Source organism: Rhinolophus ferrumequinum, chromosome 18, assembly GCF_004115265.2.
Source record: "Rhinolophus ferrumequinum isolate MPI-CBG mRhiFer1 chromosome 18, mRhiFer1_v1.p, whole genome shotgun sequence".
Lineage (NCBI taxonomy): Eukaryota > Metazoa > Chordata > Mammalia > Chiroptera > Rhinolophidae > Rhinolophus > Rhinolophus ferrumequinum.
In genome coordinates, this window is record NC_046301.1 from 42,424,411 (window position 1) to 42,538,850 (window position 114,440).

Here is a 114,440-nt window from a genome sequence, read left to right on the forward strand (position 1 = left end):
GGTGTTTGGCATCAGGGTTATTTTTATCTCATAAAATAAACCAGAAAAGTTTCCATTTTGCTATTCACTGTAAGAAGTTTTCTATTCACCAGAAAAATTTGTATAGAATTGAAACAATCAATTACTTACATATTTGGTAGGTATCATTACTGTAGCATGTCGACCCCGGGTTTGCTTTGTGGAAAGTTTTATGTTTTTTTTAAACTATAGGTTTAATATTTTAAGATACATAAGCTTATTCAGATTTTCTATTCTTGTGTTGGACCATGTCTCCTTAATCATTGAGTCTTCTCCTATTCTCCAGTTCCTGTCATATTGTTTAAATGATATTTATTGAATGAGTAAATGACTTGGAAGTAGATTGGGCACATGAATACATGTGAAAATATCTCCTAGTAACCCAAACTGTGTATGTGTGTCCATAAATATATACATATGTGTGTGTGAGATTCTAAATTTTAATGAAGCGTGGCTACAAGAGACTCTGCTGTGGGACATGATAAAACACCTATATCTGCTCAGTGAGGAGCAGATTAAGTAGACATAGGCCGGGCCAGAACTAACAGACCCAAATGTAGTTCTAATCTCTTAGTGCATAAATAAACCTGGGTGAGTTTATCCACAAGCAATATTAGTGATTTCTTGATCTGGCTATCATTCATACACAAGGGAGTCTTATCGTATGGATCTTTCAAAACAAAAAGAACTTCTAGATAGTGGAGATACACCTAGTCAAGTGAAATCAACATCTTGATTGAAGGTAGTCCATTTGGTTTAGAACAAAATAGAATCAACAAATGAAGTCAAGAAGACATGTCCAGTAAATGCCGATGAGGCCAAAGTTATATACCAGAGTCTCATCTAGTTCAATTGGGCTTTAGCTCCAATTTCCAATGCCATCAGAAACTTGAGTGCCCATGAGGAAACAGAGACAGAAGCCTAGGTCTGTGGTCTAGAAAGTGATGGTTGAGGTTAGCAGTTCAATTGACACTTGAACAGATAGAACAGACTCTGGGCTTGGTGAAGTAATACCGATTCTTGACCCTATCTAAGTGGGGCAGCCAGTTTCCTTACAGACTTCTTTGGTTCATCTAAGTTGGCTCAGAGCTGAGTCTTCGCATGGTAGACAGGCCAAGAGCTATAGTGAAGCCTGGATGGCTGGCGCAGGAATGGGCTCAGAATCATGATATCGTAAAGTGTTCCAACACTATGTATTCAAGGAGACCTAATTCTAAAAAGATTATCTGTGCGTTTTTAAAGACAAAATTAGGAATTGCATTGCCTTATCCCTTTGGAAACAATTTCTTTTCTCACTGGAATGTGAAATTAAAACAAATAAACTTCAAAGTTATGTGTAAGACATAGAATCAGAAGTAGTACTTCCCCAGTGGGGCTGAAATGAGTATCCACGAGGAGGAAGTGCCAGCAAATTAACTGCAATGGGTATACATGGGGCCAAATGAATGGCCTCAAAGACAAAGCTTATAATAAACATCATATGCTCAGTGTATTCTAGCCAGAAAAAGAATGTAAACTGTAATATGAATTCAAACAAGGGAATTAGAAAGCAAACCTGCCCTCTAGTTCTCTTTTGCAGTTGTGACAAGATGCCTTTGATTTTTAAAGTCCTGAGTTAATGAGTAATGCATTGTTTTACAAAAGAGCATAGTTAAAATTCTTTGATTTATTTGTACTCCAGGACGTGAGAGCAACCTGGGGGATCTGGAATGTGTAAGGTGTTGTTCTTTCTCTCTGGTTATTAATTGCTGCCTTCTCTTTCCCTTGCTCTTCACTGGGCATTTCAGCATTCATGAATATCTTTAGTAGAATATCATAGGAGAGAATAAACTAGGGAATCACAGAGTTAATGAAGCTATTTTTAACCTGGCCGACATGTACTAATGTTTTCTATATGCAGGCTCTGTTTTAATTACTTTCCATATATTAACTCATTTAATCATCATAACAACCTTACGAGGTAGGTATATTATTATATTTTACATGTGAGGAAAGTGAGGCACAGAGAGGTTACAGAGTTGGATCAGGTTTACATGTGTTAAGTAGTGTAGTTAAGATTCAAACACAGGCTTTCTGAGCCCAATCTATCCACTTAACCACCAAACTATGCTGTCTCTTAATGATATGTGAACCCTCTAGGCAATAAGGAGACCAAAGTGTAATTTATTCGATAAACCTAACTTTAGTATCACCTATGATTTAGATGATTCTGTGCTGTAGATGTGACAAATGTGAATAAGGCATGTTGTTGGTAGGATAGAGAGTTCCGTGCCCCAAACCACAGAAGTGGAAATAGGTACCCAAGTTCAGATTTTGTGTCCACGAGTACTCAAAAAAATCAGGAATTTTACCAGCAGGTTCAGATTTTTCTAGCACCTGGTGTATATTTTGCTTGCAGCCCAGTAGATTTTAGACACAGCGATGTTTTACAGAAGAATTTGTTCCTGCAACCTTTTCATACCTGCTGGTAAAATTCCTTTACCACTATTCCATTTCTTATTTTTCTTTCTGCTCATGATCTAAATAGACTTCCACAGCCTATCTATTTCTGTAGCTGGAGGTAGGTGAGAAGACGAACTCCCACGTCTGAGTTCAACCTTGCAGCACCTCGATTTAGCTTAAATCTACCATTTTCAAGTCTTCACTTCTGGAAACTATGAGGCAGGAGTTTCTGAAGAACTGGTGTTGCTCACGAGAGTCACTGCAGTATAAACCAGAGTAGCATCTACGCTGTGGTTGTGTAAATTCACGCTGCATCATCAATGCAGCCAAAGGAAATGGATGTGGAAGCAGTCATTGCATGGGCTGCTGCACAGAAATGTTGTAACACGGGACACCATCTCCTGCTCCCCCACCCCAGTGGACTTTTATTACATTATGTCATGTTAGGTGGCTTAAGGGTGTTGGCTCATTAGGTAGCATGGCGTCGTTGACATTTCGATGATGGAAATGAGACACCCACAAGTCAACAAACATGAGTTTCCGTGAATTCAGGTATAAGTTTATAATAGCGTTCACTTTGCTTTTTAACAGGGAGAACTGGTATTGTAAAAAATCGTTCTGAATGGCAATACTATACCAATTCTGGAGTTGAGAATGATAGACTTATCACTCTAGGATACTGTTAATCTTGTGTAGTGTTAAATGAATGGAACCTTTCCTGAAACTGCTCTATAATGGGCTTATCAATCTAGGATACTGACAAAACCCAGGGAACTTGAAAAGTTGTAATCCTTCCCTGCTTCTGAGGCTGTAGAATGCCAGAGCTATCCCTGCTCAGGGCCCCCATTCCTTACTGTTTTTGTTTTGTTTTTTTAAACCACTATGACTTGCACAATTTGCTTATAAAGATTTTTCTCATTGAGCTAGCAATAAAAAAGGATGCAAAACATTTGGGAAATAAAAAAAAATGCTATATATATTTAATCATGATTCTGCTTGTTGTAAACCTAGAAATATACACATAGGATTACCTTCCATGAAAGCAAATATTGCTTTTCCTTAATTTAGGCGCAGAGTTGATGCATTTGATGAGTAAAGTGGTGCAGTGTTGAGGGCATGAATTTGGGTTCAGGGAGACCAGAGTTTATTCTCAGCTTTGTCACATACTAGGTATGTGACTGGATAGACTACCTCTCAGAGCCTCAGTTTTCTAATTTACATAATAAAGATAATCACACACACACACACACACACACACACCCACACACACACACTCAGGCCCCTCAGAGATTTGCAAGGGCTGAATGAGATAACATAGGCAAAATGTCCAGCAGAATGTCGATCTGATAGTTTTCCTAAAGTTTTAAATGCTAAATCACTAGAGCAGGCAGTGTTCAACATATGTCACAGACTAGTAAATGGTGTATCACAGTAAAGTTTCCACAAAGGAAGAGAAAACCTTGCTGATGTCATTCTTTCTCATCCTAGTTGCTCTGCTTAAAATAAAAATCCACATGAACTCAGAATAGTGTTAAATGAATGGAACTCTACTTCAAACAGCTCTATAATGGGTCATTGTAATTTCATTAATAATAAAATAAAAAATAAATCACATCGGAGAAAGTATCAAAGAAACATGGTGTAGTGGAAATAACATTAGATAAGTGCCAGGAGTTTAGAGAATCTAGTTCCATCTGGTTGCTAGCTACCAAGTCATCTAACCTCAGTGGGTGTCAGTTTCCTCACCTGAAAAAGGAGGAAAACGGCTCAACGACCTTTATCGCCTTGCACTGCTTTTTGAATGTGTGAAATGAAATTTCTTCATGAAAGAGAAATTTTTCTGCTGATCAGCAAATAGGCCAGCTGCTAAAGAAGAACTGATGGCTTTTAGAGCAGGGGAGAAACCTATCTCTGTCATTTTCTGAATGGAAATTTAGCTTAATCCGTTTCTGGAGCAGTGGCTGCTGGCAAAGCCACGGGCTGCATCATTGAGGAGCAAAGCACACATGACCTTATTCCAAACAGGAAAATTGCCTGTCGATGCAGCAGCATTTTTCTAACAGCATCATTAAAAGAGTTATTCCAGACCTTGAGGATTATACAACAAAGTCATATGTATTTAGTGGGCATTTCCTTTGGAATGTTTTTAGGTAATACCCATGCATTTTAATAAGCCCATTGGGTATCATTAAGATGCCACAGTACATTTTGTTCTCTCCTAACACTATGAATCCAAACGTATTAACAAATGTCTTGATTGGCATTTCAACTCCCCCACGTCAGTGAAGTGCTTCTAAGGCGTGAGCTGTGGATTACTTTTCTCATTATGCCCAGGACATAGCGTGGGTGCTCAGTTGTTTATTCAGTCAATGTGGTAATACATCAGTGGTCACAAAGAACGTATGAAATACTGATTCATGACAATACTCATTTAAATAAGTGGACAGTCAGTTCCATGACTATGTACAAAGAAATTTAAATTTAGAAGGAACCCCTATTCAGACCCATCAGACTCAGTTCAGTAGTTTTCATTTCTCTGGGCTTGAATATCCTCCTTGACAAATGGGAGCATGGAGGAAAAAGGTGATTTAAAAAATATCTTGGAGTTCTAAATTCTGTTTTCAGTCCACATATATACTGAAATTATTGATAATCTCACAATTGTATGTGGACTCTACACAGATTTAAGAGATACTAAAATGACTTTTCTGCTCAAAAATATAAAATGACTCTCCAGTGCCTAGACAAAGTTCATGTTCCTTAAACATGGCAAATTTTTCACTGTATACAGTTTATTACTTCAACATGATATGTTTTCCAGGGTTACTTTCAACATACAATATTCAATACATATACAATTTTAGAGAATGTATTTCTTGTCGCAGTTTACTATTCCCTAAACTTTTAAAACAGTATTTGAGTAAGGGACTATAGTTTTATTTTTCTTTTAGTTCTTATTAATGCCTTGTATATTGGAGGTGCTAAAATATATGACATAAAATCTTACTTTCTTTCAAACACACTCAATGAAGGCACAATAAAAGAAAAAGAAACCCCAATGAAAGTGTCAGGAAAGGAATAGAGAGTGTATCTATTTTTTCTCCGTTTCTTCCGCCACCCCCAAACCGGTTGAAGCCATTATTTCTCAGTTCAGTTGTGTAGGACACAGCTCCCTGGCCCATGCTGGTATTATGAGCCTTGGGGAGGGAGGGAGAGGGGGCCAGGGGAGGGGTAAGAAGAGAGAGGGGGGACCCATAAGGCAGTCAGCAGCTCATGATGGCTGCTGGCCACGGGCCACTCATGGCAGCACACAGTAGCCCATGGCAGCTCGAGGCAGCTCACGCCAACGTGGGACTCGAACTTTCGACCTTGGTGTTAAGAGCATGGCACTCCGCAGGGAGCTCCAACAACCTGAGCCACTGGGCTGGCCCCGAGAGTGTATCTATTTTAACTAGAGGTTTGATTTAGAGCAGAGAGCTATAGGACTGATTGCAAGCAAACAGGAACAGCTCTGAAGCACACCTGTAAAAAATTCTTTTAGAAAACTCAGGTCTATCGAATTGAGCCTATATAACATTCAAGCAAACTACTTCTGCTCAGTTATACCAGGTGAGTAGCACACGAAAGGCATTGCTTGTTGGAGACAGGATGTCCTAATTTAAAATCTTGTGCTGTGTGATCTTGAACTAACTACTTAGCAACCCTGGTCTTAATAAAACTGATATTAAATGAGGAAATTCCAAGAACATAGCACAGCGCTGGGTCCTTCTTCAATGTTCAAAAACATGTTTTTTTTCCTCTCCACTAATTTTGTATGTCTTACCCTTCTCTACGAGATAAATACTATGCAGAGTATTTAGATGATTAAAAAGCATAGACCATTTTATGGCCTGTTCTCATTGGAGTCCATGAGAAATGGACTTTGTTTGCACCCAATTCTGGTCATTTTAATCTTTTTGTCCTTTTCTACATAGTTAGTTTTTTTATATTGCAAATGAATGTGTCATAAGAGATCTGCAGAGGCTTAAAGGATTATTATTAACTTAGTTTTCAAGAAATGGAAATTAGAGAAACTTGCCTATGGGACAACTACTTCTGGATGAGTTTCTGGACACTTTGAAAGCTTTGCAGTTTCCATATGCAGAATTGTGTCTAAGGCCTATTTATCTGTCATCTCTCCTCTACTGAGCAGAGATTTAACTAAGTGCCATAACTATCTGTAGGACTCCTTTAACTAAAGATTTCAAGATTTCCACATGGGCCATTATGGAAGAACTAGCATGGCCTCTATTGGTTTCCATATCTTCCTGAAAGTTTGATATAGTCATTCTGAGAATAGGTCCAAAATCCTGTTAAATTAATCAAAATCGCTCGAATAGAATTGCTTCCAAAGTGGTCTGGTCATTTCTAGCTTATAACTTCAATATTTTCCTATTGTTGACTATGTCTAAGTTAAACATTTCTTCCTAGCTTTCAAGCTCATCCACTTTCCTGTATTTGTCTCGCTCTTGAATTCTTTCTTGCACGGAGACAAGACCCTGGTCACTGCTGCTCTGGGTTGAATTCTCTCTTGGACGTCACCTTGAACCTCCAGCGACAAAAGGGTCTGATTAGGGTCTCAGAAGATTTAAAAAGGATGGTAAAGCACCCCAAGACTGTCAACAACAGCTAGCCCTATCACCCCTAGTCTGAACGGGCCAAGGGAGAGAGAGAAAGGGAAAGAGAGAGAGAGAGAGAGAGAGAGAAAGAGAGAGAGAGAGAGAGAGAATGCTGCTGTTGGAGAGGGCTGCACTTTGGTAGAGAAGCACCACAACTTCCAGCCCACAGCCCAATGTGGAAGGATTGGGAAATAAGAACTCCAGCCACACTTCTCAATCTCTAAATTCCTACCTGTTGTCTCCGACAAACCCAAAAGGAAGCCAGAAGAAGAAACCTTTCACTGCTGTCGTCTGTAATTGTCAGCATCCTCGGGCAGGAACCACAGTGCAAAAGGGTAGAAAGTTAATCTGAGAGGCACATGGAGGGTACCCGGCAGAGGCAGCATGGTTATGGAAAGTTTTGAATGATCTGGAGAAAGGGTGTGGGTGGTGCAAAGCAAAATGCAACAATCCTAAGAAACCACTTTGCACCTCGGAGAAAACTTATATACTCAATATATGCATCGTTGAAAAATTGGGGTGTGAAAAAGGGAGATTTTAGCCACACGAATGCAAGTAGTAACATCATCAGCTTAGTGGATTTTTCATTTTTTCTTGTGACCTAGCTATTCTTCTAAAAACCATCTCAACTTTTCACATATGTGCACATCCTCTGAATCCACTAATGAAAATTATCTGTAGTGATGAAAGGAAAATTGCACTGTCATTATCCAAGTATTGTAATGCAATGCAAGATATTCTAATCACTGCATCTAATTAAAATAGTAAACCACTTAAAAAATCCTCATGTTATTATTAAAGCCTTGATTATAATAGTCCTACATTAGCAGTTCTCCCTGAAGCAGAGGTAAGTAAGCCCATTACCCAGAAGATAGAAGCCCTCAGTGCTAGACTTCTTAGTCAAAATAGGATACAGATATTTTGTCAAGCCAGTCAGATTTCAAGTGATGCCGTCATCCAGTGATGCCATTTCAGTATCGCAGCAAAGGAGGCTTTTTTCTTGATTACTTGCAGACCGGTCATTTCTTCTATTGCATTATTTGGGTGGTTCACAGAGGCCATGCATTGAGTTTCAAAGTAAGAGAACAACTTACCCTTTGTTTGCCTGTATATGTGCAAGTGTATTTGTTCAGTTTTTGAGTCCTCCCTTTATGTAATAGTCTGACGTTCTTTTCTGTCCCATTGTCTTTAATGGAAGAACTCTCACATGCCAACATATATGAAGAATTCATACAAGCCTAGTGGCAGACATGGGTTCTCACCTCTGGAATTACTCCAGTCCACCTCCTATTTCAGCCAATTCTCCACAAATTGCCTCAGTATGAATGAACTCGGTAAACTCTGGTAGGCATAGACTTGCTGATTCTCGCTGGAATGTTAATTCTCTGCTTGGCAAATCTTTACACATTTGTTAAGACCTTGACAAAAAATTTTCTCTCTGAAACCTGTATTCCCTCAAATTGTATATGCCTCCTCTTCCTTCCCCTGGACAATCACATCTACTGCTTCCTCCTTTGTGCCATTCGTCACGTTATTTTCTGATCATTTGTTTAGAAGCCTGTTGTGCTTTCCCATGAGGCTTGGGTTTCTTAGGGTGGAGCTATATACATTTGTACCTAGAATAATACCTCGAATATAGAACGTGTGCAATTAATACATCCTGAATAAAGAAGCAAATGCATAATTAAACAAGCAGGACCTAAATGGTATCAATCCATATTTATTTATTTTGTTACTTTTAACATTTATTTTTAACATTTTTAACATTATTTTTAACATGTTCCCTCTGAAATCTATAAGTGTTACTGGTCTCTGTCTCCAGTTTTTGTTTGTTTGCTTTTAGAAGAATCACCTGGGGTTGGTGAGGGGCGGTCCTAGCGAACATTACGGCTTTGGCTTTGCTGTGATCCCAGAAATGACATTGTGTGGGTCTTCCCTTTTATCTTTCTTCTGTCTGAGTCTGAGTGTTCTCTCACTGGAAGACCACAGTGAACCCAGGAAGGAGTATAACATTAGATTGGGCTTGTGCCTAACAATTCATTTCTGAAGGTGGGATACTGAGTGATACAAGGTCCAGCTGGTGATACTTTCAGCCTAGAAACCTGGTAAACTACTCAACGTAGCATTAACAAGGTGGGATGAATTGGTTTATTTCTCTTCTGAATTGCTTGGCAGTGCCTCAATATTCAGGCATCAAATTTGCGCAATGTGCTACTTAGATTATTTCTTCCTTCCCGCAGCCAGCCTAAAGACTGCAGCAGCTAGTGCTATTTTAAACTATGTCCTTCTTCAGGGAGAACATAAGACACATTTCAGAGAAGATCAAAATAATCTCCAGCTACTTTCCCTGGTAGTCCTGAAGAGGCATACCCCAAGTCAGGACTTTAGGTTATTATAATTTTTTTAATGTCACCATCCCTGGGTCATTGACATAAACTTTTATATCAAGAGGCTGATGCTGATAATATGAGAACAAGGGATAGTTTAAATATAGGATGAGAATGATTTTAAATGCTGCAGGATTTGTTTAAAACCATTTGCATTTTTTTTTTTTTATCCAGTGATTTCTCTTTTGGATCCCGTTGGAATGAAAATAGACCTTTGAATATTTTCTTCCCTCTAATCATTACTTTGAAGAACTTGGAGAAGATGTGAAAATAAAATGGATACCTTGTGGTTTTATGGTGAAAAACCTAGGCCCACACACTGCACCTTTTTGACCAGCCCTTTCTATATCAAAGTCACCTTTCCCAGGAATAAAGTCTTAAGTCATTCAGTGGCCACCTGTGATGTCATTGTCACGTTGGTGCCTGATAATTCAGCCTCAAAACTGGAGTGGGTAATAGTTCAGATGGTGGCTTTGGTCCGAAGCCTGTGTTCAGATTTCTGCTTTGCTATTTACAAAGCTGTATGTCTAGGGAACCTCTTCTTAGTTTCCTGGTCCGTAAGCTAATACTTGTCACTGAGCTTTGCAATGGGCAGCACAGGAGAAATGTGGACAAGTTTAGCAGGTGCCTAGAGTCTGAAAGGTGCCATGCAGACACTCTTGCTCTGTGTGTTAAAGGTGACCACTCGTCGGGTACATTCCTCATTTTATTAAAGGCTTCATCGAAGACCCTGCCCCTTTATTGACCTCTGCCATTCCTGGGCCTACTGGCTGCTGCCAAGTGTCAATTATTCTGTTGGTTTCCCTTCTCTGCATACAGATGGTGGAGGCAGCAACAGACAGCTTTCCCAGGCACGTTAAACTGAACTAAAACATCACCCAGGCCGAGCCCTGTTCTGTTGAGAAAGCATCTTTCAGAACCTGAAGAAGCTGTGAAACCCAAGAGAGAGTCCAGGGTCACTAGCGCCCCCTAAGGATGGCCAAGAGGACGGTAAACAGTGTTAAACAGTCTCAGGTGAATCTCCAAATACAGCTCTGCGGTGGACAACAGTATCTCAAACTAGTGTCTGGCTAAAGTAGGAGGTGACTTCTGCCTGGCTTCCCTTTCCCTTTTTTGCTGTGTGAATGTATGTGTCGTTGTTATTGTGACTGCGAAGGCTGGGAAGTTTGGTGGTGGAAATTGAGAATGGGAGTGACATATATGAATTTTCCTTACACAAGTCTGAACTTGGGGAAGGCCTATGCTTCTCCTTGATCAAAATTATATTTGCGCCAGCAGCATAGTAGTGATTTAAAACATACTCTTTGGAATTAGACTTCCCGGGTTGATATTCTACCTGTGCTACTTAATCAGCTATCTCTTTTGGCCAATTATTTGGCTTTAACCTCACTCAATTTTCTTACACCATAAAATGAGGATAATAAAAATAGCTTATTCACAGACTTGTTTTCAGTTAACTGAAATAATACATATGAAGTGCTTTAACTAATGCCTGACAAAGTGCTCAATAAATAGTGAGAGCTGTATTTGCTCTCTTTGTAGCAAATCACTGGTATCTTTGAACAAGAAGCACCAACTTCTAAATTCACTTATTTTTAAATTCACTTATCTAAGATTCTCTAAGGCAGCCGTGGTACAATTTCTTCTGAGCTAGCACTCATGTGATCCTGAAGGCCCCCTTTTCTATGTCTCTTTTCCCTGGAGACCCCCGAGGCTTAAAGTTATATGTATCTTCTTTTAACAATCAATATCCATTACATATAGCTCAGGATTACAGCTTTTCCTGGAGAAAGATGTTAATGGATTCTGTCAATGCCACAAGACAGCCACTTCCCTACATAACAGGCTCTTGAGTCTCCTAAAAGCCTGCCCTTCCGTCAGAAAGTGATCAGGAAGCTTCCAATAAACTCAGGAGTCTAATCAATGTTTCTCACTCCTCCGTGATGATTAGTAGGGAGACATCAATTGTCATCAACAGTCTACCACAAAGTCATATAAGTCACGCAGGCTTTGGCTTTTCCTGACATTCACCATCCATTATGTGTCCCTGGGGAAAGTTGGGGGGTGGCGCACTTCAGGTTTCCATGGCAGCAGTGGCTAATTTGCTGGCCTTCGAAAAAGGGTAGACAAATAGATAATATAAAAATTGAAACATAAACAAAAACTAGACACCCGCAGTAGTTTTCATGAGGCTGGGTAATTTGGGGGCTATTGACACATCAACTTCAAGAAGACTGGACTTAAGAATTGAGAGTAAATAGGATTTATCTTTCCAATTAAAAATTCCGTTCAACGCTTTCAGGCTGCCAGCCCAGCTCCCCTTCTGTTTAGCAACATGGTCTGTGTTTTCGTACTGCCAGTCACGACCCTGATAGAGAAGGAAGTCGTGTGTGGCAAAATTCCCCCAGAGGTACATCTTTAATAACCAAGAACGGAGTTTAACAAATTCCTTAGTGAGTTTATTTGAAGTCGCGATTCTGAAGGCCTAGGGTTGTCTTCACAAAGAGGTGAAATCTCGGAGTTTTCCAGCTCACCGGAGATTTCGTTTGCTATATGGCCACCTAGTGGTCATTCTAGGAACTTCCTCGATGGATTGTCAGGCGCAGACAAGCTTGTCACACATTTATTTGCACGTAAATAACGAAGAAAACGATTATCTTTCTTTAGAATATGACTACCGGATTTTAGAGCATCCAACGTACTTTTTAAAATCCCACAATCAGCTGGCAGGACGGATGCTTTGAGAGAAAGGCAAAGTGGTTATGTGGAGCTGGTTGATATTTGAGAGGAACAATGCTGTATTAGGAATGCTGGTTTGGTTTGGTTTTAGATCACCATCACTGCATTCCTGGCAGAACTGTAGAAATATAATTGCGATTCCTTGGCATCGCAGCACTTAGTAGACAATATATAGTAATAAATATGAATTCTGATTTATTTTTCAGTGTGTGCGTGTGTTTTTTTAATGACTTGCCTGAATTTAAGCTGCAGAATCTTGTCCACCCTACAAACCCCTGCAGTGTACAGCTGCTAAGGTCTCTGTTCAGCTTTTACTCCTTACTTTTACAGTTTATACTGTTTTTCTACGGGTGGCCCTGCATCTGCATCACTCGGTGGCCAGTGATTTGAGCAGACGTTTTGTTCAAACTCCCAGAGCTGGTAAGTCTTCCGCCCTCCTCCTTTGATCTATGTGTAGGTTGGGGAACACAATCAAATTCACTCCGTTTCCATCCCTCTCTGGGATTTTACTGTCTGTGGTGCTCCTGGGGTGCTCACCCCGGTGCAGGTCTTTCCCCAGTCACCAGGGTGTGTGTGGAGAGCTGGTGAAACCTGCTACTCTTCTCATTCCCAGGTCTCTCCAGCCCCACCCCTCGTTCTATTTTGGGTCGGTCCTCTCCTTGGCCTTGCTGTGACTGCAAGCTCAGCCCGACAAAGAGGTATTGGTGTCCTATTTGCTTCCTATAGGCACTTTTTTCTGATTAATCCTTTGAGTTCCTCCTCCCCGACCCAATTCCAGTCCACTGAATGTCATTAAAAAATATAAACACAAAATTAGATGAAAGATCTTGCAAGGGGCAGTACATGTTATGGCCCTGAAGCACAACCTTCATTAGCTTCCAGATAACCTGTCTCTGCGTGCAGGGCAGAGGGTACAGGACTCAGCTGCAGAGGACAGCCCACTACTCCAAGACACAACATCCCAGGGCTGTCACAAGCTCATTCTTCGTTTACGTATCAGGAATGGTTCTCAATCCTTGTATGGGGCAGGGCCGCAGGGAGGTTATGGGGGGCTGAGGTGGAAGACAGAGGTACTTAGACTGCAGGTCTAGCAGGTCTGTCCATTCGCAGAAGGAGTCCTGTCAGCAATTGTGGGTTCAAGGGAAAGGATTCAAACCCCTGGAAGTGGCAAGAGCCAGAAATATTAGGGCTATGAAATCATAACTGGCTCCTTAACAAGGAAGGTAATGGCCCTCCAAGGGGTCCACAAGTAGGGAGAAGTTGAGGGTGCTTTCTAATCTGTAGACAGTATTGGAAGGAGAAGTTCCCTAAGAAATAGAGCAGGTAGTGGCAACATTTGAAAGGACTACAGGTGATATCTCTAAGGCCTAGGACATGCAGTATGGGCAAACATGGAGAACAGAACCTAAAATAAAAAAGGGCCTTCACTGTCAGAAGACCCTAGGGTTATCTGAAGAGCAGGGAAGCAGATTAGAAGTCTAGAGTGATTATCTAGGCAGGAAGCAATGAGGCAGGAGGATTTAGGTGGTACCAGACATATTTATAATTGGAGAGAGAAGAAATTTGAAAAAAGAATTATCACCAGAACTTAGTAGTTAGTTGAATGTAGAGCCCAAGGCAGAGAAAGTGGATGACGGGAATAATAACAACAACAACAAAAACAAATTGAGAAGGCTATCCTTTTATAGGTGGAATATCACCAAATTGCATATTCTTCATCAACATATGCACTGTTTAGGTGCATATGAATATGTGAGCATCCCTTCATTTTGGACATCAGAGGATTATTGTTTGCTTTAATGCTGGTATTATATATGAGATTTTTATATTTTATATGGAATTTCTCTTTTTTTCATAAGTGTCATGCAAGGTATCATGTGGGCTCTCAGCTCCCTCTCCCCGCATAAGGACGCAGGACATGGTGAGGCCAAAAAGGAACACCCATGGAGCCATAGATAGGGGCGTCATACCACTATATTCTCGCTGCTGGCTGGGATGGAGACACAGGAAGCAGGAGCCACAGGATCCGCAATCTGCTGTCCGCTTCTCTGCCAGCCCAGTTATGCACTTGCTAAATGCAGTCTGTGGTGCTAACTGCAATCCACCCTTGCTAGCTTAGCCGCAGCAGTTGTATCAGTGGCTAATGGCTAACCAGTAACAGCTGATGGCCAACTAGTCACAGCTGATGGCCATCTACTACCTGAGCCAGCACCTTTCCACGTGAGGCTGAGAGCCTGGACACTGCTCTCTGGGATTCTGTCCCCACAATAAGTTTACATAAAATATTTAAATTAGCATCTTCTGCCTTAATACACTTATGAATAGTCTTTCTGAAAGGGATGGTTTTAATTAGAACAATAAACACTATTGAGTGCTACCTAGGTATAAAGTGCTGAGTCACTGCTGCCCGAACTCATTCTCTTCTCTCATTAACTAGTCAGCATAGCAACAAAAATTTCACCAAAGACAACCAGACTTCTTCCTTGATTTGCAGCCTTTGTTTAATTGAATCATGAAATTTGCATTTAGCACTTGAAAGTTTTATTTCATTGAACAGAAAAAATAATTGCATACAACTTTAATTGATAACAAAAAGAAAGAGAGCACAAGAGGACACCATGACAAGCATCAGTATAAGAAATAGCTGAAATTATTCCCAGGACAACCCCACATACCATAATCAACTGTCAGGAAGAGGTGGAGAATGGCACAGAAATCACACATTAAGTGCTTACATCCATAAATTATAGGGATCTCACAAGCCCTACAGAGGAATCTTGATTATTTCTTCTTTGCTGTATCTAATTTTCTGAAATTCTTGTAACCCTCTGACTTCTGTGTCAGGTTTTTAAAGAATTCTAAAGATTTAGAAGTTTAGAATTAAACTATAGGGATTTAGTATTACCGGAAACATTTCAAGTCCTCCTTCGCTGCCACCACAATTTTAAGAACTATTCTGTAGGTAAAGTGACTATTCTTCTGTCTCCTTCACTAATAGGCAATGAGTAGGACAGTCGTCTACCTTTTCATTAGCTAGTGGAATCAGATGCTTTCCAGCACTGAATTCCTTGGTATTTCTGTGGGAGAGAATTTCATTTACACCACAATTAGTGGTAATCATCTAATGTTCAAATTAAGGTAAGTACTTTTATGCTCACAACGAAATAATCTTTTATAAGCAATGTTTTGCTTCTTAGAGTCACGGTGGTAATTTACTATCTTCAAGGTTTTGACTCTTTTTTAAGTAAAGAGACTAATATTTTGTAGGAAAATACTAGAGCAAAAAGAGTGTTTATTTTTGTATTAAGCTAAAGAAGATTTGAAAAACTATAATAATTTTTTATAGCCTACGTCTACACTACAGGTTATGAATTTTCAGAAAGAGGTCGTTTCTCTTCAACATTTTCTGTCTGGATAAAGAATATTTGAAAATCTACCAGAAATTTGTGTGGCAAATATCGAGGGAAGGTTGTGAATATTTGGATCCGGAAGCCTCAACCTAGACTTGCGCAGCCATTTTGGATATCCAAGTTCAAGCTCTAAATAGAAACCAATGGTTAAAAATAAGTTGTTTTTGGTAAAATCTATTAGCATGTTCTATTTCAGTTACTCATATATCTACTATTCACAACAATAACCTTTGTGGATTCTGCTACACTAAATTTATTCACATTTTCCCAGCTATCCTAAGTCATGGCTAATTAAGCACTTTTTACAAAATGAACAAGCCTATCACAAAAGAAAGGAAATCATTTAGTTTTTCGTTACAGGAAGCCAATTTACTTGCATTAGAAGCATCTTTCTCTACTTTCCAGTATGAGACAGGTTTGTCATTGGTGGCGTGGAAAGGCTATTAGAAATGTCCCTCTTTCTCCATCCCAATAGGGAAGTGCATTGGACAGGATTTCTTGTAAGAATGCTTTGTGGGGGAAAGCTTCATATTAATGCAGTACATTGTAGGAACTCAACAAAAATCAGTGAATGGATGAAGGAATGAATACAAAAACTCTGAAACATAGCCCAGCAACGCTCAGTTTGTCTCCCTTTGACAAAAACCACAATCTTTTAATACGTTTTCTAACATAGATATAATAACTTATAGTGGAATCAACCTTCGGATATAGTCCGTAAAAACTTTGGTAAAGCAATCATGAAAAAAACTGCTCTGTTAGGAACAACACCTTTTTTTGTGATTACTAGTACTATTATGTCCTTTCAAATACTTTACGGGAACCCACGGATATGTATACTTTGGCTAAGACAAGTTTGAAAGAGTTTTGTTTTTGTTGTTATTTCTAAAATGTATTGAGACTCTGACACTGTTGAATTCTAGTTTGCTCCTTCGGTCAGGTTGAAAACTCTTGACTAAATCATGCTCTAATTGTCTGTTAGAAATGTTAGCATATCAGAGGAACAATTCCAACCCTCCTATTCTTTTGATAAGGGCAGAGGATGTCCCCAGTCAACCAATGAGTAGGTAAAGAGCACAAAAGGATGCTAGCATTTGAAAAATGTTAAAAAGAAGGGGTGGGTACCATCTGTCATGGGAACCTACCATTGTGGCACTTTGATTGGGTTCTGTGAGTCCTCTTCGATCTCTACTCGCACATTTCTATAATAAATTAATGTTGTGTCAGGAATTGCACCAGATATCACACATAGCCACACATGCACATGAGCACATACACATGCACACCACCTCTTCTTGCTTCATGGAAAATATAAGACAGTTTGTAAATTGCTATGAGATAGGGTGGAGGGATGGTTCTGGTAAAGTGAGGTTTTAGCGGAAGCCATTTTTCCTCGTACACATTGTGAATCTCTCCACCCGTAATTTTGGTGAGAGATTTCCAGACATTTTTCAAGTCCCAGAGCTTTCATTCAAAAAGCATATCTACTGAAATTCCAGAAAAACCGAATTATTAAAGTGGACTGTGCTGGTTGAGTGGGTATGGGGAGACAGGCTCATTCAGCTCCACCCTGATTGTGTAGCACTTCCTGAGACCCTCTTGTATAATAGGACGATGCTGTGGAAGCACAGATGGAAAACAATCTCAATTACACCCTTTGGGCCATGAATAAAGACAATATAATGAGCATTGCTAATTTAAAAAATATATCGTTGACAATCTCGGTGCTTACAGCACCCAGTTCTGAATTAGAAGTGTTCTCTGTGACCTTGAGGATACAGATGTCGGTACAGAGATTCTAGTATTTCAGGTGATCCTAGAAATCCTGTAATGTGTCTTTTGACTCTGTCTGTAATGCATCTGGGTGCAAATTTGGCTAATTTGTTTCTCTCTCATCAGTATTGATTCAGGGTATATACCTCCACAGTCCATGGGAAGCCCTCAGGCGGATCAAGTCCTCACTGGAAACCATCACTGGATTTTGAACCCCGAGAACTGGGGCCAGGAGTGAGGTGAGGCATTCATTTTAGGAGAAGCATTTAAGGGGCACACACTCAGTAATCATGATAAATGACATGTTAATGCATTGTTTTAAAAATATCAAAAGTAATTCCCAAGAATTCACAATGAGCACCATATCAATATTTTAAATAGACAGCACTGGCCATGCCCTTGCTGACTCACCATGCTCTTTTCGCCCTAATCCCAGCCCCACTGAAAAGTAGGTAGTGTCTTATCTCTGCCTCAAATCAGAGAGTTATGTTATATTATTGGATCTTTTCAAGGAACCAATGAATGGTTAAGTCCATCAAAGTTATTAATGAAATGGACACAGACTGGCACAACCAACAGAAAGGACGCAAGGGGCCGTACCAGTGTGATGTAGTGCGGACTGGAAAAACTGGTTGGAAGTCTATCCAAGGACTCTGCAGTTCTTTGCTGGTGAAAAGAAATACTATTAACCTGCAATAAGTTTACAAGCAAGTATGATTATTTCCCAAGCCCACGAAATACATTCTCCAGACATCCCTGGAATACAGTCCTAGCAAATGTACAAATATAAAAATACATGGAAACAATCTTCTAGCCTAGGTAGTTGGCTTGTGATGGATGAAGCTAACACGTTTCCCCGAAAATAAGACCTAATGGGAAAATAAGCCCTAGCATGATTTTTCAGGATGACATCCCCTGAACATAAGCCCTAATGTGTCTTTTGGAGCAAAAATTAATATAAGACCCGGTCTTATTTTTGGGGAAACACTGTAAGATTTATCTATAAAGCCAACTTACATTGAGAAGAGTGGGAGTTTCTTTATGTATTATTATATGAGTAGCACAAGGCAAGTCCGTTAGCCTCCAAATCTTAATATCTCATTTGTCTGAATGTCTGAAATTCCACAACCAGCCACATCCCTTTGGACCTTGAAGGTCTTTGAGGACCTCCAGATCTTACTACTGTCATACAGACATGGCTGGCTGAGGTTACCCTCTTTAAATTGCTTTCTGTTAACCCCCAGCAGATGTTAATATAACTAGAAAGCATGTTCCAGTGGAAACAGGAGCTAGGAGAGGCACTGGGGACCAGAGCAAAAAAAAAATAACCAAGCATCATTAGTGTAACAAGGAAAGAATACCAAAAGACAGACTTTTCCCAAACCCTTTTTGCTGAGAACTGGTCTTTGATGGGTAACTAATGTGTCAAACGACCACCAGCTAAATCATTATTATGTATATAATTTTATGACAAATGATAACAAGCCTAAACATGAGATTTGAAGGGCCCAAACTCTCCTATACAATCTCCATTTATGTATATTACGGTATACAAGTATACACCACTAGTAATGAGTTAAGTTTATTCATATATTCAACAAATATTTATTAAACTCCTCTTCAAAGTTCCTCATTTAACTAAAAAGCCAAAAGCCCTTACTTAACAAGCTTGCATTCTAGAAAGTAACAAATATGCCCTAGGCTCTATTTACATGTCTGGCTGTCTTCTGAGACTAATCCGTAATCCCATGCTCAGGCCACCTTCCCTGGACTCTCCTCTGTGGGAGTGCACCAGTTTTGCATATTAATTTAAGGAAAAGGTATTTAGGAAAGTAATTGCAAGAGTACATGAGGCATACTGGATAATTAACGCATATTAAGTACTAAATATAGACCAAACATTGTGCTAAATACACTTATATATAGTTTCATATTTAAACCTCAAGGCAAATATTTGAGCTTGATATTAGCATCATGTGATTTCATCTCACAAAATCTCAGTGGAAGCTTAAAAAATTGTCACAATCACACAATATTTTCCAACCATTCAAGTAGACAACTAAGACTTGTTTTTATCATCTTGGGGTCACCGTGGACAATTTGTTTTACAAAAAACACCCTGCTGAGATTTTGATTAGGATTGTTTTGAATCAACAGATCAATTTGGGGAGAATTGACAACCCAGCAATAGTGAGTCTTCTGTTTTATGAACATGTATTTCACTCCATTTATATTGGTCTTCTTTAGTTTTTCTCATCAATGTTTTGTAGTTTTCTGTGTCTAGGCTTTGTGCATTTATTTATTAGAATTATTGGCAAGTATTTTCTCTGTTGTAATGACTTTATCTTGGTGAGGAGCAGAGAAAGTCTGTCCTCATAAAATGAGTTGGGAAGTATCCATTTTCTCCCATTTCCTGGAGGAGTTTACATAGAATTGGTATTATTTCATCATTAAACATTTGGTAAAATTCACCAGTAAAGCTATATGGTCACAGGATTTTCTCTGTGGAAAGGTTTTGACTACAAACTTAATTTCTTCATTCAGTACAGGGCTGTTCGGGTTGTCTATTTCTTCATGAGTAAGCTTTAGTGATTTGTAAACTTTCAGAAAGTTTACTAGCTCATTATACTGCCAAATGTATTGAACTTTTTTCATAATATTCTCCAATTATCAATTGAATGAGTATATGTCATTCCTGTGATGTCATCTTTCTGATTCCTGATAGTCTTTGCTGACTCTTTTATTTTTTTCTGATCAGTCTGGCTGGAGGTTAATAAGATTTATTAATTAGTCTTCTCTAAAAAGCATCTTTGAGTTCCTTGATTTTCTCTCTTATCTATTTCATTGGTGATCAATCTGACGTTTATTTTTTCCTGTCTTCTGCTTACATTGAGTTTCATTTGTCTTACTTTTTCTAGTTTCTTAAGGTGAAAGCTGAGGTCGTTGATACCTTTCTTCTTTTCTAACATAAGCATTTAATGTTATAAATTTTCTTTTAATTATTAATTTCACTGTTTCCCACAATTTTTTATATGTTGTGTCTCATTTTCTTTTATTTTAAAACACTTTCTGATTTTTCCTATGATTTTTTTCTTTCACCCATGCATTCCTTAGAATTTGTTATCTAATTTTTAATTGGGGGGTTTCCCCAATATCTTTCAGTGACTCGTTTTTAATATGATTTTATTTTGAGAACATATTTTGTATGACTCCAATTCTCTTAAATTTATTAAGACTTGTTTTATGTCCCAGAGTATGCCTTATGTTTATAAGTTTTTCCAGTAACGCACAAATCAATATTGTATTTAACCAATATAGTTTTCTCTGAAACACTGGCTTGGTTTGCTTGAATCTTACCATCCTCTCGCTACCCACATGTAGTTTGAAGGCTTCATCGTATGGAATCATGTTAAACTGTTGTTTTTTGTCTCCTACCTCACTTAGCTTAGGGCCAGTTCCACGTTAAACACTCATACAACTGCTTTTAGAGTTAATTAACTATTGCAAATGAAATTTTCTTACATGTAGGGGATGAATATTAGGTAAGATTGGTTCGGTCCTTGTGTGCTGCTCATCACCAAAGTATCCTTTATTCTCCACTCCCAGTGTATCTCTAGGTGGGCTGTCAAGAAGGAAATTGAATATTGACATAAGATATGGGATGGGTAATATTAAACCTCTAGGAGATTTTAAAAAGCCTGATACTCAGGTTACACGCTATAACAATGAAATCTGAGAGAGGGACCTAATTAGTTTTGTTTTGTTTTGTTTTGTGTTTTTAATCCGGCTGTGATTCCAATGTGCAGCAAATTTTGGGACTCAATATGTAAAAGCTTGATTTACTGCTATTCTTACTTGGTCTTCAATAAGAGTTATATATTCCCCCCCATCAAGTATCTGCTATGGCCACAAAGCTTATATATTCTCAATCATGGTCCCCAACAGCACATAGAAAATACATACATACCTCTGAACTCGTTTTAGTTTAATACACTTTTGGGAACGGATTAATAATGTGAGAGCCCCCAAACCAATAATAACCAGGACAAGTATAACAACCAGGATGGAGATACCTGGAATGGTAAAAAAAAAAAAAAAAAAAAGAAAAAAGAAAAAGAAAGACAACAAAACGTGAGCTTCAACCAATATATCAAATTTAGGACAGTGGACTATTAACAAGTAACTGAGCCGTTACAATCCTGGTTGTCCCTTCCTTAAAGGACTTTAATTCCCCCTCCCCACAAATTTTTCTATATATATATATATAAAGTAAAAGTCCAAAATATTACACAAATTATCACTATATTAGCAATTGACACTCCATCCCAGGATTCCATTATGTTTAATGGACCCACAATCAGCAAAAAAGTTTTGATTATTAGTTATTAACTGACTATAGAAAAGGCGTTGTTGTATTATGGGCTCTTAGAACACCTAATCCAAATTTAACTTGAAGATATATCAATTGTAAAAACCAATAGCAAAGTCAAATTTGGCTATTTAAATATTCAAAATAATAAAAAAAGACCATGCAAATCAACACAGAAACATAACATATGTTTAACAGTCTTGGAAAAGAAGAAAAAGCTTTTTCACTGGCGAAGCTTTTGATATAAGCAAGATATTATACTCTAGAATGCTCACCGGTAACATTTAGTGTTTCTTTCCAGTGCACAAGTACTTGCTCTTCCTGACACTGGCACTCGAGTTCACTGTCACCCACCTGAAAGAGCAGGCAATCATGTAATTTTGATTGACCGACATAAGCTGTGTTTTGCACCTCACTTAGCTTTGTGCTATTTCTACATCAAACACACACACACACACACACACACACACTTCTTATCAATTAGTTTAATTAACTAAACTGAATACCAAAATCAATGTTGGAAAGAAAGAAACAAACAAAATACAAGAATTAACCAGCTTTGAAGATAGCCTTTGAACAAGAGAATGATTCTGACAAATTCAAAACCAAAAAAACAAGACAGCTTGATTATCTTTTCAGGAGACATCGATATTATTAAATAAATATCCACCGCTAGAGCTAGACATATCACAGCCAAAGAACAGACTCTAATTAGACTTAGTTATGATGGGGTAATATTAACGTGGGAAAAAAGTGATGGCACAATATTTAGTTTATTAAAGAGCATAGTGTAATGGTTAAGAACACACTCTGTATTTAAACCGCAGCTTTTCCTTGCACAGTTCAGTGTTTTTCATCGTAAAAGTAGTTATAGGAGTAGTACTCACCTTTTGAGTTGTTATGAAACTTAAAATTTAATATGTATGTAAAGTACTTGAAAAAGTACCTGATACATAAACAATTCTATATAAGTGTTATGATTAATTGAGCTTAGAAAAAATGTTGCCCACAAACAGGACTGCTAGGTACTGCTAGTATTGAAGAGTGTTGAGTAAAAAAATATGTCACTATTTTGTTGTTTTTCTCAAAACTTTTAGGTAAATGTTGACATTGGTGTAATTTAACTGTAAGTGACATTATGATAGATCCAACTTTAAACTTCAGGTGTAAACTTTATATGTACATAAGTTACTGGGTTTCTAGATTATCAGTCCAATGATAAAATATATACTGGCAACATCAACATGCAATACCTAGTTTGGCTCTTTGGATCAATTATATTGATGATACATGAAAAAAATGGATCCAAAATGTACATTAGATTTTAAAACCACCTTACACACACACACACACACACACACACACACACACACACACACACACAGACTCAGGAATATGTAAATCAATTTAAAAAGGAGCCAAATCTTACAACATTTTCATTGCAATGAGAGGAGCAATTGGTTGAATTGTAGACCTTTTCAATTTTCACACATTCACCATTGCTGCACACCTAGAAATGAAGTAACCAATATGAATTAGAATGACTTGCTTTTAGAATTTACATGATATTTTCTATTGTGAAAAATCACATGTAGAATCTTCTGTGGAAAAAAATCCTCCATGAATGTTTGATGTTGATGGATATTTGAAAATAATGTACTGTACATTCAAACATTGTTATACACAAACTCTTTAATTATTAAAATGTCTATGTCCTTATGAATTCTTCAAATGTTAATCTAGCAAAGATTCTACAATCGTAATTGCAGTAATTTCTTCTATTATTTCTATCAACTTTTCTTTTGATTTAAGGAAGATGCATGCTTTTCATATCACAGTTGCTAGTTGGGCATTTTGTTAATATCAGTTAATCCTCTTTATGCTTATCACCTTCATTTTAAAGTTTGCTTGCTTTTTGTGTATTTTTTGTTTTTTTTTGTAAAATTTTTGACCAAATTGTTGTTGTTGTTTTGTATGTGTATTTATTTTTTTTATTAAAATTTATTGGGGTGACAATGGTCAACAAAACTACACAGGTTTCAAGTGTAAATTATTGTTGTTTTTGTTGCTTATAGTTATTGCCTGGCTTATCTTAGCCTATTTAATTTTATTTATTTAATTATTGTTAATGAAATAATAATAGCCTATTATTTAATTTTTAATGTTAATTTTATTTTTACCTATTTCGTTAAAAAGAGCTTACATTGGGACATGTTTTTCCAACTCTACTGAGGTATAATTGATGCATAAAAATTGTATATTTTTAAAGTGTATCACATGATGATTTGATATATATTGTAAAATGATTACCAAAAACATCTAATTATCCCTCCCATCACCTCAAGTAGTTACTTTTTGTGTATGTGGTGAGAACACAAAAACACTTAACGAGTACTCTCTTAGCAAATTTCAAGTATCTATTACAGTATTATTAACTATAGTCACCATGCTGTACATTAGATCTCTAGAACTTACTCATAGAAAGTTTGCACCCTTTGATCAATATCTTCCCATTTTCCCCACCCCTTAGTCCTTGGCGACCATCATCTCTTCTCTGCTTCTATGACTTTGACTTTTTCAGATTCCACATAAAAGTGAGATCATACAGTATTTGTCTTTCTGTGTCTGTCTTGTTTTGCTTAGCATAAGTGAAATATCCTCCAAATCATCCATGTTGTCACAAATGAAAGGATTTTCTTTCTTTAAAGGCTACATTATATGTATGTACATATGAATGCAAATTTATTATCCATTCACCCATTGAAGGACATTTAGATTGTTTCCATATCTTGGCTATTGTGAATAATGCTGCAATAAACATGGGTGCAGATATCTCTTCAAGATTCTGATTTCAATTCCTTTGGAGATCTACTCAGAAATGGAATTGCTAGATCAGACATTAGTTCTATTTTTAATATTTTGAGGAACCTTCATGTTGTTTCTGTAATGGCTGTAACAATTTACATTCCCACCAACAGTGGACAAGGTTCTCTTTTTTCCACTTCCTCACCAACACTTGTTATTTCTTGATGTTTTAATAATAGCTATCCTAACAAGTATGAGGTGATAGCTCATAGAGGTTTTGATTTGCATTTCCCTGTGATTAGTGATGTTGAGCACATTTTCATATATGTGTTGGTCATTTGTATGTCTTCTTTGGAAAACTATTCAGGTCCTTTGACCATTTTTAATTGTATTATTTGTTTTGCTATTGAGTTGTATGAGTTACTTATCACTTTCGTTTATTATTATATTAACTCTTTATCAGATATATGGGTTGCAAATACTTTCTCCCATTCCATAGGTTGCCTTTTCATATTTCCTATACTATAAAGAAATGCTTTACTTTAATATAGTTCCACTTATTTATTTTTGCTTTTTTGTCTGTGCTTTTGGTGTCACATCCAAAAAATCATTGCCAAAATCAATGCCAATGAGCTTTTCTCCTATGTTTTCTTCTAGGTGTTTTACTGTTTCATACTTTATATTTAAGTCTTTGATCCATTTTGAATTAATTTTTGTTCATGGTGTTAAATAAGGGTCCAGTTTTATTCTTTTGCATGTGGATATCCAGTATTCACAGCACCATTTATTGAATAGATTATACTATCCCCATTGTGTATTCTTGGTGCCCATGTCAAAGATTAGTTTGTTGTATGTGCATAGGTTTATTTCTCAGCTTTCTATCCTGTTTCATTGGTCTATATGACTGTTTTTATGTCAGTACCATACTATTTTAATTACTATAGTTTTGTAATATACTTTGGAATAAGGATGTATAATGCTTCTAACTTTGTTCTGTGGTCAAGATTGCTTTGGCTATTTGGGGTCTTTTGTGGATTCATACAAATTTAATTTTTTTTTTTTAATTTCTGTAAAGAATACCATTGGTGTTTTGCTAGGAATTGCATTGACTCTGTAGATCATTTTTGGGTAGTATGGACATTATAACAATATTAATTCTTCCAACTCATTGACAAAGGATATCTTTCAATTTATTTGTGTCTTCTTCAATTTCTTTCATCAAAGTCATATTTTTTAGTGTACAGATCATTCATCTCCTTGGTTAAAATTATTTTCAACTATTTTATTGTTTTGATGCTATTGAATAGTCTTCTTAATTTCTTTGTTTTCATTATTATTGATTTCATGGTGTGACGATAAGTATAAATGTTTATCTCTTTTTATGAATTTTTCCTGGTACTGAGTTTTTATTTTATACATTCCTCAGCTCAGGGAATTTATTATTATTATTTCTTTAATTATATTTTTACCACTACTATGTTTCCTTTATCTAGAATTATCAGATTTCCTGCTTTTATTAATTTATTTTTTTTTAATTCCTTCATCTTATTCTTCTGTGTTAAGAAGTTTAGCTTGTAATTTACTATTTTTTTGTAGTATCTATTTAATGGTTTACTGCCCAAATTACATACAAAGCAACAATCATGATTTAATTTTTTACTTTGAAGGCAGTGCTTCTTGATTTCAAATTATATCATTTTTATAGATGTAACATCCTTTTAAATTGTGTTAAATATAAATTGAAATTTTTTCAAAAGGATTTTGCTCTTATTTAATGCATGTGATTCCTCAGATTGGTCTCCATTGTTTACACTGTTGAATTCTTTTATGTCTGTTGTTGTTTGTCCTCTTTGTTTATCTTTATAGAATGGATTTTCTATATACAGTCACATGTCACTCAATGACAGCGATACATACTGAGAAATTCATCATTAAGTGATTTTGTCATTGTGCAAACGTTATAGAATGCACATACAAAACCCTAGATGGTACAGCCTACTACACACCTAGGCTGGATGTTGTAGCTTATTGCTCGTAGGCTACGAGCCTGTACAGCACGTTACTGTGGTGAACACCATCGGCAATGATAACACAATGGTAAGTATTTGTGTACCTAAACATATCTAAACATAGGAAAGGTACAGGAACAATATTGTATACAAGATACTAAATGGTGCAGCTCTAAGGGCACTTACCATGAATGGACCTTGCAGGACTGAAAGTTGCTCTGGGTGAGTCAGTGAGTGGTGAGCGAGGGTGAAGGCTGAGGACAGGACTGTATACGGCTATAGATTTTATAAATACCATCCCATGAGCCCTCCCTCCTGCTTCTTTCCAACAGAAGATCGAAGCTGTCAATGCTGCTCCATGAACAGAAATGTGGGCTGGATTGATTGGAAATATTGAGGAAAAGCTGGCGGGTAAGGCATAGATCACCATAATAGTGACTGTCAGGAGGGACTGAAAGGTGGCCTGAGGATCAGCGGGAATAAGAAATTGAGATGGAGAGATAAAGGAACATAGGAGATTGTCATGGCAATGTGGTTTTGGCTACTACATGTTGGAACAGTGGTCACATTAAGAAATTTTTTGTGCTATCCATAAAAAAGAGGGTGTAGAACTGAGGACTTTGAAATTTTGTTCTTGGGTCTATTGACACTTCCTATCGCAAACGGCTCTCTCTGGCATTGAATTGACAGAAGAAATAAAACTTACTTATGTTTTACATCATTACAACTTGAAAATAGTTCCAAGGACCAGGCCAGACTGGCTCCACACCACCGCAGGACGCTTTCACTCAAGTGGCAGTGACACTCACTACTTGTTAAGGTAGCGCCTGTGGATCTGTGCCCTTGCAGGTCTTAGGTGCTCAGCAAAGAACTCACAGCCATGTACTCTGAAGATCAAGCTGGATCTGGGTGGGCTGGAGGGCCCCCTGAATATGCAATGCTGCGGGGAGAGGCTCCTCTGTGCTGGAATAGGTCAGAGGCTGACTGACTGGGATGTAGTCTGTGCACTCAAAATTGAGGTGCTCTCAGTGAGAGGCAATCTATTACCACGCCTCACAGATATTGCTCTCATCAGAGAAAAAAAATGCCTCTTAAATCACAGATCCCTCCATTTCTAACAGGAAATTCAGCTCCATTATAATCTTATGGCTCCACTGTTGACTATACATAACTGAACAGTGGAAAACATTGTTTAAAACCCATGTAGATCTCTATTTAAGCATTTTAGTCTCAACTAAAGAGAAGTATTGAGATGTTTCCTATTTTGAATTTGCCATTTTTGTAAGTTTAATAAAGAGACAACTACTGAGAGAATTTTTCAGCAAATCTGTGTCAGAGAACGGACTAACAATTTCCACCCTTCCTTCCCTCCTCAGCTCTACTCTTTTACCCTCTGCATCCTACTATCCTTCTCTCTTCTTTCCTTTCCTTTTTTTCTTATCTATGTTATAAGTTCTATAGTATAACTAAGGAAGAGGGCACCCACAGGCAATAAGATAAGTTTGCCCTCTTTTCTATGCCAAATTCAAATTTATCCAGAAAGAATAAATACCATGTCTCCCCAAAAATAAGACCTAGCCAGACCATCAGCTCTAATGAGTCTTTTGGAGCAAAAATTAATATAAGTCCGGGTCTTATATTAATTTTTGCTCTAAAAGATGCATTAGAGCTAATGGTCCGGCTAGGTCTTATTTTGGGGGAAACATGGTACTAAGAGAAGCTAGAATGGTTCTTAAGCATTTTAAGTTCCTTATATAGTATCACAATGTGAAAATAAAATGAAATAGTATCACAATGTGAAAATAAAATGAAAAATTCTGAAACTAGTGTCTTGGTGATATCTCTGTGGACTGGCCTTTGCTATGCATGAATTCCCTCATTAGGAATTGGTTCAAGAACTGGCACCATTGTGACTGGTATGCTTCTGGGCTAAGACTTCTCTTGAAGGAATAGGCGTTCTATGTGGTAGTTCCTGGTCACAATGGACTTATATGATCAAGATGTGTTTCTTACAAACTGCTCCCCTCTGAACCCCTTGGTTCAATCCCTGCCACTTTTAATCGGGTTCTATAAAGGGGATGTCATACTTCTGCTTTGTGCTTCTGGCTGATTTTCATTGCCTGAAGTGAATAAAGATCGTTTGACATCTTCCTCACCCTGATGCCCCACACTCTATCTTCTTGAAAGTCCTTGAACTTTCTAGCTTGAGGTGGATAAACTTAACTCAATTTTCACGAACACAGATTCCTTACCAGTTTGCTATTTATTTAGTCATTTTAATGAGAAACTGTATAGTTAAATATTTCGTCTTGAAATATTAGTCTCCATTAAGTTGTTAAATTCTAATCTTTTTTCCACATTCTGAATTTTTGTTTTCCGATTTATTTCTCTATCACATTATATGAATGGCACTGTAAAGTTTGTGGGTGGTGGCATGTAGAGAAAGCGGAAGCTGTATCCACAGAGAGAAAATGTTCAATTCAAAATAGCTGATTTTTAGATAAAGATTGTTTTCCATATATTCTTGTGTTTATAAACCTCGGTGAGCCGGTTACTGTTTCTAGTATACATTCTAAAGTTTTCTCTTGAAATAATAAACTCTTTACAATCTGGTCTCATTCTACCTGTTCAACTTCATTTTTCACCATTTCACCCTAAGCTCCAGTCACACTGAAATTGTCAGTTACCTGCTACTCCATACACTTTGTACCTTTGCATATTATGTACGTATGTCTTTCTAAAAAGTTTTTCCTCATTTTCCGTGTGTGGAAAAAGTTGCTCATCAAGTCAAAGCTGAAATGTCACCCATTTAATGGCATCATAAGATGCCATTTTATGTTCTGTGAGTAAAGTTAGTCCTTTGGACTATAATGTACGTTGACCTCACCACTATAAAAGCGTTTGTGTTGGATTGTGATGATATATTTCATTTAATCTATGAAATTCTCAAGTACATTCATCTTTGCATCATCTGTGTCCAGCACAATCACTGGCACCATAGTACGTGCCCCCCAGTAAATACAGCTGAATGAATAAAATAAATGAAGCCTATATGGCTACTTCGTAGTCAAATTAATTCAAAATACTATGTCTATAATTTCATTAGATGTCTACTGTAAGATACTAATTAAGCACACTTATATCATTTACATATCAATTTATATAATAAAGTTTAGACAAAATGAATATTTGTGATAGTGTTATTACTACTCAGCTCAATAAAAAAAGTTACCACTTTTTACTGCTTTCCCACATATAGGCCCTCTGGAACCAATTATAGGATCCAATGATGTTTTACAGTGGCTGAACCAAGACATTTTAATAAAACAAAGTGTTTCATCTTACCATTCCATCTCCACATTTTGTTCCAGGAGCAACCAGACCCAGATCTTTAGAATTGTGGTATAAAACAAAGGTTTTGCATTCGGTGGTGACATTCTCCTGGGGAGTCTTCTTAAAGTGATAGATCTTCTCTTCTCCAGGGACAGAAGAGTGCTGCCCTCCGGTGCAGTATATCTTTCCACATTTGACATCTCTGAAAGAAAGGGAGTGTATTCTCAGACTCGGGACCAGAAATAGAACTTTAGAGACCAAGCTTGCAGTGATGTGGCCTGGCCACTTTTTTCTTGACCCAGGTTTTATCAGTAGGCTACAGAGGGGCCAAGAAAGGCAGGGTAATCTGTTGGACAGTCAACATCTTCACCCTGGGAACTGAGATGAGTAGGTAAAGATGTAAAATGATTATATTGCTTTATGCTATTATTGTGCTTCTCACAAATCAATATTAGCTTAAATTTACAGGAGAATATTTTTATTAGTAATTTAAATTAGCATAACTTTAATCAGGATACTAAGATTTCTTTCTTATTCTTTCTTGCATAGAGCACATCAGTTGATTCTCACAATAAACCTATGAGGTTGCTGTTACTATAACCCCCCTTTTAAAGGTTAGGAAACAATTCGAAATAATCACAGTCAAATGACTGCCCATTTTCACCTAGTATATTTAGGAGAACATTGAACTTGACCATAGGTTTTTGCTATTGCTGTTTTTAGACCAAATCCTGTTTTGTGACACACACAAAAAAAGGCTTGCTGGATGTCAGGAACAAACCTGGAAGTATGGTTCAGCTCATGCTTTTTTTTCTTTTTTTAAAAAAAATTAGTTTCAGGTGTACAAAACAATGTAATAGTTAGACATCTCACCCCTCACAAAGTGATGACCCCCCGCCCCAATCTATTGCCCCTCTGACATCGTACGTATCTATTACAATTCCATTGCCTCTATTCCCTATGCTGAACTCCATATCCTGTGAGCTCCGTATATTAAGATATAGTTGACATACAGACTGCTTCATGGACGGTGTAGATACATAACAAGCTCATTCTTTTTAAAGTCAGATCTAACCTCCAATTCTCCCATTCTCTCTTCCAGCTTCAACTTCAACTTTTTTTTCTTCTTATGGCTTCGCTCTTTTCTCTTCCTCTTTTCCCCTTTTCTACTTATTCTCCCCTCCTTCTGTGTACTCCTTTCTCTTTTTTGTAGCTTCTTCTCCTCCCTTTCTTTCCTAAGAAGCTGAAATGTTTCCCATCTCACCTTCATCTATTCCATGACCTTCAGCTAATAAATCCAGTACATAAATGCCAGTTAACACTGTCCAGGAGGTGATGTGTGCTCTCTTCCTTCCTGCTTCCCTCTCTTCTTAGTCTCCTCAGTAAAAGAAGTTAGCAGTTGTCAGAACAAGAGCTGCTCTGACTTTGCAAAACACTCTTAGAGGGCGCTTACTTTTCTTTATAAGTTACTTACTTCTCTTCACAGGGAATTAATTGGTTGTCCTTATTTTTGCAGTATCCAAATCTATTTCCTTTTTTATTCATCGTGTAGCAGATATCAGAACTGTCTTTTGCCTCTGGGGTGAAAAATGGTATAATAAAAGGAAAACAATGAAAGCATGATATTATTAATTACAAAATACTTTATTTTTCTAATGTAATTGAAATTTCAGCATTATGTAGTGGTGAAGCAGAATGGGATAAATAAATAATTTTAAAACCATCGTATTACCTCAGGAGGATATTTTAGGCAGGAATACTTAGCCCACATTCTGAGCTAATCAATTAATATTATGTAATATCAATTAATATTAATGGTAAGATGCAGGAAATATCTTGGAAAAAATGCCACAAATAGCATTATCTCCAATCTTGTCCCCAATTTCCTACAGGACAATAAGAGAGAAATAATAGCTATTAGCTTCATCAGTCATTTACTGTAATTGTCTCTCACCATCATTAAATAATTCAGAGCACTGGTTATCCCGGGTGGGACATTTCCCCATGAAGCAGTAGCCTTTTGCATTCTTGCATGGAAATCCATTTACTTGAAATTGGTCCTTGGGACACCCTGAAGAGTGGCCAGTACACATTTCAGGAAAATCACATTCATCTTTTGCTGGTCTGCATACAGACCCTACTTTTTTCATCTGTTGAAGAAAAACAAAGGGAAGAAATCTTGGACATATTTAGGTAGGTAAATAGGAGGAAGGTTGATCCATTTAATTTATGTAAAAAAGGTTTTAAAAATGGATCATAACTTTCCTTTTACGTTCTACTGAGAATCATTATCATTAAGACAATCACAAGATGGTGTTTTTCAAATTTGGTATTAGAATAGCGTTGGGCAGAACTGGAATGGGCATAAATGGGAGACATGAGGAAGTACTCTGTTTATATTGTCTTCTTCATTCCTTGCTTCAGTACTCCCCCACCCTAACTACCACCGCGCGCGCGCGCGCGCGCGCGCGCGCGCACACACACACACACACACACACACACACACACACACACACCTGAGAGCTCCTGCCTGTAAGGAGGAATCTCCGCTCCTAAGAAATCAGATTTCTCCATATGAACTAGAAAAATGCCCTGGATCTCATTGCTGGAGGGCACTTCATGGAAATATTCTCCCATTCAGCCATTCAATATGCATTTAGTTGTGCTGAGTTCTGGAAAGATTTCAAGATGAATAAGATATACTTCCATTCTTTGGATTTCACATTCTTGGATAGAGACATTTGGATCTCTGGTCATCCTTCCTTGGAATATATCTCCATGTACTGGTCACTATCACTTTCCAATCCTCTTCCCTTTTAGTTCACTCTTGTTGAGATGCCAGTTCCCCCCCACCTCACCCTCCAGTTCAGGTGGCATAGGTTGGTAATGATTTACAAGAGAGCAAGAATAATGTCAGTTATATATCTCCACTTCTAAAAGACTAAGTGCTCATTACCTAATTCTCCACTCCCCAGATCATAGCACTGTCCAGTGGATAGAAGTTAGGGCATCTCAGAAGAGGTTATACTGTCTATAAGCTAGCCTCGCCCCAGTCCAGGATTAGTGGTATAGGGTCATGCAGTGGTCAGACAACTCTGTGGTCCTGTGTACACTTAATAAACTGAAAACGGAGAAACCCGGTCCTAGCAAAAGTTCTCACCTGACAAGATTCACAACATTCTCCTTCTGCACAAGTAAATCCTGGCTTCAACACACATTTGTTTGCATCACAGCAAGGATTACTGCACTCCTGGCAATAACCAAAAATTCAAGATCAGAAATTGGTCTGCAGTTTAATTTTTGTTTGACTTCAGTTAGTTGTGTTCTGTGTAATTTAGCATCCCTTGTCTTTCAGAGCAAAATACAAAGGTGTGATCCTTGGCTATGTATAAAAACTACTTCTTGCGACTGGTGTTTGGGACTTTTACTTTGCTTTCTTCCCATCTGTCTGTTCAGTACTCCAGAGCTAATGAATTTTCACTGTCAGCGTACAAAATACAAAGTCTGAGACCTCTCGTTCTACAGATGACTTCCTTTTTCGGGAAGGGTCCGGCAGCTTCTCTATACTAAAGGTTTGATGTGAGATAATACAATTTCTGAAGATCTGATTTTACATTTTCCTCAAGATGCCCAATATTTCAGGCTGACACCTTTTTTTTTTTTTTGGATGCATCATTAAATAATAACAGCAGGATGGACACTTAGGCCCTATCTGCTCAAACGAAATTATAACTACAAAAAAACCTGTCTGTATCTGGTCATGTAAGTTACTTCACATGTTAGAATAAAAAACTGTAGAACCATTCCAAAGAAGGTGCATGGTCAAGGCATCAATTTCCAAAGTTAAAGCCTCTTCACATTTAACGAGAGGCATTTGAAGATTAGATCTTGTAACCTGTAGACGTGTCCCAATCCCCACTCTGATTATGGAGTCTCTTCATTGCCATCAGACTTGTTTTGAATTGTGCCATGTTTCAAGTGTAGATGCTAAAAATGTGGTCCTTGGACCAGCAGCATCAGCATAACCTTGCAGGTTGGTAGGAATGAAGGATCTCAGCCCCCACCAGACCACATTGTAACAACATCTCCAGCTGATGTATACGCACTTGATAATTTGAGAAGAAATTTTCTAGGATTCCTATGATGAGCTCTTGAAAGAAATAGCTTCTATGTTGCAGAAATGCAGATTAAGAATCCTTTTAAATTTTACCTACAGTTTTATTCTGAATGCTCCAGAGACCAAGACTGCAATACGTATGTGGAAGTTTAAAAGGTTCCTGCTCAAGTAAGATAGTTTCTTATAATGTGAACTGTCCCCCTGGGTTATAGGCTAGCTTCATAAGTTCCTGAGTAAAACTCCATTGACTGTGAAGGATTTTGTTGAACAGGTTCTTACTGTGCATGAGAATTAGACAATGACACCAAAGGGCCCTCGGACAAGAAGACACAAACAGTATACAAACCACCCAAACGTGGTGCCGTGGACCTCCAGCAAGATCATGATACACATTTTATGACTTGGTAAGAAGCCTTCGATAAAGCTGCACCAATAGTTTGTTACCAAATGAGAAAAAAAAAGCACAGGTTGTAAAGCTTTACAAAGAATGCCATGGTTAATGAATGGCTACATCCCTACTCAGGTGCTAACTGAGCATAAACTTTGCAATTTAAAGACATCTTCTGCAAATACCTGAACAGGGCCACAGTCACACTCTTCTCCCTCATCCAACTTCTTGTTTCCACAATACGGGGGATGATTTAGCTTATCAGGAAATGGAACATTGGATATACACGTTGGCTTATAATCTTTCAGGAACTGCATGTACTGGATTCTGTTGCATTTGCTGAACTTCAGTGCAGGAATGCTAGAGGTAGGATGAGTTAAAAATAAAAGATTAATCATATCAGTGCATACTTGTAGGACAGCTCTGAAAATGTTATAAAGAGTTTAGAAAGAGTAGATGTAAATGACAAACTCTAAAAGTCCGTTTACTTTTCTTTTACTTTTTTTGCCTTACTGTTATAGCAGAGTAGTAACTGGGCTCTTTAGTATAGAAAATGCAAGATTACAAACTTCTCAATGCAGGGACTGCATCATGCTCCAATTTTTAAAAAAATAAGCACTAGTTAACACAGTGCCTGGAACAGACTGGTTCTCTATAAACATCTATAGAGACAAACTATTTATTTAATAATACCTTACATATCCTAGGAATGTAATATACTGTACTTCTAAAACTAAGTTTAAAACATTTTTAAAAAAACGAACTTCACTTCCATTCCACTTCCCTTTTGTTTTTGAGTCCTTTGCCAATCTTATTGATAAAATGATTAAATACAGGTAGACTTTCAGAGTCCCAAAAATGTTAGATTAGGATGGTGGGGCCATGAAAAAATATTAGTAACTATATAGATAATGGTGTACAATGAAATATCAGTTACTGAGTTCTTACTCTATGCCAGTCACTGTGCTTGGGCACTTTAGCGCTTTACTTCATTTAATCAATATATAGAAGCATTGACGATCATTAGCAAACATTTTCTTACTATATAAATGCATCATGTGTAACCCCTGTGAAGGAGATCATAGATGTGCAAGGCTTAGGAACTGACTGCAGGTAATTCACGTGTTGGAAAGGAGCTGGACATTCATTCATTCTATATTTGTGATTTACCTAGTATGTGTCCAGGACTTTTGGAGACAGCAGTGATATACTAGTGAACAAAGCAGAAAAAAATCATCCAACCTCATGAAACCTATGTTCTAGTGGGGGAGTAAAATAATTAATGAACTAAATATGTGAAGCATAGACTATAGTAGATGGTGGTTAGTATCAAAAGGGGATGGAAGAAACCAAGGGAGAGGGGGTGGGCAATGCCAGGGTATGTGTATGAGGGGACAGGATTGAAAAATTGGAGCAGGTGGCTGGGGAAGGCTTTGCTGAGGATATATTTAAGTAAAGATTTGAAGGAGGAGATTATAATTTATAGCAAAGACGTTAAGACAAGGCATGTAGAGTGTATCCCTTGGTGCAGTTATTAATTGATTGTCATGCACTTTTGTAATATGCTCAGGTGGAGTTTTAGAATTTTTCTCATCATATCACTCGGAGAGACACTACCAGCTGATGACATTTAGCCCCAAAAGGAAAGGTCCGTACCATGCCTGGTTTTATAATAGACTTTCTGAAGTGCATTAGGAAAAATTCCACATAATCACAATACATTCCAACAACATGTAGTTTTAGTCAAAAGCCACTCCCAAAATACTTAAATGTATTCTCCATACTGTTTGAGCCTCACCTCCCATCACTGTCCATCACACATCTTCCCAAAGTACAGGTACATGGATAATTATCATGCTGCAGTCCAAGGTTATGCCCCAGCTGATGTGCCATTCTGTTCGCAACCACATTTAGGTCAGGTAGAAGATCCTGATACCAACAACAACAAAAAAATGTGCATTGGAAATTTCCACAAGACAGCACACTGTAGTGCATAGTGCTTTGAATTTATGGGCCTGGATTCTGGCTTCCGGTTAACTAATACTTATTTGAGAGGCTGTGGACTTAGTTACCGGCCTCTGCAGCCCCTCAGTTGCTTTACTTGTTTAATAAGGTTGGACAAATGACCTTTTGAGGGTCTCAAACTCTAACATTTTGAAATTCTTTTTTGTAACACAATAGTCATTGTTGGATTTACATAGACACATTTTTACAAATAGCAAAAAATTACTAAACAATGTCCTACCCAATACAATAAGCTTTATTGGTTGTCTTCTATATACTAGATATTTCAAAGAGGGAAAAAATAAAAATATGCATGGCTCGCGTTTTTAATGTGTTGTCTCACATTGCACAAAAATGCTGTGCACTCGTAAGGAGGGACTTTCTATTATGAAGAAAACCAGAAGGTCAGAAATGCAAAGTCCAAGGAAAAGTTGATTGTTACCACCGTTTTTAGCTCTATTTAATGTTTTAATCTTTATATCAATAAAAAATACGAATTTCCCAAGGGATAGCATATCAGGTTACTGTAAAAGTAAAATATCCTTAATTTGGTCATTCCATTTTGCTCATTTGAAGTTTAAAATGTGTCCTGGATGGGTTATGATATCATAATTGGAGTGCTGGCAGCCTACATTAGATTAGATTGACTCTTTATGCAAAGTTTATGCTACTAAAATTCCATCGGCCAAGGCATAATCTAATACAAAGAACTATAGAATAAATAGGTCACGAAGTCATTTTAATAAGGAGTAGTCTTTAATTTCGAGGTCTTAACAAGACTGGGCCGAGCCTACCAACAACTAGGCAGAGACACTAAAGGAAACAAATCCAAATCTCGATTTTTCAAAAATTTCTTAGGTAGGGTTACTTAGACAGTATTGAAGCTTACTGACTTGAGAAAGAATCAGATAAACAAGGGGTGTCAGCAATTTGAGGGTTTTAAGGCTTTTGGAAAAGGAATTGTAAGTCTGCCTTGATCTGATACTTTAAACGGTTTATGCATTCTCTTTCCAGCACAAGAACAATTATCCTCACTTATACGTGATACGCACAAGAGCTTTTCTAATCTCTGCATGTTAATCTGTATGTGATGTCCTATTAAACTCTGAACACTGGTTTACCTTCACTATTCATCCATAGCTTTTATAAAACATTTATTTTCTGATTTAATAAAGAAAACATGACAGTTTCACTGTGACATATTTTGGTGGGAATATATGACCGAATGCATACACGGTCCCTTTCAACAGGACATAGAAAATTATAGATATTTAATTCAAACGGTTTGATTAAGTCACAACATAAATAAAACACAGCCCACCTTAATGACACTGGAGGAATAAAAGGGCAGGCACATACCCCCTGGATAAGAAGTTCCTTGTGCATGTGTGTACAGCCACTTCCCACTATAAACAAGAGGAAAATACACTCTTCAATCTGAGGTAGTAGTTTAATTAACACATAGATTGAATTGCAGTAAACCCCCACAAAGCAAGTGCCTTTGCACATGAAAATGCCTTCCCTTTTTTCTGGAGTTCTGGTACTGAGGATGACCTCAGTTGATATTAAGCTCATTTTAAACCAATGGTATATCAGAGGCATTGAAAAAGCCAATGCAATCTCAAATTGAAATCATAAAGAAGTGCTTTCTAAAAAAAATAAGGTTAGAGTCCCATTTTACCTGACTTTTGTTTGCACTACACTCAGCTTTGAATAAAACCACATAGAAGACTAAAGGAAAAAAAACGTCAAGTAAAAAATGTTCAGAGGAGAAAATGCAACATAGTAAATGAACTCAACACTATAATGAATTAGCTGTGGTTGAAAATTTTTTTAAATGTTTAATCAACCATAGAAACTCATAGAGAATTTGATAGCGACAATCAAACATTGAAAAGTTGTCATGTGGAAACAGGACTATTCCTAGATTACCTAAAAAGACAGATGTTGATGTGTATATTAAAGGGATCGAAACTTGATATGTTTTCAGGAAGAACATTTAGAATTGGAAAACTTTAAGAAAGCTATCATGGGCTGGTGGGCCACACTTGGAGTGTAATAGAGGGGATTCAAATACAAGAAAACTTGTGAGGTTAGATGATCTCTTTCAGTCTTTAACTTTTTTTGATCAAAAACATATGCTCTGCTTCTTTCTTTTTTATTGAAATAGTCCTGGCCCTACATTTTAAAGTCACTATTTGACTATACATCTTGAAGGAACTCAGAATTCTGGTCTTCATAGACTCTGAAGATCTTGGGAGAACATCACCCATGGAGACAAAGTATTAGAGAAAGCACAGTCCTGATTCTGACTTTGTTCATTGTCACTTACAACCAAAAATCACTTCTAGACCTATGTGAATATAGAAGGGAAAGCATACAAGAAACTCAACAAAAAAGATGTATACACATGTTAAGATATGTTATCTTAACATATCTTACATTGTTATCTTACATTTTTTGGCACCCATATAATGCTCAGTTAGACATTTAGTAGCACTCCCCTCCCCCTATACACACATACCATTTCCCTATTTGTAGATACACTATGGATGAGAGAAGTAACTGCTCAGAGTAAGACACATTCATGGAAGGTATTCCACTTACACCCATTCAAATATTTTTTAGATTATTTATTAAACATAGTATATTGTTTATACAGAGGGTGCCAAAAATGTACACATGTTTTAAGAAAAGACAACTGTATTCAAATTGTAATACTCAATATATACTGATAACAAAATACGAATACAAGTCATGTTTGACTTCTGCAATTACAAGAGGTGCTCAGAGTGGTTACCATCAGTGTCCAGATACTTCTGATTACAGCGAACTACTGCGTGAGCAACGTTGATCAAAGTGTCCACTTGTATACATTTTTTGGCACCCCTGGTATATATACTTATTAAACTATTTATACATATTATAAAACATGTGCCCAACGAATAGGTAAAGGAGCTAATCTAGCTCACTATGAAGGTTATAGTGATATTTTACTTTACCTCCCATAATTTTGTATGAATATCCAAATCCAAGCCGGGTACATGTTTTCTCTGGAAAGATGTGCTATGGGCCACCCCAGATATAAAATAAAAAATGATCTTTTGAGGTCTAGGTCATTCTCATCGATATGCCAAATGGCTGGACCTGACCTCCTCTGACTATTATAGACTTTGGAAGCTTCACAGTTCTGAGTTCAGACTGAAGGTTAACGTTTAATTTAATATTCCTTGCAATAAAAGGACTATGCAAAACCCAAGATTGAAGTCAGTTCAGCATTATTTATCATTTCCCTATAGGCTGTGTAGTGCGTTAGGTATTTTGAATACAGAAATGATAAAACACGTCCCCCCACCTCCACTCCCCACCCACACACACTTTTAGGAATGACCTAGTATTCTCAATAAATCCAAAACTTTTCTAAGGAATATTAAAGCTGTGTCAGGCTTAATTGTTCCGATTAGTTATCTGTCATTTGAGACCAGATGCTTTTGAAGCTCTGGTCACTGGATGGAGATACTTTGCTGCAGGAACATTTTCAGAAAATGAGGTGCTTTCCTAGAAAGGAATGCTTTGGTGGAGTTGGAATGGCATTATGTGGAAGGCTGAAGAGAGTTAGCGATGGAAGTTGATAAGTAAAATAAATGGATTCTAAAAGTGTTTTGCTTACATAATGACATTTTCAACTCAGCCCAGGAATATGAATATATCAGATTTTTTTCTTTCTAGTATTAATCACTATTAAAAATAACAATTATTAAAAAGTTTCTATGGAAATTTTATGTATAGCTAGACATAATATTTTGTCCCTATGTACTATCCAAAAGTCAATTGCTTTAAAAAGTATTTTGGTTGTTGTGCATTTGTTCTGTTTCTTTTTTAATAACCCACTTTACGTATGCAGGAAAATAGAGCAGTTACATACCTGAGTAACAAAACATGATCAAAATTCCTCCTGTTTTTAAGGATTGTTTCTTGCCAAGCTGAAAAATGCAATAAAGTAGTTTCTATATTTGAATCTACTTCTATTTTATCTCCATTTGTCCACATTTCAAGGCCAACCAATGTAACATGAATGTCCAAAGTTTTATAAATCTGTTCAAAAAAGAAATAATATTTCACAAAGTCAAGTTGCAGAACGATCCTTTGGCATTACTATATTCCTTTACATTAAAATAATAATAATAATAATAATAATAATAATAATAATAATAATAATAATTTTGACATATCAGGTACACAAACAAAAAGTGCAATCCTCAAACAAAACAGTTGAATTGAAACTAATGTGGGCTGAATCACCCACAATACTGAGTGAATTGCCACAGCCAACAAGGAAACTAGACTAAAAAATCTGATTCCCCTTGAACTATCATATGCCTTATAGGCAGTGGGCTCAGGATGTGTTAGAACAAATAATTTAGCAAAGCTTTGAAATTATAACTGACTTGAAAATGTGAATTTACTAATAGTTTCACCCAATAGAATGAGTGTTCTTTATTCATCTCCCTACTTTAGGTCATGAGTTGGTTCTGTGGCAGATTAGAAAGTTGATATTGGTTTTCGAAAACCAATAGCTTAGTTGCCATGTTTGTTCTACTTGTTTGATTTAGGGAATTCCTTTAATTTGGGGAATTCCTTTGCTGTCTAAGAAATCTTATTGAGGATTGCTCAAAGCAAGCAGACATAGTTGTAGCCCGTAAGTCTTCTCACCCCATTAACCATCAGCTTTTGTAAACATCCAGTTGATAAATGTTTTGATGCCAGGACAAAAGAAGACAGAGTTTAAGCAAATATTATGAGGATTTTGATACAAAGTATATGTGTTTTATCAATTTTAAAAAGAATGAATGATGAACTATAGACACTGAGCTAAGAATAGAAATGAAGAGGTCAATCATATAATATTAATAGAGAATGTAACTGGTTATTAAGAAGTTTAATACATCATTGCTATAACAATAACCTTGTGCTAATTTTCCATGTTTCTTAACCTACGTAATATGAGTATATTGAATTCCATGTGTCAATATAGCCCAACAAGTTCATTTCATAGCCACGAGAACTAGGTTTCTTTTAAACTCTCATGAAGTTAGACCTTTAGTCAAATCATGATCTGAAATACATATTGGAGCCTGTGATACCCATTTCTTTTGGCCCTGACCTTATCCTGGAACAAACCTTATGAATCTGGCCTATCGAATGAGAATGTTTTTTTCACTTGGGCTCTTTGGACTCTCTACCTTCATGGGTGTGCTTTAGGTTTATAAAACTGTTTGCAAGTGCAAATGAAAACAATATTTGTCATCCTATGAATGTATTATCTTCTAATGAGAAAATATCCTATAAGATAAAGCCATGTTTTACTGTGAAGGACAGACTGTTCAATGAGGTGACTGCTGTCAGACCCAGTTAGATAGATTCAGGCCAGAACAGAGATTGCTTCCCATCAATCCCCTCAGACTGTCTGACTGCTCTACAGAGGATAAAGGGCCAGTGAGGAGTGACATGATGGAAAGGGTCAAAGACTTGTGGACAAATGTTACCTTAAATTATTTGTGGTATGACCTGCCAATCTAAACTGAAAATCTTTAATAAAAGTTCAGCAATGTGCAACAATGTCGTATTTATGCTTACTTTGGAGATGAAACCGAAGGAGAGAGATTGAGTGTTATATTTGGATCAATGTTAGGGTAGTGGTAAAGACAATTGCAAGATATAAGAAATAGGAGAAAACAGAGATGACTATGAGATATAATCATTCCACTCCACATGTTCCTACCTTTTAGAAAAAGTCATGGGGAGGATTTTAATTTTCCCTATACATAGATTTAAGGTTGGAAGGAGTTCTGCTTCTAGCTAAGATGGACAAAGTTGGAAAGAACGTTGCTTCTACCCCAACAAAAAGAAAAAGCCTGGGAATCTACAAAATCATATCTTTTATTGAAACCATAAGAGAGCTGAGGTAACAGGACAAACAAGTAGCCTGAAATCTAAGGAAAGACATACTCCTTCTAAGATAAATGGTACTGGAGCATCTCCCAGTGGCAGAGTATGAGAAAAAGATGCTGAGCACCAAACAAGCAGATAAGAAAAATTCACCAAACGTTTTTTAAGGAATTGCTGAAGGGTAAGTGTGGGGTAGAATGATAGCACAGGATCCTCCGAGAGACACAGACCCAAGGAATTTCACACACATGCACAGACATTTCTCCACAGGCCTCCCCTGGACACCCACAAAAACGATGGAGGGCAGACTAGGAAACTGGCCATATCCTCCCTTGCTGGTAGCAGCCTGAAGGAGGAGAGCAGCTGCTGACTTGGGAACATCTTAAGACCTACCAGACTCTCCTCTCCTGATGAGAAAAAACACCTTAAGCTGCTGTATGAACTTCAGTCAACTTTTTTTACACCCCCAGAACTCGAGTGAAGACCTATTGTGGCTAAATGAAGGGCAAAGAAAAAATCTTCTGTCCCTGGAAGAGAGGTAGGAAAGGAAACTGAGGCCAGACCAGTTAAGGTCTCCTACTAAAGGAGGATGAACATGAACGTTGAGAAATATCTACCCCAAGACCCATGGGCAGGGCTTTCCTAAGACTAATGGTAATGGAAAACCCTCTGGTCCCATAACTAGGTCAGCGATCATTGAGTAACAAACAAGAACAGGTTACTACTGAAGGGGAGATAAGAATGTGAAGGGAGACCTTCTTTGAGCACCTTGATAAAGGCCTGAGGTTGAGGTTGAAACAGAAAGAATCTCTCCAACAATCCAGGCCCAACGGCAAGTACAAGGTAACACTGAAGGAATCTGAAGTTGGTGGTGCACCGTAGGTAACAATATCAATAGCAAACCCCCAAACTAGCTTAATTTCTGACAAGATTGATTCAATCTCATATGTTAATGGCCTAGCAAGAGAAACATACATTTCCACGCATAAATACAACTTCTTCAGTCTCTACTATCCCACACGTAACATCTAGTATCCAATAAAACAGTAAAGAACACACAAAAGAGCAAGGAAAAATGCCCACTGTTTGAGAAATGAGTTGACAACACTAGATTCAGAGATAATCCAAACGTTGAAATTATCTGACATGGAATGTAAGATAATAATTATGAATATGTTAAAGTGCTAGTAGAAAATAAGGATATGGTAGGCAAAATTCTAACATAAAGATATATAAAAAATTCACAAGTATTGGAAGTTAAATGACACATATATATAACCACTGAATCAAACAGGAAGTCATAAAGGATATTAGAAATATTTTTGAATTGAGTGAAAATTAAAAATAAAACATAAAAATTTGTGAGAACCAGCTACAGAGCATAGTTACAATTTAACTCAGCAGTCCCACTTCTTAGTCATTTATGCAAAAAAAAATTTTTTTGCACATCCACCTGTATGCACATGTTTAAAGAAATAGTATTTATTAGAGTAAAAAAACTAGAAACAAATCAAATGTCCTTTAAGTGGTGGATGAACCACTATTAAATAGATGGGGCACTCATTCCAGCATCTTCCTTTAGGCCCTCTTTATTCTAGTAATGGATCTGGGTGATTTAGAAGAAGTCAGAATAAGAAAAATATGTACAATTCAAAGTATTGTTTTTTTAAAAGGTTATAGTTAATTCTATTTTAGACAAATTAATCATTTAGTGGATTTTATATTTCCCCTAATTTCTGTGTCAAAACATGGACAGTAAATTATAGCTTGAAAGCATTTTTGCCATGCAAGGTCTTGGAACAGTAATTTAAAATAGTGGATTTGATTTATGCACAATAGGTATTCAATCTTTGTATATTGCTTTATAATTTTTTTGAATAGTGACCAATATTTGAAACCTATTTAAATGTTTAAATATTAAGTGTCATTTACTTAGGAAACCAAAAACTCAGACCTGTGGTGCATTCATTGCTGTGAATTTTTCAATAAAATTTTGCAGTCTACTGGTGAATTTTTGTGTTTTGGGCTGCCTCAGTATCAGAACTACCACAAAAATTCAGCAGATATATATTCTAAATCTTTCTTTCCATTTTTTTTAGCTTCATTCAAAGTGTATAAAATCTTACCATGTTGACAAAATTGACCATTCCCCAAATTCGGTTCCGCAACTTACTGTGAGGATAATTATTCCTACGATACTAGAAATATAAACATCAGATCAACATTCATTAATAACAGGAGTTGTATACAAATTCAACAAAATATTTCACCAAGATATTTCAAACAAAAAAATTCATTGGCATTCTTTCCAGTGAACTAAAACTCTGGGCAACTTATGCATAAATACATTTTTTTATATAAAATAACTAGATACAGTACTTTCTAAAGACATGATTCAACTTAGCTCTATTTAAAATTTCTCTTTATAATATTGTCCCTTTTTCACGTTACATTATATTACATTGGTTTATTAAACTAACTACTGAGTTGTCTTTAGAGTTCATGTTTATCATGCTGATGAAACAAAACTTATTAAAGTTCCATAGCAACCATTATATTGTAAGAAAACAACAACGTTATTGCCCTCAGGTGTTGTCCATGATGGTTACAAACTAAGGAACATATAATCAAGGGACACCCTGGAACCAGAGACATGAGAAGAGGGGCACAAAGTGTGGCTGGACCTTCTCTCCAGAAAAAGGCTGAGAAAAGAAGGCAACACCAACTTTCCTGCTCCTGCCTCTTCTGACTTTTGTTCTCTTCTTAGGAAAATAATTTTCTATTGTGACATTGGGACCTTGTTCTCAGCATTATCAAGTTAGACCTGATAAAATACACATAATAATAACATAAGGTATCCCGAGGATACATACAAATCATCAAGCTTCTTACATAATAAAAATAAAAAGAAATATGCCTTTTTGGAATTCTGCAAATATTCTTTAATTACCATTTTGTTGCTTTCCTGTTCTCCTAAATATCTGCACACCTCAAAGACATAAGATTAGAATCTCTTCAATTCTCATCTTCCGCTTGCTCCTCCACCCACTATTCATTGGTTTGGCTGCAACTATTCCACTGAATCTATTCTTGATAGACCCGTAAATGTCCTCTTAATTATCAAAACCATTGAATACTTTTTCCTCATCTTCCTGGTTGTCTGGTCCACATTTAACACTGACCGTTTTCTCTTTCAAGAAATGTCTTATCGTCTTGGTTTCTATTATCCTACACACTCCCAGTGTTTTATTGTGCATAGGTTTCTCTTTTCTACCATCCTTTAAATTCTAGATGGCAAATATGTTTTCACACCAGGAATCCCGTTGATGAATTGGGAGGGTTTGTCAAAAACACACAGTTGACAGAGATTCCGAGGCTATCTTAGGGACCACAGGAATAGGGTACTTTATCAGTCATTGATTTCCATCTGTACAGGTAAGGGAGAAGGATGGGGATGGGGACTTTGCACTCTTATTTTCAAACTTTTATTAAATGGTTAGTGTTCCCCAGGAATCAGACATTCATGTTCTCCTTTCTCTTTCAATTTGCTAGCTCTGGGTGGACACATCCACAGCCTCACTATACTTAGCTGCTTAAAACACATCACATTGCCTTCTATATATATATATATATATATATATATATGTATATGTATATATATATACATACACACACACATACATAGATACATGTATATGTTAAGTATATATTTAATACTCAGAACCTAGTATAGTAAGTAGATGGTCATTAACTATTTATGAATTAAAATGGATAATTTACCATAGGAACTTCTCTAAACAAAGAAGCTCTGAAATATTTTAAGACAATATTGAGTCAGCATAGGTGAGAGCTATGCATGTAAAGACCAGTTTAATGCATTTAAAATCATACCAAGCAAACCTACACCTGGTATCTGGGGTAAAATATTAAATTTAAAAAATTGTTCTTAGTCTTTATTAATCAATTATTATTAAGAACAAAGATTATCTTAGCATTCTTTTTAAAGTTAGTTAACATGTTCTCCCCACATGCTCATGTAAGCCTATCATTTGGTTAATGCCTAGAATTTACTAACTTTTTTAAATGGATAGGTTAATTGTAGTTTCTGCCGTCATTTTTTTTAATGTGCAACAATGCTGTATCTTTCTTTACAATTAACGTAAATCTTATTTATTTTCTCTTATTACATTGCCTAGGAATTTCAGTAAATATGTTGAAAAAAATCTATTGACAATGAACAAATGTATCTTATTCCCAATTTTGGAGGACAAATCTCCAACATTTCATCATTAAGTTTTATGTTTACACAGGATAAGATTTTGGTGAATGTTCTTTATTTTCTTTCATTTCTTATTTGCTTAGAGTTTTGATGTTTTGATGTCCGGCTATGATGTGAGAAACACAGCCTAGCTTACTGGGGACTTGTGGCCTGTGAAACCCAATACTACGTACCAAACAGTGACAGAGGCCATTTTACAGCAGCCAGCTCAGTGGACCCACCAGATTACTGCAGCTGCAAAAATGACCCACACTAAGTTTTAGATAGTTTGTTACACAGCAGTAGGTAACTAATATGAAGGTGATAATAACTTTACAAAAGGTGTCAAGAATTTTTCCTCTTATTTTTCAAAAGAATTTGTAAAAGATAGGGCTATTGGTTATAAAAATTTTGGCAAAAATTTGTCTTTAAACTCATCTAAGCCATATCTTTATTTGTTGATAGATTGTGGACTACTTTATTTAATTTTAAAAATTTGTTATAATCTTTGTGGGGTTTCCTATTTCTTCTTGATTCAGCTTGGTAACATTATACTATATCTTCCTGCTCATAAATTTATTGGCTCAAGGTTGTACATTTATTTTTTAATGATGTGTAACCTCTACTATGTTTATAGTTATGCTTTTCTTTTATTTCTAACTTTACCTGTACTTCTAAATTTTTTCAAAAGTATCATCAGAAGTTTCTCTGTTTCATTAGTCTTTTTATAGAATTAGTATTTAGTTTTATTGATCTACTCGATTATTTATTTTTGGTTGTGTCTTTTATTAATTTTATTCATTGTCAAAATTATTTTCTTCCTTCTGTGTTTTTTAGATTTATTATGTGTTTCATTTTCTTCAACTTTCTCAGTTAGACTCTTACTTCATTAAATTTCTTTTTTTAAATAGAAATGTTTAAGTCTACAAATGCCTCCTAAATACTGTTATGCCACCTGCATCTAATAAATTTTATCTATTCTAATACTATATATTACTAATACTAATTATATCTATACTTTTTTGTTGTCATAAATATTTCATAATTTCAGATGTGTTTTCTTTAGTCAATTTATATTTAGAAATGTATTTTGCTTTTAGTTTCTAAACCAATGATCTTCTAGTGGTTTAGTTTTAAAATTTTTATTGTAACTTCCAATTTGGTTGTCATTAAAAAAAAAGTAATATTCATAATATCTATTTTTTCCTTTTCCTTTTTACTTCCTTTGTGGCCAAATATCAGTTTAATTTTTGAAAATGTTTTATTTGCACTTGAAAAGGATATATGTTGCTTTGTGGGTACAGGATATTTTATCAAATGATTAAATCAAACCTATATTTACATGGTTCAAATCTTTTCTTTTTTTGTTGAATTTTTTTTCCTGCTTGACCTAAACTTTTCGGCTAGATGGGAGCTAAAAAACACTTACTTTTCCTGTAACCCTGTTATTCTTCATTGTATATCTTTTTATACTATTTTGTTAGGTCTGTAATCTGAAATATCATTGGATGAATTACAGTTCTTGCAGAGCTTATTTTCCTTTTCATTATGTTGGTTGATTTTTTCCTCATGTGATTAGTTTGATCTTAGATAATGAAAGTGTCTTTATAAGGGATTTTCGATTTGAGCCCTAGAAGTTTACCAAGTTTCTAATTAGCTTTTATGTTGAAACCTTTTCTTGAATTTTTGCATCTGAAGAAAAATATTCTATCATGCCCCACATACGTGCATGACAAATGCTTAGGATTTTTGCTTTTCCCATGTATAATATTATCCCTGCCCATGGCCACAGGCAGACACGACATTTCCTTTCTCTTTGCAGTTTTAATACACAAAACTTTTCTAGTTTTCTTTTCAGGGTGGGCCAGCCCTTCATAGCTCTGGGCAGTATGTACTATAGTCTATATATTATACGTCATCAAGCCTTTGAATTACATTTACTACCCTAACAGAGATTTTCTTCCTCATTTTTAGTACTTGGAGATTTCCTGTGTTTTCTTTAGAGCTTAACTATAGATTATGAATATATTTTCATTTTTTTTATATGTTGTTCAACATTTTCATGTTTGTAAAGGGGAGGGTGGTTCAATTTTGGCTCAGTCTGCTATACTACCATAAGATTCGATCATCTCTTACATAAGTCTGTCTTGGGAAGGTAAAAACAACACTTTGAGCCCAGAACGGACTTCTGATTAAAATACTTTTTGTCTTTTGATAAAAATGTCTTTGTTAGAATTACAACTATAGTTTTATAAGGATGAATACAGAGCAAATGTTCATCTGAAAACTTACCACCGCATCATCAGCAACAATGAACAGTTCAACATACTTTTCTTTATGCGGGATCTGGATATTTATGAAAAATGTAATGAAGTATGGTTAATATTTCTTATCTTAACTTTTTATGTTAACTTTTCTAATGTAAGAAATGTTAATATTATCAATACAGGAAAACGAGGTATAGAAGTATATCTAATAATTCTAGGAATTTATCTCAGTAAAACCCATTATATTATTAAAACATGAGAAGTTGTACATCAAATTGTAATAAACCTGAAATGACATTCCATGTTTGATTACCCTTTCTTTCTTTGTTTACTCTTTCGGGTAAAATAAGAGTTACAAATAAAGAATTATGAACCCAGTTTTTAACATTTTCTTTTTTTTTTTTTAACACAGTAAATGCGTGCTAAGTAAGCTCATGTGAAAAGCACCCGTCTATAGGTCAGAGATAAAACATAGCACTGGGTAGTAAGACTGTTTTCCTTTTACTCCTGCCCCCTCTCTCCACATCTTATATGTTGCAGTAGTCCCAATTCCAAGGAAACACGTATAGAAGTTGCTAATTATAGATCTTCTAAAAAACACCAATACTAAGAAATTCGAAGTTGTCAGCTCTCGGTGGCATGCATTAAAGGTACATGCATGGTCTCTGAGTATTTATACTTAGGGGCATGTTGTGCAAGGATTTGACTAAGTCAGTCTTATGTGGACTAACTAATCATTTAGTAATAGAGTGATTCAATTGGAAAACGTCCATTAGGCCTCTAGTAGATTTCAGACACTGTCTGGACCATGGATATGTGAAGAAGATGAACACTCATGGAGCTTAAAGGCTAACATCTAGGGGGTATTTAAAGGGATATGAGTTAGTTGTAGAGAAAAGCCCAAAATATAGAGGACTCTCATTGTGCAATCACCGCACCCAAAACTGAATTTGTTATTACTCGTAATTGTCCTTAACAGTTAGAACATCTGACCTGATGAAAGGGGGAGACCCTGGCTTTTCATCAACAACTCCCCTGAAATAGAAGAGAAGACAAGGAGCGACAATATCTAAGATATGTTTCAAGACATAGCAAATTCCATTCTTCCCTGCCACTTATAACCCTAATGCTACATGTACAGTTGTAGATGTCCCCTTTCTTTGAAATCAATGGGACAAACTGAAATTTACTGTAGGGACTGTAACACTTTCTATATAGATAACAAATACCAAATTTGACATTTCATATTTCAAACAATGAAGAGTGGGAAAAAGGTAGTATGTACACTTTATTCGTTGGGCTCATAAGCTGTCTCTTGAGGTCACAAAGGAAAGAAGAGGCATTTTAGCTGAGGAAAAGATAATTTTAAAATAAAGCACTCACTTCCTTTTTGGAGTTGTCCATGGGTTTAGTGTTATTGTTTGGAACAGTTGTCCTGGTAAAATTGAGCTCTGTACAAGAATAATTGGCAGCATACTCCACCTTCAGGTTATATTTGAACACCAAATGTTCTCCCTCATCTGAGTATTTCACTGGTTCAATGAGGTACCTTTCATCACGTACCCTGAAAAACCCCCTGTGGAAATTGAGAACACAATGTATATTTCAGACTTTTTACTCCTACATTACTACACAATACTACTCTAGTCCATTTTTACTGACTTTGCCTTTTAAGAAAGGGAAACTATAAAGTCAAGGCCTCATGAGCATGTAGACAAATGTTCTGAGTGATAAAGAAATGAGATGACGTGTGGTCTTTAATTGAATTAATACATTTTTGTAAGAGTCAGCTCGTCTGGCTTTTCAGAAGTTTGACAGCCCAATCTCTATTTTGAAGTAGTGATTCCTACCTGGGGTTGTGGACTTTGGGCAAATCTCAGATTTCTTGCAAAAATGTTTTGAATTTTTGTGTCCCTCTCATGCATTAATTGTAGAGTAAATATATGAAAGTACAAATACTGCTGTGTGGTAATTTTGTCATTGAAGGGGTTTTCATACTTGAAAACACTGGGAACCACTCAGGTCAAGTCTTCATCAACCAAGACAGAAATTTCTTATTCTTCTACCCATTGCATCCCCACATCTTCCTCCTTTGTCCTTGAGCCCAAGATCTATAGAGAACTTACACAGGCTTTGCTTTTGGTGTTTTACTTTTTAGAGACTGGAAACACTGTGAAGTGTTGTCGTGTGGTGGAAACTCACAGGACTAGAAACCAGGAGGCCTGGTTTGGACAACCATTCGCAAATTGACTGTTCACAAGCAAGTCTCTGATTTCAGTATCTTGAGCTACATGAGTAGATAGGACAGACTAGATGATTTCCAGTAGTTTCCCAAGTCTAAATCCCTTGATCATACACTGAAAACTTGTCTTGCTTAGCACTGGGCATTAGACATCTACTTGTCAAAAGTGGATATAAACAGTGGGCTGGAGTGGATATTCATGCTGAAAATATACAGTAGCTTTCTCCCATTAATTTTTTTTATTTACCAGGATTGTTAAGAAGAAAGATGAGAAATGGATTTCTTTGAAAATCCATATGAAAACTCATAAAGAAAATAGGAAGATACTGTGCATTACCTCAAACCATTACATGTGCTGATACTGGCAGCAGAATCAAATTCGTGTATGATGGATCCTTGGTAAAAACAGTGATCCTAAAATAGATGAAGAGGCTATTGATATAAGTACATATATTAATGTTATATAAATAAAATATCTACATAGTTTGTGTTCACAATATATCAGTATTTCATTCTCACAAATTACACTTGTATTCATTCATGTATTCATTAATTGCATCCTATCATTTGGAAATTTTGAAACTACTTCCGAATTCTTTTATTTTAATTGTATGACTACTTTCTGTAAAATAATGTACGGATTTCTCTCTCTCAGATTTGGTAGTTTATTAGTTGATGACACCAGCCTCAGAAATACGACTTTTTCCCTTAAAAATATTACTACTTTAATCCATCCTAAAATTTCTACCAAACTACCCCTCCTGTGTTATAATAATTTTTCCCCAGTTGAGTGCCTATTAAATCAAGCCAAAGTTCTTGATAATTGCTAAAATTAGGTTTAATCTCCAACTATGTCCCCTCATGCTTTTCTCTCCTGCTTCTCTGCCTCAATTAAGTTGTTATCTTTATTATTCCCTTCTTGGTGCTCTTCTTACGATGATTCTATCAGGTAATTACTCTTTCTATCATTTCCTTCTGTTTAATTCCTACCTATATGTGATACCTTCCATGGTCTTCCAGGGACCTCAGACCCTCATAGACCAATAACCACTCCCTGAATGAAGGAATATTAACCAGTTTTCTTCCTGTCCTATTTTTTAAAAATTGCATGATGACTTGCATTTCATAGTTGACAGCTGCCATAAATAGAGGAAATAGGTTTTAAATTGGATACCTTTGGTAAGAGAGAATAATGTCATCATTGATTAGAAGGCTGCAGAGGGCATGTTTTGGCAAGAGGGATAAGGTTATTAAAATAGAACCTGTACCACTGGAATAATATTAATGATAAATGAACACCGATTCATTTGGAGAATGAAGGCACGACTTCAGTATTGGTGTATCAGAAGAGCTGGGTAAGGGGATGTGACTCATTTAAAGGTCAGTTCGGTGCAGGTTTTAATATTGTTTCATGTCTGTGGGTTTTATCCATTTAACTTGATACAATCCCATCAGGGTACCCTATACATCTTTGGTGTCCTGCTTTCAGCCTTCCTCCAGACTTAGCACCATTTGGGGTACACTGAAGTCAGTTTAATGAAGAAAAATACATTAGCAGTCATTGATTTGCTTGTTAGGCAATGATCACCCTCCTTTAGAGATCAGTCATATTTTCCATCTTAGCATCATTCCATGACAGTAGTCAATGTGGGATTAATTTCTGATGTAACATTTTCTGATGCTGCTTGTAAAGTTAGAATGGGTTTTAAAAATCACACAAGGAAATAATAATTTCAGAGAGGGGACATAGGAAGTTTCCATAAGATACCATGATCTGAGGATGTCTGGTGATCTCCTCTCCTTTTGTGGAGTAGTATGTTTCACTGTAATTTGAGCCTAAAAACTCCCTGAAAAAGAGGACAGAAAGGTAATGAGATTATCTTCTAAAAAGTCAATCGATAAAACCAATTATGTGACAGAGAAGCCTCCAGCCTGCTTTCAAATCTCAGTGAGGTCTTCTTATGTTAAAAATAGATAAGCAAAATCAATCTCCTCACACAAAAATCCTTTCTACCTAAATTTCACACAAAAATCCTTTCTATCTAGATTTAACAGTTTGATAAAGACTACAGAAGAAACAGAAAAAGATTCTGGCAGTTTTAGTGAGGCAGCATTTGAGAAGAACCTAGAGAAAATACTATGTGAGAAAAAGTCTTCAGCCTTACTTAAGATTCAAAATTAATGCAAAAAAATCTCATTAGAGACTATAAAAGCTAGAGGAGAGGAGAATAATGTCAGCATTTTTTACCAAAATAACTGAAATTTCTGTCAACCCATTTCATATCCAGCGAAAAATAGCCTTCAAGAATGAAGGAAAAATAAAGACCATTTCAGATACTTTTATTGTTCATTTATATAGAAACTTGGGTAACACGGATATGTGCATTTGTCAAAACTCAATGAATATATACTTCAGGTTTGTGCATTTAATTGTATAAACATTTCACATCAAAAGAAATAACTGTAAACAAATGTTACACTCTAATGATGATTGTTGAAGTATTTAGGGAGCAGTATATTGATACCTGCAATATAATTTGAAATGCATAAAAATAATGGAGGATGGTTGGATGGATGGATGAATGCATGGATAAACAAGGAAATATAAAACAAGCATACTAAAATTTTAATGGGTATATATGTATATGTATATTATTTTAATGAGATTATGGGTATATGCATATATTAATCAGTATCTGAATGTTTACTATAAAATCTTTCAACTTTGCTCTATGTTTAAACATTTCTTTATAATAAACTGTTGGTAAAATTAAAAGAGATACAATAAATTAAGTAGAATACAATCAACCATTTTTGTAGTTATTTTGAAATAGGATATATAAAATTTTCAGTAAAGTACTTCGTTGTATAGTATAGTATATTATAAATTAATGTTTCATTTGCCTCACACATACATACAAATGTAACTTTTCATCTGTTCATGACTATATTATCACGAAAACTAAGTTGACCCAATCAGTGTTTCCACTGGATGAACAAACAATCTGATTCAGCATGGTTGGCGTATGACGGTTGACCTCCGTTTCTCAATATCAGCTTATAAAACAAGGATTACATAGCTATATATAAAATATATAAAATCGTATAAAACAAGTACGGTAAAAACTAAGTCAAATAAAACTCATAGGGAAAATATGGAAAAAAATGTGGTGATGGAGAAATAGAAAGCCTAAATTAATAAAATCAAGTTTCTGTTTGTTATCCTATCATATGAAACTTTCTGAATAAACAATATTCACAGATTTGGGAGTCTCTGTGGTGTGCACTAAGTTTATTTATTTTGTGTAGCTGAGGGAACAGGAGTAATGTTGTTCCTCAGAGATATGAACATCAGATTAAACTGCTTCACATGTCTATAATTCTATAACATACCACTCTAGGCTGATTAGCAGGATTAAATAGTTTAATAAGATTTTCTTCTTAAGGCATTGGCAACATGGGGTAATTTCAGAGGAGCCAGATGTGAGTTAGTGTGTCAGCATCACCACTTGCATTGTGACCCTGGACAAGTTGTTATTTCAGTAAACTTAGGATTTTTCCTTAGTAAAATGGGAATAAAACAGTATCAGCTTTATATGGATGTTGTAGGTGTTAAGAGAAAAGTTTGATGGAAACTGCTCAGTAAATGTTAGCTTCCTTCTGTCCTGAGAATGTCAGAATACGCAGAGTCTAAATAAATTATCAATCTAGTTATGCTCTTAGGTTTATTATATTTTTGTACATTTGTCCAGTGGGGGACTCAGAGTTGAGGAGGGGTTTCAGCTGATTTTAATTATTTATGTATTTTATCTTATTTTTTTAGCTTTAAAAAAGGTTTAGATTTAAACCAGAATCTCAATTCTTCAATAGGGCTGTCCTTCCATTTTACTTAGCATTTGACAAATCTTCATGATTTTAATATTTGGGGCAGAGAGGCAGAGCTATTGTGCATAGAAATGCCCCAAAGGAAAATAAAGGAAATGAAACAACAATGTCAACAACGGTTGTGAAGAGAGCTGATGGAGAAATGTAAGGGCATTAGAATTATTTAACGTCCACAAGATAACTTGTGTAAGTTATAAGAAGTAAGTTCTTGCCAGTTCTTAGCTTACTCTCCAACAGGACTTCGCTTGATATTTGTTTTAAATAACTTAGGAATCACTTTAAGAGCCATGGTTTTTCAATTGTCTTTGGTTCCATTGATTCACAAAGCAGTAATGTATTAACTCTCTTGTTAAAGTAAGTATGTGGGGCTTAAGAAACTGCGGTACCCCAAACAGGGAGTATTTAGGAACTGGAGAACAACAGTGTGCATAATTGGTAAACTGTTCAAATGAGATGGGCTTACATTAGAAGAGTAAGAATTCAGATTATATACAGATAACAATGACTTGAGGAATTTACTTCACTGGGAGTTTTTACAAAAACTGGGATACTATAGATTAATAAATCTATAAGATCTTCAATTGTAATAGAACTTACCTTGATCTTAAGAGGTGAAGTGTTAAGGTTTTTCTACTTAGATTTATTTCATACAATAATTCTTCTTCATAAGTTTCCTGAAAAACAATATCCATTATGTGACTTAAATCTGTGTTCATTTAGTGTGTACTGGAGGTGGGTAGTGGAGTGGGAGGAGGGCGAAATTACAGGTCTTTCACGATCTACCCAGCAGCCCAGCAGTCCTTTCAGGCAAAATAATAAATACTGATAAAGCTGAATTTATAAAAGAGCTAATATATGGAGGATTTTGCTTTCAAGTTATTTTTTTATTTTTTTGATGGACTCTTCTTTTAGTGGTAAAATGAAATGAAATGAAAAAACACATATTGTTCCCATATCCAGAGATATACAAGTTACTACATGTCCTTCGAGTTCCAACCCTCCCCCCGAATAAATCTTCTGTTTATGTATTTTAACAGTTTTGTGTATATTCTTTTATAGCCTACTTTCCACACAAAAACAAATCATCACCATGGCCATTTTCCTGTTCTAATAAATGTTCTTTTATAGTATGTATTTTATGGCTGAAAACACAATGGTGAATTTATGTAATCTACAACTATATCAGAAAATTGATTTGGGTATTTACTATAGTTAGAATTTCATTGTCAATAACATGGAAAATGTTAAGTTTTTGATAAATACTGCCAGATAACCCTAAAGAATGAAAGTACAAATTTAGATTTTCTTAGAAATTTATAGTGGTTCTTATTTCTTTGTCTTAAATATTATCATAAATAAGGGTCTTTGAAATAATTAAATGACATTGTGATAAATTGTTTTCTTTAATGACAATTGGAATTTATATTTTCTTTTGTTTATTTAGTTATTTGTATGTGAATGTCTAATTTAATATATTTTCACCATTTTTTTCCTGGCTTTTATTTCTTTATGATTCATAAGAATTCTTTATAATTTAAGGATTTACAGTTATTGGCCATATATCTTATACATTTCTTTAGTTTATTGCTCATTCATTTATTCAGTAGCTATTGTTTCAGGCACAGTGATAACACGAAAAATATATAGTGGACAAGTTAGAGGTCACTATCCACATGGAAGCCACAGAATGGCAAAAAAAGTAAATCAAGCAAATGTAATTGAGTATTATAAGCATAATAATAAGAGAAATACAGTGAATATGTCAGGATATTGAAAAGTGTCAGTGACAGGGAACAGCACATGCAAAGGTCCTGAGGTAGAAAGGAATTTGACATGTTTCAGCAACAGAGAGAAATTCAATGCTGCTGGAAAGTCAAGTGTAAGTTGAGTGGAAATGAGAAATGGAAAAGTAGAAAGAAGCTAAACCATCTACAGCCTAGTAAGTCACTTAAGAGGATTTAGACTTTATCCTAAGGGCAAAGAGAAGCAAAAAGTTTAGGCAGAACAATGAGGAAGTAAGTATGGTATTTTAGATGATCAGCAGAAATCACGATGGTAGGCAGGAAAAGCATTTAAAAGGCTGTTGATGGAATACAGGTGGTTTGGGCAGGGGAGTGGCAGCAGGAATAAGGAAGAGTAGATAATTTCAAAGGATATTTACATGCTGGAATCTAAAAGGCTTAGTGATTGTTTGATGGGGAGGCAAAAGAGAGGAGTCAAGAATCACCTCGGGTTTCTGGTTTGTATAACCATGCCACTACTGAGAGGAGGATCTTCTGAAAGGGAGCAGCTTTGAGAGAGGGAGAGAAGAGTATTGTATTTGTTGAAAGTGAGGTGTGCATTAGTTAGGGCTTTTCTGATTGCAAGTTTAACGTAAAAACTGAACTTTATTATAAAGACACAGTATTTACAGTGGTCAGGCAAAAAATAGGTGCTCAATCAAACAAGAAGGGTTGAATACCATTTTATAATATGGTGACATTTACAGGTAGATGTGTGTGTGTGTGTGTGTGTGTGTGTGTGTGTGTAACAGGATGGCATAATGGAACTTTTTTGAAATTTGAATGTGTGAATATCGATTTTATATTAGCTAATATTGAGAAAGTATTTTTAATATGGTCAAATGTGATAATATTACTTTTAATCTTGTCATATTGTCTTAAATAAAATTTTTAATGTTACTTGTTATTTTAGGATTTTATTTATTTATATTGAATGTTTAAATTTATTTTTATTTTAGAATCATTTTAGATTTGGAGAAAAGTTGGAAAGATAATACAGAGAATTCCCACGTACCCCACCACTCAGGTTTCCCTATTGCTAACATCTTAACCTTACTATGGGGTATTTGTCACTACTAATGAACCAAGATTGATATTATCAATTACTCGTAAAGTCTACACTTCTACAGATTTTGTTAGTTTTTGTCTAATGTCCTTTTACTGTTTTAGGATGCCATCCAGTATATCATATTATATTTAATTATCATGTCTCCTTAGCCTCCTTTAGACTATGACATTTTCTCAGACTTTCCTTATTTTTGCTTATTTATTTTATTTTATCTAATTTATTGTTTTATTAGTTTCAGCATAGTGGTGACATTTGTTAGTACAGCATAGTGGTTAGACATTTAGATAACTTATGAAGCGGTCCCCCCATAAGTTTAGTACCCACCTGACACCATACATAGTTAGTACAATATTGATTATATTCTCTATGCTATACTTTACATCCCTGTGATTATTTATATATATGTAATTACAAATCTGTAGTAGTACTTAATCCCTGCAAATGGTAAGATTTCACTTGGCCACAAAAAAGACTTTCCTTATTTTTGATGACTGACAGTTTTGAGGAGTACTGGCCAGGTATTTTGTAGGCTCACTAGGTTTTCATGATGTCTTTCTCATGCTTAGACATGGAGATTTGGGAGAAAACAACAAAATAAAGTGCCATTTTCATCACACTATACCAAGAGTATGTACTATCAACATGACTTCTCACTGATGATGTTAGCCCTGAGGTAGCATTTGTAAGCTGTCTCCACTGTAAAGTTATACTTTTCCTTCTTCCATATTTTATTCTGTGGCAGGAAGTCACTATGCAGTGCCCAAGCTTAAAGGGTGGGAAGTGATCTCCACCTCTTGGGGAGAGGAGTATATACATCAATTTTTTTATTCTTCTGTATGAGAGATTTGTCTATTATCCTCCATTTATTTATTAATTCAATCATTTATATCAATATGAGTTTATGGCTATTAATTTCTACTTTATGCTATGGTCCAAACTGTGTTATTAATTTCCTCGCTCAAATTGTCTCCTCTTTGGCCATTGGGAGCTCTTTCAGTTGGGCCTGTGTTCTTTTAACATATTCCCATCAATTGGGTTTGGGATTTTTTGTTTGTTTGTTTGTTTTGAGAACTTCCTTACTTTCTGGTACTAAAAGGTGCTCCAAAATCATCTTGTATACTTCCTGCCCCAGTCCAGAGTCATCGTGTATATTTATAATGGGAATTTTAATGTCAGTCTTGGTTAAGTCTTAAGACCAAAGATGCCAGAAGAGCCCACCAGCTTTTATACAGGGGGTGGTGATAGAAAGCTGGTTTTGCCCTCTAGCTGAGTATCAAATTTCAACCAATAGATGGTTTGAGAAGTTAAGAAAAGACTTGGAGACCAAGAGAAAACCTATTTGTAAGTTGATCATTAGAGAAAAATGGTTTGATGTTGTTTCCAAATGGCAGCCAATGGAGAGTTGCTTTTTCATCATGTCAAGCCATGGGAAAGTGGCCTCAATGGGACTGTTTGGAAGTTGAAATGTGCCTCACTTATGATTGAGAAACCTAACATGTGAGAACCTAGAAGGCTGTCTTCTCCAATGGAGGAAGGAAGAAAAGTCGTTGCCTTGGGAAAGGTTTACCCTCTCAAGGAGGGTTGGGACAAAGTGACAGTCAGTGTTCTCCAAGGGCCAAATTAAAAACCTGTTTCCAAGTGCAAGTGCCTGATAATAAATATGTAAGGAGAGTGACTAAATGTCTTTTCAATCGTGGGGGCTGAAAATAACCTAATTTTGAAGTTTGTTCCCTAAGATGTGTATTACATATTTTCTACAGAAATAAACATTTATTACTTTCGAAAATACAGTTTTAACTCTTTTTAAATGTTAACGCCTGAATAAACACCCTTCTAAGCAACAGGCCAAGTAGACATTTTTGTTCCTGTGAAAGTTGTCCAACCTTGTCGCAGAATCTGTAAGGTAAATAAGCCTGCGTATCAGATCACTAGGAAAACAAAATGCTCAGAGATTACAGTCCATGGGGAACCAAACCAGAACAAATAAGGTTGCCTTACATTAGCCTGGAAAGCTGTCAGTGGAACTCCTCACATAAACTGGAAAATTTTAAATGGCACCCCGTAAAATCTGAACTTTCCTCTTTTTTGTTTCCTAATCTATCAAGGATTGCTTTCCTCTCACCCTCTACCCCCCCCCCCCACCCAAGCATAGGCTGCAAACCGATTGAGGGTCCTCGGAAAAACTGAGACGTCTGTCTTGTTTGCTTCTGATGGGAACCAGAGGTTGCTCTCTGCATGCCTGTGAAAGCAATGTCTTATTTATTATTTCAAAATCTTTACCTGTGTGTCATAATCATGGGTGTGCCAAACATCTCGCTTCTGTATCAGAGGAAGCCTTTTAGGATAAACCAATTCTTGACCCTCTACTCCAAGTATTATCTTTTCTAAAAGGAAACAGAGGGAGAAAACATATCTAGCGTTAACATTCGCTCACAGTCATTGGATAACAGAATTATTTTTATATAGCGTTCACTTGTCCCCAATTACCCGCTAAGTGGAACAGCACTGTGAAACAGCACCCCCACCTTACAGGTAAGGGAATTGAGACGGATATTTCCAAATTAGGAAAATATAAGTAACATAGGAAAGGAGGCAAAGAAATCAGAGTGCTTCGGCTGCTTCCATCTTTTCAACTTGTTCTGCAATTGTCATCTTTGTCATCTTATCCTTTTCATGTCTGTCCCTGGATTCTGTCACCTGTCAAAGCCTGCCCTAGAAAGTACTGTTTCAGTGTGTATCACTGGTTTTTATCTCCCATGGACAGTTGCATTCAAAGTCTTAATTCTCGTAGCTAAATAGAAGGCTTCACTTGTAGAATGGATTTTAGGTACTCTTCAATCTGTGCTGCACATAACCTTCTGCACATTTTCTGCCACGCTGGTAAGTCCTCTGGGAGTGGAGCCCTGCTTAGCTCACTAAACAAGGATATAGAAGAAAGAGCACAGGAGTTTGGAATCTCCTCTTATTTAAATAAAAGTTTTACCAGTTTATTAGCAGTAGGATTATGAGTAACATATCTAATCTCTCTGATCTGTGGATGTTAGTCTCAATTTCCTTATCTTTAAAGTGGAGATAACAATATAGGATTTTAAACATGCGAATATACAAAGTGGCTAATAGCTAGCACAGTGTCTGTCACATTACAGATAGTCAGTAATGTCCACTCCTCCCTCTTTCTCACTATAAATCAGAGCATTTAAGAGTAATATGGAATTTCAGAGACTCATAGAATCTCAAAATTAGCCATAATCTCGTCCAAGTCCTACGCTATGTTTTCAGCAAAATCATCAATGGATATCAATGTGTTTATCGGTTACAATTTAAACTTCATGAGTGAAGAGACATTACTTCATAGCATAATAACAAAACCCTTAGACATACCTTTAATTTGAGAAATGAGTAAAATCATGAAAAATAAACTCCCGGGAAGCATTCTGAATGATTCTGGTAGAAAATGGGCACATGAGATGGAGGGGGAAAAAAAATGTTCTTCGTCCTGGCATCCACGGCAAAGATGAAGGACCTAACAGACAGATAGGCACCTCTGATCCAGCACAAGGAAGTGTTCCTTGATCGTGTTACACAATTCACGAGGTGCTTGAGGCTAAAACCCGGAGGGTGGACATTATGTCCCAATTAAAGGCAACCACTGAGGTGGTGGGGGAGATGGTGGAGGCTGAGCAGAGATCCCTACTTCGTGCTGACTGTAAATAGGAGTCTAGGTGTATTAAAAATGCAAACGTGAAAAAAAAATCATGCATGCCTTAGCAGAAATGATTGAAGAATGTTATATAAACTTCGGTTGAAGAAGGTCTTTTATGCAGAATGCCACGTGTAGAAACTGCAAAGGAAAATTTGATAAAATAAAATAGAGTTATTGAAAGCTTTTATTTTCTAACTAAATGAAGCCCTGGGCCATGTGGGGCCTGAGGATAAGGGCAGTCAGAGTGCTGTATGAAACATGAGATGTCAATCTTTATTCTACTCCCACCATGAAAAAAGAACCCAGAGAGTCATTGGGCGACAGGGGTAGATGAGGAAAAATAACTTTACCTTTTCTCTACAGTTTTATTGAGACATAATTGACAAACAGCACTGTATAAGTTTACGGTGAACAGCCTGATGATTTGACTTACATATATTGTGAAATGATCACCAGGATGAGTTTAATGAGTTCAGTTAACATCCATCATTACGTGTAGATACAAAAAAAAAAAAAAAAATAGGGAAAACTTTTTTTTTTTTTTTTTTTTGTGTGTTTGTGTGTGTGATGAGAACTCTTAGGATCTACTCTCTTTACAACTTTCCTATATATGAGTATCATACAGCAGTGGTCACTACAGTCACCGTGCTGTACCTTACATCCCTGGTAGTTACTTATCTTGTAACTGAAAGTTTGTACCTTTTTACCACCTTCATCCAAACTTATTTACGAAAACTTATTATGTGATAAGTCACAAATTAATTTAAATTAAAGGGAAAACTCCAGAATTGTATGCAACATATATAATAAAATGTGATGGTAAATATCCTTATAATATAGAACTCTTTGAAGTCAATGCAAAAAAGAGAACATTAACAAGCAAATGTACACAGGACCGTAGAAACCAATCTATATGTCTGTGTTCTTTTGTTACATTAGAAGAGATATCCCTTTGCCAATACAATTCCTTACCTGTGTTTGGGATTCTGTCTCCTTCCTTATCGCATATTACTGATTATCCCCCTAATAGTCCCATGAACTGAACCAATCTATGACAACTGGAAACTTTCTTTTGATAATTAAATAAACTCAAATCTTTCCCTTTCGAAATATCCTACCCTCAACCCTATATTCCACCTACCATTACCTTCTTTATTGTTCCTTTTTCAGATGAACTTCTCACAAAGTTTATATTTCTTGTGGCAGTTTTCTCATCTCCAGTTCATCCTAACACATTCACTCTGGCATTCGCCTTTATTATTCTACTGATATAGCTGACTAATATCTCCAATGAATTCACAGCTTCTATATCCAATAGGTATTTTGGTTCCTCATCTTACTTGCCCTCTCAGCTATATTTGGCACTGTTGACCATACCCTCCCCCTTGAAACATTCTATTTAGCTCTCTTGGTACATAGTCTTCTTAACTTCTTTCTAGATCTGGCAACTTGGGAGGGTATCTTCTTTTACTCAACCTTTGAATTTTGGAGTTCCTTAAGATATTATCCCATGCTGTGTTTCCATCTAACTGTACATTTATTTCAAACCATCCCCTCTTCAGTTGAATTATCATCTCTCTGTTGTGCCTCACCTTTTATACCTCTAGTCATCTGAGTGACAGATTTTTACAGCCCACTCTCAACACCATCATTGGGAGGTTCAAAGCCCCTGCAAACACAATATGTACAAAACTTTATGTACTGCCATCCCAACTTGTTTTCTGTCTTAGTTAATGATGTCATCATTCATTCCACGTTGCAGGTCTGAAACCCAGTTGTCATCATGGATATTCCTCATAATGAATCCATCACTAAAATAAAGTATGTTTATTTCACCTTCTAATAATATCTCATCCACTTTTTTGTCCAGCTCTTCTGCCTCCATTCTAGTACAAGCTACCACAAACTCTAGCTACACCACAACAAGCGTGGGCTTTTCAAAATACACATCTGATCATGTCACGTGTTCGTTGAAAAGGCTTCAATAGTTTTTCACTGGTGTTCACATTAAGACTCACTTGTCTTTAAAGCCTCAAAAGGTAAATTTCTTGTCACTTTTTAACTCTGTGGCTTTGGGCCAAGTATGAAACCTCTCTGTACTGCTGTTTTCTCATCTATAACATGAGAATAGTAATAACATGTATCTCCTAGGGATGGTGTGAGTATTAAGTGTATCTGTGCTGGTAAGCAATCTTACATCCCCTGTTTCACTCACTCTCCAATTCTCTTAGTTGACTATTTTACATTCTCTCTTCTCTCCTTAAATCTGTATTTTATTGACAAAAAAGAAGCCACCAGAAGAAAAAAGTTTCCCTTCCTCCCATTATGACATCTGCCTTACTATCAAGATGAGTGCCAATACAGACTAGTTCTCTCCTATTTCTATGAGAAATTGCCTTGTCTCTAAGGTCTGCCACTTCGAACATATTGGATTCCATTCCTTCTTGTCACCTCCTGCCCCCCAATGTCATCATGCCAGCAATTGTTTTTTCCCCCTGTACTGTATCATCTCAATTAGCACACATACAAACATGCTGCGATTTTTTTCTATCTTTAAAAATAAATATATTTCTCTTTTTACATTACTCTCCTCTTTTAGTCAGCTACTATCGCATTCTTGAATTCTTCTAATAACACGATTTCTTGAAAGATGAGTGTGCCTTTTGTCTATAGATCCTCTCTCCCCACTTGCTCTTGAAATTACGGCGGACTATTTTATCTTTAACTCAACAAAACACTTCTTGTCTATGTTGCTAACGATGTGCACCTTGCTATAGCTGGTTATCAATTCTCCATCTTCACTAACTTGACCTTTGAACAGCATTTGGGACAAAATTTGATGTCTCTGCCTCAGTTTTCTCATTCTCCAAAATGAACATAACAATCGTATCTAACTCATAGCAGTTGCAGTGAGGAATCAGTGAGGTAATTTATTTAAATCATTTAATAGCAGTACCTCCTGCACATTAAAAGCTAGATAAATGTTAATTTTTAAAGAGGTGTATAAATATTGGTTTGGTTTTTATTATTTTTTATTTGCCAGTTTCTTCCACTTTTCTTTCCTCCCTCCTTTTTTTCCTTCCTTCCTTCCTTCCTTCCTTCCTTCAACCTTCCTTCCTTCCTTCCTTCCTTCCTTCCTTCCTTCCTTCCTTCCTTCCTTCCTTCCTTCCTGTCTTCCTTCTTTCATTTCTTTCCTTCTCTCTCTCTCTCTCTCTCTCCAGGTTCTCTGGCTTCTTCTCTTTATCCCAACATGCTATGCTTTCTCCCATTAAAGGGCCCCTGGAAATACTTGCTTCTCTACCTGAAGTCCTCTCCTCTCCTCTTTGTGGCCATATTAATTCCTCATTCTTCAGTTCTCAGTTCAAGGATCACTGTCTCAGGAAGTCCTTTCCTAACCCCAGAGTCTAGACCAAGTTTCCTTCTGAAACAAGATTCTCTATTTTTCTTAAAAATTATGTTAATTTATCACACTTACTCATCTAATTATTTGCTTATCTGTGTCCTACAGCAGACTATACTCTCCAGAAAGCAAAGATTCTGCTTGCTTTTGCTTCCTCTGGTACCACATACCTGGTAGTGTCTGGCATATAGATACTGTGTTCAACATAAATTTGTTGAATGCAATAAACTAATTTGCAAGGTGATTATTGTCTGGTTACAGCCTCATGTATTTCCAGAAAATTTGAACATAATTAAAACAACTTTAATCCAAATGATCATCTGATTCTACTGATCGGTAGAATTTTTGACACGTTTTCAGGTCAATACAAGAGATAGTTGAAGACTGATGGGCATACTCAGTGTATTTGGCTGGTTACCAAACACGCATCCACATGTCAAATGGAACTTATCAGCTTCATTCATGGTGACAGCTGAAAAGAGCATATTAGATTGGGTCCTAAGAACCATAGTAAGCTTGCCTTTGTTACAATTAAAATTGTGGAAAATAGAATAAACAATTTTAGAAATACCAATCCTGGAATCTCAATTACTTATGGTGTCATGTCAAATGATAAGGCTTTAAAGCATTTGTCTGATGTCTTTGAGCAAGTTATGGCTAGGCTAATTTTCTAGCACATCTAAAATATTAAAGATATGGCATTATCTATGATTAGCTCAAGTGAAACAATCAAGAAAAATTTTCATAACTTACTCAAGCCACACAATCAACAAATGGAAAGCAGAGACTAAAAGAAATTTTCAGCCTGGTTCTGTGTGCTTTTTATAATATACTGGTGCCTTTTTTTTTTTTTTTGAGGGGAAGTAAGCTTGTTCTTTTTCATAATCATTCTATGATCGATTTTTCAACTTGAAGAACATTGTACCTCAATTCCAAATCCCAAACTCTACCAAGTGTCTAGTTTAGAATAGTGCAATATTATAAGTAGTCTATAATTTACTGTCGCTCAGGTCACATCTTTCTGTGTTTAAATCGACATGATCACTAAATTTTAATAAAGCTTAAAAAAAACACCCCCTGAAACAGATTTCAATATCAGTGAGACTGTGGAGAGTCCAATTGACAGGTAAAAGCATATTTTGAAGAAGATTAGACAAGTATGGGGATGTTCTGTTCCCTTCTTATTTCTCGGCTACAAATTAGTGAAGCAACTCTCAGAAGAGGTTCTCTCATGTACTCCCATCCTGGTTTCCATGAGGGGTTGGAGGTTGTAGATGCTTGTGTTCGTTCCTTATTGCTACTCAGACCAGCTCCTTACAAAATAGTCAACCAGGAAGCTTTGTCTCAGAGGCCTCTCAGCTTTGCTCAGAGCTCGCCTGCTATCTCCTTGTAATGTCTCTCACAATCCAGATACGGCTCAGACTTGCTCTCCTGAGTTTCCTTCTCTCCCTCTTTCTCTGAATCCTGCCCCCTCTCTCCTAGCTAGCAACTTGGAGAGCAATCCCTCAGACCTTCGTAAGGACTTAGAGGAGTAAATGCACAGTGGTGAAGGCCCAGGAAGGATGATAGAGGATAACGATTATATTCCAAGGCAGAAAGAAGAGGCCGCCCCCTCTGCAGACACAACATGCTTCGTCTACCATCTTTGTAAAGAGAAACATAAAGAAAAGGGGCAACAAAGTGAAGTGAATGAAGAGAATGAAGAAAAAGATCTTGTTCATACTATAACAATACTGGCAAAAGCTTCGCCTAGAAATACAAATTAGCATTTTCTGTCTGACTTTAAAAAGAAATGTCATTATAAAGTACTCCAAAACCACATTAATCATGGTTAACTTGTCATTCTCTTCCTAGAAGCAAATTTCAGCCCATTAATTGTGTTTTAAGTGCATTGGAAAGAACATTAGATTCAGAAACAGGAGCTCCATGTTCTCCTGTGACTAAAATTCTTTTACTTCTGGCAAATTACTTATTTTCTGGGCCTTAGAGGCTTATTTATAAATTGGGATGGTTAGACTGTTTGGTCTCTAAGATCTTTCTTTTTTTTTTTTTTTTTTTAAATCAAGATGGTATGATTCCATGCTTTTACTGTTTTTTTGTCCCCTTTCCTCAGTTCTTCTTTATTGTAAGCAGAAATTTTGACTTGCCAGAATAATGACAATTTTTTTTATCACGTTCATACTTTCCATTTCTAACCACAGATTTATCAATTAATATGCATAGTAAACGTCATGGAATAAATACAACAAGAGCCATAAAAAAAATTGACTCACTCTGCCACCCAAAGGACAAGCCTATTGCTGGGGAATGGCAGACCCAGAGTAAATGGAGTGTGTAGTAATTTCACCTTTTAATTCTGATACTCACATTACTTAGTTCCATTAAACAAATTAATTTAATATTCCTAGAGTTTTCGTTTCCTCATGGTAACTTAGGGATAATCGTGCTTTCTATGCAGAGTCACTGTGTAGATTAAGTATGGCCAAATGTAAGGAAAAATAAATTATCATGTCCAGACACTTTTTGCAAAATATTTTAAGATTACCAACTGAAAAACAGTAAAAGCTTTACTATTAACAAACTGACCATTTGGTTGGTTGGCTGCTCCTTTTATCAGCACCCTGTGTGACTTCTCCCACGTAGCTAGCTCTCTTTTTATCTTCCTCCAGATTCAGCTGAAACATCTGTTTCAGGGTTGATTGACTAGAACTCAGAGTACATTTATCAGCCTTTTGTGGCTTATTCATATTCTTCATTTCATGCCGCCTTACTCCTCCAATTTGACAAAAATGAAAAATCACTGTCTTGGGAAAAGGGCCACCCCCTGTCCACCTTTCCTGAACCCACACATCTCATACCACATTCTCCATAATATTTCTGTTACCCATCATAGAACAGCTGTTCCTTCTATTCCCTGACTCCTAAAATTCTGCCTAGCTCTTTCTTACAGTCTGTATGTTGGTGTGTGAGAAGCTTTCAGTGAGTTTTTTCTCTTTTCTCCACTTGTTTTGGTAGACCAGAGGTAGTGAAGTCTGAGTTATTTATTAAGTTTGTTTAGATCTTGATAAAGTGCTATAGCTGAAGATCCATGCTCTCAAACACTCACAATGCCAGGAAGTATTAGTACAATTTTCCTTTTATAGTCTGAAATATTTGCAAGCCCTATGAAAACAGAGACTGTAGCTAACACTCACGTATCTCCTACCGGGTCTAACAATCCCAGACCTTACACACTGTTGGGACTCAAAAAATAGTAGACTGAGGAGATTAATTTATCATAAGTTCATTGCTGCACTCAGTTTATAGAGTAGATGATAAACATTATAGATTTTCTATGACTAAAAAAGCTCTCTTACAACTCTAATTTTCTTCAAAATTCAAGCTTCCCTGGGTCTCTGTATAGCTAACACAAGGCTGCTTAAAAGCCCCAGAGTCACCTGTGACCAGGAGCTAGGCATGGACCAACAAATATTAGGAGCTGAGGTCGTATTGCTATTTCTAATAGTTTGGATATCTATCATGCCTTTCTTCAGAAAATTGGAATGAATGTGATAAGATCTCTCTAGTCTACCCATTTAAACTCTGCAGATTGCTTTCTCCCACAATCATACCTTCCGGCACAGCTTGATCTCCGTGTGCCTGTACCAGTAGCACCCCATGCATCATCAGACAGAGGCTGGGTATGAACTTCAAACCTGTGCCAGAAACTCCCCACAGCCAATTTTGTCTTCTCACAAAGAGAAAGTTAAGGGCGGTGATATTGGCACTCAGGTATTCCTTAACTTAGAATGCACCATCTTGGTCCAGGCTTGAAATTAACCCTACTACCTCAGGCTGAAATAAAATTTACACCCTGAGTACTCACTCCGTCAGGCACTTGCTCATTAATTTTTAACAATGTGTGGTAGTTATAACTCTTGACTCTCCCAAAACTTAGCTATACCAGTTGGCCCTTGGTATCTGCAGAGGATTGCTTCAGGGACCTCCTGCGGCTACCAAAATCTGTGGGTACTCAAGTGTCCCCACTGTGCCCTATTGGAATCCTGACTCACGGAGTCAGTGAGCATACTAAAAGTTTTCATGCCATCAAGTTTTGAAGTGAGTAGTTAGGCATCATAGCAACTGGAACGATAAATGAATCACTCAAAGATTATGCTGAGTGAAACATACTGGGCACAAAAAAATACATATTGTATGATTCCCTTTACTTGAAACTAGAAAACACAAACTTAATGTACAGCGATAGAAGGCAGATCAATGATTGCCGGGGACCTGGTGCAGGGGGCGGAAGTGGGCTGACTGGAGAAGAGCATAAAAATCTGGTAATGAAAATGTTCTGTATTTTGATTGTGGTAGTGGTGACATTTGTCAAAATGCACTGAACTGTACTACCCCTAAAGTAAGTGAATTTTATTGTATGCAAATTATACCTCGATTTATTTGTATGTTAAAAATAGGGACAAACGTAGAGGGAACTAGGAACTAGAGAAGGGTGCTATTGATACGCCGAAAGGATGACTAGATGTCTGCAAATATTTGTCCACCAGCGGACATCAAATCTTAAGGATAAATTGGGGAGGGACAGAGACGGGCCTTGGGCTGCTTACAAGGTTTCAACACAAAATGCTGCCTGCCTAATACTGTCAATGATCAGGGAACATGACCTGTTATCTGCTCCTGTCCTCCCACAAGTTTTCAGGCTCTAGCATCATCTCTCTTCTGTAGGAAAGGCCAGCTAGTGACTATTTCTGACAGCAGGTGTCACAATGGCCTCGTGAAAGAGAAGGATTCTACAGTTTTCTTAACACAGAAGAGAAGGACACTAATTCTTTTTAAATTGGGCTTTAAAATACGTTCAGTTAGTATCGTTAACACATTGTTAGAATTGGTATGACAATGAGTACATGTCCTCTATTGACCAGGATTATGCAGGTTACAGCCTTGATTGTATAACAGTTATCGAGGGGGTAAAGGGAATACCAGCTCATCAAGTAAGTCCGTGTGTGTGTGTGTGTGTGTGTGTGTGTGTGGCATCCATATATAATACCACAAGCAGTATCCCAACTTCATTACTGTTAAAGATGGAAGGATGTTACTTTTAACATCAAAGAAATATGGTAACTAACCACACCCCTCTCCACTGTTTCCCAGTTTCCCAGACGTCTGCCCAGTTTAGCTTCCTTCCCACGGAGTTTAACTCTGGAGGGGGCGCAACTGAGTAACAATGCCCCTGGCTGGGGGATACCCCAAGAACACAATGGAGCATTCTGAGAACAGCAGGGCCTGGGATGGTGAAGGATGGTGGTGGGTGCTGGGTGTTTGCAGATAGACACCAGGGGAGGTTGTACCCTTCTTTCTATCTGTATTTTTGGGGGTAATTAGGAGGGAAATAAAGAATTCTCTCTGCTGTCTGTCATAGGAGCCTGAAGCCAGGGCCTGCTGTCCTGATAATTGGCCCACAGTAGGAGCTCAATAAATACAGGGAACGTGACCAGCTACCTACCAATCCCTGGATAATGACCATCTCCACGTTGGCAACAGACTGTGAGAAACGGCCTCTCCCAGTGGTCACCAGAAGCTTTTATCTTCCTGTGCTTACATTCATAGAGAGGCCTGCGCTACTTAATATTGTTTGAATGTGTTTTCCTCTTTTTTATATTAAAAGAAAAGTAAATGAGTCCTTAGCGTTTCATATATCTTTGCACTCAGTTCTGGGCCCTTCATTTTGGACTATCATATCCTTTTTTTGGTGGATATGCCTTTGTAAGTTAGGAGGTCTACAGGCACCGTGTCAAAAAAGATGTCCTCTGGTAGCTGGGCTATGAAAAGTGTCCTGGCATATTCCAGACATGAGTGCATCTTCCTCACATTTATAATTTCTTCTATACTTCTACTTATTCCACAAGGAAATAAATATTGCCCTAAACAAACAATAAGAAAATAAAGCCTTTAAATTATCCATTATCAATGGACATGGATTTTCTCCCTGCTGGAGAGAGCCCCCTCCAGGGTAAAAGCTGGAAGATGCTTTCTCTAAATTGAATTACTGCCCTAACGCTGTCGTCTAAACAAAGTATAGGTGATGCCACTACCTTGGGTGGGTGGGGGGTGGGAGGGAGAAAAGAGAGTGGGGGTCATATCAGCCTTGTTCTGGGTGAAAGGTGTGTGACAGAGAATCATCACATAGCAGGATTAGGGAAGAACAAGACACCAGGATATGGAACAAGACACACATGCCAGGTCCAGATTGAATAAAGCTCAGAGTGCACTGAACTGGCTGCACAAACTGATTTAGGAACAGCCACTGGCATCTAAATGATGCGACATGTTAATGGAAAGCATTGGGATTTGCAGTCCTGTAGAAAATGTACAAGAAAAAGCAGTATCAAAATTAGGAAGGGAAAGCTACTAGAAATAATACATTTGTTTAGCAAGTCGTAGATTAGATACACAGATCAATACAACAGAATACAGAGCCCAGAAAATTGACTCTTATGTCTATAGGTATTGATTTTTTTTTCTTTTTTTACTACAAATACAAACTTAACAAAAAGTGCTGTTGGAACAGTTGGCTATATGTATGGAAAAAGTCAACACTGGACCTGAGCTAATACCACACGTGAAGATTAACTTGAAATGTATCATAGACCTAACTGTGAAAGTTAAATAATAAAAATCCTGGAAGAAAACATAAGAGAAAATCTTCACAACCAAGGAGGGGGAACAAAGATTTGTTGATACAGAGCAAACAACAAACCTAAAAGAAAAAAATCATAAATTAGACTTCATTAACATTGAAAACTTCTAACCTTAGAAAGATAACACTAAGACAATGAAAAGGCAAGTTCCAGCCTGGAAGAAGATACTTACTTGAATATATAGTTGACGCTTAAACAACGCAGCTTTGAATAGCACCAGTCCACTGGTATGCAGAGTTTTTTCAATAAATATAGTCGGCTGTCTGTATTTTGGGTCTTCGCATTCACAGTTTCAACCAACCGCAGATCAAAAATAGTACAGCATCCTCAGCTGGGAATCCACACGTGCCTAGGGCTGACTGTATGCATTGCTCTAAGCCAGTTTTATATAAGTGACTTGAGCATCTGAGGATTATGATATCTGCGGGGGGTGTGGAAACAATCCCCTGTGGATACCAAGGGACAACTGTAGTTAAGTTTTTGGGGTAGTCAGAAGTTATATGTGGATTTTTGATTGTGTGGGGGTTAGTACTCCTACCCCACATTGTTCAAGGGTCAACTGTGTGTATGTACGCGTGCGTGTATACAGAGGGTGCCAAAACACTGTATACACATTTTACGATAACATCTCTTAAAATGTGTATACCTTTTTGGGCACCCCCGGTATATATACATGTATAACGGGTACCAAAAAAAAAGTATACAAGTGGACACTTTGTTCAACATTGCTCAAGCAGCAGTTCACCATAATCAGAAGTATCTGGACGCTGATGGTAACCACTTTGAGCATCTCCTGTAATTGCAGAAGTCAAACGTGACTTGTATTCATCTTTTGTTATTGGTACATATTGAGTATTACAATTTTAATAGTTTTTTTTTTTTCATTCTTAAAATGTGTGTACATTTTTTTGGCACCTGCTGTTTTGTGTGTGTGTGTGTGTGTGTGTGTGTGTGACATCAGCAGTGCCCAGAGGAGACTGTTCCACTGGTTCATGCCGCTCTGCCCTCCATCTTCCTTCAAAGACTGCTCTCAGGTAAAAACTGGACACATCTGAAATGATTAAGGAAGAGTGACCTTGCAAATTCCAAGCCCCAACTTTAGTTCCCAATCAAAGGTAGAACCAAGACATTTGGGTAATGTCGGAGGTCAACTACTTCTTCACCCAACAGTTAACAAGAGAGCAGTTAATTCTACTGAGCGGAATGGATAAAGCTTGGCCAAAGATGCAGTTTTCAGATCAAGAGGATCAACTTTGTTAAGATGATTTGAAGGAAATGCAAGTTGGGCTGGTAGTAGAGGCTGCAAGAATTTGGTTCAGGGACAGGTCCTAAGTAATCTCTCTGGAACTGGGTTTCTTCTCTCTGTCATGGTCACATGCCACTTAACCAACACACCCCGAGGCCTATGCAAAGGCATTCTCTAAGCGTTCTATTTAGCACAGAGGACTTAAAAGGATTTAGACACGGGCTCTGCTGCTGTTCCCATTATGGCCACTAGAGGACACCCAAAGACTTATATTTTGACCCCACACGCAAAAAAGATCCCTGCCTGAGCCCCTCTGCAAACTTCCACACTTCAGACTAAAGTCTATCCACCCTTATCCTGGAGTCCTCTTATCTGTTCAACAACAGCTCATGGTCGCGGCCTCTCTGACACGGAAGAAAAGTGGAGTAGATTGAGATGCAAAGACAGAGAAAGGCAAGAAGTCCTTGTTCCAGGAGGCCCTCCAGCTCAGCCAGATCTTGAGGGACCCTTCCCATCCTGCTCTGTGGCACTAAGGCCCGCTGGGCTGAGCAAATCTGTATTATGTTCCCTGTCATTGGCTAAGTCAGCTCCCGGTCACAAGCATTCCTGTGAGGGAGTCTCCTGCAGGGAAGTAAGCCGCTTTCCTGCAAACTTAGGTGGGAGGGGGCTAGCAGATGGTTCCCGATGGGATTTTGGGGGATGCACAAGGATCAGAAATTGAGGGAAAAGGTTAATAGTCAATACAGTGGAATCTCCTGTGTGGATATAAAGAGAAGGAGTAAGGGAACTGGACAAGGTCTGTAAAGATGCCCCAGTCTTTTGGGCTGGAGTTTGTGGAGAAAGCAGATGGCTAAACCTTAAAATATATTTATATCTGTCCTTTACACTGCTGTTTATTTCTTGTTATTATTAAGTATACAGTACAGTTTTGGGGAAAAGCACTTTCCTTAGCTCCGCTAAGGAAACCCCACGAAAGAAGATTGATTTTTCATTATGTAAGACCTGTTTACCATAGGAGGAATTGGCGTAACCCTAGGAGAAATTGGTGTGGTGGGTCAGCAGAAGGAAAGTGAGTGAGCCCAGTCCAGGGGACAGGGGTACAGTCAGGGGCTGTTTTCAGAATATGTGAAGAATTATGGATTTTTCCTCTATGGAGTCTATTTACTACTAGTAAGTCATCTCTATAAAGCTGATTTAACTGTGTAGTTCTAAGTTGATTCAATAGTACCGACCTTTAAACCTTGATTTTATCTCCCAGCATACCTCCCTTAAAACACAGCGTTTGCTCCATCCTGTTCCATGGTTTCTTCTGTTATCTCCACAGCGGGGAAAGTCCTCTCCAAACTGCCCCTTCATAGTCTCTCATGTGGTTTTGACTCTTAATCTCAGTCCTGGGAAACAATCTTCTAAACCACATTTTCCTTTTCAAATACGGGCTCCTTAAACATTCACACTATTTCAGTCTCCCTTTAAATGGTCACAGTCCTATTTCTCACTTTTCCCAAATATACACTTGACAACTTCCCTCACAAAGGCCTGTTCTCCTGTCACTGACTTTGTTTCCTTCTTGACCGAGGCGTTCACTTGGAATCAGCAAATTCTCTTCAACTGTCCCCCTCTTTGTACGTCAGAGTCTCTTCATTCATCACCATCCATAGAAAACCATTTTGACCCATAAAATCTTCGAAATGATGCCACCTCCTTTCCCCTGGCCCCACGTGGCTCGTGTGTTCTTCTCGTGTCTGGTTGAACTCTGATCACATTCACATCCTTGCTCATTCCAACGTTCTAGGAGAGCTCGCCCCCCAAATTTTCTTTTGTTTGGGTCTATCCATGTTTGAATGGAATTCTCTGAGAACACGTGTGTGCACAACATTTCCCTTAAATACAGTGATGTCTGAGGCTTGGTGAGGTCAGTCTTCTAGTCTAGTTATTAAATGTACAGATTCTTTTTTCAGTCTCTTTCTAAACCAAGAAAGCAACTACACTTTAAAAAGTTATATGACGTTAAGAGCAGGTCAGATCCATTTTCTCCTGGTCAGTGGTTAATGATATGAAACCTTCCAAAGAATCCCGGCAATCAGCTTAAATGCAACCACAACAAGTACCTGGGTGCCTTTTAACATTGAGGAAGCTGCTGGGGTCTCAGTCGCATTGCTTCTACTGCTCATTTTACACTTTCCTACTTCAGGGAATAAGATGATTGGACGAAACATTTGCAGTTACCTACTTCTCTTCCCTGATCTCTAAAAAACTGCAAAGGCTTCCAAGCTGCTGGGTATACCCAGCGCCCTTTCATATCTATTTTTTTGTTCACTTCTTTGTCGATAAAAAGGTATAATTAGTCACCATCTTCTGCACAGAAATATCTTAACAGGTGTCATTTTATCTTTTTTAATTTATACAAAAACTGAAAAGATGACTTGATGTGACAACTATTTAAATACGGTGACAATTTTCTTATATGATGATTTTTAACTATTATTTTACTTCCTGATTAGTTTCAAAAATACACAAAGGGTAAATATAATTTCCAAGTTCTAGAACGTCAGTGTCCTGCACTGGAAAGAGAGTGTCATATCTGGGGTAAGCCACAGTTACCCACTGATGTGCTGGGTGACATTGTTTAAATCTTTCTGAATGTCAATGCGATCATCTGCCAAATGGAACAATTACTCAAATGGAATGAATATAATGAAAATTAAATAAGATGACATGTGGCACAGACCTAGTAGTGTCTGGGAGCTATTAGATTACATGTCCTTCCTCGTTTAATAGTTTAATAGATCCTAAATGCAATCCATCACTCATAGAACCCTAAAATATGCCGTATTGCAGTCTCACTCAAGGCCATGGTGAAAGCTGGGTCCTAAAGACAAGAGACAGAGGAAAGACAACGTCACCCCTCTTTTCTTCCTGCCTGCCTACTTGAGCTAAAAGATCTCATCCCATCACCTGCCTTTGGATTGAATGGCAGCATCAGCTGTGCTGGTCTCCAGTGGGCAGATAGCAGATTGTTTGACTTCTCTGTCTTCATAAGTCATGTGAGCTAATTTCTCATAATAAATCAATCTGTCTCATATATATATATATATATATATATATATATATATATATGCACATACACATATATATATATAAATATATAGGGTGCCAAAAAAATGTATACACATTTTAAGAAAAGAAAAACTTGTTAAAATTACACTGATGGTAACCACTTTGAGCACTTCTTGTAACTGCAGAAGTCAAACATGACTTGCTTTCATCTTTTGTTATTGGTATAGAGTATTACAACTTTAATACAGCTTTTTTCCTTTCTTAAAATGTGTATACATTTTTTTGACACCCTCTGTATATATTTTTATTTCTCTATATAAATCTGATATAGGTTTTAACATAATTTAATTATAAATGTATGCAAGTTGGTTTTAAATAATGTTTCACAACCAGCTCATAATATTCCTGAAACTGTAACAGTTGGCACTCATGAGCCAGTACTAGCTGTTTCCAACACACTGGCTATAATCCTTGCAGCTCAGGCAGTTTTATTATAAGAAGCCTCTACCAGAGCATGAAGTATGTGTGTGTGTGTGTGTGTGTGTGTGTGTGTGTGTGTGTGTGTGTGTGTGTGTAGGAGGGAATATGCCTAAAGAAACCTTTTCTCCTTGGAGTAATTGGCTAGAAGTTTGTATCAGACCAGTGGACATCAGAGATTCTGACAAGCCATGCCCTGGGCGGTAGCATGGCTATCAGCGACATCTAACAATGCAGCTTCAATTGTCACACTGGTAGTGCCAAACCCAGCAAAAACAGTGAGTCAAGGAAGGCAGAGACAGCCAACACCACAGTCAGGGCTTTCTGGAAGGCCATTCCTTTCAAAGCCCAATCTTTAGGAGTATGTCTAAGTTCCTGTTCTGCCAGCACAGACAGCTATGGTAATGTGAAGTGTTTCTTTGTTTTTTCGTTTGTTTTTTGAGTACTGGTTAAAAACTAAAGTCTAGTCGTCTCGTGTGACTGGCTTGAAGTTATTTTGTTTTAAGCATTAAAAGACCGAGTGACTTTCTTTCCTAATTTCCACATAGTAATGCCTGGTTCCCTGTGGCAATACTGTCAAATGGCCAGTGGGAAAATTGTTTAGTTATGTGAGGCTTTAACACCTAACACAAACCTACAACAAAGCTCAAAAATATTCACTTTTGAAAATGACCACTCAGGAAAGCCTCACGAGTTGTGATTTTTATTGATTGACATTATGGTTCATTAAATCAATTGATGAATAAAGCACTCCTTGATGATTGCATTAAAATACAAGCAAATGAAGACTTCTCAAAGCTCATATTATATGTGATGGTGAAAGTATTATTCATGATAAAATTAAAAAAAGTGTATATTTACTTAATCTTGATATGATCTAGAAAACTACCACACTTCTAAGAGCAAGACAAGTGAAAGACAGAGAAGTAATTAATAAGTGATATATGAACCAAAAACAAAGCCTTCACTCATCGAATAGTCTTCTTTTTTTCATGGGCTACAACTAATAAAATGACAATACAACGCACTTGTAATTTTACGATTCTCCAGTGACTCTGCATAATTCAGCCATACATTTTGAGGTGTTTCAGTCAAGAACTAATTTCTTTCGTTGTCCAAAGAGAAGAGCTAAGCAATAGCTTCATGATTCTTAAAAATATATCAAAGATCAGGTTTTAGGAGCCAGACTAGACTTCTCTCAAGACATCTATTTAATTTGCTGGCTAGACTGGGAAAAACATAGGAAAGATAATGGCAAACGAAAAATGAAATACATCTAAGAGCAAAGACGAAAATGCACAAGAAAACTGGAATGTTTAGATTTCTTGATTTTTTTGTCCTGGCAAGTAGAATCTCAATGAAGTAGATTTTTTGATTCACTCTCTGATTAAAAGAGAAAAAAAAAAAAAGGAAGCCATGGTTATTATAAATTATAAAATGTTATGTAATAATGATAATGAACATTTATAGAGTTTAAATAATACTAACGATCCTACTAAAAGACAATATCATTAGCTTCATCTCACAGGTGAGAAAACTAATTAAACAACTTGGCTTAAAGTCCCACAGCTCATTTGGGGCAGAACTGAGAAAAGAACTGAAGTTTCCTGACTCCAAGTTCAATTTTCTTTCCATGATACTAAATTGCTAATCTTGCCCCGTAATGGAGCACGCCCACCTAGCATTTGAAGCTCCTAACAAGTTGAATGGATATTTTTTCATATACTGTACTCCAGTCTCTGTGACAGAATTAGGAGATGGGCATAATTTCCAGAATTCCCTGCGGAATGGATCCCAGGAGTGTTTCAGCTGTGGTAAGTGGTGCCTTGTCAATAAAATGAGTGATGCTCCTTGTCAAAGACCTTGCTGGTGCTTTCCTGAGTAAGTTGTAGTCAGTGGTGTTTGAGTCCATTATTCTCCTTATAATCTCTCTCCAGTTTCAATCGCAGAAAAGATTCAGGAAAGAGGGGTAGGAATAACTTCTTCCATATAATTTATCCTGAGTCTTTCCTCTATTTCTGATTTTTTGGTGTTGTTACTACCATTTTGAGACTTGAAGACAGTTTTTCACTGAAACAAATATCATATCCAGAGCAAAACGGTTCTCTCACCCAATTCATACAGGATTATATAAAACACAAAAATAGTATGTTGATCATAGCTTATTGAGACGCTTTAAAAGGAATAAATTTTTTTTGCCCAGTTCCCCATCCCCCTTTCCTCTGGCAACCATCAGTCTGTTCTTTGTATCTATGAGTCTGTTTCTGTTTTGTTTTGTTTGTTTGAAGGGGAATAAAAGGTACAAACTTCCAGTTATAAAATAAGTAAGTCACAGGGATGTAATGTGTAGCACAGGGGCTATAGTCAATAATATTGTAATCACTTTTTAGGATGACAGACTAGCCTTATCGTGGTGATCACAATGTAAGATATATAAATGTTGAATCACTATGTTGTACACCTGAGACTAATATAATATTGTATGTCAACTATATTTTAATAACAAAATTAAAAATGAAATACATTTTAAAAAAAGGAATAAAATCACCAAATCTTATTATGTGTTCTTAAATGTTATTGATTTCCTGACTACCTTGCAAATTACAACCATCAGCTTTTAACCAAGACTAGAATTTACTCATCAAGGCTTTCTTAAACAATTTTTCCTTTGTCTTAGTTCAATTTGTATTAAACTCATTACTACCTAGTAGAAATGTATACACTTTTTAGCACAGATTTCAGCAGTCCTAATTTCCCAGATGACAAATTAGCCATTTTCTCATTAGTATATTAATATACACACAACCCTGAGTTATTTATGTTCATGATTGCCTTTTTCCTTTCTGAAATCAAGTCATTTTAAAAATGTGTTTTAAATGTATTATAGAACTCAATAGCACATCTTTCTCAAATCTGAAATAAAAGTGAGAAAACATTTGAGAAGAAAGAAAGAAAATAAAGGACTTACGGGATATGGTTCAGAGTTTCTTCTCCACAATCAGCCTCAGGTTTGAACTTGCAGGTCATGGCCTCACAGCAAGGATTGGTACATTCCTTGAAAGCACACACACAATGGGAAAGTGGGTTCAGCATTTTTTCCCTATTGACTAGGTACATAGAATTCTGGTACAAGATGGCAATACAATTTCACTTTTTAAGCTAGATTACTCTGCTATACAAATTGCAGTGGAAATGACCAAGGAAAGTTAATAATAGAAAAAATAGTTAAGCGTAATGTAAACTACCTCTTAAAAGGACAATAATAGAACTATCCAAGAATCACCCCAAATAAATTTGGCCTCGATGGTAAGTATTATGTATAAATTAATTTAAAACATCAAGGGAGAATATTTCTATACTAGTCAAACTGTTTGAAGATAGAGAAAAAAATATTTTAAATCTTCAATCTTTTTTACTAAGCCTACAAAATTGTATACACAGAACTACTGATAATAAGAACTGGTAATGAACACATACACACACACACACACACACATTATATTCACTAATGAATATAAATGTAAAAACTTGAATGAAATATCAGTAAAACACCATTTTATTAATACAATAACTCTTTGTTACAACTATGCAGGATTTTTTTTCGCCAAAAATGCAAGGGTGTCTCAACTGTACAGAATAAAGTAATATAATCTACCATATTAAGAGATCGAGGGGAGAAAAACAACTATTATTGTGATAGATGGAAAAAATTAGCTGGTAAAAACTCGGTAGCCATTATTAAATTATTGAGGCATATATAACAAACTATGAACAGAATTATGTATCAACATGATAAAGAAAATATATCAAATAGTAAAAATATACCCAATAAAATAAGGGATAAGACAGGATTACTCACAGCCTATATTTTTAGAGAAATTCTGACAAATGCTGTGAGACAAGAAAAATATATGAAAGTGTAATAATTGGAAAGTATAAATCATATCTTCATTATTTGTGTGTGAAAAAATTCTTGACCTGGAAAAACCAGAGGATCAACTCTAAAAATATTGGGTGAGTCACAATGATAGCTGCGTAAGATAATAATTAAATAACACAAAAAGTAATAATAAAGTAGAACCTAGAATAAAAAAGAAAATATTACACATACTAATAGCAAAAATAAAAATAGAAAATACGTCAGAATAAACTTTCAAAATGTGCCAGAATTAAGTGAAGAACTTTAAATATAATTTTCCTGAGAGACTTTGGAGGCAAGTTGTCTTTTAAAACAATATTTAATGTTGTGAAAACACTAGTAGACTTCACAGTGAAATATGAATTTAATGAATTTCAGTCAGATTCTCAGTTGTATTTATGGGCAAGCTGACCAAAAAAATACCAAGAGTTATATGGAAGAATTAACATTGAAGAACTGCTATGCAATTCTTATCAATGAAGAGCGTTACCATTAAAGATATTAAAATGCACTGTGTAGCATGATGCTTGTGTTATAATATCTAGACAGATAGCATGATGATTTTTAAAACCTAGAAAAATACCTAAATATTTACATAAAAATAATAAAGCGGCATATCAGAGCATGGGAAACTGGATTATTCACTAATAGATACTATATAAAGTATGTATACTATGTATTCCGTTTGCCTGCTGAAATTAGAAGTACTAGGATTATGAATAACTTCAATTGTCTTCCACCTAATAAACCATATGGGAATATAAGCAGGGAAGAATAAGATAAACTTAAATGTAACTTATTATGAAGTATCAAATCATTTGTAAAATTCCACATCTCATTATAAATAGAAAATTTGCAATATTCTTTATGAATAAGTTACACCATGTAATGTTCCAATATAAACAGCTTAAAATTTCTGAGTAAATAAACTGAAGTACAGAGAGATTATGTGCTTTTCCCTTTTTAATAGAGCCTCTTAAAGTAATGGATAAATCTTGGGTTTCAACGGGCTTCAGCAATTACTACCTTTTTATCCTTGGAATTAGTTACTTAAACTTTTCTGAGTTTCACTGCTTCTTCTCTAAATTGGGACAATAACAAAACGTATTTTGTAGGTTTCTTGTGAGTAAAGAAAGAGAAAATATTTTGCAGATTGACATAGAACATCTCTTCAAATATTAACTTATTTTCTTAAAGAAAAAGGAGATTGCTAAGAAAACAGAATGCTGTGTTTTAGAAACCTATTATAATATGAGATTGTTAGCAAACATTCTCAGAGACATTCTTTAGAGTACACCAATGCCTTGAAGTGTTCAGATTTTATCAATATTAGCAGAATTATAGCAATTATTTCAGATGTTCTATGTTAACAACCCATTTTCTACAGGTTTATGTGATTTTTCCTTTTTCTCCTTCTCTGTTTTATTTACTGCCTGGTTTATACACTAGCTCGATGAAAGAAGAACAACTCTCCTTATGAAGGGAACTTACTTCTAGATCTGTAACTGTTATTGCGAAACAAATGATCAACTGTGACTTTATGTGATTTAGGAATTTCTGACTAATATATCTAGGACAATCTTAAGTGACATGTTGTAGTTAATGATTGACTTCTTTACATTGAACTTCATACAGTCATGTCTTAAGCATATCCTGGCTTTTGAAATGCCTTTCAAAAGATAACTAACGTCAGTACTAAAAACACAAGTGCAAGTCTACTTTTTACTATGATGTGAAGCTTGTCTTAGAATTTCCAAAAGAACTTCTTTTTTAAAAAAAAGGAAAAAGAAAACAGAGAGCCACAATGACTCTCTGATAAGTTTTTGAAACCATGGATATTTTCATACCTTAAGAGATCCACAATCACAGTCTTCTCCCACTTCCAGAAGTTGGTTCCCACACACTGGGTTTGCTGTTATATTTTTAGGAATCACTGCTTGAAACAGGCACTTTGGTTTATGAGATAAAATGTATTTTTCAAAATGTGACCGGCAGGACGCACTGAAATCCTTTGGGAATTTTGAACTGTGACCAGAAGAAAAATCAGAAATACCATGATATACAGTGATAAATGAATATGAGAACCTGACTTGTCTAACCGTATTACCTAATTCAGTGGAAATTCCAAATTTAGTATCTTTTCTGGACTGTAGTGTGTTATATGTGGAGGGCGACAGAGCATGCATACTTGGCTGGTTAGAAAACTATTTTCCTAGACACCTAGTTGTAGAGCTGGAAGAATTTAAATTCCTACGTGGATTCAGCACTGTCCTAATTGGCAGCAGTGATGAGCTTCACCATTTGTTATCCTTAAGGGCTGAGAGTGAAGAAATAATAACAATGAACTAGTGAAAGGAAATAATTGCAGACTTATAGTTTCTATGGACATGTTTCTCTTCTTATTCAAGAGCACCTCAAGAGAAAAGTATGTTTTATTCATTTTGTTATCCAACGTCTGGCATTAGAAGGTAGTTAATAATAACATAAAGAAAAGATTGATTGGGGACAGTTGTCATCATCTTGATACATATTTTTAGAAAATATATTATCTTAAGTTAAAATAACATGGTCACTATACTTATGCGCTATCTTGGTATATTTACCAAGAAATCCTAAATAACGAGCCTGATGGCTGGTAAAATTTGTGCATCAAGAGGTTGGAGGTGAATTAATGGGATACACTGCCCTTGGTAAAAAATGTCCATCCTACTTTATACATTACATCTGAATTCTTTAAGATTTAAGAAATATTTTCCCCTCGAGGGTGACAATGTCTCACCTCAGATATTGATTCATCACACAACTCCCGGAGGGACACTTGGTGTTATATGGAATATCAGGCATACCAAGGACATGACCCAACTCATGGGACATCACTCCTACAAGAGCCACATTATTCTTTTTCTTAGCCTGAAAAAAAGAGAAACATCTATTACTTCTTTGCTTATTCAGTTAATTCTTAATTGTTGCCAAAGTTCAGTGGTAAAAACAAAACAAAACATAGTTTGACAGATAAAGATGGTCATTAAGTTCCTTTCCCTGTCATTGGCTATTGTAAAATATTGAATAAATATTTGAAATGATCGACTCCTGTGAATCCAACCACTGAGTCAGTGCTCAATAAATATTTGCTGAACTAATGATAAGTTCTCAATAAACCATGTTAAATTAAGATATATACATTCTTCATAGGAAGAACCAAAAGATACCATACTACGTACTCAAAGTCCTCCAAAAACTGTTGGCAACCATACCATTGACATTGGTAATGCTTGGCTATATTACACCTACATGCACCCCGTCTGATCTCTCTGGCCATCGCTACTGGGAATGATTAATTTAAAGTTGGCTCAGGCCACAGAGGGCGCCTGGATTCCCTTTCTCTCCCAATCTTCCTGCTCTTACTCCATAAAACCAACTTTTGGGAGAGCCAATGTAAAGAAATATTCTGTTTCATAATCTAATGACTCTTCAGTGTAATGGTCTACCAGTAATTTCATTCCTATTTTTATTTACTGACTCAGCAGATGTTCATTGTACTAACTCTACACGAGGCATTATGCTGGTCTTCACAGAGGATGTAGAACCACAGGGAGCCTTATGGAAGTTTACAAACCTCAATGACAGCAATGGAAGATGGAAAACACAAGGAATTCGAGGCTGCTATTCCTACACGTCGATCGTTGAAGCCAATTCCACTGTGTGAAAGTTACAGGTACATTGTCAAAATCTGAGTCTTTGGAACCATTAGCTTGTGCAATCATATTTTAGATTTCCCTTTTTATATTCACTAGGCCCCAGAAAAGCTTCTGCTATTCCATAGTATTATAATGACTACAGATGGTTATCCCACATCCAGGAGTCCATTTTAGTGATCTGTCATAGGTCTCCAATAATGTCATAGATGAATTGCTAATGTGAGAACTTCAGGCTGTCTGACAACTCATTGGGGAGATATAATTGAACATAATCTCTACCAAGAAACCTTTGGGATAACTATCAACTCTGCCTACCTTTGCGTGGTGTTGGCCTGCATGTGCTCACCTGAGTAGCTGAGTATGGTCATGAATCTTTATTCTCCTCAGGTTAGAACGATGCCAATTCTGAAAGTTGCCATAGGTGATGCCTATGTCGGATACCACATTTATTTTATCGCCATCAGACCATATTTCAAGACCTACCAAGGTCACTTGAACATCTATGGTGTTATAAATCTGTGGGAAGAGCATTTTCTTTATAAATTTTTTGAGATTTCTTTAGTGTTTTAGATCCTTTGCTGACCACAGTGATGGGTAAATGCATCCCATTTTGAAAATAGAAATCCTAGAGGTTGCCTTTGCTACAGTATATTTGGTTTTACCTTGGTGTTTATCCTTATCTGCTAAATTTCCCACAACTGTTGACCTTAAGCCATTCTGACCCTCCCAACTCCTTATTTCGTGAAACCATAGGGAAGCCCCAGGCTTCCATGTGCAAACAAATGTTTCTAGGACAAATATCTTACCACGTTCAGTAGGTTCATCACATCAAACACAAAACTTCTTATCAAAGTGAGATTCCCCTTATACATGTTATACTGTAAAACACAAAATGCAAAGCATAATTAAAACAGCAAATTAAAGTGAGAAAGCTGGTGAGGCATAGGCAGTCACATTTTTTTAAAAAAATTACACCATTTCAATGTAAATAAGTGTCTATTCATTCGATATTCTCCTTATATAATATTCTGTGTTCCAACAAATTCTATTCCAAATGTAAGAACTTTTTGGTAAGAGAAAAATTAGGAATTTATGTAAAATTTCAATGTTTTCCACTTTTACATTGAATAAATCAAATGAATAATTTCAATGTTTTCAAACCAATTGAACAATATAAAAATTTGGTTATAAAGCAATATTTGCTAGTTAGAAGCAGATCCTAGCAGTTTTATAAATGTAACTTGTAATTTATATATAATTTATGTAATTATATATAATATATGTAATTTATATGTAGTTTTATGTCTATATTTATGATATATATGATATAGTGAGAATTTAACAAAATATTTTAATAACCCATTCATTTTTGTTTTTCATTATTACAGTTGATTTCCTGTAGTTACCTGGTATTAAGTATATTTTCAATATCTGGATATTTTGGCAGCAGATGGATATTAAAGGGGATGGGTGAATGAAAACTACTGGTAACAGGGCATGTAGAACAGATAAGACAATCTGGTGAACAGGCTCTGTATTTTCAGCCAGAATAGTTTATTGCTTATGTTTGCTTGATAAGAAAACTTAAAAGTTGCCTTAACTGGCCAAGAAACACATGTATTCATACTCACGAAAGCATTATCCAGCACCAAGAAGAGATCAATGTATTTCTCAGCCTGAAGAAGGTCTTCTTGCTTTACAAAGAATAAAAGAAGATTGTTAATAATTATCTTTACCCTAAAAGATTGAAAAGCTACAAAGAGATTTGGTGTTTTTTCTTCAGAGGGAAATTAAATTAAAAAATAAGTCATTATGCAGGCTTTACGTATACCAGTCACTGCTGAGCTCACCAGTCTATCATATATCATTGTTGAAACAACTGAATAAATGATGACGTAGGAAAGCTACACTTACCTCTGGGTTTTTGAGTGACCTAGAGTTTCGAATGAGGCCATGTTTTCTGCCAGCGTTTCTTACACGACAGGTATGATTAACGGGGGCTAGCTCCTCCTGGTCATATGTGAGAACAGCATGTTCTTCTTGGTCTGTGCTTTTCAGAGGCTTTATCATATATCTTTGATCGTGATGTGTAAAGAATCCCCTGTGAGATACAGAGACTCATATTTGAGGATTTTCGGCCACAGAGTCACATATACTGATCAGAATAGAGCAACACCTCTTTCTCCATCCCAAGCTCACAGATACAGTTTTCATTCATAGGCTTTCAGTTAACTTTTGCTAACTTAAGTTATAATCAGTGTTGTCAATACTAAAATGGAGCCTATATTACTTACTCAGAGAACTCTGAACAAGAATTACTAAGATGAAGCTAGCTCAAAGAATTTGGAATTTATATCATGAGCTCCATAAATATTTGTTCATAATTTATTTATACATTTAGCAAATATTTCTTGTCAAGTCCTAGGAATATAATGGAAAACAAAGCAAAGGAGTGTGCAGATACCAAGAACCCCAGAAGAGAGAAAGAATGATGAGCAGATCAGCCAGAGGAACAGTTTGAAACTAGTAGATTAAAGAATTTCTCTTCTTGTAAGAAAATTTGTTCAGAAATATAAAGGGAATCCATATTACAAAGCCAACACAGCCATCAAAAATTATATCTATAAAGGTATCTTATAATATGGGGAAAGAATTCTGATGTCATGTGGCATGAATCATGCTAGAAGGACAATTATGCATATTTTATTTCATATTTCAACCCCTGTATTTCATGTGAAATACAGAGGTGCTAAAAAACATATACACACTTTAAAAAAGGCAAAAACTGTATTAAAATTATAATACTCAATATATGCAGATAACAAAAGATGAATACAAGTCACATTTGACTTCTGCAATTACAAGAGGGGCTTAGAATGGTTACCATCAGCATTCAGACACTTCTGATTATGGCAAATTACTGCTTGAGCAACGCGGAACAAAGTGTTAACATCTCTTAAAATATGTATACATTTTTTGGCACCCCCAGTATACTTGTCTATATACAAACAATGCTGCAAACATGGCAAAATGTTAGTAATAGTGATCATGTGGAGGTAAAATTTCATGGTGGTTATTTTCTTATTGGTGCTTTTTCTTACTTTCCAAAATTTCTCTAATTGACAAGAAATATCTTTGTAAAGAGAAATACCAGAGAGAGAGAGAGAGAGAGAGAGAGAGAGAGAGAGAGAGAGAGAGAGAGAGAGAGATGCACGCACACATGCACATAGACTTTAAAAAATTATGTTTCACCATAACAATTGCAGGGTATAGTCTTTAAGAAAATAAAACAATGTTTTCAGGGAGTGGCGTGGACAAATGTGGAAATGGATCCAGATATCATCAAGGTCCGGAGTGCAGTGTAGCATCATGTTTAAATATCGCTATGACTAACTTCTACTAGATCAGCAGGTTATAAAATGATTACAAGGGTGATACTTTATTCTTCACTTTAACCACACATATTCAGCATTTTATATATAGATAAAAATTCACCAAGATAGTAAGAAGACATGATGTCCAGGAAGACTGACTCTGTGTAACAAAATGGTGCTTAATGTTTAATATTTTGGGGAGTAGTCCTCACCTCAAACCATTACAAGTGCAAATGCTGGCAACAGAACCCTTTTCATTCAGGATATGTCCTTTATAGTAGCACTGTTCCTAAGGTTGGAAAATAAAGGAAAATAATTAACTACAAGAATAAATGTATCACTGTTGTGGTGAAAGCTGTTATCTTAGATATGCAGGAAAGTTCATTGAGTAGTGGCTGTGGCCAAACCAGTTCCCAGAAACAAAAACAGGGAGAACTTCAGAGGTGTTATGAACCGCTCTACCACTCACCCTGGAAGCTCTCCATAGTGGATGGCTGACCTGTCTTTCTGAATTAATTCACACTGAAGAAAAATCCAGGGAGGTTGAACATAAGGGAGTTCAAGGTGAAAGTGGACATTGCATCTGAGAAGTAGCCAATTCCCCTGGGACCCACAGTACTCTGGAGATTTGATGGCCACCTTTTGAGAATGTGGCTCTCTTGGCTGGGTTCCTAAGACACTATGCATCATATTTCCTAAAATGGGGTACACAGTTTTCTAGATTCTAGAGTTCTCAAGACTTAGCCCCTCATATTAACTCCTTCAATTCACCAATTTAATTGGTGTGTTAGGGGAATATCTTTACCAGCCTCAAAAAACCTAGAGAATTTGTCTACAACTAGAAATTCAGATATGGTTGGTGTTCCATGAAAGCAGAGGGTCACTTGTCTAGAATGATCTAAGAAAGCTAATGAATAACCGCTCATTCAAAATAAATTGACTTGTTCGAGGGCATGAAATTTCATCCACGTTGTTCTTTATTTTGGAAGAAATCTCTTCATTATAAACATTTTCTCATAGAAGACTTGGAAAAGGTGCCACATTAAAGTATCATCAGCCATTCACACTTGAGCATGAATTATCAGATAATTTTCTTGGACGTTAATGTCAGCAAAAATCCAGATATCCAAGACATGAGAATTTTGATGGGAGAAAGAAACAAAGAGCAATTTTGTGGCAGAAGACTTGTCTATTTTTCACAGAGACATATGTGTTTGGGGTGCCACAGAGGGTGGCTAGGAGAAACACACTTAGCCTGGTAATAATCCATGATTAAGCCTTTTTATACTCTCCTTCTGTTCTTCCTTTGGCCTTGTTTCTCCATGTCTGACATCTAGGCCTTGGCATTATCTCTAGGGCGGTAGTTTAGCCAGATATAAAATTACATTAAATAATTGCTATTCTATTGCTGACGTCAGAATAAATGCATGCATCATCAGAAAATAGTAAATAGTGACATGATATCTCAAATACCTATGGGGCAGAATATTCCTAACCTAGTGATGAGGTGCTCTAGGGAAAAGTGGACTTTTGGTTGCTTCAAAAAATGCAACACTTGGAAGCCTCCTAGTACTCCTACGTTTTAAAAAAACTGACTGATTTTTCACCTGTTTTTTCATTGGTCATAGATGAGCATCTTGCTTTCAAGTTCTTCGTTTTTAAGTTGTTCTTCAACCTATAAATCTTATGACGAAAGAGGCATATTTCAGGAAGATCCCACCTACCACGTTCTGAGGGCTTGTGGTGATCTCTTCTCCTCTGGGTGAGTAATATGTTTCAGTGTAGTCTTGCCCCAGGAGGTGCCTGTAGAGAGTAGAAAGTTGCATGATATCCTCACTGTGCTGATAAAGGCTACTATTCCTGACATGTTCTTTAGCACTAAAGGGATGATAATGCCTACAATGAGAAAAAGCTGACATTCTGATCCATTGATCCTTTTCCAACATTGGAACTTTGCTGCTGAAGCAAATCAAAGCATTAGCTATACCGGAGGGATCTGAGGGAAGAAATGCCCCCAGCTACTTTTTAGCGGAAGATTCTCTATCTTTGAATGGGTTATGTTTGGATTCTTTGCATCGAGGGCACAGCCTCCCCACTGTCTCTGAAGGGTGCTGGGTCACGAATATGCATCAAGGACCATGGCATTCAGAGAGAAGTTTACTGACTGTTATAGAAGTCAGTGGAGCCCCATCCCCTGGGTTGTATCCAAAGGCTGTGTGCCCTGAATGAGCCTTAGACATAAGTTCATATAAAAGTAATGGAAACTCACATCAAAGACTTGACTTTATCTGGATAGAAAAGATTTTCAGTGAATTCCAAGAAGCATCAAGGAAGAAAGCACTTCTTGTTTTATACTATGTGTATAATTTCCTAGGGAAGCATCAATTTCTAGCATAACATTAGCACAAACTTATAATCCAAAACATCTAAAACTCAACATACTCCATGTCTTTTATCTCAAATCACACTAATAGAATCTCAAGATTTATTTTTTTACATTCTCAATATAATCCAGTGATTAAACTTTTGGGAGGTACCACTTACTTGGTTTTTTGTAAGCAAAGAATGACTTCTTCTCCATTTAATATAATCTGATACTGAAGTTCAGGTTCATAATTTTCCTAAAAATATTTAATGATATTATGATGTCAATTTACATTTCTGAGTCTATCTAAAATTTAAATGATATAACGATACATGTAGTATATATATATACAAGAATAATTATGAATGCATGGAAATAAAAGCAGCTCTTTTATGCCTTTAAATATGTAAAATTAAACATAAATTGTATACTTAGGTGTATTTCCCAAAAGTACAATAACATGGTAGTAATACCTACAAATTGAACTAACTCTAATATGTGAGATAGGGAATAACGATTTGCCCTAATGTGCAATATACAGTCCTGTGTATTCTGATGGATCATTAATGGGATAATAATAAGGCATATTGTTTTATTATGCTACAACCAAACCAAATACATTAAAGAAAACCAACCCAAACCTACTAAGAATTAAATGAAGTAAAACTTATAAAACGAGAGAAATAATTACAACAATGTAATTGTCAAAGAGTTAATGTTCTCAATAAATTCTTAAATCTGTTAATTAATGAGATAATGTTGAGTTTTCCATTATAGACAAAATGGCCAAGGCAAAGACAATTCAATGAGGACAGGGGCTGAGGGTAGGGGAAGACATGCATTTGGTGACTTGAATGGCTGCCCTTCCTGTGCTCCTTTTTTCCCCCCACCAGAAACTTGGAGAACTATCCAAGCAGCTTTATTTTTTCTGATCAAGTGAGGCTTCATTGTAAAAGCATTCTGAGAAATCCTTTGCTCTCTCCTGGACAAAGGGGAGATGTACAGCTGGACTTCAATGTTAAACTATTAGATGTTGACTGTGCCATGACTTCTATTAGTAAAAAGGTTCTTTATGGTCTATTAAGATGATTGAAAAATCCCACAGTCATTCACATTACTTACCTCTTTGGCATGCTTCTCTGTCTGGTTGTCCTTTATCTCTCTTTTGTGTAAAATGTGTAGTTTTTTAGGATGAACTACTTGATAGACTTCTAATTCGGGTGGTTGTTTTATGGCTATTGCTAGAAAAAGAGAGATAACATTGATGTAAATGTTGAAAGGATTTTGTTTTGGTTTTGGTTGGTTGGTTTGTTGAAATGGCATGGAAAACTGAATTCCCATGGAGAAGGTAAGCATTAGAAGAACAAGTTCTTCCTTCTACTTGAACTTTGATAATAGAGAATTCTTTTACTCTCCACCACTCCCCACCCCCTATTCTAGAAAGACATGACGATGATGAAACAATTCTTTTGATGATCTATCAATATATGTAAACTCTGCGCCACCATGCCCAGAAGAAGCAGGTGTTGTATTAGAACAAAAATTATAAGAACAGGAAGTTTGCCTGCAGTAATCCACTTCCTTCTTTCTCTAGAGTCCTCCTCAAAATTGTGAATTTTTCTCTTATTGTCCTCAGAGATCTCTGTTTTTCCCTTTTATGCCCTTTTCTTTCTGTGGTGCAATCAATTCCTGATTACCCCCTCCCCAAATCAACTTTTTTTACACACAGATAATACTTTCTTCTTAGGAAAGACTCTACTGTGTTACTTTATTTCTCAGTGTAACAACAAACCATTATGTTCTTTTTTACATTAGCATTTGCCCTCAAAACTTTAGGTTTCACAGGAAGTAAAGTTTTTGTTTTCCTATGCTGGAACAATTTTAAAGCATCAGAGAGCAAGTAGAAAAACTGTCTATAGACTACATGTTCTTCTTGTTGCACTTGGTATTACATTGCATAGACAATTTTCTGTTTGGCTTGCATGTAGTAGTCAAACTGATATTGAAGCCAAAATATGTGATCTTAAGTCCTACCTACATGACCTTTACTTTTCTATCAGTTTATTTACATAAAATAAAGTTTGGTGTTAAAATTGAATAGCATAAAATATATATGATTTAAAACCAGTCTAGGAAGATGGCAGGTAAACTTTATCCATTTTTTCTTTTAATTGTTCAATCATCCATATAGGGTCTATCTTATTTTTAAATGTTCCTATTTTCACAGATAAGTGTCTATGCTTAGAGACAGTTTCCCACTCAGTGTGACAGACAGTGTGACCTTAGGAACACCAAACAATTCTATACCTGGTTGATGTGGAAAAACTAAAGGGAAATACTAAAGCAAAAAAAATCTCTTCTAGTCAACTCCTAAAGTTCTGTTGTGACACTATCCTAAGAAGGATTTATTACATATGGAAATTGATAAATATATTACTAAAAGTTCTTTACCAAAAAGAATATGAATCCCATTAGTGGAAAGAGTTGTAAGGTTGAAATTCGAGTAAATTTTAATAATTTCTAGTCCCAACTCTAGTACTAACTATTCAGTTGGTCAATTGATTTTTAATTTTGCTTAATAATATAATTATGTCTAACTTAACTCTAATTTTACTTAAGAATCTTCCTTGTCACCCACCCTGGCTCAGCCTTCGGATAAATTGTGTCTTCAGATAAATGATTATCTTTTTATGAGGTAGAAAGTACCAACATTATTCAAGATAACATTGGAGATGGTTAGGAAATTCTTGAATTCTGGTCTTGAAGTCAATTCTCTGGTGTCATTAGAGGCTGTGTGTTTTAGAAAACAAAATGACAGAACTTATAGAATTATAGAATGAGAGAGAAAATTTCAGAGACATCTTAACTAAATCATTATGCCAATCACAATGCCTTGACTATGAGCATGTAGTTTATATAAATTGAGTAAATATATCAAAATGCAAACAATAGTTAGCATGTCATTTTCTTAAGGGTACTTTAAAAATGCATTAACTGATTTGTCTTTTGTATAAATGTCAAAATATCAATGCTTACCTTTAGTTTGTACGATGAGCCAGAGGACAGAAAGCAGGACCAAAGTCATGTTGGCGAGTGCAGGTAGATGAGAAGTCCCACACAGCATGAAGATGTGATCCCCGAGCTGTCTCCCCTACTTCTCTTTACAAATTGAAAACTAAAATAAAATCCTCAAACCTTATTTATGAGTTTGGGGAATGTTTTCTAATGGTGCTGGGAAATTGCAGTGTCAAGATCATGGCAATGTTCCTCATTGATGAGACGTGTTTATATCTGTGGTTATGGCCTATTAAGGAATCACATCTAAACAGCTGCTTGGCCGGAAGTTCCTATAACGGAAGGAAAGTAACTTAGATGTTCGTGTTCATATTTGCATACATCACTATTGCTGTTCAGTAACCTTACAGAAATTGATCTACAAAGTTAGAAAATGTATCAGTAGTCTCTATATTTTTTGAGGAATTGGCACAGAGGATACAATCTATAAAACATGTACCAGGCAAAGTCTTACAAGCTGGCATATTGTAATCTCTCTGATTCTCAGTCTCCTTTTTTGTGAAAAGGGGATGGGGATAATAATACTTACCTCAAGCTTCTTATAAAATTCAAGTAAGTAACACACACACACACACAGAAAACTGCAAAGAAATGTACAAATGTAAATTCTTTTGACAGTGTTAGCCTCAAACAAATTATGCTGCATATGTAGTATGTTGGAAGTGCACTATGAGTTCTACTGCAGGAAAATACTATTTTTCTGATTACAAAAATAATACATTTTCATGCGCATAAATATCAAAAGAGTTAAAAGAGTATATTGAGGGGAAATAAGTTGATTACCCGATGGCCCAATATCAAGAAATAACTTCTGTTAACAATTTGATAGTTTATTTTTATCTCTTTTCTATGCACTAATAAGAGAATAAAAGAAAATTGAATATTATAAACTTTAGTTCTTAGTGTACAACGGTTTTGGGAAGCTGTTATTTTTTGCATAGCATTATGACATAAACATTTTCCTGTTGAATAGTACGACATTATTTTAATGGCTTTCGAATATTGCCTTGTGTGTATACATTATGTAGATCTCTGCATGTGTATATTTCTTTGATTGCATTGTTGATTCTTTCTTTTGGATAAGTTACTAGAAGTGGTATTATTTAGTTTAAAGGTAAATCTATTTGAGGTTCTTGGTATACACTGACATCGTACTTCTTAGAAAATTAGTGCCAAATTACGTTTCCATTTATAGAGTTTTCCCAATCTAAAACTCTGTATTTAACTGTTGAGCTTATTTTTACTGAAACATTTAGAAGTTTTCCAGCTTCTATGATCTGATTGTAAGTTTTATAGTCACTGCTCTATGTCTATGGTTTTTTGTTGTTGTTCAAAGCTCTTTTGAGTCAGTTACATTTTCTCTATAATTTTATATTTCTTTTGCTGGTCCAGAAGATCAACATTCTACATATATCTTATAGTGGTTACCATTAAATTTTAACAAAATACAATCTTAATTAACATTTCTAACAAATAATACAAAACTTTTATCAGCATCTTACCCTTTGCCACCTTACATGCTATTGTTAAGTAGTTTAAGTTCTACCGTAATTTTCACCCCAAAGTTATTCTGTTGTCAAGTAATTTAGTTCTACTGTAATTCTCACCCCCAAGTTAGTCATGATCATTACTTTTGTGTTTTATGCAGATGATCTATTTGGAATTACTCACATATATACCAACTGCTTTGCTCACAGGTCCTTTAAGAGTCAGTCCTTTCTTAAAAATATGTTTCTTTTGTGAAACATTATTTAATAAACACTTTATTAAAGTTTTCTTAGATTAAGTACTTCCATGTTTATATTTAAATTTTTTTCTGAGTATATTTATTTCATCTTATTCTGTAATGGTAGTTTAGCTGGCAATACACTTTTGGGATGACAATTAATGTCTCAGCATTTGGAAGCTATCTTTTGGCAACTGTTGAAAATTCTGCTTTCAGTCTATTAAAGGGAAACTAATTTTACTTATTAATTATATAAGCAGTATGCAAGATAAGTTCAATATTTATTGAGGTCATATTAAATTTGAGTGTATGTTAATACTAGTTTATATTAAATTAATATCATTTCTGGACATTCCAAAATGACCCTGATACTACCCTTACTACTGAGATATTCCTGAAAGTCTAAATAATAGAGATAAATCCACAGGCACGGCTTATATAAATGGTAAACATTATGACTGAGGTTTGTGCATTGTATTCAGGTACATTTTAGAAGCATAGCATTTGGTGAGTGAGAGAGTAAGATAATATTAGCTGGAAAAGAAATAAGGAAATGGGTATTCTGGTGAGAGAAAAACTATATGAACAAAGCCATGAGCATGTAGAAAATCATAATATGCTTGTAGAACTACAATGTGCTCTCCATAATTTGAATATAACATAAAAAAATAATAGGTATGAGTAATAGGTTAGGCTTGTGAGATACGCAGGGGTCAAGTTATGAAAAGACAGATGTGAAAGGCCTTAAAGAAGAAAATGCACATCTGAAAAATATTTAGCTCATAAAATTGTCCAACTTGCTGCCTGGACATGGCAAGTGAGGGAGACAGAGAAGTCTGGAATGATTTCTAAGGTACAGCTTGAACAACTATAGGCATCTTACAGATGACATCTTCCACTTTGGTCAGTTGACAGGAGTTGCATTTTAGTTAACCCTTTAAAGGCAGAAGATATATGTCCTGGTGTAACTTCAGGAGCACAGTACCTTGAAGATTATAGATGTTCAAAAATATTCATTGAACATTTGCTCCATGGAAGAAGTTGGTAAACTGAACTATCTTCCTGGGATAGTGATGCTGTTTATTAGATAGTTGACTATCAGTCTATAAATTAAAACAGTGGAAATAACAGTGCAGAGATTGTTTACTTGGTGCATCTGGAGGGAATGAAGAATGATATACATATGGACCATTACGAATACAATATCCAAGGATTGATTAAACATAGAACTTAATTTATGATCACGAAACTAAGAAATCATGGCCAACATCATGACCACAGAGAATTTTGTTCCCAAAAAACTTACAATTTACAACATTCTGGAATGTTTCATAGTGAAGCATATTTCATGATTCACGGCAGATGTTTAAATATTGTCTCACTAGAAATGAAAATCGAACAGCAATATGGACAAAAATTATAATAATCCCTTAAAACATAAAAATTTTTGTATGCATTATCTTATTTGGTCATCATAATAGATCTAACTTGTCAGTTCAAATATTATGATTCCTATTTTACAGATGACTCAAAGAGGTTAAGTGACTTACTTTGAATCATCTAGAGAGCCTGTAATACTTTTCCTGCCAAAAAAAAATGTATGCACATGACTTGTATTCATCTTTCGTTATCGATAGATATTATTACAATTTTAATACAGTTTTTTTTCCTTTCTTAAAATGTGTATACATTTTTTTTGCACCCTCTGTATATGTCTCTAAGTCACTGAGATCAGAGAAAAGCACCTTGATATGAGAACTAAAGTATTTCAAATATTTGACTGAGAGAGATCTATGATGGCTTCAATTGCCTCAAGGATAAGCCTATTCTTAGAATATGAAAGGATATGAATTAGTGGTTTGGGTGAGAGGTTTGAGATGACAAGAGAGGGTTTAGTGTAATTATTGAGAACAATGGAAGGGGAGCTAAGTAAGGAGAGGTAAAAAGATTATTTAGTTAATATTGCTAAAATAACTAAGTTTATAAATCACAGAAAGAATTAGATGTATAAGCATTTCATATTAGAGAATGGCCTAGATACCTAAGTTTTCTGAAAGGATAGTAAGGCTTGTTACCATTAAAGTTATCTTATGGTAAGGTCCAAGAACTATAATGCTAGTTTATTTTGTGGTCTTTAAATTCTAAAAGTTCTGGAATTATACCAGAACTTATCAATATAGAGAAGTAACCTGGTACATATTAAAGGTGATTCTAAGGGTAGTAAGTTCTAAATCCCAAATTCCAGTGACTATACACATAATATAGTATATTTACACTCAGTAAGTCCTGGTAATCTTCTAAATACGCATATTCACTGTTTCAGTAGTCAGAAAAAAGCAATGAAATAAAGACAGTGATTACCTTTATTCATATTTCTCAGATGAGGAAACTGAGGCACAGAGTGTTTAACTGGCTTACCCAATCACACAGCTATTAAACGGTAAAGACTCATAAATAAACGAATAAATAAATATCTAATCAGCAGCAAGGGGGTGTGTGCTACACAGTCATTTCAGAGACACAGAATGATGGAAACCCTGCTATTTTTAATGTGGAATTTGCAATGTTACAATGGAAATCAACATCCAGCTGGAGAAAGAGAAAGAGTGGGACACTTATGGGGCTAGACTTGGAAATAATAACATCACATCCTTGGAACTCCATTGGCCAGAACTTAGTCACCTGGTCACTTTTACCTGTAAAGGAGGCTGGGACAATCGTCTAGCTGTATGATCCAGAGGAAAGAGGAAAGGGAAATGAGTTTGGCGAACAGGTATGTCACACAGCTTTATGTGTGCTTGTTAGATATGATAAACCTTCTCAATATTACAGATGGGTAAGAATAGAAGATGACAGCTGAGCAACGTGACATTCAAAGGAAATAGAAGTGGAAAAGTAATAGTTCTAAAACCATCTATGGTGAACCAGCTGTTTTCCCGCTTACGTAGGAAATAGGTGGGGTACGTAAGAAACATCCCTAAAATGGGTTCAAATTAACAGGGTCATTGCATGGAGAGTGAGATTTCAGTTTGATGGATAGTGTAGGGATTAAAGGGATTGCAGATGAAGGATAAGCTTCTCTAGATATTTCAATAAAAGGAGAGAGGGTTCAATAAGGATTGCCCTTTCATTCAAAAAATCTTTAGAATTGTTTATGTTGCAGATTTTGTATAACATGTTGGGATGTGAGATTAAATAGTATAATTGTGAAGAAAATTACACCGAACAGTAAGGAGAACAATGCCTGAGTGAAAAGATAAAATAGAGTGGAATGAGAGGGAGTTATTTTGGGTATCAATCAAGGGATACTTCCAGCTATCGTGGACTAGCTTGTATCAGGCCAGGTCTGTACTAGTGATGTCCTAATGAGCCACGGAAAAATATATACACATAAAATCTATCAGTAGGAATTTAGAGTAGCGAAGGCAACAAGGATTCCAGAGAGAAAGGAAGTACACGGAGCTGAGCTTGACATTCCCCTCCATGTTCTCCTCCAGGCGGTGGGCAATCTTAGGTTTCAGCTAAGAGGTTAAGACGCTGAGCGGCGTCCTGAGTAGTCAGTCTCCCAGTGCTACAAAGACAAAAATGGGAATGAAGGGTCCCCCAAGAAGGAAGGAGGCTAATAAACTCCCAGGATGTGGTGAGATCCATGAAGGACTGTGTTCAATTAGTAAAGGCAAACAATAAATACTCCAGCCTTTACAGATTGAAAACTAGCTTCTGATCAGCTCAGTCCCGGATTGTATTCCGGTGATCTACCTTAAGATGAACTGCCTGCCAGCAGAAAAGGTACATCTTAGCATATCCTCACAGGGAAATACTGGACAGCAATGAAAGTGTACCATCTGTTCCATGCAGAATCATACGTAAATATCACATACAGATTTTGAAACAAAGAGAGGCCTATGATTCTACTGAAAGACATTCCCAAACAGGCAAAACTCAGCTCTGATTTTACATATCATGTAGTGCTTTCCTTAGGGAAGGAGGGAATATAATGACAGCAAGGAGATACGACTGAGGCTTCCAGGGCATGGAATTGTTACATTTCCTGATGGAGGTGGCAGTTACATGGGATATATGTCTTGTGAAAATTCATTGAGCTGTACCTTTATAAATGTTTTATACTTCTCTGAATATCTATCTATCTGTATATATGTTATACCTCCATGAAAATTTTAAAAAGCTGTTATATATGTGTATATGCATATATATCTATATATTTACACATTGACATAAATATATTTGTCTTGAGTACAACATCAACAATTTAAAACATTTGTTTTGTTGGAAGCTTTTTTAAAATTGTAAAACTGTTATTGCTACAGTCTTATTTATGCAATAAATAGAGACTGTTATTTTAAAAACAGGCTCTTATGAAACCTCCCTTATTTAAAAAAAACATTTCTAGGAGCCACTACACATTTTAGACTGTTATTATGAAGGCTTTCACTACAGCAAATTATTGTTAAGTGTATGTCATTTCAAATTTGTTTATTTCATCTAGATTTATTCCTGGAGGGAACATAATGATTTAACCCATCCCTAAGATTAGGGATAGGATTAAGATTTTATCACACAAATACTAATTTTAAGAAAGAAATATATTAAGTCCTGCATATTTCATCAGTTGACTATTCCTATTAACCATTCTGCAATTGCAATATAATGAGATTAAGTATTTCATTTTCCTTGGTAAAGTATTTGTAACTAACAAAAAGACCCTGAAGGAAGACAATGAAAGACCAAAAAAAGAAAAGAAGAAAAGAAGAGACTAGAAAAATTACTAGGTCCTAATCATATTTAATATTTGAGTTTTTGTAGAATTTACTATACAATTGCCATTCATAGTGATCAAGTTTTCTTACTGGATATCATGTGAAGAGAATTGGATTAATTATAATACTTGTTTGTAACACATTCTTATAGCCCAATTTTAAATAGATTAAGATGTAGTTTGTTAATTATTCATTTTCCACAGTGTGTAAGTACCTGAGAAGCCACCACCCAAAACAAAAGCTACAGCCTTTGACAATAACTTACATCTAACCAGTATCCACCTCATCAACAGACACACCTACCTTCCTTCCCAATCTAAATTAGGCATTGTCTTGAATTTTGTGTTCATCATTCCGTTCATTTTCTTTTCCCAATAATCTTAGTGAATCTATACATGATTCTACTTATCTATTACTGTATAACAAACTATCCTAAAACCTTAGTGGTTTAAAACAACAATATATTATTAATATTATATCTTATAATTCTTTAGGTCAAGAATTTAGAAAGGGTACACAGCTTGTCTTTATGCCATGACATCTCTGGGGTTTTAGCTGAACTAACTAGGGCTGGTCAGAAATAATAAATAATAACTCCAGTCTCCCTCTTCTTTCTCTCTCTTACCCTCTCCCTCTCTTGAATTTTTCACTCGGCTTTCTTTCTCCTCACTTTCTGGGCAATGAAATGAATGTTAATTTTTTTGTTATTTTCCCACAGATGTCTGAAATTCTGTTCATTAGTTTCAGTCTATTTTCTCTATATTGTTTTGACTAGTTAATTTCTATACTCTTTGTCTTTTTTATTTTGCTCTTAAATTCATTTTTTGAGTTTTTAAATTTTAATCACCATGTTTCCTAGCTCTAAAATTTTAATTTGATTCTTCTTTATTTCTTTCTTTACTAACACTTTCTTTTATTGCTCAGAATCACTATTTTTTAAGCATGTTAATAATGGCTTGTTTATGCATCTTTGTAATGACTGTTTTAAAATCCTCGTCAGGTAATTCTATGATCTCGGTCATCTCAGTGTCGCTATCTACTATATATATGTATATGTGTGTATATATATATATACACACACATATATATATATACATATACATATATATGTATACATATATATGTATATGTATACACACACACACACACACACACACATATATATATTATTTTTTCATTCAGGTTGAGCTAGCTCTGGTTCTTGGTATAATGAGTGATTTCTTATTAAAACTTGGGCTTTGGGGATATTGTGTTTTGAAATTCTAGATATTGTTTAAACTTTCTGTTTTAGCTGGCTTCTTCTGACAGCATTCTGTCAGGAGAAGGGGGACACCACCTCATCACCTGCAAGTGTAGGTAAATATCCACAGTCTCCACTGGGTCTCCACTGACACCTAACAGTGAGAATGTTTCTCATTACTGCTGGGTAGGAGACGGGGGTTCTGGTTCCTGACTAGGTTTCCACTGACACTTCCCTCCCTGGAGGGGAGAGGAACCCCTAGTTACTGCTCCTCACATGGTTTCCATCGACATCTCGGTTAGGGAAGGTGGCCTCCTTATACGTGGGAGGCGGTGAATGTCTTGACTCTCCACTAAGCCTCTTCTGGCAATGTCCCAGCAGTAAGTTTCTATCTCAAATAATCAATTGAGATAGAAACACCTATACCTATTAGCTGTGCAGTGATACAAAATGCAGCCTATGTCACTCAGAGTAAAGCCATTGTGTTTTCAGACATTAATGCCCTCACTGGCAAATATAAATATGCTATGATGTACATGTCAAAAATGATGTGAAATACTCTTAGAACAGCTGAAAATACTTTATTGCCAGGTAGGACAGAAGTCAAGCTTCTCTACCTCATTTCTACTGTGGCCGAAGGGCTGTGCATGTTACCACCTAGTAGTGAAAGGGCCAGGCTTCCCCTCAGCCTTGTCAGACATCTCCTCAGTATGGGGGTGAAGGGGTATTGGGACATGGGACAGCCTAGCACGTATGGAAATCAAAACTTTCCTTTCAACCTTTGCTGGGGGAGTAGGACTCTAGCCACAAATATTTCTGTAGTGTTTGGCTGGAGTAGAGCATTTATAGCTCAAAAGTTTTATGTTTTGCTAACTTGTCTTGTTCCTGGTCCTTTGGGTAAAATGAACAGACTTTTGTTGAGGCTGTTCTTGTCTGTGTCCATTGACATTTCTTATTTTAATGAAATTGTAATATATTTTTGTTTCTGTTCTGGGAAACTTTTGTTAACATTTCCTCCTTTTGAAATACATGAGATGCATTGATCAGCATGTTATCTATCTTAGCGAAATCTATGTTCTCTTAAAATTATGTATTTTCTGTGGTTATGAACATAGTACTCTAATTAAGCTGTACTACCTGCCTAGTTAATAGTTTTGTCCAAATCTTCTATAACTTTACTGTTAACATTTTTCCTGGCTATCCTATCAGTTCCTGAGAGAAGTATGTTAAATCGTCTAAATAGGTGGATTTACCTATTTCTCCCTTAATGTTTATTAGTTTGTGTTTCATGTATTTTTAAGCTTTATTACCAGGTACATAATATTTGAGATAATTATGTTTTCATGATGAATGTCCTTCTTCATTTGCAGTTATTTTTTTTTTTGTATAAAATCAACTTTTTTTCTAATATTTATATAGCTACAGGAGCTTTCTTACAAAGAGTGTTTGCATGGCATTTTTTTTACATGTGATTCTATCTTTACAGTAACATTGAATACTATATGTTTCTTGGGATATAAATTGGACTTTAAAAAAAATCCAGAAAATTTGCTCTACTAGATCTCTGCAATTTACTGATTTGTTTCTCAATTTCCTTCATTCTAGTATGCATTCCATTTTATTCTGTATTTCAACTATTACAATTTTTATGCCTAATATTCTTTCCTTGGCTCCATTTTTAATGTTTTGTTTCATATTTAGAATATCTTCCCTTATGTTATTAATACATGTTTTTGGCCCCTCTGTTCTAATATTTCTGGCCTCTGTAATCCAATATATTGTTTTTCTTTGGGAATGTTTGTGTTCCCTAATGTGTTTTTGTTGTTGTTGTCATTTTTACATGTCACTACTGTTTATCCTATTAAGCAATGCATATGGAGAAGGGCAATCTCAGATACTGTCAGCTGTAAAAGGTTAGGGAGTGGGGAGTTGATGATTCTCCCACCAGGTGGAAAACCTCAGATACCAGAAAAACAGTCAGTTATTCCCCACAGACAGCTCTGAGGTCACATTTTCACCTTTTGCCCCCAGAGAAGCTGCATCTTAGATAAACTCCTTAGATGTTCCTTTCCTTGTGGGTTTAGAGTGGGTAGAGAGAGAAAGCAACTGTCAGGGATTAGTTAGCCTCATGTTCCCTGCCCTCATACTGCACAACGTGTCTCTATTGCTGATTTTATTCTTGAGTCCACCAGAACTAGTCCCAGTTGCTGCAGGGATACAGACAGCACTGTGTATTCAACACAGAGCTGGCAAGCAGCCAGAGAAGCACAATAATATTTTCTACTCCTCTTTTACATTCCCACAGACTTACCAAGCTGTCTCCTGTCCAAGCCAGCCACACACAGAAGTCTGCAAACAAACCTACCCCCACTCCCACATTCTCCAGGGGAAACTTCCAGTTTTCTTAAGTTTTTCTGGGAATCAGGAGAAAGACAGTTGTGCCATATCAACAATTTGCTTGAAATCCCTGGACTTACCTTTTAATGTACATAAGATATATATGTTTTCTTTTCTATTAAATTTACTTAGAATTAGATCATTCAGCCAAGTAGGTCCTTCAAAACCCCCTTTTTAGTATAAAACTTACTTGAATCTGCCTAGCTTCTTTTCTTCCTCTTTGCTTCTCCAGTTTGTGTTTTAAGAGGAAAGCAGACGTCTAAACCAAACAGCTCTTTAGTTATGAGATACTGTTACACAAGTTCACACAAGTGCTGATGGAGGATTTCTTTGATATCCTCTGAGTCAGTGAAGGGGGGTTCACCATTTCAAGAGAAATTAAAGGACTCAAATAAATATACATTCTACTGTGGCATTATCTCCAGTTTCAACAAAATAAAAAGTGCCTAGATCAGTTCAAAAGGCAATGTCTGGCAAATAAGCATATGAAAAATGTTCAACATCATTTGTTATTAGGAATTGCAAGTTAAAACAATAAAATACCACTATACCTTTATCAAAATGACCAAAATCTGGAACACTGACAGCAACAAATGCCAGTGAGAATGTGGAGCAACAGGAACTCTCATTCATTGCTGGGGTTGAAAAGGAAACTGGTGCAGCCTTCTCTTTGGAAGGCAACTTGGCATAACATTCTCTTACCATACGATTCAGTAATCGCACTTCTTGGTATTTATCCAAATGAATGAAAATGTACGTTCACACAAAAACCTGAACATAGATATTTATAGCAGTCTTATCCATAATTGCCAAAACTTGGAAGCAACCAAAATGTCCTTTAGCAAGTGAATGGATAAATAAACTGTGGTACATCCAGGAAATGGAATTTTATTCAGCATGAAAAAGAAATGAACTATAAAACACGAAAAGACATAGAGGAACTGTAAATGCATATTACTAAGTGAGAGAAGCCAATCTGTAAAGGCTACTTACTGTATGATTCCAACTATATTACATTCTGGAAAAAGGAAAATTTTGGAGACAGTAAAAAGATCAGTGGTTGCCAGGGGCTTGTGGAGGGGGGAATGAATCCATGTAGCAAAGAGGATTTTTAGGGCAGTCAAAATGTTCTTGTATGGTATTATATATATTGGTGGATACATGTCATTATACTTTTGTCCAATCCATAGAATATATAACACTAAGAGTGGACCCCAAGGTAAGCTATGGACTTTGGGCAATAATGATGTGTCAGTGTAGTTTTGTTGATTAAAACAAACATCCCCCACTCTGGTTAGGATGTTTATAGTGGGTGAGGCTGTGCGTGTGTGAGGGCAGGGGCGTAAAGGAAACCTCTGTACCTTCCTCTCAATTTTGCTGTGAACCTAAAACGGCTCTAGAAAATAAAGACTTTTTTTTTCCAAGGCTATGTCTTTTCTGTTTGATCATGGGAAAGAACCACAAAGGACTGAGTGAACCATGGATGTGAGCCAGAGCTGATCATATTATTCCAACATGCTTTGGGTTCTGCTATAGCTTCACGTATTTTCTTGTTTGTGCTTGATGCCCTCATACAAATTTTTTGTTCAGCAACCACCAAGAGAGAAAATGGTAGTCTCCATATTGCTTGTTCTTGATTATTTGCAAGCTTACTTTTCGATATTGTCTGTAGCCTTTGTTTCTAATATTTAACTTTGGTTTCCTTTTACTCTAGTTAAAGCCCCAAGGTTTTCTCAGTAGCACCAATGAAATGTCCTATGTTTAGAATTTAATTACAATTGAGATTATATATATATATATATATATATATATATATATATATATATACACATGTTAAAATGTTTTTAAAAATATTTTTGTAATTGAATTACTTTTGCTATTTCTGATGCGAATTTGGATGAATAATCAAGATCGGTAAGAGGAATAGGATAGAGGAAGCAAATGATGCCTGAGCTATTCCCATTAAATCATTCGTTCTTTCATCAAGAGTACATATTAGGATCACCTCTAGAATTTATTTAAAAATTGATGCCTTAATTCCTTTACCTATGTTCAGATTCTGTTGACATAAAGTGGGGCCTCTATTTTTGTAAACAATAAGCTTACCTTTGGTCAAGAGTCATTATTACATCAGGAACAATTTCAATATTGATTTTTAACAAATGACAAAAACTGTATATAACTTTGCTGTTATTTATTTTACTCCAAGCAGAACTGATTACAAATAAAATTATTACAGAGATAAGAGAGCAAGTATTATAATACTCTACATACGCCTTAGTGACCAAAAACAATAATCCAATGAGCCTAGGAAAAATTTTAAAAAGTAGACTCAGGCTTTCAAATAATCAACTGAGATAGAAACATTTATAACTAATGGTGGTGCAGTGATACAAAATGCAACCTATGCCATGCAGTGTAAAGCCGTTGTGTTTTCAGACATTAAGTTCCCTCACTGACAAATTTAGGTACGCTATGATATACATTTCAAAAAAAATAAATAAATAAAGTACTCTTAAGACAGGTGAAAATACCTATTTCATTTGTTTAGTGATGATATGAGATCCTATCTTGAAAAGGAGCTATTACTTGGTTTCTCAATTCATTGTATGTATGCAGGTCCATTAGGAGTAATTACTTCATTACTGTGACAAGTGGTGAAAGTTACTGGTGAAAGGTTGGCTGGATGCCCTCATCTGAGCCTATGCATTCCTCCTTGCTAGGGTCCGTTTCTTATTGGACGCTGAAGCATGAGGTAGGACAAGTAGCCCACACTCTGTATATGTGAATGACCTAAGGGCTGCCCGTGTGAGAGCCCAGGAAAAAGGCAGAGTCAGGTTCTCAAGTCTGACCCAACAGCAACACCATCACCAAAGCATCCTTCAGGGCTCCGAAGCAGGAATAGCTGTGTTCCTTCTGAGCCCTTGCGTTTTATTAACTTGGTTGGGTGGTCTTGCTCTGTTTCTGTGGTTTTGTTATCCTTGTTTAGAGTATGCTGTTTTTACTTTATGAACACTCTAAATAAATCTGTCAGTCCTGTTTACTCCTCTGGTTTGTTTCTGTTTCTGTTTTTAGATAGTTTGGAGTAAAACTTGGAGCTCATACTTAACAAACTTGTAAGGCTGTATGTTTTTTATTTCACTGGTCTCATCTAACCCATGACTTTAAAATTTCTGTGAAGTTCTTGCTTTCCTATTTTCTAATTCTCTTAACTATTCCTTTTTCTTTTGTTAGACTTTTCTAAACCTCCTCAATTTGTGAACACCCAGATATGTGTGTATGTTTAATGAAAAGAAGTATCTATAAATACATAAAGCGACTCATTAAAAATAAATAAAATGTTTTAGTTCAGTCTAGCTTCGATAAACCTGATGAATCGTGACTTCATAGATGCTATTGTTGAACTTCATTCTCCCCACAATGCCCTTTTCCTCTTGTTCTTTACTGGTCTGATAAACCACCTAAAATTTAAGATTTAAATAGCACCTCCCAGAGAAACTTCTCATGCCCTCCCCTGGTAAACATGTCTCTGCTCCTTTGTACTGGTACCTTGGCGATTTATCTCTCTTTTAGTGATATTTCTATATTTATTCAGGTCAGTCTTTAGAATGAGCTTGTGAGTCCCTGGGCAGCAGGAAGAGAGGTTAACTCCAGTGTCAACATACTAATTGGGGATTTTGTAAATGTTTGAGTTAAAGCACAAAAGTAAACAACCAAATAAGTAAAAGTTGCATAATACATAAACCCAGAATCTTGATGGAAGACTTTGCTAAACAAAGACTTTTTGAGTACTTACCATTTTCCAGGCTCTGTGCTAATCACTAGTCACAAGAATGGGGAAAAAAGTCAAAAGTGATTTTCAAAAGGAGTGGACAGTCAAAGGGCAATTTGACTGCAACCTCAGATAAATTTTCACTGGTAACATTATACAAAAGAAATTGTAGCTGGAGATAAAGTAGAACTTAGTACGAAAATGTTAAATGTGCCTTTCTGTGCCAAATAGTTTTGCTGCAGGCTGTGTGGTTGTGTACAAGAAACTAAAAACTTGGCTTTAGAATAGTTGGGTTGGAGTCCCTATTCCAACATTTACTAGCTTTGTGATCCAGAGAAAAATCATCTACTCTCATTTTTATCTTGGTTTTCTCATCTGTAAATGAGGACAATGATTCTTCACATAGGATTGTTATAAGGATTAAGTGAAATCACACACACACACACACAAAATCAAATATAAATTATAGTACACTCTACAAATGTAAACCTGTATTAGTACCCTGTAATATTCTGATTTTTTAAAATAAATCAACTTTATAGTCAGCTATGATTTCATTTTTTTCTAAGAGCTTTGAGGACTCAGTGCTTGTTGATTTCCCCAAAATATTAATTCAGGGTCGTTGCAAAGGGCACCTCAAATCTAGGACAGTTTTGATTTAACCCAAAAGTTCTGGTTGAGATTTAGACTTAATGTAAGAAGAGGAATCAGAATCGAGATATGAGACAAATTCTAAAAACACGATAGAAGCAGAATAAAACACCAAGAAAAATAGAGATGCACCAATGAAATACATAAAAATAATAAATAACTTTGCCCTACTTCCTGCTCAAAGATGTGTGAAATAGTAGCCTGTACAGAGAGGGGACTCACCTCTGACAAACCCAAGGACAGAGTCACCCTAAGGAGAGATCACTGACAGGTATTCATTATCTACCTTTCCAAATTATGGACAGCTTTCTTCTGTTCTCTTTTGCTTTTTATACTTTCATAGTGCCTTTACACATTTCTTAGAAAACCCTCTTTGGAAATCGACAAGTCATGAATCAATTGCATTTCATGGATAATAAAATCTAAAGATGTCCACAGAGTTTAAATAATTCACTAAGTATAAAAAGCTAGTTATTGGCAGAGCTGGGGAATTGTCTCTGTTTTTATCCCTGTGTGTTGTTTACTGCCCCTATATAACGTCATTTATTTATTTATTTTACTCTCTTATTTTCTCCTGTATTTTTCCATTAAATTTTCTCTTGACTTTCCCTGGTTCCCCATCTGACACTTTAGCTTTCTCCTTTAGCTTGCTCGGCCCTGCCATTGGCAAGCAGGACTACAGGGGTCTCTGCCTAGAGCTGACTCCTGTAGATTCTGTTCCAAATATAGTTACAACATGTCCCCAAAGACTCACAAATCTCACTGAGCTATTTCATAGCAGTTAAAGATTTTAGAAAGCCAAATTGGTGACACACATTGATTTACAAAGGAGAAACACTCTGTGCTGAGTCACAGCACTTGGCCTGTAAGTCAGGAGCATTCTCTACAAGCAATGCAACAATTTTTACAGTTCAGAGGTTAAGACCATCTTTCTCAGAAATGATTGAGACATCAGAAGAGACTGTTATCTGTAGTCCTTGGTTTTCACTCAGATGAATTTCTGAACTTCTTTGGTTGTTATTCCCATCAAAGTTGCAGACGATTTCAACAGACCTGATGCTGAATCTTTATACAGCTAAGAAAGCAACCTTATTAGACAAGGTTCTTGCTAAGAAAAGGACATCATTAACTCTGATTTAAAACCAGGTCTAAAATATTAGGAATAAAGTCAGTAAAATTATCAGTTTAAAAATATATTACCATCAAAGAAGTACAAATTAAAACAAGTATAAAAAGCATTCTTTGATTAGAAAATGAGCAAGGGAAAAAAACCATGTTAATGTGAATGGTGAGGATATTGTCTAGAAATTGTCTTGAGATGTTTCAAGCAGAAAATAAATAGATTAAAACGATATTAGGCTATTTAGCCTTAAAAAGCAATGAAATTCTTATATATTCTGCCACATGGATGAACCCTGAAAACATTATGCTCAGTGAAATAAGCCAGTTACATAAGAGAAAAAAATACTACATAATAATGCCACTTACATCGAGTGCTTATATCAAGCCTTTAAAAAGGAAGGAAAACCTGTTCTATACAACAACATGGAGGACATTAAGCTAAATGAAACAAGTCAATCACAGAAGGACCAATATGCATGATCCCATTTATACGAGGTATCTCAAGTAATCAAACTCATGGAGGCAAAGCAGAGAATTGTGGTTGTCAGGGACTTGGAGGAGGAAATGGGGGGGTTGTTAATCAATAGGTATAAAATTTCAATTATGCAAGATGAATGGGATCTAGAGATCTGCTATGCACATTGTACCTATAGATAACAATATTGTGTTATACATTTAAAAATCTGTTAAAAGGTAGAGCTCATGTTGTGTTCTTACCACAATTTTTTTTTTAATTTGTTTTTAAAAAAGAGCATGGTGGAGTCTTTGATTTCATCTCTAGGTGTGAGAGAGAAGAGTTAAATTTTAACAAGGAGATGTCTTCACAATACATTACATACCATAATTTTTTCGGCTCTAGGGATTTAATTTCCATAACAACATTACTTACTTAGGATAGTAATAACAGTGTTAAGCATAGCAGACTGCCTAGTCCAAATGATAAGCTATGTCTGAAGTTGTCACTGACAAAGAAAGGTCTTTTTTCTAAAAGCAGCAGAATAGACTAGAAAAATTTAAGGGTGGCTATGCCAAGATGGTTACAGATTTTGTTGGTTGAGATTTTCCCCTTGATGAGTCAGGAAGTTTCCTGATGAGGTGGATCTCAGTATCACAACAAGGCTGTGACACTCCTGGTCTGGCCCTGGTAAAAGGCTTTAGCTAAGGAAAAAAAAGAGAATCAGGGCAGAAAAGAATATGCAAGATTTACTCATGGCCCCACTTATTCCCATATTACACTCAGCATGCTAGCTAGTGTGCCAAAATTCTTTATCTCAAGAGACAGATTCAATCATCAAAGATATGAAATGATCTTACAGGTCAGGCTAGAACTTTTAAAACACAAAAGTGATCCAACTGGAAAATAGCGAAGTAATGCTTATGAAGTAATTACGTTTGTGAAAGAGCAGAAGCATAATACCCAAATGGCTGAGGAAGAATGTACTTTTGAAAAATAGTTACTTTGAGACATACTAATAAAGTTTAGATAAAATTCACTTTGTTGACTTGATTTTAGAAGGAAAATTCTGGAAACAAAATGCAAAAACTGTTAATTGGCAGGCCTTTATAAAACTAACATGAGACAGGAAAGAAGAGAATGTTATTAAGCAAATATGAGAAACAATTATAAAATGCCTTAAAATTAGTAAAAAGGAGGATTGACAGTATTGAATATAAAATCAAACATTTGGAAGACAAATTGAAGGAATTCTTCAAAAATACCAAGCAAATAGGTAAACAAAAGTGAAAGAGCATCATATTCAAGAAGCTGAATATCAAAGATCTCAAGCAGATAACTAGTATTCCTAATAAAGAGAGAAGAATAAATGAAAGAGAATATAGAGAGACAAAGAAAGGAAAAAGGCTTTGAGATGATGGAAGTCCTGTTAAATGTAGTGGTTAATTCTATGTAAACCTGACTAGAATATTTGAAATATTTGATCTCTATCCTCTTTGTAGCAGTTATCTATTGCCCCATAATGAATGTCTCCAAACCATAAAAGAACACATAGTTATTACCTCAGGGTTTCTGTGTTTGCAGAACCTAGGGGAAACTTAACTGAGTCTTCTGTTTCAGTTTCGCTCACAGGTGTCAGTCAAGAGCCTATTGGAACAAGAACCTTTTCTAAGCTCATTCAGTGGTTGTTGGCAAAATTAGTTCCTTAGGGTTGTTGGACTGAAGGGCTCAGTTCCTTGCTGGTTGTTATTCAGAGGCCACCCTCAATTCTTTACTACATAGGTATTATTATTACCAACTTAAATAATAATAGCTCCACTCTATCTATAACTTCTGACTGCAACTAAAACTTGCTTTCTTTTTCATGTATGCTTCATGATTTCATACAATGTTAAAAGCATTCCCAAAACTTATACAAAGCAGTAACTAGGTGAGGTTCTAAGAAGTATTTTGAGAAACCCTATGGTATACCAGTCATAGAGTACGTGGAAAAGACCATAATTTAATGGTTTTGTTTTTTGGCTTTTTTTTTTCAGTGGAGAAGGTAAAAATAATTATAAAAACATGTTTGGTGGCATACCTGAGGTGGTTAAGACAGTAAGTAGTAAGTTGCAGATCTAGGTTGGAAACAGGACTACGAAATCAAAGTCTTTGCTTTAAGCTGTCTAAATTGCTGTAAAGTTCAGCCCAACTGGAAATGTTATAGGCTTTTGGTTCAAAGTCTTAGGATAAGAGAATGGTTTTTCTGTCTATCTCCACAAGGGACCTATAATGCCTCTATCTCAAGGACCTAGTGCCATCATTTCAGAATCTACAGGAATGTTCAGATGCCACTTCTTGAGAGCACATGTTTTATTTCTAGTTTGGGGAATATAGATGGCTGATTGAAGATTCCCAGGTTCATGATTTCCGTTTCATCAATTTTAAAAACAACAAGACTGGGACAGATATTAAAACAGAATAAACAAACAAACAACTAAAAAACAGCAAAGATTCACAGGTTAATCACAAGTAAATTTATGGCCTTACTGCAAATAGGGATTTATTTCTGGGTTAGGGCAGGGTCCTCTGAAACCTCACAATGCATATAAAGCTGTTTTTAATGTGTACTTGAGTAAACTCCCAGGTGGAAAGAAAGGCTGCCATAGTGAGAATGATTTGATAGGTAGACTCTGGGTTTGCTGGGCATTGAACTTCACTTTTGAGGCCAACATGAGCTTGCCTAGAAATTCACACCACAAGGGCAAATGAACTTCTGTGAGCAAAATCCCTCATGGAATGGAAGGCCTATAGAGCCAGGTCTGTGCTGCACATGGCTAAAGCAGGCCAAGTATAAAATATATATATATATAGCAGTAATGATAAAGTGGAAAGCATGTGCCCTAACAATAGAAGCAGCTACTTTATGAGTTGAGATGACGTCTGTTACAAATAAGATAAAAATATAACTTGAAATGGCTTAAACAAAAGGAAATTTTATTGATCATATAAGAGGAAGTCCCAACAAAGTGTGGGGTGACTCCAGCAGTTATTAATTTACCCATTTAAAGACAGGTTTTTGTACTTAGAAAACTATAAGATACTGAAGAAAGAAATTGAAGCAGATACAAATAATTAGAAGCATGTACTGTGCTCATGGATAGGAAGAATTAATATTGCTGAAATGCCCATACTACCCAAAGCAATCTATAGATTCAATGCAATCCCTATGAAAAGACCAATAACATTTTTCACAAAACAAGAACAAATAATCTTAAAATTGATATGGAACCATAAAAAACCCCAAACAGCCATATCAATCTTAAGAAAGAACAAAATTGGAGGTATTATACTACCTGCTATGAAACTATGCTATAAGGCCATAGTAATGAAAACCACATGGTCCTGGCATAAAAACAAACACACACATCAATGGCCCAGAAATAAACCCATGCCTATATGGTCACTTAATCTATGACAAAGGAGGCAAGAATATACAAAAGGTAAAGAAAGACAGTCTATTCAATAAATGGTGCTGGGAAAACTGGACAGATACCTGCACAAAAATGAAACTGGACCACTTTCTTACAGCATATACAGGAATAAACTCAAAATGAATTAAAGACTTAGATGTAGAACCTGAAACCTTAAAACTCCTAGAAGAAAACATAGGCAGTAAACTCTCTGATATTGCTCTTAGTGATATTTTTTTTCTAAATGTCATCTCAGGCAAGGGAAACAAAAGAAAAAATAAACAAATGGGACCATATCAAACTAAAAACTTTGTGCACAGCAAAGGAAACCAACAAAACAAAAGTACAGCCTACTGAGTAGGAGAAGATATTCACCAATGATACACCTGGTAAGGGGTTAATATTCAAAATTTATAAAGAACTCATACAACTTCACACCAAAAAAAACAAACAATCCAATTTGAAAAATGAGCAGAGTCCCTGAATAGACATTTCTCCAAAGAGGACATACAAATGGCCAACAGACATATGAAAAGATGCTCAGAGTCACTAATCATCAGAAAAATGCAAATTAAAATCACAATGAGGTATCACCCCATGACTGTCAAAATGGTTATCATCAATAAATGAACAAACAACTGTTGGTGAGGATGTGGAGAAAAGGGAACCCTCATACACTATTGGTGGGATTGCAAATTGGTGCAGCCACTGTAGTTTGAAGTTTCCTTTAAAAATTTAAAAATAGAACTACCTTATGACCCAGCAATTGTACTCCTGAGTATTTATCCAAAGAGATCCAAAACACTAATTTGAAAAAATATATGCACCCTTACGTTTACTGCCACACTATTCACAATAGCCAAGATATGGAAACGACCTAAATGCCCATAATAGACGATTGGATAAAGAAGACACGACACATATGTACAAAGGAATATTACTTGGCCATAAAAAGAATGAAATCTTACAATTTTCGCCAACATGAATGGATCTAGAGGGTGCTACACTAAGGGAAATAAGTCAGACTGAGGAAGACATATACATATAATCTCACTTATATGTGGAATTTAAAAAACAAAATAAACAAACAAACAAAACAGACTCATAGATACAGAGAACAAACTCATGGTTGCCAGAGAGGAAGGGGGTTTGGGTTGGGTGAAAAAGGTGAAGGAATTAAGAAGTACAAATTGGTAGTTACAAAACAGTCGTGGGGATGTAAAGTACAGCATAGAAAATATAGGTAATAATATTGTAATAACTATGTACAGTGCCAGGTGGGTACTAATCAGGGGGATCACTGAATAAAATATATAAATGTCTAACCACTGTGTTGTACACATCAAATTAATATAAAATCATATTGAATGTCAACTGTAAGGGGAAAAAAGTAATTTTTTAAAATGTCCAGGTTTCATTCTTTTCATATTTCTGCTCTACCTTATTCTTATTATCAGATTTGCCCTCATAATCGCAACAACACCAGATAGGATATCCAGATGCCAACAACCAGAAGAAGGGGTCAAGATATCTTTCCTAGAAATTCCCTAACATATCTCCTTTCTGGTGTCACTGGCATAAAAAGGGGGGAGGGGCATACACTCACCTTTAATTCAACCTCTGGTCAGGGACATGAGATCGTTATGATGATTTAGAGTGACAGAGATTCACCCATGAGATGGAGTTAGGATTATCAACTGAGTAAATTGGGGTTCTGAAAGCAGGGAAGGAGAGGGTTATTTGGTAGGTGACCAATGTTTGCTCCAACACCAGTCACCTAAACAATGTGATTCCAGTGTTGACAAACCATTTCATTACTTTTAGAAAGCTGGAAATCTAGATGTTTATGCAAGATGTCCCAACTTTTAAATATTGGCAATAAATTCAAAACATTTAAAAATACTTTGTGGCCAAAACAATTCAGGTCTAATAA

The 114,440-nt window shown here is 36.1% G+C and overlaps 2 protein-coding genes across 3 annotated transcripts; both read right to left on the reverse strand.

Moving 5' to 3' along the window:
- Nucleotides 1-15,675: 15,675 nt before the first annotated feature.
- Nucleotides 15,676-68,669, reverse strand: ADAM7 (ADAM metallopeptidase domain 7). The gene is made up of 22 exons (XM_033135431.1): nucleotides 68,618-68,669; nucleotides 60,184-60,287; nucleotides 55,651-55,727; nucleotides 52,937-53,015; nucleotides 51,506-51,582; nucleotides 50,310-50,502; nucleotides 48,952-49,005; nucleotides 44,528-44,599; nucleotides 40,378-40,547; nucleotides 37,774-37,858; nucleotides 36,247-36,377; nucleotides 34,634-34,808; nucleotides 33,104-33,193; nucleotides 31,898-32,093; nucleotides 31,418-31,520; nucleotides 29,956-30,145; nucleotides 23,226-23,306; nucleotides 22,072-22,150; nucleotides 21,395-21,500; nucleotides 20,950-21,049; nucleotides 16,800-16,856; nucleotides 15,676-15,783 (listed from the first exon to the last, which is right to left on the reverse strand). Exons 1-22 carry the CDS (start codon nucleotides 68,667-68,669, stop codon nucleotides 15,739-15,741), a joined length of 2,316 nt encoding a protein of 771 aa, XP_032991322.1. The 3' UTR covers nucleotides 15,676-15,738.
- Nucleotides 68,670-77,227: 8,558 nt separating this feature from the next.
- ADAMDEC1 (ADAM like decysin 1) lies at nucleotides 77,228-103,292 on the reverse strand. Of its 2 annotated transcripts, none has more exons than XM_033134651.1 (15): nucleotides 103,247-103,292; nucleotides 92,877-93,187; nucleotides 90,963-91,081; nucleotides 90,020-90,096; nucleotides 89,200-89,278; nucleotides 87,688-87,764; nucleotides 86,016-86,202; nucleotides 85,733-85,795; nucleotides 84,908-84,979; nucleotides 84,448-84,617; nucleotides 84,020-84,101; nucleotides 83,183-83,313; nucleotides 82,251-82,428; nucleotides 79,453-79,538; nucleotides 77,228-77,867 (listed from the first exon to the last, which is right to left on the reverse strand). In XM_033134651.1, the coding sequence occupies exons 2-15, from the start codon at nucleotides 92,962-92,964 to the stop codon at nucleotides 77,861-77,863; spliced, it is 1,416 nt and encodes a 471-aa protein (XP_032990542.1). In that variant the 5' UTR covers nucleotides 92,965-93,187; nucleotides 103,247-103,292; the 3' UTR covers nucleotides 77,228-77,860. The 2 variants fall into 2 exon arrangements, with proteins under 2 accessions (XP_032990542.1, XP_032990543.1); XM_033134652.1 differs by having other exon boundaries at nucleotides 92,877-92,999; nucleotides 103,247-103,267.
- Nucleotides 103,293-114,440: the final 11,148 nt, after the last annotated feature.

Bases quoted from the DNA above. Each gene is read 5' to 3' on its own strand.
- ADAMDEC1 (XM_033134651.1), bottom strand. From the start codon at position 92,964: ATGCTGTGTGGGACTTCTCATCTACCTGCACTCGCCAACATGACTTTG. The intron at 84,980-85,732 runs GTGAGTATGAAT...TGTGTTTTACAG, and splicing joins TGGTGCTGGATAATGCTTTC to TATAACATGTATAAGGGGAA. The intron at 79,539-82,250 runs GTATGAAAATAT...TGTGCTTTCAAG, and splicing joins GTGATTGTGGATCTCTTAAG to GAATGTACCAATCCTTGCTG.
- ADAM7 (XM_033135431.1), bottom strand. From the start codon at position 68,669: ATGCATGGGGTGCTACTGGTACAGGCACACGGAGATCAAGCTGTGCCG. The intron at 50,503-51,505 runs GTAATGCACAGT...CAATTTCCACAG, and splicing joins AGCACATGTAATGGTTTGAG to GGGGTTTTTCAGGGTACGTG. The intron at 37,859-40,377 runs GTATGTAACTGC...TCTTGTTTATAG, and splicing joins GATCATGTTTTGTTACTCAG to TGGGAAGTGGCTGTACACAC.